This window comes from Numida meleagris, chromosome 2 (genome assembly GCF_002078875.1).
Source record: "Numida meleagris isolate 19003 breed g44 Domestic line chromosome 2, NumMel1.0, whole genome shotgun sequence".
Taxonomy (NCBI): domain Eukaryota; kingdom Metazoa; phylum Chordata; class Aves; order Galliformes; family Numididae; genus Numida; species Numida meleagris.
Genome location: NC_034410.1, coordinates 104,021,572 through 104,165,750, shown reverse-complemented (window position 1 = coordinate 104,165,750; position 144,179 = coordinate 104,021,572). Strand labels below are relative to the sequence as shown.

The window sequence follows — 144,179 nt, the reverse complement described above, 5'->3', positions numbered from 1 at the left end:
GCAACTAGAGCAGAACTCTGTATTTCCAGTTCTGCTGCTGACCTTCAGGCAATTCATATGCCTCAATTTTGTCTGCCACTTGAAGCCAATCTTCTCCTTGAAGGAGAGATTGTTTTTTGGAACATGCTTGTAGTGTCCCTAGCACAGGCAAGCTGTTATTTCAGCCTGGGCCTCAGAGTGTTTCATGAATAATAATAATAGGATCACTTTAATAATTTGGAATATAGCTTCATCACTTGAGAACTTCAGAGGTCCTTTTAAAAGAGACAAAATAACAGAGATTTATACATAGTAATGCATATATTACTCAAGTATGAATTATGAGCTTTATGCAGAAACTATTGAGCACACTTCTGTGATGTTAACATAGATGATCATAATGGTTTCTTCAGGCATTCCAATCAATGAATCAATGAATAGTAATGTGGTGGATTTTCTTTCCTTTGTTTCCAATTAAATTTAAATTGAATTACATTTTTTAATATCACAAATGCAATCTTAATATATGATATTGCCTGCAATATGGCCAAGCTAATGCCTGAGGAGAAACGGCTTACTTTAAAAGTCTAGTCTCCTCAGAGAGCTCAATTTTGCAAGTTTAACAGTGAATTAACTTGAGGTTTTGTGCTATTTTTCATGTCCTCAGACCAATAAACATTAATACACATAACCATTCCCTTGAATAATTGTAGTTTCTGAGTCTTAATAAGGCATTATTTAGTATGTTGAGAGGAAAAAAGTGTTAAACCATTTCCAGGTGGGAAGTGTTGACTAATGCTACAAAATGCTGATATAGGTAAGTCAGTGACAATTAGTTCCCTCAGAATTCTAGTATCTGTACCCTTAGTCTTCATTTTAGCATATGCACGCATTTTGTTTCAATCTACCATCCCTTTTAAGAATGTTCTAGTGAATATTTATTTTCCCCTTTCTTTTACATTTCTGATCTAAAAAGATCAGTATTTTCCCATCACTCTTAGCTGGCATAAAATTCAAATGGTTTGTGTTTTTCTGGGTGGATCTACGTTTATATTGTCATTCATCACTACATGGATGTGTAGAAATAGCCCCATATTTCATTTTGTTGTATCAGTGCAGTAGTAATGGGAACATCTTTGACTCAGTTCCCTACTTTAATGGAATTGTGGTTATCCTCTATCTCGAGGTTTCGAAACTCACTTCATGTTCACAATAACTCTCAGGCTTGATGATGCTAGCTACTTTTTATTGCTCTATTCAGAATAAAATATTACTACAAAAGCTATGCTTTTAATGCTGTGCATATCACCTGAAGTCTGGTAATTTGTGCACTGGAGTCCTTTATCATCTTTATACATTTGAGATGTTCTTGTATTGAAACACCAAGGGAAATTTGTATTTTTAAGTCAAGTAATTTACTTAGAAGTATATGAATTGCATACTGGGATTTAATTGTAATTTAGAAAGTATCAGAGTAATAAGATTACAATAGAGCGCATGTGAAATTTTAGGCTAGAAAAGAAATTATACAGAGTTAAAAATAGAAGATATTCTTGCGCTGTGAGGCAAGAAGACAAAAAAAGCTGCTTAATTGGCAACAATTAGGGACTAGTAAATGCTCTTGAAAACTTAGTGTGGAAATCCTGTGAGCATGCAGTAATTTTTTAAAGGCCGTAAAGCTGTTTTTTGATTTTATGTTTTAAATACTTGGTGACCTGAAAGGAGGGCTTATTTGTCTATCATACTGCATCAATATTTTTTGGACTAAACATGATGTTGCTTATCTGTCCATCTCCTACAACATACACAATCCCTTTATTGAAGAGATTTTATTCCTCTAAGAGGAGGACAGCACAGACCTCTAGGGGAACACTTTAGTGTTACCAGGTGTTACCCACATAACCAGCAAGGAAGCATGTGGAACAAGTAGATAGTGAAGCATTCCTCAAGCAGAAGTGGCTTGAGGAAATTTGAGGAAACCTTGCTGTAAAGGTCTTGCTCCTGGACGTACAAAGAACAGAAACACAGTACAAAACCAAAACCTTTTTATTTAGGTCTTCTGAAATACTCAACAAATTAAAAGTGTTGTTACTATCATCTGATACTTATCAGCCCATGTATTTTTCATCAGGATTTAAATGGACATCTCTTAGTGTAGAGAGGCTCCTAAATTGGCTCAAATCTAATCAGAAATCCATCTGGCACAAAGTCCCAGTAAGTTGCTAGGTGTGATTCATAAAAATCACATTATCTGTTTCTGCAGGGCATTATTAGCACTTTTTGTGCATGCATTCTGAAATGAAACATAGCTTGTTCTTATTCCAAAGCACTGGGCCAATGCCATTATGCTAATGATGATGCTACTTAGATGATCCAGGAAAATACATAGGTTAACAGGCTGAGTATGTTCCTAATTGCACACTGAGGAAGTAAAATGGAGAAAAATAAAATCAGCCTTTTAGAACAAGGGACTGACAAAGTCTTTCTACATCAGTTGGAACCAGACACATCTCCATTATCAGATAATAAAAAGCCTTGTCAGGGAATTAGTTAACTAATACTTTACTAGGAAATAGAACCTTACAATAGTAATGCTAGAACAACTCTAAACATGTTTATTATTCAGATTGGATTGCTTTTTTTCTACAGTTTTTCAGGTAAAATCCTGGTTTCTTGGAAAGCAGTTATAACATGTTTAACTTGAGCAGGGTCAGGATATGAAGAAAAGAGTTTTAGTTTTAGTGGTTCTGCTGAACAGTATTTTAAACAAAAAGAGTTGGGGAAAAGTTAGCATGTACTAGGTTACCTTCTGGTATACCGAAGACATTTTATTCTGTCTTTTTAAATCAGAAAGCAGCAGCATGAAGTTCATTTAATTTATAATGCCAGTAGAACCACAACACAGTGTTTCTCCTTTCTATCACTTTAGTAACGCTACCACTATATTATTACCATTAGATTTTTTTTACTGTAGCAATTTAAAAAATGAGTAATAAAATGAGTAATAAAGCACATTAATATTTAATTAATATTTATTCTTAAAATTTTTGCTATTCAGAATAGTCCCAATCATCAGTGTATAGAAAGTTACAGAGATATACCAAAATACTGATGTATTTAAACTTTTAGGATCATTTGAAGAAATAGAGTATGTATATAATGATGAAGAAAATGCTCTGAAGACTTAAGTCAAAATTAACTAAAGACTTCAGGATATATCTCCACATTTCTTTCACAGAATTGAACAAGGAAAAGGCAGGAAAGGGGATTAAGTGTGTGTCAGAAATAAAGATTATATGCTTAGCATATAGCCTTTTCTACTTGAGTCTCTAAATGATGCTAGTAAACACAGTATAGAGAAAACAGTTTTCATCACATGTTTATTTAATAATGTAATGAATTTGAACACACTTCATTAAATTAAGTTGCATTATTCTTTCAATACAGTTCTTAATGTATATTCCCAACATGAATGAGAGAGAAACCATGTTAAACCAGGCTAACAGGAAACACACAGCAACAAACTCCTTATCTCCTCCACGCCTGACTTTACTTGGCTTTTATACTATGGTTGTTTTTCATAAACATTCTGAGCTAATGAACTGCAATTACAGTTTGCTAGGAATTATTACTTTTTATGCAGCTGGAAAGAAAAAGCAGATGCTACTGAAGACTGTGCTCGAAGGCACTTAAAATGAGGATTTCACTCGGATAAGTACAATGAGACCTGCTGGCTTAAGGAAGAGCACTGAAGCATAATGACTTTCCTTGAGGCCAAGCCGTCCCACATGCTAGTGAGGAGTGAGACAATCCTAATCTCCATCCATTATTTTTATTTATCACTCTATTCATTCTTCAAGAAATGTTTTAATTCATTGCATTTATTAAAATATATTGAGATGCAGGCAACTCTGGCCAGGCTGAACAGCACAGAAAACAGCTTGACACTTTAAAGCCCATCACACTATTCCTTTCATCAGAGCATACTTGCTCTAGAGCTGTTTCTCCGCACTGCGTGCAAGTAGCATTATGGCAGCCAAGCTGGCTGCCCTAATTCATGCTGAACATAAATGGACATAAGGGCTGAGGGTGAACCATGGGATCAATCTAGCATGGAAACTCACATTCATATGATCTTCCTGAACAAAGAGCAGGAGGAGGTACAAGTACCTGCAGCAGTGGACATATTTTGTTCAGTTTTCTTGGCTCTAGGCAGCACCTCTAATTACAATCCCTGTAAAAATTATGAATTAATGATCTCCTCCTTCCTTTCTCCTAGTGGAAAAAGAAGTCTCAATGTTTTTTGTATTTAACAATACATTTGGAAGAACTTAATTTGCTTCCTAGTTTGCAAGTCATGCTTTGAAGCTTTTTGTGGCATCATTTTTAAAAATGAAAAGCTATTTTGAACCATTTTCATGTTCCCAGCTGTAAGAGTTGGCCAAGCTGTAAGAAATCACTGAGAATTTCCACATGCTCATCCTCGTGTCACTCTTGATTTCATGTACCTAATTTTCTATCTCCGGGATGCCAGACCACCCATCAAGGGTTATGTGCCTGATGATACATATGTGGCTTAGTCAGTGTGCTAGTGTTTTATTTTATTTTTTAACGTATTTTTTGATGTTTTGTTTTGTCTTATACTGGGTCTGTAGAGGATCTTGGGCACATAGCTAATTCCTTTTGACATCTAAAACATTTATTTGGCTGCATTGCTAATTTGTTGAGGCTTATGCTTTTTCTTTTTGCCCATAAATATGTTAATGTGCAAGTATTTTTTTTTATTTTATCATCATTAATTGTCAAATATTTACTCAAAAATGAAACCAGGAAAACACTAAAGAAGTGCATAGCTATACTACAGTCAGCATGGCTTTAGTAATAAGAGAAAAATAAGTTCTTGTGCTCCTTTTAATTTTTATTGTCCTATTATGTATAAGACTGATCAGAACAATAGACTTAGAAGCTTAACAAAGGCTTTTCGTTTAGCTAGTGTGTATTTCATGGATTCCTAGGGATGTGCATTCATTTACATTGTGTAAGATAACGTGTTTTACTTTACATTTTTAAAGGTCTCCTGACTTTACATAGTGCTAAGCTACTACTTAAGATATTGGGTCCTCTCACCTCCTCATGTGCTCTTCAGTCTGGAGAATCAGGTCCCACTCAAACTGTGCAGGAGCATTAGCACCATGGAAACTCAGACAGGGAGAGGACAGAGGCACAGCTTAGAAAAAAGTCAGTGTCTTCTGACTGAGTTCAGCGCTGCAGACAGAAAGCCTGGGGGCTTTTCCTTATTTCCATATCTGTGCAAAGCCATAACACAATGTTTTTTCATGCTAGGTTAAAAGTACTTGGATGAATATTCTCCTCTGCTTTACCCCCAAACTAATACTAATTACTACTATTGTTAAAATGCTTGATTGTAGTTATATTAATTCAGTTACTTCTCTTTCTTGTGAAATTACAATTTCTAATTTCCCTCATGTTTCTTCTCTTCCCTTCGGAATGTCTTATTTCACATGCACCAGTCAGCAGGGAAGCAGTTCTACCATGCATACCATGCATACATATTTTTTAATAGAAACACTTCTGGCAAAAGCTAAATGTCGAGTTGTACTGCAGTTGTATAGCCAGTTGTGTGACACTCTCAAAGCTAGCAAATAAATTGACAATTAATTCAGCTGTAAAAGATTTGAGTTAGACCCTCAACTCATAAAAATGAATGCACTTCTACTGCAATTGAAGAGACTATAGCTGCTTACCTTCTTTGCAGGCCCTAGACCTCTGTAATAAATCTGACATTTACATTTTAAACATCATAAATCTGCAAAAAAAATATTCTTAACTTTGCCAGAATGCTTTGGTATCATGTAAGGATCATGTAAGGGTTAAGGTGCTTATGCCTCTAATCAAGAAAACAATAAACCACTAGACTTCTTGAGGTCATCCGTGTGCAGGAAAGTAATTAGGTCTAGATCCTTACAGATAAAAAATTAGCTGCCAAAATGCACAGATGGAATTTTTAAATATTGCTTAATAAGGTAAGATGACTAACATATATTGATTGCTTTGAATATCTGACCTTTAGGGCTTAATTTTAAGCTGCTCCATTATCGCTTAAGATTGTATGAAAACTTAAGCATGCACTTGTATGCGTTTCTTGTAGAAAGATTCTTCCTTTGACCAAATCTGAAAAGCAGTAATCTTGGGCCAAGAGACAGAATAGGTAGATTCATCCTAAATCAATGAATGAGACATGCTGTCTAACATTTGCTAGCTATCATGCATACAGATACATATCTCGGAAATTCCTCATCTCTTTGCAATGCACTTTACATTTTAAAAAGTTACTTTTAAAATGCACAAGTTTGAACTCTGACTTTACCTGTTCAGTTCTAATTCGCTAGCTCTTATTGCTAAGTGAATTTATTTGTATGTGGGTATATGGAATTTACCATTTAGGGCTTGCATCACATGTATTCTACAAGATGACCAACAAAGGGGTGCTATCTTGGAAATCTTCCTGTGCAAATGGGTTGCAATGAAAAATCAGGTTAGCTGCAGCCCATAGGAAATCAGCCTCCTTGACTAGTATGACTGCAGAAGAAAACTAATGAAGGGAGATCTGAATAAAGCAGCTGGGGATTTCTGAGCTGAAATACAGTGAGAAAAGACCCCTCAAGCCTCAGACCTCTGTAATAAGTAGGATGACTTCCATGGCAAAACACAAAGTGAGTCTGAAGGCTGAGAAGGAACAGCTGTCTGATAAGACATACGAAAACCTCAGAGAACTCCGAGTCTGTTGAGAATGCTGGAACAAAATTGTCATTGTTTTTCAACACACAATATACTGCCTTTGTGAATTTCAGCAAATTAACATTAATCTTTCAGTCTCAGATTTATGAACAGTGAGGCCACCATTTCTGAGAAGTCACGTAAGACAGTGGGATAGTGTCTGTTGTTTTCAGGAAAGGAAAAGAAACATAAATTTGTTTGATTGTTTGTTTTCTGAGTTTACAATGCAAAGCATATCAGGTTCCAGTTCTTCCTACTTAGACCTAGTATAAGGATTCATCCCAACTATGTGAAGGCCTCATAGTATAAATTATAATTTTATAGTAAATTGAAGGAAGCTGAAGAGTAAAATGTATGTTACAAGGTACTAGATTAGCTCGAATCTTATACAGTAGCTGCTTTCTCTGAAGGGACACCAACTGTCTATGTTTGCAACTTGGCCTATTATATTTAATGAAAAACAAACAAAACAGTTTATTCCCAGGCAGTTTACCTTGAATATCTGTAGAGAACATGCTATTAAGTTTTTAAAAAGGTTGATGAGAAAGTTAGCTTCTAAATCATTCCAAAAGGGAGCTGAAACCTGTTCATGTTGATCCTTGAAGCTGCAAACATGATAGCATCCATATAGTGCATGGATTGTTTTTGAAGTCTATTAGTTTTCTATACTTGCAGAAATCATAGGGTTTTGTACACTTTCCAAGTCTGGTGAGAAAGTGATAAAGACAATACAGATGTTACAAATACAGTACTGAAGGTGCTAAGACATTCTGGAAGTACATTTGCATTGTATTATTCACTTTTATTCTCTGCTTACCAAGACTGCAAAAGTATTTACCTACTACAAAAGTATGAAAACAACAAAGAAACGGCCCCTGAAGTTAAACTGATTTCTGCTTTGTAAAGCTTAGGTAGAATTATTATAATACGACTTTAAAAAGATTTGAATGATACGAATGTAATATCCAATGTAGCATGCCTCTTTCTTTTTATGAACTGAAAGATTTGTATTCTGCTAGCCCAATCTGTTCTTTAAAAAAGAAACTGAGTTCAATGGTTTGACTGGTTCTTCCATACATTTGAAATGTTTCCTCAGCACTGTAAATTATTTTGTGAAAGACCCTTTCACATGTTGCACATTCCTATTACCTGTATTACCACTTTGAAATGTGAGGAGAAATCCTGTACCAAAAAGTTCCTTTCAAAAGAGTGTGAGTGGAGGAGAAAAGAGTTAGAAAATAAAGTAGGCTCTGGTACTTTTACTGCTTATAGTGAAACACTTATGCATGGCAATTCTGATGGAATTCTAATGCAGATTTATTACTAGAATCAGCAGCTCACTTTAGTTCCTATGCACTGCTTTTTATTTGTTCTTTTGAGTGCATTTTAAAGATGTAAAATAGTAAAATGTCTCTTTCTAAACCTGCCTTTTTACAAGCCTTTTCATGAACTTTTTATGAAGTTTCTAGTGTAGACCAAAATAATTAAGGAAAAAATAACCTTGAGGTTTATTCTGTGTGCAGAACAGTGACTTGTCCAATCACTGTAGGAAAGGGTGGCAGATAGTGATTGATGTTTTCAGAAGAACTACAAAGCGAAGTGTATGAATGGTACCTTAGCTTTCTAACTATGTATGACAAATGCCGGCACTGTGAAAAGCTCTTTATCCCCAAATGCTTTGGAAGCACATAGCAAATTTCATATGGATGAGCCTATGAGAAGACTATCTAAAGAGCTAATCTAAAATCTCATTTTCAGAGTTGATTCTGGTGTTTCAGAAGAGAACATCTCCCTGAATATAGATCTTATATCAGGAGGATTAGGACGTCAGTGATTAATATGATTTTCATTTTTAGACACATCGTGGGATTTCTATGGCATATATAAAAACTGAACTTGTTGAACAGCATGTCCCTTTTCAATTACAGTTTTAATGAAGAAATGACTTTTACAGGAAAAAAACTCTCGTGAGCTTAATATTATAAAAAGCTGCTTCTTCTTTTATTATATTTCTTTCTCCTATCCTTCAATCAGATACATTTGGTTGTTCTTGATGAAACAATAACATATTCATTATTTTGCTAGGTTGCACCATTTTTATAATGAAGACGACCAATTTTTTCTCTTCTAACTTTATCTACTTCAGTGGCATCTGGGGAAAAGGAATGTTTGAATGAGACCTATTGGTAGGCTTTAGTTGTTAATTTCCTTACTTCCAATCAAGGGGCAGAGTATCCTATTATCTTTTAAACTGGCTTTTAAGCCTAGAGGCATTCGTGTACATTGGAATCTATCCCAAAGCATTCAAGTTGTGGCTGGTGAAAAGTTCCTCCAGTGCTAAGCTTAATGATCTCTGGTATGGTGAGAAAAAAGACACAGTTCACCTATCTACTTGCCCTCACTGCCACCAAAATCCTTCATTTAATTCCAGAGACATTCAGCAATATATTAAATGTTTTAAGTCTTATTTCACTGTCTGAAATTTTAAGCGCTCATCTCCCTTCCAAATTAGAATGAACAAGTTTGATTGAAAAGTCCCACTCTGTGAGTACACAATCATAAATGTGTAAAAGGCCAGTTTCATGTGGTCAAAAAGGTATTGAAAGTTACAGTCATCATCTCATAAATGGTGCTGCTGCTTGAATGTCAATCACCAGGGAGTAATGATTCACATCTCTTTCCAATACATGTTGCTCCATTCACAATATAAGAAACCAATGACACTGCAGGATATCTTTTGCACATACTGTGCTGAAATTTCTGTTGAAAAACACATGTACAAGGTACACATGATGGTCTTTTATTTTGCAGTTGTGCCTTGGATGTAAATTCAGAATATATACCACATACACAGAAATTCTTAGAAAAGAACCTAAGCCAGTCTGATCATCTTTTTAAGTATCAGTAACAATTTGATTTTTATGTGCAAAATAGACATATAGATTGATTGATAGACAAATAGATAGAAAATAAATTATGCTTTGATTAAGAATCATGGAATCCAGCCCATGTTGGAAGGGTCCTCTTGTGAGAAAAGGGAATCACAGAATACCTTGATTTGGAAGGGATCCAGAAGGATCAAGTTCACACCCGGCTCCACATGAGAACACCCCAAAATCAAACCCTATGTCTAAGAGCATTGTCCAAACAGTTCTTGAAATCCCCACTTCCTTGTGGGAGCCTGTTTCAGTGCCCAACTACTCTCTCAGTGAGACCATCTAGCACCCTCTCTAATCTCCAGGGATAAGCAGTCTATCATGTTGCTGGCGAGGCTGCTTCAGTGAATAATTCTTCTCAGTGTAAAAAAAAATATTTATTATATCAAGAAGAAATCTTTCATTGCAACTCATAATCCCTGTCCATTGTTTTCTCCCCATGGTTCCTTGTGAAAAAGGAGTTTCTATCCTGTACAAGGAGGATACTTTAAATACTGGAAAAGTGTGATGAGCTCATGTTTGAGCCTTCTTTTCTCCAGTGTAAAAAGACCAAACTCCTTCAGTTTTTCATTGTAGGACAGATTGTCCAGCCCTTTGATCATCTTCATGGCTCTCCTTTGGACCCTTTCCAGTCTGTTCAAGCCTTTTTTGAATTGTGGGACCAGAACTGGACACAATACTGTGGGTGTGACCTGACAAGCACTGAGCAGAGTGGGATGATCACTCTATCTCTGTTAGTAATGGCTCTGCAGACACACTACCCATTTCACAGACTGCCCAAACTACTTTAACATTTGCTGTGTTTTAACCCAGCAGGCAGCTAAGAACCACACAATAGTTTCTTCACTTTCCTCTCCCAGAGTTATAGGGGAAAGAATCTGAGCAAAAAGCAGCTAAGTAGCACATATGGGTTGAGATAAAGACTATACTAAGACAGAAAAGGAAGATAAAAAATATAATAGTAATGACATTTATATACACACATATGCATATATTTGTATAAAATCTAATAGTAATGATATTATTACTGTCTCTTTCTCTATAAATATATAGTATTTTGTATATATATATATATATACACAAAACAAGTGATGTACAGTGCAATTGTCTACTACCTGACAACCAATACCCAGCAAGTCCCAAGCACCAGCTGACCCCCTAGACAACTCCCTACAGTTTTCCAAGACTTTTTATATGATATCATATGATATGGAATATCCTACTGCCATTTTAGGTCAGCTGTCTTTGTTCTGTCCCCTGCCAGCTCCCTGTTTCCTTGCCCTAGACCCCTCACTGTCTGGACACTGCAAGAAACTGAAAAACAGAAACGTCCTTGCCTCTGTGCATCACTAGTCAGCAACAGTTAAAACACTGGTGCATCACCCACATGGTTTTTCTCCTGAAGTCAAAACACAGCATCATATTAGACACTACGAAGAAAAAAAATCAGCTCTGTCCCAGCTGAAACCAGAAGAACACTACTGGTTCTACTTCTCCACTATGTAAAGATTTCTCTATAAAAATATTTTTTTTCTGACTTTCCTACTGTACACTATCTATATGAGAACTGATTTTTTTTCTTCTAGAAAAGTTATGAGGGTGTGTTTTACTCAACACAGTGGGCTTGCTTTTTGTCCATACTCTGTCGCCTAGAGTGTCCTCTGATCTCTCCCCATGGCTGCCACTGGTACATGGCAGGGACTGTAAAAACACACTGATGGTCTATGGCGATTTCTGAAGGCCCAAGATGTCAGACTCTTACGTCCCCGTAAGAGCTCTCTTGGTCAGGCTCTTGTATTCATTTGTATATAGCTCAGAATGGATTAAGAACGGATTGTGGGGTCACAATAACTTAAGGAGTTACAACAACAAATGGCACTTTAATGAAATTTCAGCCACAGACAGCACATGATATTTCAGAAACATAACATAGCTTCCTCAGCTCATTCATGAGATGAAACATACTTCTGTAAATAGAATTTTCTGTTTTTACATTATCTCTCAATGGTGTATGCAAACCGTGACAAAAGCTTTTATGTTTTCTTCTTTCTTAAAAATTATCAAAGCCTTGAGTACTTCTGGGCCTGACGTGGAGAAACATCACTGCATTCACTTCAGGTGTTTTTTCAGCAGCCTCTGTTAAGAAAAAATTATTTGGAACATTAATGGATGACATTTCTCTTTGTAAGGTTTCCTTGAATGTGGGCTGCAACAGCTGCTTATTAAGCAATAGCCGCTCATTAGTACTCGATGCCACTACGCAAGAATAGCTATTGTGCCTGTGTGCATGACGGAATGAACCTGGAAGTCAGGAAAGTACCGATGCAGTCAAAGAAGGATGTAGAAGACAGAAGAACCAACCTGGAGGAGGGCGGGCAGCCCATGACACAGAGCCTTGTGCATGGTGCGTGACCGAGGCTGTGATTGGACGCAGAGCCTCGTGCACAGCGTGTGACCGAGGCTGTGATTGGACAGAAGTTATGAAACCAGCACGTGTCACAGGTGCAGCCAGGTGAACAGGTATAATACCAGGAGCGTCTCGGGGAATAAACAAGATCTGCTTCCACCACATTGGTGACTGAGAGACTCCGTCCAAGCGAGCACAGACAGACAGGTCGGGAGAATGGGGAGCCACAGGAGGGGATAGCAACACTTGAAAACAATCTGTAGAAAATAACTGCTCCATCTTCAGTGTGATACCACTTCTGACAATGAGTAAATGTTCAGAAACCAATTAGCAATCAAGTTTGGTAGAAGAGTAGGAATAAATCTCTCTGTTGACTACATAAACAGATAAAGTCAACTGTTTGAGTTTGCTGAAGCTTATGGAAGCATCTAGTCTCACAATAGACATGCTTGAAGTTGTATTAGATGTTAACATAGACATTCATTGTTATTCCTTCTTGTAAGAACATTAAATCAGTGTTACAAATTGTTAGAAGTATTTTTTTGACCTGTAAGGCTTGGAATGGATAGTTTCCACTACAAAAATATGTTTTTAACAATATCTGATATTATATCTTTCCATTCACTGAGCTATTGTAAAAACTTTTTAATTATAATCCCTCAGTCCAAGGGTTTCATGCTGAAAAAAAAAGTCCAATTAAAAGAATCTCATGACTATACTTGCTGAAGTATCATTTCTTAATAACATAGTTTTAAAGTCATAATGTGATTTGCTTTTATATATTTTCTTTAAGTATTGCCCATGGCTTCTGTGCCAGGGCTAATCATGATTTTGACTGCCATACATTCCATTGCAACTGTTTTCTACTTAACTAATAAATACTCAATTTATTTCCAGAATAGTAGTTCATTCATCTTCTCCTACATAGCTTTACACTTTTCCCGTGAAACATTTCCCTGAGCTGGTGTTGTTATTAATCCTTTCTTCGTAGTGTGCACAGTGTTTTGATATCTGAAAACTCCTACTCAGATAGACTCTTGATGGAATTTCTAGCAGCCTTTAACTCTTTTTCCAGATATCAGGCAGCCACTTATATTTTTGTAATAGCCATATCTGTGAACTCCACATGGCATATTACAGTGGTTCAGTCTCCAAGCTCCACACACTCTGCCATTTCAGTTCCTCTTCCTAGTCTTTGTTATACAGTTGTAGCGATCGATCGGAAGGACTAACACAATAGAAAAGGCATTACAAAGAGGTAGAAGGACCAACACAATATCAAGGTGCTACAAAGGAAGGGAAGTAGATTGCTTACCTGTATCAGAAGATTCTGGGTTCACAGGGAAAAGCTTCCACCAAGGAGGAATCTCCAGAAAGAAATCCTTCCTCAGTGGTAATCAACCCTTCAATGAGGCCTAAGAGTGGTGGAGCTTCTGGTCACACAGGTGAATTGCCTTCACCTGTGCTTCCAGGGCTGACTGGGTATTTCCTCCAGGTGCTCAATCAGTGGTTTAGGCCGTGACTCAATACAACAGTATTGACTATTTCTCTTAATGTACAGCCAGAGAGGCAGAAAATCTTTTTGCTCAACATGTTGAAGATCTTTTATTAGTTTTTGATTCTGTATCTTTCCAGCAATCTCATATCATTAAAGATTCCAATGATTAGAGGGTTTCTTTGTAAGAATTAATAATCCTTTACAGGTTAATAAAACTTTTCTGTTTATCAATAAACATTCTTATTGCAACAGCATACTTTTTCTGCTTACAGTTATCATTGTATTGTTACTATGTATTTACATTTCATTTACATACAGCATTAATCTCTTTCATACTTATTTATAATTGTTTGATATTTAATTTTTCAGCCTGATTTGAATGAAAGTTATTAAACCCACCATTACTTTCTTTTTATACTATGGGTAAATAAAATGTGAACAACAACTTTTTTTCTTATTCTTTTTCTTTCTGGTACCTGCTGACTTGTACAAAAATAATTTTGTCTTGAATGTTTAAATAGAGCTAGTTAGATTTCCTCTAGTGGTTCCAATCTTCTACTCAAAGCCAAGCAGTCTGACAGAGATCTTTCAGCATCCAAAATCGACCTGTTAGTCCTTAATTTTCATCTGAGCTGCTGCATGATGGACCATAAATACCCAATTATTTCTCCCACATTCACATGCTTAACTCTGTCTTTGTAAACAGCAAACAACCTGTGACTGACAGTGACAGGAATGAACATCATCTATAAGGTATTGCTGGCAGCCCCAAGGAATCCCGCCTGAGAAATCTTAGTTCCTTAAATAGAACTTCAGCATTTCAGCCTTTTGCATTCCTCAGTCTTTAAAGTTCTATTTGTCTATTCAGCCCTTGCCTATCTCTTCTCTCTTGGAATAACCCACTCTCATTGTCCAAATCTGGGAGGTGTTCTCCTTTCTCATGGCTGCTGCTAATGCTTTAACTATGTTTGTGCTGACTTTCTCCTCCTCTTTTACTGGCAGAGAGGGCAATTTAATTAATTCAGTTCTTTTCAGTCACAGACCTGTTAGTGCTATCAGTCTGCTTACACTCTTCCTTTCCTGTCAATAAGGAGGAATATATCTCATCCTGTATTTCCTGCCTATAAACTAACTAACCCTGCAAGTTGCTGTATGTCAGTAACTCAGGCATGCTTAGCTGACTGCAGTGGGGTTTATGTCTCACAGATGTAAGCATCAGCTTTCACAGAGCTTTGTGAAGAACTGTGCTTAGATAAGATGACATTATCCCTCGCATAGTGATGAATTAAGTGGGATTTTACTTATAGCACAAAACTGAGAATTTTGAAAGCATTGGTTCATTTTCTTTTTCACTTCCTATTTTGGCTAAAAATATGTGCAACATGAATAGCTTCTTATGTGCACTGCATATGTGTTTGAATAGAGGTATTTACTCAGACAGAAGCTATAGACAAAAAGAAGGAAGATCACTTGTTGCACTCATTGTCTGATCTGACAACTGTCAAGCTTGTTCATAAGTCAGGAACATTCTTTTTTTAATTCAGTATTTAAGCAGAAGCTCCCAGTGACAAAATAACTTTGCTTATACAAACTTGTTCTTCTATTCAATCTGTACATGTTCTATTAAAGTATCAATAGTACAGACAAATCCATCAGTCTAAAACAAGCACGATGAGACAAAAGGCTTGGCCTGGTAGAGAAGCCTTAACTCCTACTAACAAAAGCACAATAAGAACAATGAGGATGCAGAGATTTAGCATAGATCCCCTGTACTGGTGCTAAATTCTGCTTGTAAGTGTTGTATTAAATATTTAGAAGTACACTTTCAGAAAAGCATGGAGCTTTCACTGCAGAACTCTCAGTGACACTAATGGGCATCACATGACTCATTTCCCACACACGGCTTTCAACATCCATCCTACTCTGTGCTGTACAGTTTCTTGTGCCACTGTCATCATTATAACATCTCAGAATTTTCCAGTAGTGTTTTTAAGCTCTGTGAGTAGGTTTTTCCATGAATGAGTAGTTCTTTTACTTATCCTCTTATTTGTTTCTTTGTAATTTAAGATTTTTAGTGCCTTGCTTGCCTGAAAGTAGCTCTTAAAACAAACTAACTTTAGAGACACTAAGCTCTTTGCTCAGTTATTCATGAAGATTGGCAGCTTAAGTAAAGAGCTGAACACAGAAAGTGTCATTTTCTTTGACACTCCCTATTTGGTACTTCTGGGCAACAGCTCCTTTTGCTGTTCTTGAGAGAATAAACTCAAGAATCCTTGAGTGGCAGCAAAGTTAAATGTTGCAAGAGAAGGCTTTTTTGTTTGTTTGCTTGTTTATTTCCCAGGATTGCCAGCTGTTGTGATTTCATAGAAGAGTTGTGTCATAGATCATCTCAGTTTGATATTTCCTTCTCTAAATATGTGGTTTCATTTCTTAGTTTTTTTTTGTTGTTGTTGTTGTTTTGTGGATTTGTTTTTTTGTTTGTTTGCATGTTTAATTATTTATTTACTGGTTACTAGTGACAACTTAGAAGTCTTCTACAGGTCTTTCTCCACTGACATGAAGTTCGTTATGTTTAAATCCTAGCATACAGGTAGTATTGAATGTGTTAAGTTTCCATCAACTAGTTTGGGCTGGCAGACTCAAGAAGAGACAATAAAAGAATGAAATAGCATCAAAAGAGACATAAATATCCTGGGCTGCATCAAAAGAAGCATGACCAGCAAATTAAGGGAGGCGATTCTCCCCAACTACTCCACTCTTGTGAGACCTCACCTGCAGTACTGCGTTCAGCTCTGGAGTCCCCAGCATAGGAAGAACACAGACCTGCTGGATTGGGTGCAAAGGAGGGCCATGAGGATGATCAGAGGGCTGAGGCACCTCTTCTGTGAAGACAGGCTGAAAGAATTGGGTTTGTTCAGCCTGGAGGAGACTTTGGGGTGACCACATTGCAGCCATCCAGTACCTAAAAGGGGTCTTTAAGAAAACTAGAGAGGGACTCTTTATGAGGGAGTATAGTGATAGGACAAGGGACAATGACTTTAAACAAAAAGAGAGGAGATTTACATTAGATATTCAGAAGAAATTCTTTACTCAGAGAGTGGTGAAGCACTGGCACAGCTGCCCAGAGAAGCTGTGGTGCCCCATCACTGGAGGCACTCAAGGCCAAATTGGATGGGGCTCTGGGCAGCTGAGCTGGTGGGAGGCAGCCCTGCCTGTGGCATGGGGTTGTGTCTAGATAGACTTCAAGATCCCTTCCAACCCAAATCATTCTCTAATTCTATGTTTCTAAGCAAGAAGAAATGATCTATCGTCTGGTAAATAGGGGACTTTGTAACATATGTGAAAATGTGTGCAGTAAGGGATACTGCACAGCAGTATTTTAACATCTCCGGTGTTAAAATAGGTAATTTACATGCATAAGCTGGAATTCCAGTTACAACATTTTAACAGTACTTTTACATTATTAAAGTTTCAGACATCTTTTTTCTGATTTACATGAACAGTTCCCTTGGCACAAAGACTGCCACTGTGGCACTGAGATTGATACAGAACTGTTAATAAGATTTTAATCTTTAGTTATCTGTGGTGTTCAATGAATTTTTTTTCTTCAGTTGAAAAGAACTAGGCAATTTTTAGAACTGTATTATCCTTTGAAATAAAGCTAGAAGGATGATCCGCACAAGATCACATCCATACTTCTATTTAGTCTAATTATTTACCTTAAGTTATTGCAATAGAAGAATGAGAATAAGAAAAAAATTAGGTAGTGTTTATGACACTGTACAAAACCAGAAAATATATGCATACCTCAGATCACAAATTTCGTGAAACTGAAGATAGAATTTTTTCCTAATTTCTTTCTTGGCAACAGGCTGACATCCCTTTCTCAACCCAAAAAACTTCATCAACAATAAAAGGCATAGCTCTCAATGCCCTCAAATCCATGATGGAGAAAATGAATGCAAACACAGTCTGGCATTTCAAGTAAATTAGCACTTCTGGAATTGCCAAATAAAGCATTTTTCTCAACGAAGTGACTACCTTGTGTTTGCTTATAAGTCTTCACTCAAAAATTATGTGAGTAAAGCTGAGTAATAGGATAAATTACTTCAAATAAAAGTGACAGCTCACATGCATCAAACAGACCAAAAAGATATTTTCTCTCTCTTTATTCATGGGATGTAAATTGTGCTTTAGAAGCAAAGATTTCTCTGCATGGTGGGGTGGAAAAGAATCAAGAACTTTTAAACCCAGGGAGCCTTTGAAAGCTATTTTAAAAATTGTTTTTTCCTGCAGGGTTCTGTTCAGCTTAATGAACCTAGTGGGCTTGGCAGGCTGTCCCGCTGGCTCCTGCAGCCTGTGGGAAGTATGGTTACTCTGGAGCTCATCCATCTCCACGTCGCATCTCAAAGCTGCAGCTCTACCAGATGTGCTAATGGAACAGCTCTGCTACCTCGGTTGATAAGCACTTACATTTTTAAATTCCTTGCCTGCTAAATTACCCCTGTCCATTTAAAGCTCACACACACCACACATGTTAACAGTAAAGCCACCTACAAGCCTAGGGAGTATAATAGTGCTAAGATGAAGGCTTCCCAGGCCATTTGCACATCGCTTGCAAATCTCAGTTCAAAGCAGACATGTCATTAAATTGGTATACAGAATATCTCCTTCATATAAAATCTTCTGTAATTATTTTCAACACTGCTGCTACTCTTCTTTGAATTCACAGTCTGATATGTAGCAAGTTGAATGGCTAAGAAGCATTTTTACATTTGCTGGATGGATAGCAAGAATCATTTTTATTCTCACATGAAAAGAGAGAACTGATTTTAAAGTTCACATCAGGGGTAATATTGGCATTATGTGATAGATATTTTAGAAGGCTGGATGATTTTGTGATGTGCTCCATAAATTAATGTAAGAAGTATAGAATAACTTATTCATAGAAAACATTGTGTTATTGGTGTAAACCCATTTGGTCTCCATTTGGAAGATCTTCAAATTTGCCCATCCTCTTAAGCTCTCTTGCTGCTTATCAGTTCTTCTGTACCCCTTCTGAGGACTTTGCAGCAGAATCCATGTATGAGCTTCATCTATGCTCAGTGTAATCATTAGCAATACTTTCACTGATTTCAGTGAAGAAGAATGATATCTTGTGATAAGTTAACAAAACCTGATCGGTAAATTCATAGAAGCATTTTTCACTGTGATTACTCATGTATGTGCAGGGGCACTGCAGCACTATCTCATCAGAAACTCCACTCCACCTCAAAACCACAATCTCTTTTTCTTTTCACTCATTGTAGGAGTGTTTTAAACAGGTTTAAAACAAGATGTAAAGTTGGAGAAGAGCTATAGAGGGGAAAATACTGATGGATAGACTTGTGGCACATGCTGGCTTAGTCAGCCATCCCTGAGTTCTAAGCATCATTTTTTGTTCCTACACTAATGCAGTACAAGGGCAGAGAAAAAAATAACTTGCTTCCAATGGCGAGGCTTCAGAAGGAGAGTACATGATCGATTTCCATTCTGTAGTTGCACTGTCTCACGTCTGTAAGAATACGTAATACATGACTGCACGTCACAGACTAGAACTACCAGAGAGCAGGGCAGCCCAAGCCAGTGCCAGAGAAGATAGGGTTCTTTTTAAGTATTTCATACGGCTTTTTGTCACTCTTGTTTTGGGTTTTGGCCTGTGCATTTTTTAGTTTAATGTCATTTCACCAGAGTGTGAACCAAAGAGATTGCAGAGCTTGGAGACCTTTGAATAAATCAGAAGATGTGAACTGAAAAATTGGATTTCTTCAAGTTTTGTGGTCCAGGTGCTCAACCTAAACCTAGGTAGCCATTTTTATCCTCTTACCCAGCCTCTTTTCTTTCCATCCATTGCTACATATGGTCAAACAACTTTGGACAGACATTTTTCCATGTCAAACTCCAAAAATAGCATGGTCTGTATCTTTTGAGCAGTGAAAATTAGACAATTTGATCTCACAGGCAAAGAGCACTGAAAATTGCATGACTTGAGCAGCAGCAACAGCAGACCAGTTCAGTTCAGTGGAATGGAAATGTTTAACCTTTTCTTTTAAACATAGTGCTATATAACTCACCGAAGCAGCTAGACTTTGAGCTACTGAGGAGGAGCTTTTGGGGACATATTTTTTTTTCTGTTTATGGATGACCAGTACGTTAAGAATGTTGACAAATCACATTTATGTGGAAAAATACTGAAGTTCAGAAGAACTGGAGAGATGATGAAACTGAGGCTATATTTACTTTGATACTGTTGTGGTTTAACCTGGTAGGTGGCTCAGCACCATACAGTTGTTCACTCACTCCCCCTCTTCTAGTGGGATGGGTAGAAAATAGAAAACAACAAAGTAGAACTTATGGGTTCAGATAAAACTATTTACTAAGATAGAGAAAAGGAAAAGGAAAATAGTGATTTTTATATATATACAAATGTATATAACAAGTGATACACAGGCAATTTGTCACCACCCCCCAACCGATGCCCAGTTAGCCCCCTGAGAAGTGGAAAAGCCAGATGCACTCCCACCTCTTTCAAAACTCCTTCTGCTTGATGTCATATGGTATGGAATATCCCTTTGGCCAGTTTAAGTCAGCTGTCCCAATTCTGTTCCCTCCCAGCTCCTTTGGACCTTTGCTAAGAATGGCCTTGGCTCTGTACAACTCTGCTTACCAGTGGCAATAAACATTGGTGTGTTATCAACATTGTTTTTCTACTAGAACCAAAATAAAGCATCATACCAGACACCCTGAAGAAAGCAGTTCTGTCCCAGATTAAACTAAGACAGATACCATAATTATTAAATAAATTTCAGATTTGGGAGTATGTGGAGTATGATCTGGATGAAGAGGACCTAATGATGGCAAAGGTGTGTATCAGAATATTCTGCTGCTGGAATAAATGAGCTCTATAAAATCTGTACCATTCTGTCTCTCTTAAGCTCTACTGGGTAGTGAAAGAAGTTTCAGATGCTTATCTAAATCATTTTGAAAAACCATATTTGTGGAAAGACTTTTATTTTCTTCTCATTTGCTATCCTTCAAACAAAAGTTTAGCATTTGTTTTCCCATTGTTGTGAATTTTTAAAAGTGAACTAGGCCGGATGAGGTTCTGCCAATTTACTTTTAAATGTGATCTTCTGGGTAAATTTAACCAATATTATCTAAGGAGGAAGTAGTATCTCCAGGAAACTATAACAAATATTACAGAAAAGAGAAAAATACTGTTCTACTTAAAATAGTGTTTCTACTTAAGAAGTGTAACAGTCTGAACGTGCTCCTTTGAAAAATTCTCTGCATAAGAGTTTGGGAGACATTAAGTGTCTTGGACCTTCTATGAGTTTGAAATAAAGCATATTTTCAGGCTGGTAGCAGGTTGGTTTCTACTGACATGGATCCCTGAGCTAGATCTATTAGTGCTTTATGACAACTCAAGTGCTTAAAAAAATTACTGATTTTTTTTATCTAGTTGGCTAAAATGAGTCATAGGGTGCTATACAGTTTTTTTTTTTAAAGGTGGAAAGACCAGATAAAGGGATTAAAAATTCAGAAGTTTTGTGTCATTCCATGAACTTAAAGCTCTAAATTGCTGTCATCTGCTCTGTTAAGAATAAAATAAATGTTCCCTTCTGATCCTCACTCATGCTGATAGATATAGGCTCTCTAAAGGACAAATATTCTCCATGTCAGTTATGAAGACATAAATACATTTCCTATAGTGCAGATTTCAAGTCATTTTGTAACACTAAAAGTACTTTCGAAACAAAGGGCAGATGAAATAGAAAATAGGTCCCACAAACAGTAAGAGCCAAAAGTACAAAGAACAAAAAGTAAGAGTATTATCAAGATATTGAGCACACAGAGCTTTCAGTGACTTGAACAGCAGTTTTGTGTGTTCAGCATCTCTGAAACCAGGCTCTGGATTTAATTTCATTTCACTGACTGTTGAATCAAAACACAGGTTCTGGCAAAGAACTCTTAAGAAGCAGAATGATCAAAGAATTACTGCAATGCATCTTTGAAACAGGGAGATTAAATTTTCAATTTTTATTTTTGAATGAAAGGTAAATATCTTAATTGAAGAGATTCTCAGCACACAAAAGTAATAAAGTTCTAATGAAGGAGCTTTTAGGAGCTGGAAAAGTTAACTTTGCAACTTTTGCAATAAAGTTCTAACACTCATAGGACTCAGACTACGGCAAGGTGTTTTTGACCGGTGTGTGCTTCTGGGCATCATATGAAAAGTAAAAAAAAAGGAAGAAAAAAGGTTTAAAACTTCAGCGAGTTTCATCCTGCTACCCCATGTCTTGTCATATTAGCTTGTATTTTATGTGATGTGACTTGATATACGTTAGCATAATCCAGCAAAACATGATGTAAAAGGATGTGGCAAGGTGGAAATTTAAAATAAATAAATAAATAAAGATGCCAGAAGATTTGTTCTGCCTGGGGAAAGATGGTCCATCATCTCCTTCTACCATCTAAAGTAATTAATATATCACTAATTTTTCAAAATGCTGTAGGATTAAAACATAGTGTAATGATAATCACAGAAACTCAACAGGACATCATCAGCAGGACAACCTGATCTAGCTGCGGTGCCCTGTATCGCAGGGGAGTTGGACTAGATGGTGTTCAGGGGTCTATGATCATCTCCAATGCAAGAAGAGTGAAGAATGTAAAAGAGAGGTACGTTAACTCTGCATCTGTTTCACAACACAACTCTGCATAAATACATTGCCACACTTGAATGTTTCTCACATTACTGTTACAGATGAAAAGAAATGTAAATGTAGCAAAGGACTGCTGAGACAAATGTACTTACTGGTTCCAGGAAAATGGCTGCAGGTTGTAATGGATTAGCTACAGGTGTTTTATAAGTTGAGGGATCAAAGCATAAGAACCGAAAAACAGTGTAGAGAGAAGTGCTCAGTTAGCCAAAAAAAAAAAAAAAAAAAAAAAAAAAAAGCACTTTGGTAGGAGTGAAATATACTTCAAAGTTAAAAGACTTATTAGAGAGCCATAATTGTTCCTCATTCTGCTTTGGATCACCTCAACATTTTAAAAGATATGATCTGAAAAACAGTAGGATAAAGAATATCCTTACTCTAGTAGAAACTGAGTAAGTCCTTATCCTTTTTTATTTTTTCCCTCAAGACCCACAACAAAAACAATGGAAACTGGGAACCTTCCCATTGATTTCAGAGGACTTTGGTTTGGACTGACTGTAAACTGTCCTTTTAAAGAATTCTTCACTGTAACAAAATGAACAGAACACAGGTATAATTTGATCAAAAGCTGCATCTGAGATTTTATTTAAAACCAGACTTCAGTTGGTTTCCATGACTTAAATACACATCTTTTTTAAATTAACATCATTTCATCTATATGTAAAATAGAACAGCTTTACTCTGTATTTTTGTTTGTTTGTTTGGTTTGGTTTGGTTTGGTTTGGTTTTTTTGGGGAGGAGGAGTTGTTGTTTTTTTTGGCAATCAGTGTTTTTTTCTTTTTCCACTCAAATGGCCCTATATTTATTCTGGAAGAAACTATTCAGTCAAGTGAAAAAAATTCTAGCTCTTCCAAGTCTTCACTTAATTTGTTTTGGTATCTTGGAGTGACTCAGAGATTCAATTTTTACATCATTTTTAGCTTTACACTGTAAGTAACATAGGAAGTAAGGATTAGAGGTAGAGCAACAAGGTACACAAATAACATTATTTTGTTACCAAAATTAAGATCTGATAAAGTAAAACTCCATAATGTAATATTCCTAATTAAATGAAGTTACAGATGTACTGCAGGGGTAAAATGACAGTGATATTATTTTGTTATCTATGAAGCATTAAAGATAATTCTAATATCAAACAGTTAAGTTCATTTATTCCTATTTTATGAATTTCCAACTTTGTTAAGCACTGAAAAAAAAAATTAATATAACACAGATTGCAGTGCAGTTCTATGTGGTTAATACCTGCATATGATTTGCTTTTACCTCTTTTGAAGTATTTCAGCACTACACAAATATTAGAATTAATTCTGAAGTCATCTTTAAAGAGCACATTGAAGGAGTAAACACCTACAAACACTACACTGCTGCATTTTTCTATGAATGAGGAAGCTCTACTCACCCACGCATGGGCTCTGACTAACGTGCCACTCACCTCCTAACCTATTCATTAAAAACTGTCAGCATTCAAAAGAAGTTAGGTTGTCAAGAAGTCTCCATTCCTGTTTTTCTGAGACCAATTTTTCCTTTTGCTTGTTTGAAAGTACCAAAGACCCGAAGGAGATACAAATAGTCCACAACTAATTCATAAAACACAATTATAAGAGAGAAGATCCATCAGTCTGTGACTCATAATTATTATTTTATGCACATTTTCAACATTATAATTGTTGTCTTTTAAGTGTCCATCTCCTTTTTTTTTTTTTTTTCCTCACACTTCTTCCCTTCCTGGTTACACAAGAGCTTAAGTGATTGACTTAAGATATCTAAATTTCAGATAGATAAATTTAAGTCAGATGAATGCCTCCCTAAATGTCACTGGAGACATAACACTGAGGACCACTAAAAGGCAGCACTTTCTGATTTGTTCTAATTTGATTTTAATGGGTCTTTGCAAATTGTTAATTATAATATTGTGGCTACTAGTCTCATGAATCATATCTCTGCAGAGCTTATGATGTCATTTTCGAAACCCAACAGATAGATATTCATGTGATAACTATTTTGAAAGAAAAAATGTGAAACATTTTTTTTCATTTTTTCAATTTATTTTCTGAAGCTATTCAGAGCCTTTTCTATGTTCCCCAAAAGAAAAACAAATATTAGAATAGAAATATCAAGATTAGAACAGCACTCATACTATATTTTCTGAAGAGGCAGAAGGGTGCAAAGCCAGAAAGTTGGATTTTTTAATGCTATGAAAAACAGGGTCACGGAAGCAGCACGGGGAAAGAGGAAAAGGACGATTTTATCCCCTGCACATGTAGACATGAAGTTCTGACAACATATCAGAACTGAGATTATGACTTGTCTATGACACGAGTTGTCCAAAGGAAACCATGGAGATCTTGGCTTTTGTTTCAAAATGCAGATTCTGAGAGTCTGAAAACAAAACAGAGAAAAAATGCAAAAAAGCAAACCACCACCACCCACAAAAATATATAAAGAAAGCAACCCACAAATGTGTAAGCTGCAATTTCCATATAAACATAAAGAATGGATATTCCTTTAACATATTCGAGAATGTATCTCACTTTGGCTGTAAGATAGAAATATATACACCACTCAAATTGAATTATCTATGTCTACGTGAGTTTATTACCTTCCTGTTATGCACCCCATATATTTGTTAGTCTTTAAAACACCAATAAGAACTTATATTCTTTTATTCCTAAGTTGTTTTATTTTTTCTGTGATCACTGATGTTCTCTGGGGCTTCTGTTCTCTTTGGAGCACTGTTGGTGGCCTATGAGGCAAACGGTTTCTTCTGCCTTCTTACTGTAAATGTGCAGCTTTAATGAGCCTACCAGATGTTCATTTCAAACAACCTTTGCTTCTGATGTGTTCATTTATTGCTCCTGACTTTGTGGGTGCTTACTGTTTACTTTTACAGAATTTTCTTTAGAGCACATCTTTCAAAACAAACCTTCAGTTCTTCCCCAAGTTGCCTCTTTGAAGTTTATGGTCATGACAGAGAAAGGGAACAGTAAGACAGCCATTTACAGCAGTCTTTGTGTTGACAAGTGGCAAAGAGCAAAGCTTCAGATTTGCTCTTTTCAGCTCAAGTCCTCCAATGCCTGGGGAGATCTGCACCCAAGGAAAAACCTATAACAGGTAGCGTTTTGTACCTTATCACACTTCAATCAAACAAACAGGAAGATCCTCAGAAAATATTCCTTACTGTCCTGAACAAAATGTTGATGGTATTAGCTCTTTCTTTTGCTCTTTATCAGTCTTTTTGCAAAGTGCACACAAAAAAGTTTCACGGCATTTCTTTTAGCAAGTGAACTTATTGTCAGTGGAATTAGGCAGGTGGTGTGAATGGGAAATCAGATTTGAGGCTACAGTCTTTCATTTCTGACATTTTGCAAGGAAAGAAGTCCCTTTGGCTAAGTTTTTACGGCTTCATGTATGACATTTTGTCATTAAATTTGACTGGAGATTGGGTGCTATTTCTACTAGAAAAAAAAAGAGAGAAATATGTCAGAGATGCATACATGTGAGCAGCTCACGTTCTGAGGGATGTTCAAAAGCTATAATTGTCAGTCCTGAAGACTGAAACCCACAGAATCATGACAGACCATGCAGATAATTATAATTTGTGAAAACAAGCACTGAAAGCTTTTTTGTGTGTGTGTAACTCTACATTTTGCAGATAAAACATGGTGAATGACAATCAATAGAAAACAATATGAAGTAAATAAATATAAACTGTAACACAGTAAGACATCTAGATTTTTAAATTAAATGTATTTTCTGGTGTTAAGAAGTGCAAATTTGCTAAAAAAATGGTCAGATAAATGTATTTTGGTGAACCAGGAATAAATAATCAACAGGATGCAACCATCCAAATGATTTCTAGGCAGGTTCTTGACAAGATTTTGCAGGTTAGATTGTGAGGGCCAAAGAACAAGAAAAGATTGTCCTGTGTTTATTGTGTTCATCCCAAAGCATGGCTGGCTAAAACCAAATTGCCCCACTCATTTTAAGGATAACTTAGAAAGAGGAGAAAACTCAAAAAGTGCTTTTAAAGTGTTAATCTGCACACAAGAATAAGATTTATGTATTTGGCTTCCCTTACCAATGACAAGGTAAGTATATATTTTTTCAAAGTTTAAACAGGTATATAAATATGATCTTGGTGTGCTGAACATGATTTTAACCTTACTTTGAAAGATGATACAGTTCAAAGTGTGTACAAACAACAACAAAAATTTCATAATTTCCATTAACCCTATAACTGGGGAATTTCTTATACCTGCAAAATTCTAAGAGATGGTTTCATCTCTACAAAGACACACAAAATTGATTTTTGTACAGTAGGTTGATATACTTACTGAGGCTGTGAGAGATTCACATTCAGCTCTCTCATTTTCCAGAAGAGATCTGAATCCCCATGAAAAACAATTTACATGATTGTTTTATCCATCAAGTTGGACAGCTGGACAGAAGGTGTGCTGGGTTGGGTGGATGATGTCTGTGGCAAGTTTTCAGTCATGCCTGGAGTAATGATACACATTTTTACGCATTATACTTTCAATTAGAAAAAAAAATTTAGTGGGCTTCAGTCACTGGAAATTTATGCTCACTCCTGAGGAATTTTGTTTATTTTGCTGTACTCCATGTTTATAAGCAATTTGGGAAGAAGAAAAAGAAAGAAAAATTCTTCTACCTGACCCATCTATCCTATTTTCTCTCAGTTTGATTATCAAAACTACAAAACAATATGTTTACACAAGCACACAAGTCCTGCAGTGGGTACAATAGCACAGTGATAGCTATAATCATTTTCTGATGTTTTTGGGAATATTGTGGAAGTAACTAATTAGATGTTACAGTTTGTATTTGAGGCCTGTAGGACTTAGAACTATACGTAGTATATGAATATATGCATCTCTCTACACGTATATATAGAGGGACATCAACCTTGTTCAACCTCTGAACATAGCCATAAAATGTTTAATACATCACACCCCATTTTACTTTTAATTATTTATATATATTATTCCGAGACATTTAGTAGCCAAGCTAAGTCCTTGGAGCGGAGACATGGGGGAAGGTATCAGACAGAAACAGTACCAATGCACAGATGGCTATGTCACTTGGCCTTCAGCTTTAAATCTAATAGGCCACCTGAGGCAAGATGACACACATCCTGTCATATCTCATGGCTTCACTGCAAAAAAAAGCATTATCACAAGAAGTACAGAATTTTAGCATGAACCACTGATTGTATGCAGAATATCAATTTCCATGGACATGGCCAGTGGTGTTGAAAAGAAGAGTTAGGTGTGGCTGTTTACTAAGTCAGAAAGGATAACTTTTTATTCAGCAAAGTCTTTTATAAAGGGAGTTTATGGCAGTAAAATGCATGGTGAGTGTATATAAATTGAATCCCTCACCAAATCTCAAGTGTCAGCCACTGTAAATTCAGATTTATGCTCCTTTTAACCGACTGTTTGCAGAAGCAATTCATTTCACTAGATTCAGAAATCTTCTAGAAGTACTTTATATATGCCTTACATTTTAATTTTTCTTTCAACATATAACTGAGAGTTAAACAGCATTGCAAGCAAAAGAAAAATATGCAGAATTCTTTTGATTTTTTTTAAGAGAAATAATTTTTGATTACTGAAGTGGGAACAGCTTGAATTATTTTTTGTCAGTCTTTAAACAAACAATATATACATTGATTTCTGTTAAATGTTATTGAAAATATGCATACAAAATCCATTAGTCTGATTAGTCTAGTCATGGGCTTTCTGCCCTCAGTGTTTGATTTTGCTTGTGACATTTGGAAATAAGAGCTAGTATTCATTGGAAAATGTATCTAAATTAAATGGTTTCACTGTGAAATCAATTCTTTGTTAAAAAATTCAACCAAGCTACAAACACTACTCTAAGCATAGCTCTTAACAGATATGACAAGCTAAAGCTTTTTTTGTTGGCATTTATTGTCATATATATATATTTATTTACTAAAATTATTCAAATGAAGACCACTCTATTACCTTTTACTCTGAGAAATGAGGAGTGACCCAAGCTATCTAACTGCTTACTTCATCTATTTGTACATCAGGACTACTAATAATGTGTTATGAATAAACTCTTAGTAGAACAGCTTTCTTCATTTAATGGTGCAGAGGTGTCCTTCACTGCTGCCGATGCTCTGCTCTTTGAAGAGTACTTCGATATCTGTGAATATCTAAAGCTGCAATTTCTATATGTATCTCCAGCCAAGCTCAGAACATATTTACATAACTCAAACTGAAATGCAAATGTGCCCTTCAAAACTTAAAAAAATCAGATACAAATCCTAGGTATTTCAAGGCTGATTGTAGTACTTCATTGAGTAGCCATCATCTGGAAAACTTGCTGATTTTTTCAGAGAAAGTCTCTGAAGCTTCAGAACGTTTTATAGAAAGAGAATAATGTTTTAATAAGATGTTAATAGAACAGTTCCCTAGTATATCTGTTGTCTTTCACTTCAGCTAAGGAACAGCTTGAATCAATATATGAACATGTATAGGCTCTGTCTAAAACCTATCTGTCTAAAATGTATCCAATTGCTTTTCCTTAGGTATAAACTGCATGATAATTTTTCAGAAACTACATGCTAAATATCCCCTTGGAAGAGACAATGCCCAAAGCTAAAATATATATCTCAATTTGATTTCATGCCCTTAAACCTAAGATTAAATCCTCAAGTATGCAAGATGAGTCGATTTTCGAAAGTTCTCTAAATGCAAATTTGACACTGTATTGATATTCACAACTAAGATTTTGGTCATATCTTAAAGGAGAACAGTATCATTCCACTTTAAGATGTTAGAAACATGAGAGGCATAAACATCTGGGGGAATATTTCCAGAAAAAATAGAGTAAGATTGCTGTAAGGAAAAAAAAAAAGGTAGTTCAAACCTCCCCACCTTATCTTTCTTCCATTTACATCATATTCCTTTATTGGTTTCAATGGAAAAAAAACTACATAAACCCTGTCACCACTCTGGTAATATTCCCAGGAAAGCAAAGAGAAGTAATGCATATAAATAAAGCAGTGGTAAAGGTAGATAGAAGAGATCTGCCTGCTCATAATGTAGGAAGGTCTTTATATTACAGAATGTCCTTCTAAAATAAAAAGGTAAAATTCTGGCCCCACTGATGTCACGGAAACAATTTTGTTTGACGTTTGTCGGATCAGGAATTATTCAATGAATCACTAAATTAGATCTGCTGGCAAAAAGGGCAGATTTGTGCTATGGTAATAGCTGATTGGCTGAAATAGGCAAAATATCACCTGCAGGTTGAGGGAGGTGATCCTTCCCTTCTATTGAGTGCTGGGGGAAGTTGCACCTGAATTACTATGTGCAGATCTGGGCACTGAGTAAAATGGGCAAGAGTAAAATGGGCATACTAGAAAGGTCTAATGTAGGTCCAAAAAGATACTGAAGAGACTGGAGTGTCTCTCCCATGAGAAGAGGCTGAGAGAGCTCGGACTATTCAGCCTGATAAGTGGAGGCTTAGGGGGATCTCAGCAATGTGTACAAATACCTGAAGGGAGGGTGCAAAGAGGTCAGAAACAGAGCCAGGCTCTTTTCAGCAGTGCCCAGTGACAGAACAAGAGGCAATGGACACAAACTGGAACACAAGATATTCTTTCAGAACACCAGGAGCACTTCTGTGCTTTGTGGGTAACAGAGCACCGGCACAGGCTGCCCAGAGGCTGTGGAGTTCACTCCCTCAAAGGGCTTTCAATAGCTTCCTGTTCTGGGTGTCCCTGCTTGAGCAGGGTTTGGGCCAGATGGATCCAGAGGTCCATCCTCTGTGCTGGACTGATTCAGGATATTCTCTCCCCAAGATGAGGTGAGCTACCTGAATTGGCTATAGCAGCATCACCAGGGTTTCTTGAGCCACCTGCAACCTCATCTAGGCTGGTGAACAGTTCACTGGTGAACACCCTTCCAAAGAACTCCTGTTATCCTCTGTCCAAAGTACAGGACAATTTGAATGACTGTCTCAATGACATGGTAAGGAGTGAGAGGACTAAGTAATGCTCTCATATCCACTCTTAGTCAAGTGCCTTGCTGAAAAGGGAGAGTTTCAGTGTTTTGGGGTTCAACCAGACAGTGAATACAGGCTTTGCTTACTAGGCCGCAATAGCTAACTACTAGAACACATAAAAAAAAGAAAGAAGGCATGAATGCTTCTCTTTTTCACCTCAAGTTGTCATTTAAAAATAAGTGGCAGTTCTCAATTCATTTTGAAGGGATCCTGAGCCTGTCAGAATACTGCAAGGGTTCAAGCCCTGTGGAAGATATTTGCAGAAGAGCACCTACTCTGGAAGTCCTCTTCAGACTCATTTTTATGGAAAATGAGTTACTCATGTGGAAGAAATTTAGGGAAATAAGACATTAACTGTAACTCATAAGGAACTGAGGTTTCTTCATAATTTAACTGATTTTGAGATCATAACTCTAGATTCATAGTACATATGTTTAATTTATTTAGACTGCTAAGTCTTCTTTTAAAATCTGAATACATCATCACATTTTTATCATTTTAAGTGGTTGCCGTTTTTTTTTTTTTTTAAATAATTCATCATTGTCTATCTCCAGTCTGCTGTCTTGCAGTTATCAGAATGATTTTTTGACTATCTGTCTAACAGAGTGAAAATTTGGAATGCATCTCAGATCATTAAAGGGTGCCATACTGGAGTGGTACTATATTTAGGATTAATTTGGACGTGTGGCAAAAGTAAGTGGTTTAGATATCATCTGTTTTTCATGGTCATTTGCATTATTATTTCGTTATTCTCTGTGACACTATAATGAAAGTTATCAAGTATGTGCTAAATAAAGAGAAGTTTTAACATCCTAAATATCAGGTTCTGCATACATAAATTTCCTGAAATTGACCTAGATCTCATTTCTCATCCATTTACTTTGTGTCTTTGTCATGTGGCTTTATGTAGGTCTGCGCCTAATGACATTTAAACTGATGAGTCTCTGGAAGCCATTTGAAATGCATACATCCGAAGTTCCACTTACAAAAACAAGTATTCAGCTAAATTTCTTCTCTTTTTTTAATATTGACTTATCTATTCATTAGCTCTTCACTGGCAGAAAAAAAAGGATGAGCAGATGATTTTAGGGCTGCTGTGGTCTGATTCCATCTCCATATAGAAGATGCTTCAAAGAGCGGACCCAAGATCTGAGGTCATTTCACCATACACAAGTGGTGCAGCAAAGGAAATGCAAAGGCTAAAGGAACTTCACTCACAGAACTTCAGTTAGAGCTATTTGTTATAACCTTTCTCATCACTGACAGGATGTCTTATTTCTGTTTCCCTTATATCTTATTTTTCCTCCAGAAGAATGTTCAGTGGGGATAAGATTAATCCAATTTATTTTTTTTTCACAGAAACAGCAGAAATTAAAATAAAAACAATAACCTTAATACAACACTGAATTTTCAAGAATTCACATCACAAATATGTATCCCTAAATGCTCAGTAGTGAATACTCTAGCAAGGCCTTCATGTAATAACAAGTATATATGTATATGTATATATTTTCAGGATGTAAACACAGATCATTTTTCTTTCTGTCACCAAAAAAGCTTTAATAACATACTTGTCCCTTAAGTCAGTATGAATTATAGTCTTACTTACCTTTACTTCTGAATATGGCAGTTGAAGATAAATTTAGTACTTAGAGGTATGCTAGTTTTATTGGTTTAATAATTAAGTACCCTACCACATCGGAGTGGATATATATTAAATGAAAACAAACCATGCGGAATGTGATGTGATGAGAGAACTGTTCATATATTTTGAGAGGCCAAAAACTCTCAAACAGCAGCTGAAACAGTGACTAAAAAAGTAACATCCGTAGGAGGTATATTATGTCTATTATGTTAAAAAAAGCAATGAACCAACAAGATTTATTGGACAAGAACTCAATCCTTTAGTCAGGGAGATGCATGGAGGAAGGTACAACCAGGTTTGTTCAAGGAATGAAACCGGACAGTAAAGTTTAGTTCCCTCAACTTTTTGGCCCTCCACTATCTGCCCACTGTGGAACAGCTGCACAGGTAAAGAGAGCAGTCACTCTGGCCAAGGTTTTCCAGCAGAGTTTATAACTGATTTCCTGGGAAGATTATACAGCTTCTGTATGAATCAGAATCTGGAAGTGAAAAACAGGATTGCAACAACTCTGTCTTACATTAGTTACCCAGTGGTCCCTGGAAGAGGAGTAGGGATCATACTTGGTGCTAATTTTGCTGGATCCTTTAACAGACAAGTCTATGTGTATTGAAAACACCTATGATGTCTTTCCATAGAAGAAAGTGTGAGAAGACTTCTGTTGCCTTTATTTACTTTCTTTTTATAACTTACCATAAATCTGTCTTGAGTAGAAAGTTTTCTGACTGAAGGACTATGACAAAATTCAATCACAGGAAAAGACATATTAAAAAAATGTTTGAAGTCTATGGCTTTTTTGTCAGATCACTAAAATAAGCATTGATCTTTTAGTTTTTAGAAGAAGAGTGATAAATGAATGTAAAATAACCAGTATTCCATCTGGCTTCCCTGGCTGAGTTAATTTCTTCCTTTCATTCCCTTCCTACATGAAGAGAACATAAGCTCAGATGGACATTACACAGTCAGTAAGAAAAACTGTTTGCTTGAAAAAGAGGAAAAGATGATGAGCAGGAATGAGATTAGGAAAAACAAGACTCCTTTCTAGGTTCAGGAATGTTGCCAAACAAAGGAACACTTCTCTAGCACCTCCAATTCTCAACTGTTTTCCATATACATTTCAACTACTCATTGTTGCCTTTTCCAACCTTGGTGCTTTTACTGTTGTTTTTGTTTTTGTTTTTCCTGTTGTTGATTTTTTTCCTTTTTTTTTTTTTTTTTTTTTCTGTAACTAAGGAAGCGAAAGCACAAATACCTTGAGATTTACTAGTGCTTTCTGTCTAACCTGTTACTCCCATGTGAAGACTAAACTAACTAGCTCTGGTGTTTTCTGTTTACTGAGCACTGTGCAATTAGCTTCAGATTCAAGATCTCACTGCAGAGGTTATGCCTAGAGCATACCCATTTTTTTGTGTTCAGATAAAGTCATAATACCCACTGGGGATGAAATTTAATGACATTGTGTTCCCTGCTGTGCTCTACAAAGTCTTCCAGAAAGAAGGCTTTAGTGCACGTAAACAGTAATTTATTTCACATGCTAATAGCTTAATCAAATTATTTAATAACAGCAAAAAGAAATGACAAATGAAAAGAGAGATCTGAAAACAGTTAACTAATTTATTACTTTTAAATGATTCAATTTTTATCACAATACTGCATAAATACCCTAAGCTGAATCAGAATAATACTATGAAAATACATTGTATGTTATAGTGCCAGCCCCATCACCAAAGGGCTCACAATGCAAAGAGAAATACACAAAGAATCAAAGAAAGTATATCCAAAAATTCACAGCACAACCGTTATCGTTTGATCCAAGACGACAGTGACGAGTATCCCATCCACTTTAAGTGGCTACCTTAAAGACCAAAAAAAAAAAAAAAAAAAAAGCCAATTAAAAAAAAAAAAAACTTTGAAAAATCTTCTCTTTTTCTTGCTCACCATTTTGTCACTAATGTTGAAAAGCCAGTGTAGCCATTTTTCTTTCAACAATGAGAAAATAATCCTTTTTGATCAGGAGCTTTGAATACTACTTCTAGTTTTGGTTTTTGGAAACAACTATTTGGTAACAGCTTTGGCCAGCTTTGTAAATAGTTATGAGAAGCCCAGAAATCTTTAGCTTTATCACTTTATCACTGTATCTTTAGCTTCACAACAATGTAAGTAAAAATGTTTAATGTATTTTTCTCCCTCTCAAAAAGCAGATATATACAGTAAAGTGTGGACAACAACATAAGTTTAGTGTACTAAAAATGTCTGGTTTACAAAGGCCTAACACTTTTTGTTATGTAGCAGACTCTGCTAGATCATACGGTTATGTACATTGGAAAGTGCAGAAGCATTCTGAGCTCCCACATTTGAGTGTATGTCCCAGCCATTTGCTGAACCACCAGTGGTGGCAGAGTGGCATACATTCTTCTAGGAAAAAGACTTGGTCATGAGGTTACATTGCCCTCATAGTTGCCTATGAAATAGTAAAAATGTATTTACACGCACGTAGTACAAAGATAAAATCTGCATTTAAACCAATAACAAAATCTTCCCTGTAGAACTACAGGTAATTTATATCTTTTATACAAATGATTATGGCTGAGCCTTCTCATGCCCTTTAACGTGAACAAGAATCTTCCTGAAATCTTCAGTTTAAAATGTAATTATTTTTTAAGTCTAGATTTAATATTTTTTCAAACCACTTAAAAAGTGATGGCTCTTTTTGGAATAGCACTTTCTGAGAATTAATAACTCATTGCTACAATGACTCTTAAAGACACTCTGATACACTGTGCTATAACTCATAACATAATTCATATATTTCATAGGATTTTTTTTCTTCACAGAGCCATTCTTGATCAAGTGTCTCTTGAACTACAATAATCGTACTACACAAGCCTTATAAACAGGTATTTGTCAAAAGAAGTCATATGAATTGTTACCTCTGAATGAGTAATAGAAACCTGGATGATTCCTGCATTAACATTTGGGAGTAAAAACTGAAAATTAATCTTTGCTTGTCGTGGCACTTTAACAATGCAATAGGAAGAATATTTACATAGTAATCAGAATCGTTGCCTTTAAAAAGTAGGTTGGTGAGTATCCAGTTAAGCCATTTATTGAACATAATCTTAAAAAATCCACAGTGACATTACTTGATTCAGAAGCTGATTACAGCAATTATTCAATGATATAACAATTTGAGACCAAGCTCTACACTCTGAAAGCAGAATCTCCCTTACAGAACAGGGCAAAAAAAGAACTATTCAATGATTAAACATACCTCTTTTGTTCCACTTTTAACATCAGAGATAGGAGACACCTTCCTTCCAGAGGTGATCTGCTCTAGGAACGTGCTCTGAAATGCTTCATGAGGACATGTCTTTTAAAAGTAACTCGGTAGGGAGTTTTTTAGAAAGCCATCTGAGTTATATAGCAAAATATTATCAACATGCCTCCTTCAGTGTGTCTGTTTTGTAAATATGGTAAATTACTGTACTAAGTCTATTTAGTATGGGTAATCAGAGGGGAATCCACCATATGAAAAAAGATTCTTGATACTACCTCACTGTTTTTCTGTCTCATGTGTTAATAGTATGAGAGGCATGAGAGGAAGAGAGGAAGGGAGGGAGAGAGGGAGGAAGAGAGAGAGGGAGGGAGGGAGGGAGGGAGAAAGGAAGGAAGGAAGGAAGGAAAGGAAGGAAGGAAGGAAGGACACAGACTGCATAAAGTATACCTCGCATTTTTACTGGGAGATCATCTGACAGCTGGTGGAGCATCGTAACATCTATTCTCCCTCAGTGATTCAGTACAGCTCACAGAGCTGGAAAGCAGACATGAAATGAGGTAGTACATACAAAAATGCCAGATAAAATTATTTCAACCTTCACCATATCCTCTGAACATCTAACTTCACCTCGCATTGTAACATTTCAGTAAATAACATCCTCTAGTCCTTACACTAATATACTTTTTTTCTTTTCAATAGTAATTTTAATTAATTCATCCTTTCTGACATTTGCATTTGTCTTTAAATGCCACTAGATAACAGGGTTTTAATCATTCCAAATAGCTTTTTAATTATAGACCTAATTACTTTTGCAGAAGGTTAAGCTGCACAAACAGGAATAAAACTGTTTGCTTGTGCTCTGTGTTAAGAATGATGTAGTGTTTTCTCATTAGGTATTCTGTAAACTTGTTCGGTCAGTTTTACGTGACATTTAAAAAAAAAAGCCCCACACTGTATATCAGAAGACTAGAATTAAATTCTCGGACAGCTTAACACCCAGCTGTGTGAAACACTCATTGATCTTGTAATTAATTATGAAATCAAAGTCAGGCGTCCTTTTACATTGCAGTGGTCATTTGAGGCTGACGTATCTGAAAACATAAATGTGGAGGAAAACATATAATCTACTGTATAAAAATTTTCTTCTCTGTAAACACTTATTTGCATACGTTGTTTTTTTTTTTTGTGGTTTATTTTGTGTGTGTGTGTGTGTGTGTGTGTGTGTGTTTTGTTTTGTTTCATGGTTTGTTTTTGCGTTTTCCCATGAAAATTTACCACCCCTAATTATCTACTACATGACATTTTTCCACTTCTGGGATAATGGAAAAGAACTTATTACTGGGAAAATTCTACCCTTCTGCTGGAGAATAGCCAGTTTGCACATACAGAAGCAAAAGTTAATTTACATATCACTCTCTCCTCATACATTCTCACTGAAAGACACTTCATAGTTTGTGTGTAAAGAAGGTCAGAATAAGGCCTTTGTTGACAGAAATCTTTCATTCCTGCTGAAAAACATGCAAGGTACATTTATAATTCATTCACTGTTATACTAGAATAGCTACCTAACAGTATAGCTTAATTAGTACATCAGCAGTTGAATACAGGTTTTTTTTTTAAAAAATCACATAGGTGAGATTAGCTCAGAAAACTGAAACTTAAATATTTTGCTGCTCCTATAGTCTAAACAGCATAATTAGACCTGAGAAACCAAAATGTATTCTTCATCTCTGGGCTTGACCCTCATTTGAGAGATTGTATCTCACTAGGGTTAAATAATCTCAAGATTTCAGCATATTGTTTTTGACTTTATTTCATTTTACTGTTTACTGAAGGTTTAACCATATTACCATGCATATATTAGGTATAGTTTTCTTCTTTTCCTGAAGCTGTACAATAAAATTTGATTCTATCCAAGTGAACCTTGAATACAAGTTGTGCTCTAACTGTCTTGCTTTAGTCAGCACTCCTTTCAAGGGAGATAAAATAAAAATAAGCTTAAATGTGAAGCTTAGGACATGAATAAGAATTCAAAGTCTCTTACTGAACAATGTTATACATTAAAAAATATACACTTGAAGATAGTGATACAATTGCAACTATCTAATTATCAAACAGTTCAATTTAGAGATTTTGTTACCGTCAAATGAGACACTAAAGATATGTTAGAATCTCTTTTAACCTGCTTCACTTTGAGTTTGCAATATATATGAATGAAGAAAATACCTATTTTCCTCATTAGATTTGGAATTGCTTGAAATTGATCTAATTTTGCACATGCAACATTTATGGTCAAAACATGCTCTTCTTTACTCAATAATATATGTATATGTATTTTCAGAAACTAATGGTAGAAAAGAGCAAGACATTTTGAATGAGGGAAAATATTCCTAATGTTCAATTTAAGAACTTTTCATTTTGTTCTTTTTTTTTTAAAGTATTCTTATTAAAACTTATTTTTTGTTTTTACTAGCAGGTAATCTACAGTATATTTCAGCAAAGTCTTTGATATTGTTTCTCAAAGTATAATTCTGGCAAGATGTTCAGCAAATAGCTAGACAAAAACATAATGCAATGGGTGAACAGTTAGCTGAAGGATCAGGCTAAAAAGCTTATAGTAAATGGGGTAACATCATACTGGTGGCTACTCACGAGTGGGGCTCATTTTTAGAGTCAGTTCTTTTTAATATTTTCAACAATGACTTGGATACAGGTCTTGAAGGTATACTAAGCAAGCCTGTGAACAATGAGGAATTGGGAGGAATTGCTGATTATGTCAAGGGTAGAGGTACCGTGCAGACTGATCTCAATAAATTGGAGGGCTGGGAAATCACCAATTGCATGAAGTTCAGTGAGAGCAAATAAGACAAGGGAACCCTGGATATATGCGCAGACTGGTGGATGGGAGGCTGGAGAGAAGCCCCACAGAAAGGGATCTTGGGTTTCTAGTTGACAGCAAGATGAATCTGAGCCAGCAGTGTGCCCTGGCAGCCCAAAGGGCCAACTGCACCATGGGGTGCATCGGGCTCAGCACTGCCAGTGGATGAAGAAAAGGGTGGTCCTGCTCTGCTCTGTGCTGTGCAGCCTCATGTAAAGCACTGGGTGCAGGTTTAGGTGCCACAATATATAAAGGGCATAAAACTATTAGAGAGCCTCCAAAGGAAGGCTACTGAGATGGTGAAGGGTCTGGAGAGCAAAGCATGAGAGGAGTGGCTGAGGTCCGTTGGTCTGTTCAGCCCAGAGCAGAGGAGCTGAGGGGAGGCCTCATGGTGGCCTGCAGCTCCTCACAGGGAGTGGAGGGGCAGTGCTGAGCTCTGCTCTCTGTGACAGTGACAGGGCCCGAGGGAATGGCATGGAGTTGCATTCAAGCAGGGTCAGGTTGGATGTTAGGAAAGATTCTTCAACAGAGGGCAGTGGGCATGGAACAGGCTGCCCAGGGCAGTGGTCATAGCCCCAGGCTGGCAGAGTTCAAGAATCATTTGGACAATGCTCTATGACACAGTGTTTGAGTTTGGAGCCAGAAGTTGTACTCGATGAACCTTGTAGGTCCCTTCCAACTGAAGATATTCTATGATTCTCTATTGCTTAATTACTTTTAATTTTGTTAAAATGTTATATTATTTTAAAAGCATAAGAACAGTATATAAAATAATGCTGGTGCCATATAATTTTATGGCAGAGTTTTGCTATTACATATATAGATTAACATATTATTAACAGTAAGTGCATCCAGAAGTATTGTAACTGTCAATATCTGCTCTGGAAAAGTTACTCACCAGAAAAACTGGTAAATATTTGTTTTATTCATGAAGAAGTGAGAAGACATGTAACAGTGTCAGACTGCCAGATTGTCAGAGGAAGAAAAAAAAACCCGTTTTTATAATTTCTTATGTTAAATAATGCTTAACTATCAGATTGTTTTGTGAATAATAATAATTAAAAAAAAACAACAACCCACAGACATATTAAAAATAGTTTTGAGATTTTTTGCAAAACGAATAAAAATAAAAATGAGCATGGTGTGTCTTTTTCATAAATATCTATTGGTAATATTAAATTTGCATTGTAATCTCAAAAAAAGAACTCTACCATACAACGATCAAGCAGAGTGTGATGATGAAACCTTCTTCTTCCAGCTACAGGAGGCATTACAGTCACCAGGCTCTCTTCCTGTTGGGGGATTTCAACCATGCTGACATCTGCTGGAGAAGTAGCACAGCAAGCTGTTGGCAATCCAGGAGGCTCCTGGAATGCATTATGGACAATTTATTGAGCCAAGTAAAAGTCAGCCCCATCAGAGGGGATACAATGCTGGATCTGCTGCTCACCAGTAAGTGAACTGACTAGTGACTTAAGGATTGGAGGCTGGCTGGGCTGTAGTGATCATGCGATGGTTGAGTTCATACTCTCGAAGGATACAGGGAAGACAAAGAGTAAAATCAGGATGCAAAATTGTAGGAAAGCCAAATTCCATCTCTTCAGGGAGTTAGTCAACAAAACCACTTGGGAATCTGTCCTCAAGGACGAGGAAGCAGAGCAGAGCTGACAGATCTTTAAGGAAGATTTCCTTACTGCATAAGAGCTCTCCGTCCTCAGGTGTAGGAAGGCAGGAAAGGAAGGAAAGAGACCAGCATGGCTGAACCAGAACCTGCTGGTCAAAATGGAGAGCAAGAAGAAAATGCACAAGGAGTGGAAGCATGGCCAGATGCCCTGGGAGGATTATAAGGATGCTACTAGGCTGTGTAGGGATATGGTCAGGAAGGCCAAGGCTGGAACCAGTCTCGGTAAGTGGTGCAAAGAAGAAGTGGAGAATATTATTATTATTATTGACTGTTCACTAGTTAGACTCTGCTCATAACCTTCTAAGCTCTAACATTCAGGTAGTATTTATGCCATCTCATTGTCTGCTTCTCTAACACTTACTTCATCATCTCATCTGTCTTACAGAAGATGATGTCAGAAGTTTTACTGAAACTGAGATAAACAACATTCACTGCCCCTTCCTCACTACCAAGAAGCTATCCCATAATGCAAAGTTATCAGGTGCATTAAGCATGATTTCCCCTTCATAAATCCATGCTGACTACTCCCAATCTTGAGCTTGGCTGAAAAGATCCTTAAATATCAACCTGCTTGGACTCCTCTCCAGGTCTGCTTCCTATGGGATTGTTTCAGACAGCTCCTTGAACAGTTCAAAGTATGCTTTCCCAAAGACCGTCTTTATTATCCTAATTTTGTCTGCTCCCTCCTAGCATGAACTTGAACTCCACCTTCTAAGTATCACTGTCAGCCAAGACAGCTTTTATCAAAGCAAAGAATCTGTAGCTTTGAGAAGCATGAGGTCAAGTGGCTGAAATACTGGGCTCATTTACGCCTGACAAATCTATTGCTTTTACAATTCAGAACTATTCTTTATGAGTAACAGTCATAAGTTCTGAAACTCATAAAGGGAGTCACTTGCTTGACTGTAGAAATATCAGCATAATTCCTTATGACTAAATACCGAATTTCTAGTCTGGCTTAGGTGTACTGAAGGAAATTTAGTTCAAAAATAACTTTGCAATGGAAGAAGAAAGTGCCTTAATTCATAATAGCATTGTGTCTACAGAAGTACAACCCCAGGATTCGCAAAACTTTGACACAAATTTTTGGACTGTCTCTATTTTTCTTCTGTTAAGAGATCTATAGTAGCACTTTTCAAAAACATTACTCTTCCACGACAGTTGCTAATATGTTTATAGACTGTTGAATTTCTGTCGGTGTTGTAGGATATAAAAAGATGGGTAGGTCACCTATAATGAAAACAACTGTTTTGTGGTGATTCTCTGCATTAAAAGCATGCAGTTAACTGCTTGATACCTCTCTGGCCTTGCCCTTATTGCTCCTGCTCAAGGTTACTTTGGTAGGCACATAACTGAAGTCTCATTAATGCAAGATCAGCTTCTTTCTTGCTGTTCTAAGCTTATCATTTTCTTTTCTATAGATACATTATATTCAGACTGTATGGTAAAAAGAAAGCAAAATATCTCACAGCTATTCTGATGGCTATAAGTTTGTCACATATTAGTACATTACCCAGTTTTAGAAGTTATTGTCTTGCTTCTTTGATACCAAACAAAAATAGATGATGTTTACTTAATCAAAGGTACTTGATTAAAAAAAGAAAAGTTTTATAGCAGTACGAGGTATGTGCTAAGCCAAAAATTAAATTTCATATAGAAAAAGGGGAAAACAGAAATCATAGGCACAGAATTGTGAGCAATATAGTTTGATTGTTTTACTAGCTTTCTTGGCCAGTCACAGTTCAACAATTTTTCTTCTTGATTAAATTATTTATTCACAGATATCCAGTACCATCGGAGATGCAGTAATGTACAGATGAACTTATGACTGCTTATGACGTATATTCTGTCATGCCCACAGACCAAGACAGATTTCTCAGGTAACCTAAAACCAATAAAGGAGTACTAGATGTCTTAAGTGCATTCAAACAACAGGTCTTTGGTTAGTAAAGACAGGGGAGCCTAGACTTGACCAAAGAGGAGCATCTGCTTCAAACTTCACATCATTTTAGCAGCTGAGGAACATATTAGCCTTAATATTAATAAGTGCATGGCTTATACCCAACACTTTCTTAGGCCAGGGTGAGTACTTAAGAATCTCAAGTAATACTGGGTATCTGAGTGGAGATAAATAAACTGAATTATTTTTCTTTAAAATGGCAACTTACACATAAGAAGTGGAATTCAGGTGCCTAATGCAGGACATCTTGTGTAATTTTCCTTTGTGCTGGGGTGGTATTGCACATGCTCTTCTGCTCCTGCTACAGAGGCATGCAGGTCTCCTTTAAGTTGTGCACCATACCTGATGGCTCTGCTTTGACTTGCAATATAATCAAGTGCTTCTCAGATGGTACAAGAAGCTTGTGTTTATGCCATTGCTTTCACTTCATGTGGGGAACTAAACTTAGATGCCTTAATTTGAAGCGGAATCCCTTACAAATCTGTTCACAAAAAAAAAAAAAAAATCAGTTTAGTTTAGCTACTTTATTTTCTGAAGGAATACTACTGATTTCATTCTAAAATTTTGTTAAAATATTTTATAAAAATTATAATCTATTAATATTCCATAATAAAATAAAGATTCTTGATTAGTCTTAACCTCATCTTATTTCTTGAACATAACAACCATTTTCAGTAATAGGCAGTGCCTTCCTTGTCTCACTGAGAGACATTAAGTAGTTGCTAAGTAATGAAGGAGTTTTGAATTATCTCTTTAATTTATTTTTGTTTTTAGTCCAGAATAGCATTGTCCAAATATATCTTTTGTCTTCACCAGTAGCAGATACAAATCAATTGCAGAAACAACAATTAATTTTTTTCCTATGAAAAAATATGTAATTAAGAACTCCCTGCTTATTGTATTTTAAGAAAATAAGATCAGGTCAGGCTGGATAGTGTTCTGAGCAACTTGATCTTGTTGTAGGTGTCCCTGTTCATTGCAGGGGAATTGGACTAGATGGCCCTTAAGGGTTCCTTCCAACTCAAATGATTCTATGATTCTCGAGCCTTCAATATATTTCTATTCTAATTATTATTTATTTTAATCCATAAAACAATGTTGAAAATTGATGACTAAGAATTATTCTTGTTAGGAGTAAAAAATCAACTTGTATAAAACTTCTCAGAAACAGATTTATTTTCTTTTAATATATGTTTAGCCCCAATATCCTCATCAAATTTATGTGATTAGCTTATTATCAGGTTCTTTCTTCCCTTTTTTCAGTGTTAAGCACTTTATTCAAGGAGTGCAAATATATCTGTTGGCTGTCATCTAGAATTTGAGAGGCACTGTGTGGACACAATTCAGTTCAAATTCTTATAAAGTATCAGTATTCTTACACCTTTCATTTGGATGTATTTTTAACATTTCTAATAACAGTTATAGACTTGTAGAATTGTGGATCATGGAATCACAGAATTGCAGGGGAAGGAACCTCAAGAGATCACCGAGTCCAAACCACTGCTAAAGCAGGTACCCTACAGTAGTTCGCACTGTAGGTAGGCATCCAGACAGGTCTTGAATATCTCCATAGAAGGAGGCTCCACAACCTCTCTGGGCAAGCTGTTCCAGTGCTTTGTCACCCTTACCATAAACTTCAAATTTTCATCTTGTTGTCTGGATATCTTCTTGTAGGGTATAAATAAAAGAAGCACTACTTTGCATGCTAGTAAGTAAATGAATAGTGGTGATGCATAACAACTGCAATTCTGTATAAAGGGGATGAAGCCCAAAGAAGTGAAACACTTCAAGGAGTGTCACGCTGAAATGTTTTAAGTGTCTTATTTGAAAGAGATTATTGAGTTTTGTAGTTAGACTAAAGTGTAAAGAGAGTAGATCTTCCAGAAGTAAGGCCAGTTGCTACTTGGGTACAGTGTGCCTGAACTGTCACTGGTCATGAATTTTGAATGGAAAATGCTGGTTAAAATGTCAGAAGCAAAAGCAAGTTCTAATAGCAAAACATTTATCTGAAACAAATGTCAAAGGTTGCCATAAAACGTAATAGGATGGATAAGATGCCTCTCTAGCTTGATATATTAGTAGACCAATTTATATTTTCAATTTATCACTCACAATACATTTACATTTGACTAACTATTCAGGAAAAAAAATGACTTGGCTGAGTTCAGCAAGTGAAGGAAATATACTTTATTGATAAAGCCAATAAGAAGCAGGTCTTTAGTTTGGGTGATAGACTGAACACATCAAATTCCATTAAAAGCCACTCAGTTGAAATGGGGAGAGATTATAAAAATATGTAATGACATCCCATCATACTAGTAAGAGGATCTAAATCTCTACATTTTCCAAGTAGAATTTTATTTATATATCTGCCTTTTAACCTTCAATTTTTCAACATCCAAATCTAGAGATATGCAATTACCTGAAAGCTTACCTGAAGTGTAAGAAAATGAGGCAACTCCAAGGACAATAATGCACTGTTTTTGCAGCTCAGCAGCATCATTTACACAAAACCTTACTCTTGTTTTTCTGGTTCTGCAGCAGAAGTTGTCCAAACATTCCCAAGTACTTTTTCATCCCATTATCATGGTTTTATGATTTTTTGTCATCAATATTCCATATCATAACATCATGTAGTACACTGGGAGTTAAAGAGTATATGCTCCAGTTCTGTGGATTGTTGATAGTTCTGGGTATACCCTTCTCAGAAGAGAAGAAGTACTACAAATCCCAGAAGAATTCACTGTTCCATTTCCATTTTCTGTTCAGAGGGAAAGATAAAACTGCTCGTGAGTCACAAGACTACTCCTTTTTTCACTGCTCATCTCTGCGGTGTTTGCTCCCTAGCCATTTCGCCTTCTGCATTAGAGTAAGGCCTTCGGTTTTGGACACTCTCTCTCCCATTTTATTTAATTTATTAAATACAATTATATTGTATTATATTGTGTTATCTTGCATTCTGATATCATATTTAGTAAACTAGTTTTCTCCCTCAGCTCATTGCCACTATTTTGTTTTTAGGCCCATCTCTGTACCTTTTACCTTTTCCCCCTTCTCCCAGGGCCTGGGTCCATGGATCCCCCCGCCCCAATTAGTCACAGAATTTGGCTGAACTGGGCCAAAAACCATTGACATCCATTCACATTTTGACAAAAACTACTTATGAGGCATTGAGTAGTGTTAATGACATGAGACTGATTATACAAGAAAAGATGGAGAAAATCCTGATTAAATTTTTGAGATGAAGGGAAGCTAGAGTCAAAGGGAAAAGATGTCTGTAGATCATGAGCTTGAAAGGAGTTAGGGACAGGAGTCTGATGGTTCAAGCAAGTTTGGAATGCAGATCAGACAAATGAATAGCAGAAGATTAATATCTAGCATATTTTTCATATGATGACCTAGAGTAGCTCCTACTGAGTGATATACATGAAATCACTATATTGTTCTCATTTTCAAAAAGATCATCCTCTAGATTTTTCATAATCAATCTGTTCCTTCACTTTTTGGAGCATTGTTATAAAAGCCTCTTACACAATTGATAGTGGCATGTAAGATAGAAAACACATAATTAGTCAAGGTAAGTACTATAGCTGGAGTCAGTAATACCAGTCAAAGCTAATTTGTGCTAAGAGGTCGCATGAGTATCTTGTTTTTAGAATAGACTGATATATATGATGTGTTTCTACAGTTAATACTATGCCAGTGTTGTGCTACTCATTGAGCTGAAGTGACATGGTGCATGTGGTGCATGTCAAAAAGTAAAACTTTCCTTCTATGGTTCTAAGAAATGAAAAAAAAATTACACTGTTGTTTTAAAGTGAAGACATTTTTGTCGCTTAAGACATGTAATTTCAATTTCAGTACATTCCATGAAGAAATTAAGCTGTTGTCAGATTTTTTGTTTTACTTTAGGAACATCCCAAGATAGACTAGATAAAAGATGAAAGTAGGGGAGAAAGGGAAAACACATGTTAAGCATGTGGCATTATAACATTGAGCAGATCTAACAGCCGCAAGGTAAAAACATGTAATGGTAATTAGGTTACTAATGCATAAATGAGCAAGGAATGACACCAGAGTAATCTTCCTACACAAGATTAAATGAGATTATAGGGCTATTTTCACTCCTGCAGACATTTGCCAGATTACTGTGCCTTTCCAGATATGACCTTCTATCATTATAGATAACAAAATATTTCTCTAGTTCTTCATGTCCTGTTGAGAGTATGGAAGCCTTTAAAGTAGGCTGCTTTATACCATAGTTGCTACACTCTTTATGAAGAAATTTCAGGGAGCCATCTTCTTAGATCTATCATAAGTAATTTGTCTGAATTGTTAGGTTTTCAAAGACACTAAATTCCATGTTTCAGTTCATTGATGCAAGAGGTTGCATATTTTAGCATTACCATTCCAATTAGATGGTCTTCTTGAGACAATGTCAAAATCAAACAGCAACAATTCCCAACAGTGGGAAAATGTACGTCTTTCATTGACTCTTACTATTTCTTGGCAATTTTATATTATAAAAACAGAACAGAACAGAATAGAATAGAATAGAGCAGAAAAGAACAGTTCAGTACAGTTGTAAGGGACCTTCAAAGATCAAGTCCAACTTCCATAATGCTTCAGGTGTACCAAGTGTTATAGCAAATTACTGAGGGCATTATCCAAATGCCTCTTGAACACTGATAGTTGTGGAGCATCAACCACCTTGCTAGGGTCTGACACTCAAGTAGAAAAAAAATTCCTAATCTCTAGTCTTAACCTTGGCACAGGTTTGTGACATTCCCACGCATCCTGCTATTGGTTATGGGGAAGATTGGTGCCTCCCTTTGCACTTATCAGTGAAGTCGTGTCTTGGCCTCTTCCCCTCTGAACTAGACAACCCAAGTGTCCTTAGCTTCTCCTAACAGGACGTGCATTCCAGACCATTTACCAGCTCTGTTGCCCTCCTCTGGATGCTTTCAAATATCTTAATATTCTTAATATCCTTTTTATATTGTGGAGCCCAAAACTGTATACATCACCTCTTTTGACCAGTAGACTATGTTTTGTTTAATGTACTCATAAAACATATAAGCTTCAGGCACACTTGCAACAAAGAAGCAAGTTCTTCACTTAATTAGATAAAGTAATTAAACTGATTAGAGAAAAGGCAGGATTGTAGTTTCTCTTATGAGGTGTAAATTCAGGGAAACCCTGGTGACTTTGAGATAGTACAAAATTTATTTAAAGGGAATGAGCTCTAAATCTGGCCCATAGACCTCCTCATAATCTTCAGCTGAGAGATGACAGCAGATGATGTGTTGACTGATTACTTAATGCCTTCTGAAAACCAAATATTACAGTGTTTTCCAGGAATTAGAGGGAATTGCATATTTACGAGCTGCAGATGAATAATTCATAACAAATAATTTATTCAGTGAATTTCACCTCTTCCCCAAATTGAGTAGATTGTAATATTCCTGAATATATGTTTGTTAATTGAACTGCTTCAGTGAATAATTCTGACTATTCTCTTAACAGGAGTATGACACAGGGAATATTCAGAAAACAGATTAGCTTTAATTCAGAGACATAGATAATTTTCCTTGTATGGTATATTCTTATAAAAATAATTCTTAGAGGATTTACCATTAAAATGAGCAATGAAAAAATTATTTTGACACTAGCCATAATTTTTCCTGAAACTCCTTTGCTTCTGTAAACATGAAAGTACTAGTTAGTACATCTTCACTTTGAGCTGCCCTGAATAAGAATTCCATATTCTTTATTTTATGGCAGTTATTCATAGTGAAATCTAGTTCCCAGGTACTGAAAGAAGACTTTAGTCTTTTGGAAGACCAAAGATTAAAACTTTCCTTATTATATAACACTAGTTTTGTAGTTTTGGAGCTTCATTATAATTATTACTACTACTATTATTACTATTATTATTACTATTATTTTCTTTCAGAAGATATACATCTGCATTTCCTTTTTGCATAATCTAGCACCAAATTTCTGTTCTCTTTTAGGCGATAGTAGTTTTTATCCAGCGCAATTCCATTCTCACCTTCACCTAGCAATGTTGTTATGCCTAATTCCTCTTTGATACTTGAAGCAAGCTGCGTATGATATATCTAACAAAATGTCATTCCTCAGTGTCTGTGATCTGTTCCAAACATTGTAGAACTAAAAGAAAATACATGGCCTTGAAATTTGTCAGTAATTTTCAGTTGACAGAATGTAGAGGTTGGTTTTGTTTTTCTCTTGAACATGTCTGAGGTTAGAGATTGTTTTGGATTCAAAGCCATTAAAGCACTCCAAATAGAACAGACTTCCAGTAGAAGTTTGAGCCAATTTAGAAAAAGCTCCTATAAGACATAAATTAGAAATTGATTATTTTTTTTTCAATGCAGGTGCTGAAATGAAGCCTAATAACTATTCAGCTTTAAATTAATTTAGTTTCTGCCTTTGCTGTACTTGAAACAAACAAACAAAAAAAAACAAAACAAGAAAAAGCCCTAAAAATTGTCATGCTATGTCATATTAAACTGCATGCATAATTCTATAGAAAACATATAATTTTCAAATGGAAAGAAAAAAAATAATAAATAACAAGCTAGAGAAACTGGGTATGGGAAAGCTATTGTTTAAGAAGTACTTGGGATGAAAAAAAATCTTCTGTCCCTTACTTTATGCAGGTCAAGAAAGTATGGGATAAGAAACGCCTAATAGGAAGAAATGTAACTACTAACAGCATGGAAACCAGGATTGAAGCACCAGTCTTTCCAGCTACATAAGGGTCTGCTGGATTATATACTTATTAGGCATGTTCAGCTTCTGCCTAAATGCACAGGATTTGTAGTCTGTGTTGGGTCCTGTAGTTTGATCTCAGTGTCCAGAGGTATTAGAGTGGATCACTGATTATTTGCTGCAAACACATCCAAGTTTTATTTCTACTGACATCAGGGCATGAAGAAATGTTGCTGATCCAGATTTTATTGCAATATGCAGGAAAGTGGTTCCCCCGTTTCCCAACAGGAACACATGCTCTGAGACGGATGGAGGCTATCCAGCCAAGTTTATACAAGTTCCTAGTAAAGAGAATATCTCTGCTACTGCTTCTACTCCAGTGAATGCTGAAAGACTTACAAAGGGCAGAACATAATCAGCATGCTGTTGATGTACATCCTTATCTCCTACCATCTGTGATATGGTGTTGAATCCACACTCCAATGAAGGAAATAAAAACATGAGAAACACTATTTCCCATATCACCAGTGAATAGATTATCTTCTAGAATACACTCCTGTGGTAAGAACAAATATTTCCTCTACACTCTAAATTTGAAAGACAAGGCCAAAAGTTCTATAACCTTAGCTGCAGTTCATATGTCCTCAGCACAGCTGAAGTTGATGATTACAAAGGAAAAGGATGTAACTGTTGTGGTTCACAATGCCCAGAACTTCTTTAAGTTACTTTACCAGTATCAGACCTAGTCTAAAAATGGGATGCTTTGACTACTCCTGTTTCTCAAAGGAAATGAATTCAGAATTGAGTTCCAAACTACCCGACTTCTCTGATTTCTCAACAGAGCAGAACAAAAGTATTTGTCGGATGCATAGCCTGAGCTCATGACTTGTCCCTCAGTTGAGTTTCTGTATAGAAATATTATCACCACAATTCACAGTCACAACAGAGAGGCCAAAGAAAGTTGATGGCTTGGAGAGTGATAAGCTCCCTTAAGTACATGGCTCTTTCACACAAGAATATTAGCAGTGCAGTATAGCCCTGAATCTTCCAGAAATATCTAGTGAGTAGTTATGATGGCACTTAAAGGCAGAAACAAATCCTTTTCCCTCAACACCCCCATCTCCCTCTCTAAATTTTTAAAGATCTTCTTATTCATTTTTAAACGTATAATAACTGCAATAAAAAACTACTATCTTTAATGGGACTGAAGTCATTAACTTGGCCTTGTTTTACATACTTTTTTTTTGCAGCATCAGTTACATGCACTGTCTGATATTCATAAGCTAAACTGCAGCAAGTATTCTGGAACAATTAGTCAGTGCAAGTTTCTCATGGATTTTAGTGGTGTTCATTTGCAGAGCAGACACACTTGAGTACAAATCAGGATACCCACTGTACTATTGAGGAAAGTACATGACCTTTCCAAGAAACCACTTCTCCTTTCCCTGCCCTTCTATATCTGTAATTAGCACTGTGGAACAATTAAGAATGTGATATTTGAGCTGTGTCCACCACTGCAAAACATCTAGTCCCTGCAGTCCTGGAGTCTAACTAGAAACTATAAATAAAGGAAATTATTAAATTTAGTTGTCTATTTTCAGGACAAGAGTGCAAGAAAAAAAACGAGCAGAAAAAGATTTAAAATGCAAAAGCACAAAAGACTGCAAGTCTTCTGTAACATTACACTGCTTACTGCACTTTCAAGTCAGTTGTCCTGACAACATGAAATAAAACATTATTAGAGTAATTTTAACAAATCTGGAAAAGTGATAAACGACCAGGTTACATACATTCATATTTAATGAGTCTTAGAGTGGACTTGCTAGATTTTCAAGTAATTTTGTGAATTTTTTTTATTTATGTTTTCTATAGCTCATCCAGATGCTTGTGTTTACTTAACATAATTTAATGTGGTTAACATAAAATGAATGTATTTCTGAAATAAAACAGGAAGATAGGTTTATGATTGGCAGAAGAAGGATGAGACAGCAGTGGGAGAACAGCTGCTTTCTCTGCATATTTTTCCTTTATGATGTCTGTTACCTTAGGATGTCACTTTCTATTTCATCGTTGGGTATGGGTTGTCACAAAAACTTTGTGTAACGCAAACTAGTCTGAAGCTGCACTGTATGAATGCCCTCTCCTCATGCACATCCATGGCAACAAATGTGACACCTCACTGCTTCTTGGCTTTATCGAGAGACCTCTGTTTTCTAAAACTCTCTTGGACATCAGTGGGGTATACCCATGTGCCTTCAATCTCTATTGGAAAAATTATTTTAGGAAGGGATCATTCATTCATTCTTCTTCCTCATGACTGAGCAGAAAGGACACAGGATGCCCTTGTTTATGTTAAGAGTGCCAGTATAGAAAGAGGGATTTTTGTCATGCTTTTAAAAGAGAGATTGATTACATTTTGCTAAGCAGATGGTCTCTTGGTATGGAATAACTGCTGAACTGAATGCAGCTGAACACAGGGCCAAGGGACTTAAATACTTTAATAGTTTCTAGAACTAGGCTTAATATTTTTTTCCTTTTTTAAAAATTATTTTATTTTAATTGTAATTTGTTTGTTTTAATATGACTGTGTTCTGACTACCACAGTGCAGGTATATCTTCATGCATGTAACCATGTTGTTCAATAGTAAATGGCACACGAATTGCATTTTGAATATATTTTTTCATTTTGAATATATTAAACTAGCTATTTAAATACCAGCTGGAAGGTTTTAACTAATTCTCTCTACCATTTCAGGAGCTGCATTCCTGGCATGCTTTTTTAGCCAGTCTGAGGGAAATCAGCAGGCTGAGCATCAATAGTGCACCCACCTTGGATAGTTGATGGCCTCGGTAACTTTGCTTCAGTGACTAAGCAGGAACACACTTGAATTAATCTGGTCAGATTTCTTCCATACCTTCATCAAGAGTGAAAGAATCTTTCTGAGGCACTGCAGTTAAAAACACTCACATGTCAATTGCAATTTGCATTTCCAGATAACTTCTCCATAGTGGAGTCTTATGAAAGACAGATACACTTCATTTTTCTTCCTTAAAATAAACAGAAAATTTGATATATTTACAAATAGGAAAAGAACAGAGAAGTGGTTGAAAGGACCAAGATTTTTGATTTGATCAGATTTAGGCTGTCTTCTAATTTGTCTGCCAATTGGTACAGGCCAATATGATTTATCTCTGTTACAAAGTAGCAACGAGGAAGCAATTTTATATCTGAGAGTTGTACCTGGAGGCATGTATCTCTCAGGATGGTATATGTACTATTTCTTGTTTATGGCTATGCTTACATGGCACCATTCAGCTCACAGTTATCTACTGGGTTGTCTAGCCTTCTATGCTAACAGAAGAGGGCTCCCTTTCATGTATTCTCAACTGCTTTGTCTCTTTCCGCCTTTTAACTTGACAGCATAAATTACTTCCTCAATTTTGCACAGAATTCTGGTCATAATAATGAACATTTCATTTTTCAGCCAGTCCTCATTTGAATGCAAACTTTGCTCTCAAGATGTGCATGGCTGATCTTGATTAAGATATTCTTCTCTTTCTTACATACATAATCCTTTGAAGTTCCATGCATATGGAAAAAGAATAATATTGGAGTGGAGATCTGCCTTGCAAATCTGAGAAAAGTCCAACCTTTTGATTAGGGTCATCCTTCTTGAACATGACATAAGCACTTCAGTGGTCTTCTATAGATAGGCACAAATTTTGCACTTACTCTTACGGGATGGAACAGATTCTGTCATACGTAAAATAACTGAATCATGCTTACTTAATTTAAAATAACTGTTTATAAATTAAATTATTTTGTAAAAATAAAGATGACATGATCCAGCTCACTGAAAAACCGATTATTCATACACAGAAATTGATCTGATATTTTTAAGAGTATTTCAGAGTATGTGTTTGTGTGTGATAGAGGGAGAGGAAGAGAGAGGGTTCCACTGAAGTTATAAAATATGTGGGACATATATTTAATCCATCAAGAGACTCTGAATTCTGCTCAGGAAGTCTTTCAGTTTCGCCTAGTAATTTCATGAACCCATTTTAACTGAGGTGGATCGGTTGCAAAAGGATATTGAAAATGCCAGGTACAAATACCTCCCACACTAAGAGTTATCAAAGAAGTAATCTCCATGTGCCTAACAGAAGGAAGATTTCAGCATTGCTGTATTCAAGAACTCTACACGTTGTTTAAGTGCAAAAGAGAAAGAAGGGAAAAGGGAATCATATTACACTTTCCATACTATTTGCAAACAGGGATGAGATGATTAGCAACTTATTAAGATTAATAACTGTGTTTAATAATATTCTATTTCTGGTTGTTGATACTAATATAAAAAGGTAATATCCTGACTTATTTATTCTAATGTTTAAGCATTACAACTAAAACACTTTTTAAGTCTATGCAATTAAACATTATAACCGTGAGGCAATGTGCAATGTCACAACAGGAATGTCACTGCTGCGGACTTAATGGCGGCATTCAAGAAATGCTGCAAATTGCTGTGCTTCCTTCTAAAGCGTAAAAACCAGATTATCTCTTTTAAAAGGAAGACTTTAGAAATCTAAAGACAATGTTACTACACAGTTCTTCTCATAAGAACGATATGGGCTTTCTTTCAGCTATGAAAGAAACCCTAACACTGACCCAGGGAAAGTTTGGGGAGCTGTAGAAGCTGGTATTTTTCTTCAGAAATTCCACACACAGCACTTTCACTTTGGTCCAAACATGAGATTGACTGGTTACTTCTCAACCTCTCTGAAAATCAGGGAGAGAAGATCTCCAGCAACTTCCAAGTTTCAACTCTGCATGAGTTTCTTTCTAGTTATTGTCTTTCTAGAGCTTCTTGGGATTCAGAAAAAAAAAAGAAACAAAAACAAACAAATCTGTTCTCATACAAAAATAATTTATCTGAAAAGTCAAACTCAAACTGAAGGCACCAGAGGCTTCTAGGGGATGCTTTCCATTCACAATCATGGCTGTAAATGTGAAATGGCACTCTAAAAGAAGTCCACTAAGCAGGAGTTCATCAATGAAACGTCTGGTAATACAACCCAGATTAGAGTTAGAAAAAGTACCAATACAAAAGAATGAAGATAAAGCCAGAATAAAAAAAAAAAAAGGACCTTATCATAGGTACCACATGTGTTTTAGTCTGTATATATCTATAAACAAAAAGGTCTTTGAATACTATATTTTCAGTATTGTCACCTAAATCGTATCATACAAAAGTTGTTAGGTTATCTGCTGCTTGTTTAAAAAGAAAGAATTGTCATGTATCACTTTTACTTCAGTTGTGAAAAAATGCCTCAAATCTTCAAAGAAAATTATAAATATCATATTTTTAAGTGTATGGTAACAGTGACTCTTTTTATCCACCCTTCCAATTCCCTTGCTCATCACTGTTCTACAGCTGAAATCACAGGAATAATCTGGCTGTTTTCCATCTAGTAGTAAAATCCATCTAACAACTCCACATTAAACAAAGTTTGAAAATAGCTTCTGTACATGTTCTGAGATTCAAATCTATTGATGTGTATGGAAAGATGCTTAGGCTATTCCACAATCTTGAATGCTAATGATCACTTCAGTTAAAATGCTGCATACAGCACATTATGCAGAAGTCTCCTCCACAAAGAGACATATTTGTGAGTCACAGTCAATAGTTCCATAGCAAATCAACACGCAAATAAAGTAAATATGCATTATTTACCTGACATTTGCCAAGCTAGGTAGGAAAATTTAATTTACAATATGAAATCCCAGGTATGGAGGTTTTTAACTGTCATTCAAAATTAAATTATATCATTCCACTCATTTAAGCAGCCAGGAATGTTTTGCTTCTCATATTTTAAAATGGCCAGAGAATATTTATTCTTTCTTTTTTTTTTTCCCCCCTCCGCATAACACTACAACATTGCAATAATAAACTTTCTTAAAGATTTTCTTAAGGATGATATCTTCATCAAATATATCATTTTCATTAGTATATTAAGAACATTCCTGTCATTGTTCTGCATCAAAAGCTTTCCTGCACTTGCTCTCAGAGGAAGAGAGACTGAAGGCAGATGCCAGATTTCTTCGAGATGTCCATTCAAACAGTGCGCTAAATTCCATAGGGAAAAAAAAAGTTATTTCAATTGCCCATTTTCAATTATATGAAACGTTTTATGGACTGAAGTGTGATTCTTTTGGAGTTCTAGAGACAGAGACAACAGTGTGCTCTGATGTGATTACATAAACGTTTTGTTGCTTTTTTTCCCCTTTTCCCAGAAAAGTGACAGTGAAATGGCATTTATGATCCATATATGTTTTTTTGATGTCTGCTACCATGGTAAACAAAAGCTTCTCTGAGGATCTAGTTCTTAAAGCATACTTTGCCAAGCAAAAAGAAACAAAAATCCTTCAATTTGGACTTCACAGAAGGGTGTGATTATTTTCAAGACTGGATTAATGTCATTTTCAGTGAGCTCAGAAAATTTCCTGGAAAAGATGAGCCGAAAGAACATTTTCTTCTGCAGTTCCCAGTTGTTGCTGATGTCATATGCTGCTGAGTTTTCCCTGTACAATGGACCACCCCACTTAGGTATCATAACAGCCTGTCTTGTGTTGTAAAGCAACTCCTCATCAGTTCTGTCATTTTATTTTTGATATGGATTTCTGTGGAAGTTAAGAAACTGAGACTTTTAGTCCCAGACCAGTAACTGGGCTTTAGCTCCCATATCAGCCTCATAAAGGACAAACAAACAAACAAACAAAAAAGATAAACAAATGTTCATTTATTTTCAAAGTAAATTATGCAAACCAGAACAGAGGACCTACATACAAAGACAGCACTTCATTTTCAACACTTTTCACCGTGTGCTGCAGCCAGAGTGGTCATTAGTAAACGGACAGTTCTTCCTAAAACCAATCTACTGATAAGTTTGTCCTTTCTTGTCAGACCACTCCTTTACAGCCTTAACACAGACAAGCAGTTAAAGACTTGTACACAAGCACATAAACACATATTTATTTTCAGCATGGTAACCCTTGAATATCCTATTCATATGGACTGCTCACTTGCTTTCCCCAAATATCTCAATTACTTAAAATCAAAGAATGAGTAGGATGTGTTATATTAGAAAATAAGGCTTTAGAAAAGCATGCAGAATTATTTTTGTGGTTCTTATGTTTACTTTTTAATTTAATTTTGGTTTTACTTTCCTTTGATGCACACTACTGCCTTTTAGCACTGGTCTTTTGAGTGGCTCTGTTCTGTGACTTAGAGCACTGCTGATTAGAAGAGCATGAAGGAGGAGAGTGCAGAAAATGAAATTGTTTGACACAACAGAATGAATTAATTCAAGGTGAATTTAAGTGCTGACCTTCGACTCGAACTCATTCAACAGCAATATGCATATTGTAATTTCTCAGTGGAAGTGTCAGGAAGAGAAGAATGATGCAATCTATTGGAGTAAGAAATCACAATTTTATTCTCATCTCCCTTCTCAAAATGTCAAACGATTTTGGTTGTTCCTTTGGAGCTCTGAAAAGGTTTTGGATTGCTCACAATCAATTTCTCTCATACAGGAATTTAAATCAGAGCTACTCATTAATCGCTTTGGAAAATACAGATCATATTTTTTAACCTTATTTTCTGTTTTATTATTTTTGTAACAAAAATCCTGTTAAAGCCAGGCGGATTTTCTGTACACTAAAAAAAAGTTGGGTATTCAGTTTATTTTATTTAATTTTTGATTTTTTGAAAAGGACTAAACAAAAGGAAAGGAAAATTTCCCTTTTATTACTTTATGACTGACATTTTTTGCAAGACTGTTCATTAAAACTTGCAAAAACATGAGCTCCCTAAAATAGCTGTATAAGATAAAGAACTGCTTGGAAACCTTGTAATTGGAAGTGTCTGTAGGTTTCAGAATCTGCTGCTCAGCTATCAGTGAGGTTTGCTGCTTTCATTGTACTTTAGTCTGCCAGCTGTATCTGATCCAAAAGTACAGAAACAGACTTGTTTAAACTCAGCCATTGTGTAGTGTTTGTGATGTGTGTATAATGAATTCTGGATGCAAATATATGCTGTAAAGTGAAAAACTGAAAACCTGTATGACAAGCGGTAAAGCTGCACAACACAAAATGTGTTTTTATATCATAAATATTCACTTGTGTCAAATACATAGGAGCTGTTCAAAACAGAGAACTCTAATTATGCGTGGTTTGTTACTCAATCAGTCTCAGCTATTTGAACTCTTTCTTTTTAAATTCTTGACCTTAGCCAAAAGAACAGAACAGAAAGAATAGATACATAGGTTGCTCCAAAAGCAATGCCTCCTGTTAACTTTTATGGAAACAACAACAGCTACAAAGAGCACAACAGCATGATTTGATAGACCAAATTCTCAGCTATAAATCCCTGTTTTTCAACATAGTCACCTCCATTAGCTATGCATTTTCACCAGTATGAAGAAGAGCCTACATGCTGCACTTGTTAAAACCTGCACCAGTGGAGGGGACCCACTGTCGCAGTCACCACTGCTGAAATGCATCATTCACCACCTCAGTGTACTCACATCCACTGTTTGGTCCCCATAAACATTCAGCAAGCGTCGATGAATGTCAAAGGATCCAATTTATTCCTTATGGAGGAATTCAGTTCCACACCTTTGCTTCATATGCACTTGTTAGACTGTCTCTCTGCTGACACCTGTCACACAGGTCACTGTGTGGGAAGATTCAACCTCTATGCCAACATCTGACTCTGACATTGTGGGCCGAGATAATAAAATAGGAGGCATTACTTTCGGAGCAGCCCTCATATCTGACTTCTAAGAGGTGAATGTTTCCCCTGTCATCCAATTCTGTACCAGCAGAGTATTTTCCACTTAATTTTGATACATTTAGCTTCCTTAAATCATTTGGAAACTATAGCTTTATTTGTAAGCTATAGCTGTTTTGATGCGTTTTGTTGCTGTTGTTTTTTATCTGAAAGAAGCAAAAATACCACTTGCTGAAACTGAAAGGGGGTTGTATAGCTGTAGGAACATGGACAGCATTTTGTCCGCATTTAGGCTAACTGATATTTTAAGCTGACCAATAGTACAGTTAAACTCTGCCTGGAATGAACAATTCTAGAACTTAAGATATGAGAGAGCCCAAATGTTTATAGAGCCTCACACAACCCTTTCTTCTGCTTTTATGCAGTGGTCACAATGTAGGCATAACTGATGTATGAGGGCTGCTCTGAAAGCAATATCTCCTATTTTATTATGTTGGCTTACAAGTCCCTTCTTAACGGGCTGAAACTGCAGAAAACATTTAGGAATTGCTCATCCACGGTTTTGCTGAAAGTTAGATCTATTTATGGTAGATAAGAATTGAAAAAACAAGTGTTATGTGTAACAGGATTTTTTCCAATTCATACAGTAACATAGTGAATTTACAACATCAGATGCTCTCCTTCAAAAATGCTCACTTTTCAGAGTGTACTTTTTTACAAGCAGAGCTGCTACCTTCGAAGTCAAAATATCCATCGTCTTAGCAATTGCTCCACGGTTTTACTTTTACCCTTTCACTTTGCAGGCAGCTATTTCTTGTGGCTCTGATGTGATGCAGAAAGGTGTGTGAAACCTTTTGTTAATACCAACAGGACTTTAGTCAGAGACTGCAACTTGAGACTATATTTCAGGTTCATATTTTCTCTACTCTTTCACAGCAATCCCCAGTAACATATTATCTCATTTTTTCTTACAATTTGTTTTTGTGATCTTAAAATGTGCTCATGTTCAAACACGATATTGTGTCTTTTTTTCAGTACAACCTCCTAGAAGACCATTTATTCTGGAATTTCTTGCTGTGTAGCTCTTTTTAAAATTTATTTCTTTATTTTTATCTATGATATTCTGCATCATTTTAGTTACAATATTTTTTTTTTTCATGTTGTCCCCTAGAAAATTCACCAGTTTCTGATTTTCTTAGTCCTTTCCAGTCTGGTGTGTTCTCAGACTAAGATATAATCTCTTTCCCAGAAATATCCACAAGATTTTTTGTAATTTTCCTTTCACTTTCTCTCAAGATTTTCTAGTTGTACCAGATTACGCTTGTACAAATCTTCACGAGACTTTAAATTTTGCACATTTTAACATATTTTTTGATTTTAGATCATTTTAACATTTTAGTATAATTAACACGTATGTATTTTGCATTAGCAATACCTTTCCCTGTATTTCCTCTCTATTACGGTAGTCATTAAAGTTATATTTTCCTCCTATACACATACATATTGTCAGTTTCCTCCTTCATATACTTCTAGTATATTCACTGGATTTCCCTGTACTAACCTGCATACTTTTTATGCCTTTGGTTACTCATTATTTCTAACAATTTCACCTAAAATTTCTTTTTTTTTCTAGCCTTTTGCTTGATCAAAGAAAGTGATTGTTGAAATTTGCTCTCCTCTTTACAAACATGGCAGCACTAGCCATTGCCATTTTACAGAATGTTCACTTTGGAAAAGTTTTAATCAAATCTGGGGTTTATATTATGCTTTCCACAGGAATCCTACTGTGGTCAGTCATACCTTAAGCATTTTCCAGAAACTTCACTACGATTGCAACACTTTATCTTCTTTGCTTAGAAAGCAAATTCCAAGCACTTATACTTGCTCTGCACAACTCAAGGAAAGAGGTCTATTTGCACAGACATGGGAGAATGTTAGAGGAATCATAAAGGGCACCAAAGTACTGCTTGCATTGGTTAGCCCAGATACCCCTGTAGAATGAAGAAAAATGAACAATAAAATATTGATTTGCCCAAGGCAATAGTGGTGAATCATGGGACAATATTTCCATCGGGTGACTATAGTGATGACATGAGCTGCACAAATAAAAATGTAATTCTCAGTGTGCTTATCTTTTTTTTGTCTTACATAATGCATGACTCCAGCAACAAACAAGCTGCAGGACATTTACATTTTCATCTGTTTGAATAGAGGACAGGACAAATACATGCAAATCAATGTTCTTTTCTTGGTTTATTCCTGTTATCTTGCTCTTCATTCGTCATCAAGTCAAATAGCTGGACATTTTGACATCTGACATTATATTGTTATGGGCACAAGTCAATAGATTTAAAAGAATCATACCTGCTTTTCACTATTTTTCATCTAAGAATGATTTTAGAAAAAATAAATCCATAATATTATATTCTTACAGTTTCTGCAGTTGAATTCACTCCTATATTTTTCAGGTAGTCTGAGATATAATTCCTGTAACCACCAATACTTTCTTATGCTGTTTGAGCTATGATCTTGTATTTTGGTGAAGGATTTGTTGTTTCCCGTTTCTTTTACAAAGTTTAAATAGAGACATTTTGCAAATAGAAGCTGATTTTGCTAAATAGATTTGATAAAAATAAAATAATAGAGATAGGTGCAAGAAGCAAGAACTCACACAGACTCATTTTGAGTGTAAGAAGTCTGGACTGAAAACTAGTGCCTGGAGGTGTCCAGTGCGATCTTTCACAACAATCCTGTGTGTATAGGACTGGAAACAGTTCTTACCTTCATATATATTCAAATATTCTTGCCATACCATTTTATGTCATATTTGAGGAGCCTCTAGATCTGCTGAAATGAAATGATTTTTCAACTCCTGCATCTTTCTGTCCACATTATTTGTTCTTAGGGCCATTCCCAGATCTCATCCTGAGACTGCACAAAGATGTGATGGTGGGCAAGTGTTGAGTTCTGGGAGCTTGGAAACCTTCCTTTATCTCCCAGCACAGTCATAAACCCTTTATGCTAAGAGGAATAACTCTCTAGCACTGCGGTTAGACAACCAAAAGGTGTGATTCTTCCCTGAATTTATCCTTCCAGTATGTGCTGAGGTTGGGATGTTGTCAGTATCTACTTTGTGTAAGGTTTTGCTGAGTCAGAGAGAGAAAATAATTCTGATTAGGATGTCATAGGATCTACCTAGGACAGTGTGAATCCACAGGTATCTTAGACTAAGGAACAACCAGTGCCATCATAGGAAATAGTTACAAAACCCCATAAAATATTTGGAAAAAAAAATACATCTTGCACTGCATACAGATTCACGTTCTTTCCACTGTTGAGAGCTGTCTTTTTTTAAGTGAATTAAGTATGAAATAAACTGATTCTTTCCCCTCCACTTTTCAGTTTCATAGCTCAAACACAAAATCAGTTATTTGTAGGGCTTTAGTCAAGAATCATTAACCAGTAATAATGTACCTCAGATTTGACTAATTCTGCTGATGTATACCTAGTCCATCCTCTTGGCCTTTGCAACTCAGTGTAATTTCTTTTTTCCTAATTGCTTCTTTTTCTCTTTCCTTCTGATCCCTCATCCTTTCCCCTTATCTTGCTTTACTTCTCTTATTTTCTTATATAACCTACACAATCATTTCTACAGCTTTTATATCACTGTTGTATCTCAGTATCTTCTCCCTTCCAGCCCTGTGCAATTGATTTTTTTCTTAATCTTTTTTCTTTCTTTTTTTTTTTTTTGCTCACTCAGGTTTCATTTTCCTTTCCTTCTTGTTCTTCCCCTTCTTTATCTCTTATTTATTTTTCCTCCCCTGCTGCTCTTCATCCTCTCCGGCTACCCACCTTCATGTTCTCATTTTTCTTATCGTTCCACTGATTTCTACCTCATTCTCCATCTCAGTCTTTCTGTGCATTGTTTTAAGTGTGTATTTATTTATCTATTTCCAGTTGCTTTCCCTGATGCCTCCCAGTGTGCCCTGTAGCTCTTGTGCTTTACATTCTTCTCCTCTTCTGTCTACTTTCCAAACTTTTAAAAAGTCCTCCTGAAACCCTGCAGCCTTTATAAGAAAGTGCATTTTTCAACACACCTTTTCTTTTGTATTCCCTATTATATAGACCTGTCGTCTCAAAATCTGTGCTTTGAGGGAGATGAAGCAGGAAAACAAGTTTCGCTGCAGCTACAAAATATAGAGCAAACTGGCACAGACCGCAAGAAATATCCCTTTATATATATATATATATATATAATCTGTTTTTACTTTGTAATCTCTCAGAAAACAATTCACCATGGCCATAAAAATTAAAAAAAAAACACAAAACAAACAACAAAAAAAAACAACCAGCACTTGTTAAGACATTTTTCATTCCCAACTGAAATTTTGGTGCCAGAGAGAAACAAACTTTTTGTAAACTGAGAATCTCTTTCTCTTATTAGCACAGTGAAAAAAGATTTCATCTCTTTTATTGGGTCTGTTGTGAACTATTACACTCGGCGATTGATCTGTTCACTCCAGGTCATTCAAATACAGACATTGATTATCCAAGTCATCACAATATAATGCTAGTCATTACTATTCCACATCTTTGTCAGAACATGCACGACAATGGCTGAATGTAATTATACAGTACTACTAGTCTAAACAGAGTTTAAGTAATGTCAATATTGTATTCAAATACTGCTACACAACACTGTGAAGAGTCAGCAAAATACAAGTTGAACTTGTGAAACTGAGTGGCTGATCTTTCAGAACTTGAACATGTAGAGGTGAGCACTACCCGCTGCCTCTCTCCATCCCTTCCAGGATTTTCTTTCCTGAGATTTACCTATTGAACATTAAATTTTAGACTTAAAATTAAGCCTTCAGTCTCTGGTGTCACTTGTGTGATACTGCAGTGCTTACAGAATATGAAGTGCATTTTCAGTCATAACAAATACTTCTGTCAAAATCTTGAATTTCTACTTCTGAGAGTTTGTACTGTAAAAGTTACAGTGGTTTGACGAACACGATTTTCATGCAGCCTTCCTTGATGCCTAATAGGCAGCCATCAGTACCGTTTTAAACCAGCAACAATGGTGGGGAAATTAAGGGAAATATTAACGATCTTTGCAGCGCAGTAGCATTGCTACTGAGTAAAATGAACCATTTACAGACAGCCTTGGCTATCCCCATGACAACCTGTGCCTCACAAGGCAGTGGAATTCCAGTTATTCTTTTGTTGCCACTGTGGGGTGACCATTCTTCCTACAAGAATACACCTGTATTAATCCTACATGGCTTTCGAGCTCCTCACAGATTTTCTGAAAATCTGAGAAAACATGTTAAATTTTTGTAGAAGCAGTAAAAAAATGAAAACAATATTTCCGTGCTTTTTGTCATCGAGCACTAAAGTTATGGATTATTTTTAAAATAGAATATAATGCTATTGGGATAAAAAAGCAATTAAGTATGAAAATAATTGTGTTTTTTAATTTTTGTTCTTTTTCCCACTGAAGCTTTAAATCACACATGTTCATTAATAAAATCAGTTTTATCTTGTTCACATATTACACCTAGAAGAAGGTAAGTTTTTCTTTTTTTTTCACAAGGCTTTTATTTTTATGTACTTTTGTCACCATTCTTTAGCTTACAAATTTGGTTATCTGATGATCCACTCACACAAAAAGTTAACCTTGAGCTAAAGGTTCCTTTCTTGATACCTCTCACACATTTATATGACAAAAGCTTTTTTAATTAATATCTTTATGCATTGAGCAAGACATTTTTTAAAGGCTTTTTGAGACTTTGCTTTACTCAATGTATTCTGTTGCCTTTTTTGAAACTTCTTATTTATGGATCTATTCTTGTTGTCTCTCTCAAAGAAACCTCCCCTAAAATCTCTGCTATAAACCTTTGGATCCTGCAATACTTATGAAAGCAATGTTTGATTTTCAGTTCTTTGGGAAGTAAACAATCCATAAAATAAAATTTTTTAAAGGAATATTAATTTTATTCTTAGAAAAAATAAGTGGCAATAAATGAGACCTCTCAGAGGTGTGAAGAGGTTAAAAGAAATAAGTCACTTAAGATTCTACAAAGTACTGCTAAGGGACCATAGAAGAGAGGAAACAACAATCTGAATTTCACAAGAAAACTTGCAGGCTAAAATAGCTAATAGTCTTATTCTGTCTTTGAGTAACTATGGATTAGATCTGTAGCTGGCTGACACTTGCACTGCCCAAGAGCATATATTAAGAATATTGTAAGGATCAATTTTCTCTATCAATAAATCACTTTTTTCACCAACTGAAGTGCTTCAGAGAGTTTGGCAAGTTCTGTTGTACAATAAAAGTACTGTGACTCGCCGACCTGACAGATTTTGTTTTCTATGGTTGCTTTTTGGAACATACAGCAGTGCAAATATTTTTGTGCACAACAATTCAAAAGGTGAAATATCTTGAATAGACAGACTTGCAATATCATAGACTGCAGTAATATTTTTCCACTGTACTGGCAATAACAGGGAAAGAGAAGGAGGAGGTGGTAAAGAAAAAGGAGAGAAAGAAGCAAAGGCCAAGGGGAGCACTACAATTTACCAGAACTATGTTTAAACATCTTCTTGTCTAAGAAGGAGAATTGATTTTCTCTGGAGAAGACAGTGAAAATAGACCTATAGCATTAAACTATATTTGTCATTTATTTTTTTTTCTCCATACTCTTGGCTGATCTGTGGAAAGTGAACTTCTCTTAAAATCTGAAGCAGCACTCAGGATTAAAAAGACCAACCAAATCACAAATGTTTCATATTTATATAATTCACTATATAGTGTATCTCAATACTTTGCATAAAAATACGGAGATTCATTGGATCTGGACAAATACAGGACAATACTAGGACAACAGTGAATATTCTTACTAACAGCAGCTAAAAAGAAGTTTTGATAGTGTTAGCAATTTTTTTAAAATTCAGTTTTATATGCATGTGACATCACATTAAAAATTAATTTCAGTAGGAAACATCTGGTGAGCAGATAGAGAACAAGTGAAAAGCACAAGGATCATGAGGGACTTTGCTCAACAACTGCACTATCCTTCAGTATTTAACTTTTAGTTTCACCAAGCCAATTAGGACTTGATGGGACATGATAGGGTATTCTTGACAATGCTCGATATGGGATTTCCATTACACTAAGATAATACATGAGCTTTATTGTGTTGAGGATGCAGTCATATATTCAAAGACCAAAAAGATATATTACAGGAAAATTTCTGAGGCTATTATGGAAGGGGAAAGCTTGAGCAGGGTGGACGGCTCTGTACCTATTTTCAGACTTCGACCTAGACAGGAACAAATATGAGAAAGATATTAGACATGACAGGAATAGCCATAGCTAAAAAAAGAAGTCATCTCAAAAACAAAAATTAGGCTTTTAAAGGCAGTAATTTAGATAGCAACTATATACATTTGTGAGACTTCCCACCAGAGAAAAGATTAAGAGGTCAGAAAAAAACACATTCTTTCTGAAAATATATATATTAGAATAAATTAAAAAAAAATTGAATGACATTTAGAGAAAGTATTAGTTCAAAGCTGCATGGAAGTAGGGTAAAGGAAGAAAGGAAAAGGAAGAAAGGACTTACAACTGCTTGGTGATAAAAGATTTAGACAAATCAGTATCTCTGATATGTCTGAGTATCAGGCAAACAAATTTAGCAAGGAGCAGATAAATGTTATTTGTGCAATCAAACTTCGTGAGCCACTGACTCTCAAGTTAGAGACAGCTATGTCTAATAAGGAAAATAAAACATTCTTCTTCAAAATTAAAATGGCAAAAATGTATCAAAAGTCTCAGTAACAGGTGTTTTTTTGGTGTTTTTTTTTCAGAGTCCATCATAAACTAGTAACTATAAAAGGACCTCCTGCCCTCCTTCTGCACTGACCTTGGTGTCTGCATGGCTGTTTCACATTTTCTCTGGGACAGAAGCTGCTGCATTGCATTTTTTACCCTTTCTTAAATATGAACTCACAGAGGTGCAATGAGCATCACTCACCGGCTCAGCTTTGGTCAGCAGCAGGTCGTTTTTGGAGATGAACGGGATAGATTCCTATCTTTGTGCATAAAAGATAAAAAAAAAAAGCCTTTAGAAATCAAGAACAAGAAAGTGTCATGAATTTCCATGGCCTGTTGACTAAGATGGGAAAGGGCTCCCTCACCCTGGATGTTCTGAGCTCTGTAACTGACTGACTAACTTCTGGCTGGATAGATTTTAGGGCACTTTAAGCAAAGACAATTTACTGGAAAGTATAAGTGTAATTTAATTCTAGTTTAAAGTAAAATCTCATAGAATTATACAACTCATGCATAAAAATGAAAGAGATGGTTATGTAGTAAGTTCAATTGCTAGTTTAGAGGTTTTGGATTATCTTACTGAAACTGGGTTTATTGCAAGCAGAACACTCCTGATCAAACATACACAAATGTCTTGTTCTGCCTCTTACACAGAAGAAATATAAAATGTGTGCTCTTTGCTACAAATTACTGAAAAGCAAATTGAAATTTTACACAGGGTATTAAACAGCCTTTCTCACTGGTAACTGCTAGGCATGGAAAGCAGAGACAAGTGACCAGCAAACTACTTTGTCTGATCTCAAATTGTCAAATTCACATGCACTATTGAAACAGAAAATCCTCCTGGGCAATCATGGCACAGATTCTGAAATTTAGAGAACTTGGCAGATGAACTGCCAAGGGTTTGTATGGCTTTTAGGATAAGTGAAAGAAATCTATAGGCTTCCTCATCCTTTTACCAATTGGCAGTAATTCCTAAAGGAATATTGGCTTAATCTGGAATTGCAGCAACACAACACCTCTTCAACACAAAAACTGACTCCTTCAGAAAATTTACAGCATGACTTTTCTTGCAGGATAAGGGAAGCAGCCAGGAGTCTACTGTTGGCCTTTTAGGGTTACCTAGATAAACTAGGGAGCACCTAGCTGCATGTTCAGGGAAGCAGGCATAACACATACAAGTATACAGTAAGAGTCAGGAGCTGAAGTCTGTTCTTTGCAATATAAACATCCAGTATGTAAATGTGTCTTAAAATTATAGTAATCTTAGAGTACTTATTTCACATATTGTGAATCATCAAAATAAAAACATTATTTTAGAATCCTAAACTCAATAATGTTCAGTTTTTCATGATGAAGTTTTTTAAAATCTGAGTATTTCACAAACAGCAAATCTTAACTTACTGTTGCCCAAAAGAAAAATGAGTGACTAGAAGTATAAACTGGATAGCAATTAGTGAAGACTGGCAGATGGCAACTGAGCACAGCACTGGCACTGGAAAACAGCGGAGCAGACAGCAGTGCTTACAGTGATGACAGATTGCATGGTCGGAAAAAAAGCTTGAATGTTCTTGTGTTGTTTTCCCCAGTGTTTCAGTGGCAAACATAGATGTTTGAATTTAGCTCTTCACCCATCAGACCTTTTGGAGTTGAACACAATGCTTATAGTATTTTTTATGTATGGTTTTTTTTTCTGTCATCAGAACATAACCCTTTCCTCCTAATAGCTCTGATCAATAACAGAGTATTGGCACAGGAAGTGCAACTTCACCGTGAGTAATTCTAAAAATAAGAAACCAACTGAAATAGCTAATAATAATAATAATAATTCATAAACTAATCTTTTTCTAAGCTTCCTTACTTTTTCAAAGAAATGTTCCTGTTCCCTAAACATAGAAATCACTGACAAATAAAAGTCATATTTTTTTTTTAACCAGCAGGCTTTATTTGGCTTTATTCTTATTCCACATGTCCTTAGGTCAGATGTGGAATCTATCCAAGTTTCCACAACTCCTTCAGATGCAAGTTCTTCCTTAGTATTTATATATTGAAGGAAGAGACTCCAAGGTCTTCCATAGTTGGATCATCATTGTCAAATACTTTTTAGTATTTCTCACCTGAATAGGATAATTTTACTTATGCTATTAATGATTCCTTAATTTAAATTAGATTATACTGTCTTTAATATGATGCATTCTTGTACAAACAAAAAGCAAACAAAAAAAACACAACAAAAAATGTTTTTACTGCTTCCAAAATCAAGCGAATCAAGCGATAACAAGCAGCAGTTCAGGCTGTTCAATGAGTTTTGAGCTAAGAAGTCCAATACTACCTCTTGTAAATGGCCACATCCCTCTCTGTAAGATAAAACAAAGTGTGAAAACACGAAAAAATGCTATATCTAAAGCACAGAAATGACAAAATAAGTTTATAAATTAATCTGATTATTAGATGCATTTCTAGTGGTTTTCTTTGAACATGACTTATGTGGCATGTTTATGCTTTTGAATTAACTTAATTAAGATAATGAAAGTATTCTAAAAATCAATCCTAAGAAACTGTAATTTAATTTCTGTGAATAATTTATAATATTTGTCCACGGTTCACAAGTTCTGTCGTAAGTTGACTCTGAAAAATGTTGTAGAAAATAAACATAAGGAAAATCTTGTTGAAAAACATAATAGAGAAAACATCGCTGTTACTTTCCTAGTATGATATAATCATAGAATCATAGAATGGCCTGGGTTGAAAAGGACCATAATGATCATCTAGTTTCAACCCCCCTGCTGTGTGCAGATTTGCCAACCACTAGACCAGGCTGCCCAGAGCCACATCCAGCCTTGCCTTGAATGCCTCCAGGAATGGGGCATCCACAACATCCTTGGCCAACCTGTTTCATATATAATATGTCCATATATAATATATCCATATATGTCCATATATCCATATATAATATATACTTTTCTAGAATATAAACTTGATAAATAAATACCCTGAATTATGAAAAAATATATTTTTCTAGGAAAAAAAGAATCTTATTCATAAAAATGCATTTTACTAGCTTAACTTGAGACATGTGGATAGTCTCACTGATGTGAAATATCACAGTACTCTGACATAAAAGTATGTCCTCCTAATTAATTAAGTTTGAACGTTTTTATGTATTATAGTTGAATAACACACAAGATAAGGAAGACACATTTCTGTCCTTCTGGTATGCTTATGCTTAAATGCATGCTAGGCCATTTTATAAAGGCACAAAAATTGATACGCTCTATCACTGTATTCAATAGACTTCTCGTTTTTCATGTGGACATAGCCTTTCATCTTCATTATCTAACCATGGTAAATTCCACATTTTGAAGAAAAGCATTAAAACATTCAAAACAATTTATCAGTTTGGAAGGAAAAAGTATATTTAAGTGAATGCTAACTCTAAGTCTGTATTGTATCTTTGACAATTATCATCCCTGAAAAATAAATAGTTAGGTAATAATTCTGCTCAGAGTAATGTGCAAACTGTTGTGCATATTGGCATCTCTGTATCTCCACTTTTCCTTGGATTTTCTCCCAGAAGAAAGACATCATACACCTACACTAATCTTGTAACCATATGTCTTAAAACAAATGCTTCACCTTAATTAGAAAAAGAAAAGAACAGGGAAATGAAACACATCTCTAATATTATATTATAATATTATAATATACACATATATAGTAATATAGAATTGCTCTCTGAATTTTGCTAAAATACTGTTGATCATCTTTACAACAAACTAATATATGGATTAATTAAAAAGAAAATGGATGAGAATGATTAGCTATGATCAATTATAAATAAATAATAAATTATAATTACTGGAAATAGTTGTAGCATGAACCAGATTGAGAAAGGAGGACGCACAAAATTTACCTTCAGGGTGATGAGTAGAGGGGCAACAAGGACATCAAGAGCAGAAAGATGTTGCTGACAATTTGGCAAGAAAGGCATACTCTTCTTCAGCCCAAGTTTAGTTTGCTTTGTTTTTACTCTCCACACTAGATTTTAGAGCTTCAGGATGGTACAAATTAGAAATTAAACCACTGAGAGCAACCTACAGTTTCTCTGAAATTTCGTATCATAAATGTATGAGGCTGAGTCGTCATTTCTGCGAATGGGATAAAAATTGCCACATTGCCCTTTTGGATGAAGGATAGTCTTCCCTATCCATCATCTTTGCTTTTTTAACATTAGTTTCACTTGCACACTATTTCAAGTTATCTCTTAGGCAGACAGACTGCTAGTATTATTCTTTAATATTTTATTTTTACCATTTAATCCCTGACTGGACAAGCATTTGGTACTTGGAAAATAAAGAGACATGGGAGCTTCAGATTAACAGTGACACACTAGCAATTTTATTAGCAAATGTTATTAACAAATTACTAGAACACACCAATATTGTGCTTCAATTGTGTATGTCTTAACCTTGCTTTTTTTTTTTTTTTTTTTTTTTGCTTTTGTTTTCCAGGTTACTGGCGCATGTTGTTTTCCTCATACTTCTAAATTCATTTCCAGTTCTTAAATTAATGATGCATTTGCTGAATGATTGTAGTCTGCAACAATCGGTTTGAAACGTAAGTGATCAACGCCTTTTTCTCTGTTCAGATCTGTGTGATGGTACAGAAGCAACCAGTGGGTGTCACATAACTACAAATCAGCAGATGTTAGTGCAATATGGGGTAATGCCAGAAAAGTTTTGGCTTAAACTCTGCCTTGATCTTCCATTTCTGGTCAGGAGCTGCTCGAAATCATCTGACCTCCATCATGATGGTTTTGGGTTTTGTCCCAGAATTCATCTTCTACCCAAAAGAACAGCCCAGCACCACCCCATGTTTCCTTACTCTGACAGGATAAACCTTACATTACCAGGTTCTCTTTCATCTGAACAAATGTACATATAGACTTTAATGACATCATAAAGACTTCAATAAGATGAACTACTTTAGACTTATAGGCATTTGTGGTGAATAACTCACAAGAGAGAGAGAGAGAGAGAGGAGGTGATGACAGAAGTCAATTTAAGTCATGTCTAAGAATCATACAAGATAAGCAGAATGTCACTGCAATCCTCATGAAGCATGCTAAAGGACCAATTATTTTACAAAAGACAGAATTCCTGTTGAAACTTTTTGTGAAAGGATTTTTTGCAATTATTCCTCTCCTAGACAGCATAGTATCATACTATCACTCAATGTCCTCCCTTCACACTTACAAATAAATAATAATCTTAAAATATATGTTTTCAGTATGATAAGGTTTATTGCACAGTGGAGAGTAGCAAGTTTTGTAATCAGAAGAATATTTATTTTGGAATAGCAAATGTTATTTCCATCATTATTCTGCACTGAACATGATCCCCATGTTTTAACTATCATTCCCTTTTCATACTGGCCACCTTCAGGTAAGAGCAGCACAGCTTCCTCTCTTTTCTTTCTGGATTCTAACCTCTATAAATGCATAAACATTTTCCACATTGTTTGCTCAGATGATAAAAGAAAACAAGTAAACCAGGTGTTATTGGCTTACAGAGTCAATACATCATTATTCACAGAAGAAATATCTATAGATTCTTTAGGTATGATCTCACATGGTTATTGAAGTCCAGGATTTATCAGATGATTTTGGATTTTTCTAGCATTTACATATTTGTCAAAACATTCAATTTCCTCTCAGCCAAAAATCTTTATAATCACATCGGAAGTAACAATACAACTGAAGTACCATAAAGCTTTATAAATTTTCATTGTGGCATTGCGGCATTGCGGTATAAATACTATAACAGCTTTGCCCATTAAATGTTATGTGATAAACAGAAGTAGAGAAAAGTTCACAATTTTTTAATATGTATTTCCAGCAAAATTTTGAAGCTGATATAATGTGACATTCTTCTCAACAGTTATTAGAAATTCTTAGCACTGAGACTTCTTTACAAAAAGTGTGTGCAAAAACAATCTGATGTATTTCTTTTCTTACCAAATTATCTCCAACAGTTTGACTTATGGCAGCTGACCACAAATTTTCTCAGCCTACCACAGTTATGAAGCAGAACACATAAAGCTTAAACTTCAAATACATTTTGTTCTTAAGTGTAACTGACCCAGCACAGAAACTGCATGATTTATGAAGTCAGAATGAAAGAATGAAATTGTACAGATTACCTAAGAAACAACCGAAGTCTATAACTACTTAGAAAGTATAAAAAGAATAAATTATATATATATCAGTGATTTAGGGAGAAGCATCAGCAGAATGGACAGAACTCAGAAAAAGAGAAAGAGTTATTAGGAGAAGATTACTTGCCTGCAGTTCTATTAGTTTCCACAATGGTGGTCGAAATCTTATTGTTTGAATCATTTTCAGCTAGCTTGCAAAAGTCACCATAAAATAGAACCATATACTGGCAGGAAGATGGACTGACCACACAAGTTAATATGCCTTTTCTATCTCTACATTTCTATGAATATCACAGTCAATTGGAATTGCACTGGGAAATCTAAGACTGCTGATATGGAAAATATCAAAACAATGCCTTATATTTTAAGGCATCAATCTATAGTACTAGAATACAACTAAATCTTTAGTATTTGTTATTTAGAATCCTTCGATTCATGAGAAAAATATACAGAGCTTTTATAAAGTATATATTAAGAAAAAAAAGTGAATTAATCATTCTAAGATTTCCACTGGAATTAAAAACAGTCCAAAATTCTTGTATCATTCCCTGAGAAATTTATTAATTCACTTAACATTCAAATAAAAAATATACGTAAATATTGAAATAATACTAGGAAGGTGCACATAGTTTACGTCTTCCAACAATTTGTGTGCTTTTGTCTGTTCTAGGACAGCAGCACAGGCTCTTCTCTGAATTCAGTTGTGAGTCTACTTATACCAGTGTCATTTATAGCATACTGGTGGCAGCTGGTAAGCAAGACATGGACTTGACTGAGGTTTGTATTTGCTGCCCTGAATAGACCATTCTGTGAAAGAGAGACCAGTTATAGTTGTGCACCACTGGGAATGTTGGATCATGAGATGTTCCCACAGTAAGCAGAGGTTCTGAGAAGATAACTGAGAGAATGTACACAAAAGCACTCCAGTACACATGAAGCGATGCAAAAACTGACAGCCATCAGTGGCAAAATTAACTCTCATTCAACCCTGAGGAACACTCCAGCAGCTTTTAAACTGTGACACAAACATCACCAGTGGCATATGAACAATGATAAAATTAAAAGGGTGAAGTAGGAAGCTGTAGGGATAAAAAAAAAATGATAAAACTTTTATCCTGGGTGTTTGAAAGTTGTGATGCAGTAGCTATTAAAGAGGGAAAGCTGTAGGAAAAGTGGATGTCTTGTGAAACATTTCTGGAGGCAGAGGATAAATTCTCATCTGTTATGTACTGGCATTAGAGAAGTTCATCTCAGAATTGGGATTTTGTATAAATTTCATTTTATCTTCACATTTAATAAGTCTGTGCTCAGAGGTAAGAGTTAACATTGATAGAATAAATGCCTGCATGACTTTATCATTAGGCTTAACACAAAGACTTTGGACAGCACCTTTAAAATTGAACATGACAACAAATATTGCTGCCGTTGTGTTTTCTTGTCGTGCAGTCTCACTGCATATACACTGTTAAGCTGGACAATATGTATATAAAAAGAAGAAAAAGTAACGTATTTTTGGCTACTTCTCATAAATGTTCAATTTGCAACTCAAGTACGAACAGTGGTTTCAAAAATATTTTTGGATGTGATTTATATTTGAATAAGTCAGTGTTTAAGGATTACTTAAGATCTGCTATGCTATTCCTTCAGCATTTTTCTCTGCAGAGGGAATGTTCTGACACTGGAACAATACAGAGAAAAATACGCGCACAAATTATGAACAAGATCTGCCATTCTATATTGACATAAAAAAAAGCATTTCCCAGAAGCCTGAAACCTAGAAAATGCATTAAGGGTTATCCTGCACATCAACTGGAAGTAAGTACATAAATATTTTGTGACTTACTGGAGTGAAAAGCAGACTGCAATGTTTTAAATGAATTTACTGTTGATCGCACCTTGCATCAACACTATAATAGAAAGATCTGAACAACTCACAGATGGTTATTTGCAACACGAACAGAGATCCAAAGCCTCACCATACCGAACTTCAGAACATCATTTTTATGATTAATGTCTGTAAAATATACACTGAAATTACAGTCCTGAAAGGTATTTACCAAAGCTCCTTAAATTTCACAGAATGGTCAATTAAAAACTAGTGTAAATCTTTAACATGCTGCTGGGTTTTTGAATGTCATGTTCTGTACTGGAGAGAAACTGCCCCTGCATTTAAAGTAATAGGGTAAATAGGACATTGCTAGGTGATCCTTTCCAGCACTGCTTTCTATGATTTCCATTTTTCTATGCAGATGGAAAAGTCTTGCCTCATTTTCAGTCCATGTTCCAAGGGCATTTAGGCACTAAATCATGGAAGCTTACTTTGAGGAGGAACTTGGTCTGAGAACAGTTCTTTGTGGTGTGTGAAGGGAGAAAGAAGATAAGAAGCGGCAGTACTGACTGACTGGAACAGACAGCTTCACTTTGAAAATCATTGAAAATTCCCCAGTTCTCAGATCAAAATGTATTTCCTTTTTTCAAAATTATGCTTTTCTTGTTGTAAAGTTCTTTGGTCTATTTTACAAGTTTTATTATTTTTAAATTGTAGGCTTTTTTTTTTTTTAAGAAATCATGGATAATAACAGATAATAACAGAGAAAATCACACTTTCAACTCAGAAGCATGGTGAATAGTTATGTGAATTCTGTATAATTTATTAAGGGCCTCTAAAATTTACAAGAAAATTATTCCTATTTAGCTCACCAAAGTAATATAGGTGATATAAGGAGTTACAGTCTGTGAGAAGTTAAGAAGCATCTACAAGTTGATGCAAAGTCCACTAAGATAAACAGAAAACTTTCCATCTGTTTGCTATGCTGGGTACTGACAAAAAACTGGTAAAAGGTCATACAATATAGATGGATGCATGCATTCAGAGTTGATAGAAATAAATGAAAATGGTAGGTTGTTGTTATATCTCTTTCTCTCTATACATGGCACTATAAAGGCAATGGAAAGGTCCTCAGATCTGAAGGCAAGATCAGAGAGCAATGACTGCACCATTTGAATGCAGTCAACCTCAATCAGAGCTCCTTGCAGATAAATAAGTATACAAGATATGCAGGCAACTGTGCTAGAAGGACTTATTTGGCCTATCCTGTAAAAGAAATAGATATGAAAGACAGAAAATTAAAACAAAACAACAACAAACACACAAAAAAACCCTAAGTTCTGAAATATTCTTATACTTTTAGGCCATATATCCCAAGCCACAAGATATATCGTGAGGTAATAAGGGAAGCCGTTGTATTCTGTGAGATCCAGTATTTGATATCCATATTACTAAAGTTAGCTGAAATCCTGGTAAAAGCAAAACTGTTACCTGATGGTGCACTGTTTGGATAAGGCAAAAAGAAAGTGGTCACAATACCAAAAGAAAGTGAACTGCGAGCTCCAGATGGTTGTGAGCCTGTGCTATGTCAGGCTGTTCCATACAGTGACCAAAAGCATTTCAATTTCATCACTCTCATGCTTCTGGATTACAAATTTTTGAAATTATTATTCACTCACTACAGCTAGAAATTGATAATTTTGGTGTGAATCTTATACTTTGTGAGTACTTCATGGAAAAATATTCTTTTTTTTCTGACATTGTGTATTGCTCCCCTAAATATGAATTATTCACTGTTAATATAGAAACCTTGACTTGATAGAGCTATTGCAACCATACACAGTATTGCTATTGTTAGTAATAAAGCCATAAACTTTGTGCTGAATTTGCAAGGCCTCAAGACTAGTTTAGTCAGGTCTGCTCCATCTTAACTCCTCTGAGCTGCCTGCCACTTTTTTCTACTTGGCTTAGCTGTAACAGCAATGTCTCTAATTGATCTATGTCCAGTTGTTTTCTTTTTATTTATCCTTGTGTGATACAGGCAAGGCTTTAGATAGGTAGAAGTAGAAACAGTTATTCTACGTAAAAAGAGATAGGACTCTAGCACATGACACAGCATGGAGAAATACAGGCCTGGTGGCACTCAAGGAGACACAGGATACAGATTAGAAGAGTTCAGGTATAGGGTGGGGCACAAGCTTGACACTGGAGACCCCACAGCTATAAGCAAGTCAAATGATCAATTAAAGGCATCATATACAATGAATTCAGGTGTGGTGTGGAGCTGCAGATCAATGAAAAATAAACAAAGGTATATTAGCAGATGTCTAAAAGTAACCCCAATAAGATCCTAGAGGAAGAAGACATCAACATGAAGAACAGGGTCCTCTCCGTGAAGGACTCCAGCTACTAACAGTTCACCATAACAATACCAGCCAGACTGAAACCATCAACCACACGGTTAGGGAAAGGTGAGCTTAAAAACAGGAAATGGGGCAGGAACTAAGTACATTTGTATCAATTTTCCCTACATTATTCTTCTTTTTCTGTAACAATTAGTGATGTACTAATTATGACTACACTTTTAAGACTTCTGTTACACTAACATAATATTTTTCACTTTATTTGTATATAAGGTATGCTTCTACTTTGCCCATAAACAAGATTTTGAGTATACTACTGTATTACCTCAGGGTATTTCAAATGAGTCACCAATTACGGACCTTAATCATGTTCTACAAAAGTAAAGGATGCAGTCATTCCAAATTGCTTTCTTGTATGCCTTCACAATCTGTTGCCTATTATGATCTAGTCTAGTTTTGGGAATCAGCTTATCAACGCAGATACTTTTTCTCCCAGAGGATGAAAAAATACTCTGACAAGTTTGGAAGAGGAATGAGAGAAACACCAAGGGAGAGAAACAAGGAGGTCAGGCTATATTTTTCTCAGGATTTCTGGAGAATTAGAATTTATGGAGCAGAGAAAACAGATGTTAAGAGAATAGAAAGGGGTTTGGAAAATATACAGTTTCCTAGAGGAAACAAACAAACAAACAAACAAAAAAAAAAGAGGGAAAATCAGCCAACAAATAAAACAATGAAAAAAAAAAAGATTTGAAAGGAAAAATGTTCTACCATGAAGTAGAGCAAACTAACCAGGGAACTTGTAGGAAGACAGGCTGTGTATGCAATGTCAAATTGTGTGTCTAGGGTCTGGGCTAGTGGTGGTTCATGTCTATTTAACTATTTGCACATCCTCACTAACACTTGAGCTTGGGCCAATTAGCTCAGACAACAAGCAAAAACATTTCAGGGAACAGAAAGAAAAAACATTGTTCTCAGGAGGTAGCATGGATGAGGCTGCCCTACTTGGACGACAATGGGGAGAGAAAAGTGAAACTGGGGCATGGGAAAGCAGGCTGTGCTTTGTCATGTAGCTCCCTGGACAGAGAAGCAGCTTAGATATATTTTGTGTACTAGCACAGATACAGTCTCTCATGCCAACTGAGACTACTGAGAAGGAAAATAAAAAAATTTTGTTTTGCATTTTGTTCTTCGGAAGGACTGATGCAATAATGGGATGCACAGCATAATGGCTATTTAAGAAGAAACCTGGGAAGACTGGTATACCACTGTGGTTTGCAGAATGTAAAATTCAGCAAAGGGTGAGCAGTAGTTAGCACAAAACTAGGAGCTGATACTATTGGTTTCAATGATGCAAGATTTGTTTATATGACCAGAGCAAGTCAAAGTTATCACAAGTGGTCTTTTTAAGGAGGATAGATAGTCATCGGGCACAATTAGATTGGCAGCTGTGTAGCTTGGAAGTATATGTACCAAAACCCTGATTTTTATTTTTCCTGTGAACAATTTTCACAGAACATGATATTCATGTAGTCTGAAAACCACAGTATAACTTCAAGAGAATCAAGTTCCAGTTTAATATACTGTAACAAGAACACTATGCATATCTGTCAGGCCTTTTATAATATGAGTGATGACTTACTTACTATAGAAGCTGATGAAGTACAGAAAACTACTTTTAAAATCACTGCTTTTCTTTTCCAAAATGATAACTTGAAAAAATAAAATGAAATGCTGAGCATCTAAATCGAGCTTTATGTTTTCTTTAACCTTTATTTTTCATTAGAATCTGTATTGCTGAAGCAGTGACCATTTTATTTCATCAAACAGCCAATTTTAAACAATCCCAAATCTTTTAGGTTAAATTTTTATTTCTAAAATGATTCAAACATATTATCTTTGGAGAAAACATACAAAATAAAAATCCTGAAGGACAGCATTGTATATCAGGTTACAAGCAGTAATCACTAGTATCTCACTAACATCACAAATGATGTCATGCTATGAATCCTATTCTAAATAGAATGAAAGCTACAGTCTCATACTGCAGTAGGTAAGGAGGCAGGGGATTTTGTTTTTATGAAAAGCTAATATCTCAGTGTTACAGTGCAGGGGTAATTCTATAAAGTGCCTTCTTTTATTTTTATCAATCAAGACAAACATTTCAGACTGAAAGAAAACATTTAAATCATTTTATTTGAGACAATTTTTTATATTTGACTTAGAGTTTAAAATACCTCAAGTATTAAAATAAGCAACTGTAAAAAACATGGAATTTTTCATTTTGTGTTCTCAAATTGAGACACAATTCTATCTGTGCAATTAGATATCTGAAAATATCATTTAAAGCTGGCAGGGAATTTTTCATGGAACCAAAGCAGAGTTTGAACACAAAATAAAAAAAATATTGAAAATGGCAGATATTCTCCTCCTGCTGAGATTGAATTTATTTCCAGATTAAAGAAAAAAATTCCAAACCCAAACTAAAAAACACCTCTAGACTGTTCTGACCTGACAACATCTATTTTAAGTTGCAAATTAGAATGCTATTTTTCATATTGAAAGTGCAAACAAGAACTACTTCTTACATATGAACAGGGGATTGGCGTGTGAAATAGACCAGGGTACTGAATGTACTAGGCATATATATAACTACATATTTTATTGCACAGATTGAAACAAAAAAGGAGATGAAACTCTTCAACTGTATTTAAAACATGTCTGCAAAGGGTAGCTCTGTAAATATTTATCCTTTCATGGCCATTAGATGGCAAAACTAATTTTGTGCCATGCATGCCAGTCTCGCAATGCAAAAATGTTTCAAATATAGCTTAACTAACAGTTGAGCACCACAGAAGAGCTCTCCTGCCTGTTTAATTTTCCTGCAATATCAAGACAGAGGTAGAATAAAAGATTCTGCATGAAAGTTCTCCACAAAACAAATCCTGTAAGTGTTAAGCATAGCAGGCATACGTGAGACCATTAAGAGTGATAGAATACATGGGCAGAAATGGACCATCAGAGTGGGCTGACTTCAAAGTTCAAGTACAAGCTCTGAAAGTACTCGGTGTGTAGGGTTTAGCAGATTAGAGAGCTATCACATGCTGACCTGAATGTTTTGTCTCTGGTTCCAGAGTTCCAGGTTGGTGGTGGTTCCATGGATTCCCATGACAAGGAAGGAGTTTGTAGTCTTCTGGGGTTCGTTTCCATCTTGAGTACTTTAGAACAAATGCACATTTAGAATCAGCAAATTACAAGTGGTATTTTTGCGTTCCTGTAATTGTGAGTAATCCCACAAGAGTAAATATACTTACCATAAATAAGTTTCATACTGGGCTCCTTGTTTTTATTTTTTTCCTCCTATTTGATGTTGCCTTTTTGTTTTTTTTTCCAGAGAGTACTGAGAAAATATGCATAAATAATTTGATTTTTATGAACAATATTGTTTTCAGAAAATAATATCTTGCTATGAAACTAGATACAAAAACTTTCACCTGCAGACTTAGATTTTCAATTTGGTTTTGCTTGCCATAGTTTTATATCATAATACAGTGTAATATCCATTATTCTATCAGTGGTACTAGCTACAAAAAGATTTTTTACATCAGAGAGTACAAAAAGATTTTTGGTTGGCATCTGAAACCAAATGTCAGATTAAAGTAATGCATTAAAATTGTTCTTTTGTTAACATAATTCCCTCCAGTTTAATGAAAAACATAATGTTTCTTAATTCTAAACCCAAGGCTTAATATCTGTTTGTGAAAATGAAAATCAAAGTTAGAGAAGACATACTTCACAGAATTCATATGAGATTTCCAGAGACTAATATAAGCTTCTTCATTGTACTAGCAATTTAAATAGCCGAATTTGTAACTGTATGGGTTTTATTGCCTCTGATAGCTACATTTTTATTTCAGAAACTTTATTTTATGCAAATGTGGGTTAATTTCTTTTGTAATAATTTGAGGAAGCTGTCTGTAGATCAACAACATAGGAATAAAAATTAAGGTCAAAATTAAACATTAAAATGAGTTTAATATGCTGATAGAATGCTGATCCTAAAGCACAACTAAAACTAATGAATCTAAGTTCTCACTGAAGATAACTTCCAGATTAATTTATTTTGTGTATTATAAATACCAACAATATCAACACTTTCCACCTCTCAGAAAGCTTTGTATGAAGAAAAAAACACAACAGAGATCACTTCCAGTCTGAGAATCCTAACATGAAATTTAAGCTGTTTCATTTTTTAAACCTGTATGTTATGTACAATATTCCTACAGACTGAAATGCATGCCACACCTTGAAAGGCTGACTTTCCCTAAAAACATATGTATGTTCAAGGCTCAACCATAATGTCAAAGCATTCTCATTATTTTCTTTCCTGATAGGATCTTTGTAACGTATTCTGGTCATTACATAAAAAGATCACCGTAATATTTGATATGAATTAGTACATAATGTGACACTCCATAAATTGTCAATGATAAGTTGACATTCCTAAATGCCAATTATGTTGAAATGTTGTCTCATGTACTATTTCAACATCACTGAATATGAAAGTGAAAAGGAGAAATGAAATTCAGGTAGAGTTCTTTATAATTAGGTGCTCTATTTTGCTAAATTGACCTAAAGGAAATTAAGATATGTGCAAAACATACGAAGAGCACAAGTCAAATAACTCATACCAAGAATGACCAGAAAAAAACAAAACATAATTATCCATCTTCACATTCAAATCCAATGGCAGTCTTGAGGATAAATAACAGGAAATGCAACTGAAATAATAGGAACAACATCTCAAATGAAAAGTCAGACACTCCAGGCATTGGTGTCATTAATTATTCTTTTGTTCTCTAGGAACAAAAGCCTACTCTGACTCCAGATATTTCAGTGTTTATTTGATGCATCTTTCGTATGGATGCTGGAAATATAGATTCTAGTCTGACACTTGTAATAATGATCAATGTAACAGAATAATAATAAAAAAAAAACGTAAAACAAATACTGATTTATTATGAATGGTGCAGACATTTTTGGTTTCATTTGGAGTACAATTTGTACACACATACATAGATTTTAAAAAATATTTTATTAAAAACAATTTTCTATCTGTTCTTTCTTTATTTTTCAAAGCTATCCTAAAACTAAGTTATTGTCATCTGAGGTTCTCAGGTGTTTATTTATATGAAGATGAGTTTTATTCCAGACTTACATGCATGTATTGCTAAGATGCTGAAACTTGGATTAATTAGTTTATTTGGAGACACTTTTTATTTTGTTTGTACACCTTGGCTTATTCCATAAGTTGTCCAGTAAAATTTTCTTTTAGAACTGAGAAACAGCTGGCCCCAAATGTTCCTTGTTACAGAATCTCAAAATTATATATAAAATTTACACTGTCATTAAATTGTAAAACCCAAAGGCTCATGCTTTAATTCTCAAACTATCCAAAAAGTGGTTAACATTAATGGCAGTTTTGCAGCTTAATCCCCTAATCAGCTTTGGACATCTAAATCCAGAAGTCACACTGACAAAATAAATTAAGCAACAACCATTTCATTTTCTAAATCCCAGAGAAAAGCTTAAGAAATGGGAAAATGGAACTAAAGAGCACTCTTATACCTGAAGCTTAGCAGAGCAGAGACCAGATGGAGCAGCACGCTATGGCTGCTGTGTCACATCACTTCACTGAGGCATCATGATGATGAACCCTAGTTGCCTGGCCCAAGTGGCAGAAAGTATCTGAAGCCTAGCAAGGAGTATTGCCCTTGTTCCTGTATGGGTTTATGCTGGAAATGGAAATCAGGCATACACAGTCTGTCATTAAAAATATTCTGCTGTTAGGTTGCTGTTTCTTTTAAAAAAAAAAACCTTCACAGCCCGTCTGCCACACCTGGTCTCAGCTGCCACCATATTTTGTCCTCAGCTTTTTGACTGTAAGGTTCTAATGTATTATAAACTCAAGGAGAACAGGAAAAATGTCAGTGTATCTTAATTATACCACATGTCCAAGTTGCCAAAATTATACTGGTTGTTACCAAGAACAGTAAAGTGCATTACTTTAGTCTGGAATGTTTTATGGGTTGTTTCTGTCAATATCTATTATGTTTAGCATTCAAGTTAGAACCACAGCTTATTGTCATTGTTACTGACCACTAATATGGTATATTTTAGGTATGATAATTATCTATGATTAGTAATTTTGTCACCAAAATAAGCATAACTGTAGCATAACTGAGTAATCATCTGATGTTACTGTATCTGATACAATAAAATAATAACTGCAGTGAGACTGCAAAGGAACTGCTTAAAGCCATTTCCCTTTCTCAGACTTGGAATCCTCATTCTTGCTATCCTGTATCTTAAATTTGGTGCTCCCATTCCATATAAACCTCAAGATACAGATGATTCTGTGAGGAGTTTCTGTATCCTTCAGTCCCAAGGGGTTATTTTTGCAGCATCCCTACGGCAATTTGCCTCCAATTCTGACATGACAGCAAACCTTTGCTGACAGAATCAAGAAAGTTGCTTAGGCAACACCTCTTCTAGCCATTAGGGATTCTAATGCAACTCATTTACTTTGAGAAAAGGCTTTGGAATTACAGTATGTATTGTGGTTATTTTTCTAATCTAAAGTACGGTAGAATAAAAACATGATTTTGAGTGTCAGGCTTCACTTTTGTGTTTAATGACATTATATGTGATAAATCTGTGCAGATCCCTTCATTCAGTGGATTTATATGTATGGTCTCAACAACATGGGCTTGTAAGCATCATGCTTAGCTCTGAATATTTGTTCATTCATTCATTCAGTTCTGAATACTACATCCTAAAGAAAAAAAATTAGCTATGCAGAAAACTGCACTTTTCTGCTCTGGATCTGCTTTAGTTATCTACCTACAAATAGACAGTCTGTAAAATAAGAATTAGACAGCGTGGGACACGTATGTACATAAGCATAAGAAAGTGAAGAAGAAATGTTCACAGTACAGGTCCGGGGTTTGCATATAGCTTTCTGCTAAAGTGTATCTTCAGAATCAATGATAAAGTGTAAATATTTGCTACAGCCATATCTATTGAGCTTCATTAGACTGTTAAAGTAGCATTGAGCTATCTATGTATATATTATATAAACATGTTACAGACAAATAAAACCTAGCGTGTAACAAAAGGATTTATTACCTCAGTCAGCTGAACATATTGAGAAAGCACATACAAGGAAAATAATGGCTTCCTAATTTCTTTAGCATGCCTTGTAAGTAGAGAGATGAAGAAGAAAAAATATATCAATGAGATACAGAAGAAATGTTTCAACAGGATACAGATAAATAATAGAGGTCATGGTACTTCTTGCTGTGTGACTATCCATTCTTTGTAATGAGCCTTTGGAGAGAAGATCTTTTTATTTTAGTCTCCACAAAATATTGCTGTCAAAACCCATCAGTCTCAGTGACTCTTCACCTCTTTCAGTGAAAAATTCTAATTTATTGCCTTCACCTTTGAAAAACTACCTGGCTATCATCTTTCTCATAATTAATTTTCTATTCATATATATTTTTTTCATTAACATCTTTTTCTACTTTTGTTAGATACTCTCTTCCTGTTACTCGTAGCTGTTTCTTAATGTCAGAAAATGTCTTGCAGGCTGACCTCCTTTCTATATTGCAGAAAATCATGAATCAAGCCGCTGCCTCAATGTTAGACCAGATCACTTATCCTTGTCATGGCTGCTCTCCCTGCTTTTTTATTCAAAATCCTCTTCAACACCACCTCTTAACACCATACAGTTAGTCCTCACTCCTACTCCGAGCTCATTAGAACTGCAAACTACATCAAGAAGAAATCAGAAAATAAAATAAAATAATGGACAATATGTTGTTCTTTGTGTTGGTGAACACAAATCATGAGATGCTGAATTACCGAGCACCTTCACATCATGTTATCAAATATGGTACATTATGAACAAAAAACTTGATGATCTTGATCTTAGTTTTAGTATAGCAAATTCAAAACACAGAAATGGACAAATATCTAAATATTTCCAGTGTGTATTGATTTTATGAGCTCTGAATGGAAGTTCACATAACATGAGACTTTAAAGCTTTATAACTTCCCTTTCAAGTGATGCCTAAAGAAGTTTTATAAAATGTGATCCCAAACTAAATCCAAAATGGAGATTTTCTTTACAAATTTGACATTGAATAGTAGACTTTGAACATATATGGAAATCCATTCTTGAGGCTAAATCAGATTTCAAAGTGGTTTTTTTTTTGTTCTGTGATTTTCTCTATTTTTTTTTTTTTGCAGAAAAAAAGTCGTCTTGAAGAATTCAGTTGAATCAACAGCAAATCCATTTACAGACTTGAAACCTCATAGACTCTAAACACAGCTGTAACCGTAGTCTGATGAAGATAAATTACCACTTTTTCCTCAGCCTAAAGACAACTTATTGTGTTTGCATTAGGAAATACATAGGTTTACCTATTAACTCTCTAGCACCACAACCTCTAACACAGGCTCAGTTGAATTATACACAATGGGGTAACTCAGTTTAATCATCTTTCCTGACTTGAATTCTTTTTCCTGAGTGTACAGTAGTTAGCACAGACTATTATCTCAACTGCTGAAAATAAAAGGACACAATTACTGGAGGGAAAGTGAAGTCATTCCATCATCAGGTAAAATACACCTTCTCAGAAACATTCTATAAGTCAATAGTTACCATCATTCAAAATAATTTATTTTCTTATCATAGAAGGAACAAAGAGATCCTCATGTGAAAAATATTTGAGGGTCAGAATGCAGGGATTTAATTTTTTTTCTGGTCTATTCCTTTGGCACAGATTAGTAGAAACCCTAATGAATGGTTTATCAGTGTCATAATGTGAGAGAAAAATAATGAATGGCTACAGATAATACTTCCTACAGTTTCCATAGCATCAGTTATCCTGTGTACATTTACCATACCTATTCAAATTTGTCAAGTATGCCTTCCTAATTCAATCCCTAAAGATGTGTGGAAGTTCCTTAGCACTTACTACTATTCAAAATATCATAAAGCTTATGGGGGCTTCTCATAGTCTCCTTAGTCTCACCGGATACAGTTAGATAAAAAATTTACATTCTGTAACATACACCACAATAATCTCACCAACACTGACAGTAATATTCAAATATGTAATATCAAAACAAACTTAGAACTGTACACACCCAAGGAAAAAAAAATTCTGACTTGAAAGGGAAAAAATGACAATGTCTCAAGACTGTAAAATAGTATTTTACCAAAATATTAGTATAAAGCTGTCAGCACGTCTGATCTTATTCATTCTTGTTACTCTGGGTGAAACAATTCTCCTTTTTTTCCAGGACTTATCAGAGGTGTAGAGAAAGCATTCTGGTACTTGATAGGTTCCTAAGAGAACACGTACGAAACCTACCAGCCTATGCCCAGGTGTGATACTTTACTACTGACTACTAAACTTGGAAATGAAAATTCTATTATTCGGAGAGTATGCTCATGCTTTCTCAGTGTACATAAAAAGGGAAACAGTTGCAAAGGTGCTGGGGCATAGATTAGTGACTTCTAAATAGAACTTGATTTTAAAATGCTTCTCAAACCCTAGATATTGAACATCTTTGAAGGATAATGAGTTATTTGTTACTGAATGACAGTGCAGAAAGTGATTCAGCCATTACATATATGCTCAACAATAGCTCACAGACAATCTTGGGTATGAGAATGAGTTTTACAGAGACAAGAGATGCTGCCCACGAGACTACTATTATCTCCAACTCTAATCTGAAAATACCTCTTATGAATTTTAGCATACATTTGAATAGCTGCCAGAGAGCTTATTATAAAATGTCACCTAAAGTACAGATAGCTCTTCTATCACTAGTGCGCTACAGAGTGCCACTTTGAGAGTTGAACCCATGACATTGTGTCGGAAACAAAAATCATAACAAATGAACCAGAGAGAACTTGGCAGCATACTTCATAACTTCTTATCTTTACACAAACTGCTATGACAAAATATGTTGCTTCTTAAAGAAAAATGTCATTTCAAACTTGGAATTAAGACATGTGGTCTTTAGTCAGTTTAAATAGCCAAGGGTTAAGACTGTGTCTTGTTCGATAAACATTTAAGTTAATATTACAAAATAGTGAAGTGTTCTATGAATGTTAAATACAAATCTGAAAAGAGACCTTAACTTTTTACCTTCCCATCTACTTCCAATTTCTACTCTGTGTAGCTTTGGAACAACAGTAATTCTCTCTTAAATAATGAACTGCCAATGCAAGACAGACTTCTAACAAACTAGAAAGAAAAAAAAATTGGATAATTTTTTACTGTATGTGAATTGAAGGTAAAACTCACTAATTCCAAGCCAGGAATTCACATACATTTCATGCATAATATAGATGTCATATTTTGTATTTCTTTTTTCCAGTTTATCCTGAAGATCACTGTACTTACTTTTTTGTTTTGTTCAGTAGGCCTAGACAAGAAAGTGATTGACCTAACACTTAGCACCCATTATTTATTACCCTTCATTCTGTAGTAGAAGATCCAATAGCTAGTAAACACTTCTGTCATCAGCCATATTTGTTTTGCATGTGCTAGAAACTGAAACCTTGGTAAGAGTTGCATATGACTTGACTGATTTATATTTATGCAGACCTTAATTCCTCTATCATAGCAATTAAGAAAGCTGAAATTGCAAAAAGCGTGGAATTACAAAAAGCTAAATACATTTTTATACTTACTGTACACATAGTTATACTATACATGTATTTATGCTTAGTCCATCTTTCTATGTAAAAGTGAAAGTTTACCCTGGATAGCCATATCAGGTGTTCTGAAAAAATTACACCTTCCAGATGACATTGCTATTTTGCCATACCCTTGTGTGCATAAATACGACAGTAGAGTTTGCTGTTGATGGTTTTGTTTTAGGTCTTATGTGAGAGCGTAATTCTGATGAACTTTGATGCTTTTAAACCTGTGTTAGAAACTCCTAGACAAGCCATTATTGTCTTTCCCCCCCCCCACTTTGTCCACCGTTTTTTTTCCCTGAAATACATCTTACACATTGATCATTATCTTTAATGATAAATATAGCCATGCAGTTGGGAATGTATAGAAAGTTCTTTTACAGAAATAAAGTGATACCATCTCACGCTGCAGAAATTCTCCTTTCTCTTCCACCACTCACTCTAATACAAATAGATGAAACCCAAGGATTATATATATTTGATATATAATTAACTATTTCAAGAACATGGTTTCTTTAAATACAAAACTAAATATTCTGGCGTTCTATCAAGCTTATAAAAGGACTGAAATGTGTGGTGCTCCAGTACTCTAAATACTACATTCAATTTATGTTCTGCGCAACTACCTATGCATCCAGGTACTTCATTGTGGTATTTATTGTAGAGTATGTTTGATACACTCATATACATGTTCAGTAATAAAATCTGACTACTGAAATATTTTTTTCCAGTTCTAAAAAGTAACACTGATGTTTGTAAAAAGATTTGACAGCGGTATCAATGTTCTGACAAATAAACTATGATTTACAATTCTTGTGACGTTCTCGACAGCCTCTTTCTTTAAAAAAATAATAAAAAGTACATCAAGAAATTTTACATTAAAATGCTGAAACTCCTCAAGTTAAAAAATCTTTGGGTAAACAAATTATGTGCCAGAGTGAAATATATATACCACCATATATCCTGTGAGGCAGTAATCATAATCTTCATTCTCTTTGCTCATATAGTGATTTATTTTACAAATATACTTGCAAAGATTTTGAATAAAAAAAAAAAGTAGAAGCATTCTGCACAAAAACCTATTTTTAAATGTTCCTACTTCTAAAAGTGAACAACTTTAGAAACCAAAGCTCTGTCCAATTTTACATGTACAAGCTGTAGAAGACAAGGATTGTTTCAGTTTCTCTGTCATAGAATCCATTATTGTTATGCAAACAACCTAAACCTCTAAATGGCTCACTCAAAGCCTTTACTGAAGAGTGGAGATGTTATGATGCAAGTGTGGTTAATGTAAATCTGAAAATCGTAGAATCATAGAATCCTTAGAGTTGGAAGGGACCTCTGAAGGCCATCTAGTCCAACTTCCCTGCAACAAACGTGAACACCACAGCTGGATCAGGTTGCCCAGGGCCTGATCCAGCCTCACCTTGAAAGTCTCCAGGGACAGGGCTTCAAACACATCGCTACGTAACCTGTTCCAGTGCCTCACCACCACTGTAAAAGATTTTTTCCTTATATCTAAAAGGAATCTATCTACACAAGGAAAATGGAAAGAAGATGCATGTATCAGCACAGCACTTCACTTTGTCTAAATAGGCTTTCAGAGGGATGGATTTATAGCTAGTATAGTAATCTGTATTTTCTTGATTCTCTCATAATGCTTGTGCACAACCTTGAAGCATATTATATGAACCAAAAATTACTCTGAACTTTACTCAAGACTGTTTGCCTTGAGCTCTTTTACATGTTACAGACATGCACTCCATCACCAGAAGTAAGAATTGGGGCAAAATGCTGTGTTAATTTTATTTTGACTACAAGTCTATGCCTACCCATAGAAGTAGAATAACATGACAGATCTATTTCATGTGAGTCACTAAACAGATTTCAAGAAGCCATGACTTTCTGACACTACTGATTTGAGGAAATTCTTAATTAGGCCTTTGTTAGACCAATATGAATGACTGAAGTTGAAGAATAATAACCATTAATTCAAGCTTAATCTGTGAGAACACATTCTGGACTAACATTCATCCTATTCAGGATGAAACCAAAATGGACTATTATCATCACTGCAAACTTATTTTAAAAATGAACAGATTGTATCAGTGATTAATGCTCTGTATTTGTGTGTGTGTGTGTGACCTAGTAATGGGCAAAGATAAGTTTCACATATCTGATTTTTCTGTTAAATTTCCTGTAACTCTAGGATTTATCTTAATTACTCTGTCAGTACTTCTGTTCTCTTCAAGTACACAGCTCATACTCATAGATGTTCTGAATTCAGTTTTGTTTTTCATGTAAACTGATCCTTTGAGCATTACAATTGAAATTGTAAGAAATGAATGTAAGAACAGATGAAAAAGTTATTAAAAAATAATATTAAACTACTCTGACTGGTACAGAACTGTGAGAAGATGAAAATGTCAAATTTGTATACGTTTGCTTTTCTCCCACAGAACTGCCTTATGCTGATCAACTGTTTTTCAGAATTTCCAGTCAAATGGCTTCTTAAAATCATAACTCAAATTTAATTATATATCCTTTAATGTAAAAGAAAAAATGAAATACATTAGATCTGACTATAAGAGGGAAATTTTTGTTGGATCCTTCTTCACAGACAATTGCATATCTCTCAATATGTTTCAGTTTAACATACAATCATGTTTGCACTGTTTTTTTTTTAGACAGAAGTGAGTTATGCTTCAATTTACAGGATTATTCAGTTGGCAAAACTTGATCCTTGTTTAATAACTGAACGTATTCTTCCATATCTCAGAAGAGAATTTTAAAAAAGTCTCCAGAAAATAAATAAGTTATGTTCCTTTAAAATTTCTCTTACATACATGCATTGATATTAAACAATTAAGTTCACTTTCCTAGCAAGGAAATCCATTTAAAGTTCTTCTCATTTCACTTGAAATAGTCACAAATTCTTGAAATTATTGATGTAATCATATTTTTTTCCAGTCTTTGCATGATTTTCAAACAATTTGAAAATTTCATAAGATCGCTGGTGAGAACCTATATTGCACTTTTCAATCACTTAGCACAAAATTCACATTTTAGAGAAAAATGGCATTTGCTTTGCCCTGCTCTTTCCATACAGCAACTCAGCATGATTTAGACAGTACTGGGGACAGTTTTGCTTTACTGAAACTAGTTTCAGCCCTTCAGTAGGTGCTATGAAAACCTTTGCAGTTCTATATACTGTAAATTTAGATCCAAATTTTTCTCTCTGTATTCTGTGGTAATTCCTCAGCGTAGTGTTCTTTGATTACTGTGTCTTAAATGTTCTGTAATGGTGATAACTACATTGTCTTGCTTCAAGAAGGAGAATAAAATTTAGAACTTTCTCAGAGCTAGCTTTGTGCTTCCTTGAAAACAAGGTGTCGATAAAATATCTGGAAATGAACCTATGAACTTGTATCACTGCCATTAGTCTAGGTGAGATACACATGTACATACTACTGGGACAGTTTATGCTTCAGGTATGGGGAGGCTGAGATCTGCAACAAGGATATGACAAGGACATATTCTTGATCAGAAATAAAAAAATGGGTATAAAATTTTGATATGCATTTATTCCCAAGCTTATCTGACATGCTATATGATGTTTTATGACGTTCTGTACCTTTTCAAATGCCGAGGTGAGGATGTCATCTAATTTCCTGGATTATCTATTTGCTAATTCAGAGCAATAATTTTTGAGACACCTAAATTGAGATATATCAAACACATTCATGAAGAAAACATCCTCTTTGTAGTCTTTTTTTGAGAGAAAAAAAAGATCTAGGGCACACTTCTATACTTCATATATTCATATTTATATATGTATTTTACTTAAGTGTGACTGTTCCTCTTAACTACACACTGCCAGAAGGTAACTACTCTGAATGTAGACATCAGTACTGCCTGATGAATCCAGCTCCACAGAAATTATCTGTAAATAATTTAAAGGCAATTACACAAGAGACAATAATATTCTGATATTTTTCACTGTCTAAAGCTTCAGCTATTTTTATGTTTAATTCTGTGAGTTTTCCTGATTTTACCAGCAATCTATCAGAGGCAAACAAGAAAATGGTTAAACTTGCAAAAGATCTACTTCAAAGTACCACAAAAGTATAAACATGCTGTTGATTATCACAAATCAGTATTTATATACATATATATGCATATATATGTATTTTATATATATATATAAAGCCTTCTTCTCAAATAAAGTGTAACTTAAATACAACAAGGTTTCAGAAATCTGTTGTAGTAGGCATGTTACTGAGTACTCGGGCTGTAACGCTGAAGGTCCTTCCTCATATGCTTGCTATTGGTTCACCTACTTTACTTGAACCCGTGACGTAAGAAGGAGAGGCTGTCCTTCTTTGTTTTCATAACAAGGTGTATAACAACTCCGTGTATGGCCTTTCAGAAGAGAGTGGCCAGAACGGGATATTCAATATGATTGGCCAGGGGCCTGCGTGAGCTTCTGGAACAGTCTAGTAAAAGATAAGATATACTATATAGTTTTGTAGCTTTTAACAATAAACGCCATTTTGCCGCTCATCATATTGATGTGTAAATGCGACGAGGCGACTGGGGACAGAAAGTAGTCCTTGCGGGCAGGGTGACAAGTTACGAACGGGATATCAGACGTGGTGGTCTTCACTACAGAAATCTTCGCTTTTTTATTTGGAACACTGGAGGTTCACTATACAATTCTGTAGTAAAAGCTTCAAAAAAAAAAAAAAAAGAACAGAGTCCAATGCAGGAGTCTTGAAGCTCAGTGCTTTGATCTCTCTTCTGTTCCCACTAACCTGTATCAAGTTTAATCCTTACTTATCATCTGCCAAAGCAAAGCAAAATTCTTATGGAAGAAAAATAAGAACACCACAATTCCAAGGAGCTAAGTGTAGCTTAAATGTTAGTTAGTCATAAATACGTCAACACTTCTAATGTATGCCTGCAGATTCTATCAGCATCTTGTTTTGCACTTATTGGAGTTAACACTGCTAAATAGATATGGACAGTGCTATTAACAGTAATAACACTGATATCTGCAGTACTGACTATTATGTGCACATGCTAATGACTTATGAAAGGAAAAAAAAGTCCCTGCTGAAAAGATTTGCAGTCTAATTGGACAGCATAAACAAGGAAGAAAAAATGTCAAACAACTGAAGCCAGTAAAAATAAATGAGAAAGATATGCATAAATATCATTAGTTCCACAAACCTCTCATTGATGCCTCAGTTTTATCATTTCTTTAGTACTTTGGAGTTCAGTTAGTTTACCTATGAGTATTTTAGATTTCTCTCTGGCTACTTATGTGGTCAAATATTTGGAACTGTTGGCAGAAGTTTCTACTAATGGTTCCCATACTTTTGTTTTTGCAATGGAATCACTTTTGTAACATGGTTTCTATTTCCATGAAAATACTGATTTAAACACTGTTATGAATAAATAAGTATGTGCCAGGCAAGAAATCCAATTTGTAACCAGCATGACTCCACATGTCATGACCTCTAGCATGGAGCTGCTGGCTCAAGTTATGAATTCACAGAGCACCTCTAGGCATTCAAGAGAGTTATGCATTAAAGATCTATTCTTCAAACAGATATGTTCAGAAAAACTCTGTCTCTAGTAATCTGTTCATCTAATTCAAGAAGTGTATTTGTGCTTAGAAGGGAAAGAGGTGTATTTCTCCTCCCAAAGAAATTCATTGCATTATCTCCATACAGAATGAAGGTCCAAATCCCGCCACTAACAAATTCAGCACCTATGCTTTTTTGCAACATTCAGCCAGCCTCTTGATATCATAAAGATGATAAGCTCTGAATTCCCAGAAGCAATTAGTTTGCGTACTTCATGCATTAACTGAAATCATCTTTTTTGTCTAACTCTTCCGAAGTGAGACAGATGCTGGACTATCCATATACACCACCACATCACTGCTAACTTGAATTAAGAATGCAACTGCATTTTCTATTCAAGATATCTCAACATCTGTTAGTGAACCAAAAGAGAAGGACAGCTTGTCTCTAATAAGAAGGAGTGGGATTCAAATTACCCCTTTAAGTGAAAGTGCCACCATACTACACTTGAATGTCCAAGATTCCAATAAATACATAGCTGAATCAATCCAATATTGTTAATGTGATCTGAAAGTAAAAAATGAAGATAAAATAATTTTTCTCTTCATAATTAGGTAAACAAGTATAGATTCAGTTGAGTGAACATGTTTTGAGATGCTCTACTATAATTAATATTTCTCATCTGTTTCTAGAACTTCAGCTGAAGAACAAGCACAATACTGCACTATGTATGTGTCTCTTCAGTCCAAAAAATGAAGTCTGGAACAGAACATACACAAGGAGAAACAATGAAGTGAAAAATAACCAGCTCTTGTTAATCGGCTCTTAAAATATTTTTATTTGTAGGTATAAAGAGAAGAGGCTTGAAGAAGGTAGAGAACTTAATTTCCTTTAACAAGTTCAGATACATTTGCTGTCCAATAAAGAGCCCTTGAACACAACTTATGGTCTGAGAGTGGTCATTAGTTGCAGTAAACTAGCAAATCTTGGGAGATTTGTGTGAATACGTAAATACATAAATCCTTGTGGGTCATTATAACCAGAGTCAAAACAATGGTCTTCAATCTTAATTTGATTGGATTCACTGAAAGGGCTTCAATATCCCATCGATTCATTTTAAACAATCAGAAGTTGATCCACTCCATGATGTGATTAGATCTACAGATATCATGCACCAGTAATCCAGGTCTTGGCTATAGATACACAGAAAAACATGAAACTTTTTTTTTTCCCCCCTCCTTCTTTGGCATAATCCCCTAATTTAAAGCATTTGTGTGCATTCCATTCTTGAAGCACAATCCATAGAAACAGGCAATTTTTTAAAGGGTATCAAGACAAGCTAAGAGTAATTATAAGGGGATTTACTGCAAGTAAAATTAGAGAAGTCCTAGGGTGATAAGAAAGATTGTTTTAACATAAAGATTAAGAAGGGAAGAAGAGTTTGATGAGCATTGCCCGTTAGATGGAAGCATTACATTAACCCTTTTTGTACTTGATGTGTCTTTGCAGGGGTGGTCAAAGATTGACCCATGCAAACTGCCTATCTTTTGCATGAAAAATGTTTATTGACTTTCAAATACAGATAAATTAAAACATAAATAAATATGAGTCTTTGTGGACAAGCAGCAAAACATGTTCTTTGTATAATATTGTTCTGAATTGCCTAACTACTTCTCCCCTACAAAGTCTCCCTGATGATCTGACATGTTTCTATATCACATATCTTATTTAATTGAGACATAGAAGACATTTTTTTTCCCCCAGATCACATGAAATTCTTCAAATATTTCATTATTCTTGCTTATATAAAGCATTTTTTTGTGATGGCAGCACACAAGTTTTCTGCTGTTACTGAGGTGGGTTTATTTCAAGCATCAAAAAAAAAAATCAGTTTGCATAACCACAGATAAATGCAATCCATTTTTGAAAATAATTCAGTCCCAACTATTGAACAGAAATCATACAACAATTATGTTCCTGGCTTAAAGGTTAATTTATGAGCCTATACTAATTCTATAACTTCAGGCAAGAAATATCTAATATTACAATTTTACCACATAATATGTGTCAAATTCCACCCTTCAACACATACCTTTGGGGATACTTTTTTTTTTCTCCAAGGCTATATATTAACAGCTCTGCAAAAGCAATGATTCTTTAGAGGAAGCGACTCAGGTTTAATGAGAACCCACCTGCAAGAGAGATCAACACGAGGGAGGTAGAATATGTCAGCTGTCAACCATCCTTACAACTTCTCAACTAGTGGAGCCAAAGCATGCCTTTTCATAACTTAAAATTCTACTTTGTTTCCTGCAGCAGCTAACCCAAAGGGACTAATCTGGCAGCCAGAACAAGGGCTCTCTGATAGTCAGGCACTGCAGAGCAGATGTGATGCAGAACAAGATATGCCAGCTCTGTAACCTGAGGGAACCTGCATGTAAAGGGAATCAAAGCCTGGCTGTTCGAACCGGTTGAGTCTGTTTTGTAGGTCCATTAATATGAAAGGAAAAGATGAGGTTGTGGCCCAGTATATATTAGAAATAATTCTTACAGTTTTGATGTATTGACTTTTTATCCTTTTAGAGCTAAAGCTAAATGTTATACTGCCTAGTGATATTTTTCAACTTTTAAACCAAACTTATTCACTAAGAAAATTTAGATAAGCAAGAAAAATTTGATAATTAAGGGAAAATGTCACCATAACCCAAGGCCAAACAGACATAAGCAAATGAAATAGTGGGCTCAATTTTCATTTATATTAGACAATTTTATACTACTTTACTACAGCAGAGAGGTTTGGAAATATAGGTAATTTATGCCTGTATGCATGTAGAGGGGGATGAAAGGATTGAGCACAACCCTGCCAAAAAAGACTTGAGAGTACTGGTAAGCTGGGACGTGAGCCAGCAATATGCCCTCACAGCTGAGAAAGCCAGCCGAATCCTGGGCTGCATCAAAAGAAGCATGGCCACCAGGGAGAGGGAGGTAATCTTGATCCTCTACTTCTCAATGGTGAGGCCTCCCCCGGAGTACTGTGTCTGGATGTGGAGTCCTCAGTACAGGAGAGACATGGACCTGCTGGAATGCATCCAGAGGAAGGCCACAAAAATGATCCATGGAATGGAACACCTCTCCTATGAGGACAGGCTGAGAGAGCTGGGGCTGTTCAGGCTGGAGAAGAGAAGGCTGTGAGGTGACTTGATAGTGGCCTGTCAGTATCTAAAGGGGAGCTACAGGAAAGAAGGGGACAGACTTTTTAGCAGGGTCTGTGGTGACAGAACAAGGGGAAACAGTTTCAAGCTTAAAGATGGTAGTTTTAGGTTAGATATAAGGAAAAAAAATCTTCTACAGTGAGGGCGGTGAGGCACTGGAACAAGTTCCTCAGTGACGTGGTTGATGCCCTATTTCCGGAGACTTTCAAGGCAAGGCTCAATAACGCCCTGTGCAATCTGATCTAGCTGTGGTATCTCTGTTCACTACAGGGGAGTTAGACTAGATGGCCTTGAGAAATCCCTTCCAACTTTAAGTATTCTATGATTCTATGCCCATTTTAAAGCCTGCTTACATTTCTAAAATGGTAATAACTGATCCACTGTGATTCTGAAATTCACAGCAGTCAGTATTAGCTAAAAAAATTCTAAGTGCGCATGCATTTACTACAATTGTCTAATACTGATATTCATCGTAGTATCATAGAATATCCTGAGTTGAAAAGGACTCAACAGGATCATCAAATCCATCTCCTGCCTCCGCACAGAACCACCCAAACCTCAAACCATGTTTATGAAAGTACTGTCCAAAAGCTTCTTAAATTCCACCAGGCTCAGTGCCATGAAAACTTAGAATTTCATTCTAACATCTAGAAGTTTTCAGTCTGCAAATTGAGGAGAAGCTGTCAGGTGAGAGCCAGGAACCCAGTTATGGAGGATTATACTCTGGAATTTGCAAATTGAAATGCATTCATTACCTTGACTTACAGCAGAATTAGACCACTGCAGAGTGGTCTTAAGCTTTCCAGCAGTAGAAAAAAAACAATTGGAATGAAGTTTATGTAACCTGCGGATAGAAAGTTATTTGGCAAATCTATTCAATGAATGTTTATAAGTGGCAAATATAGAAGCAAATGAGATTTAGAATAGCTAGCTAATCAAATACATGCCCGTTAAAATGGCTGTTATTCATAATTGTAGCAATAGGAAAGATCAACAGGATGGAAAAGGTGTTACAAAAGAGGTAGAAGGACTGGCACGATAGAAAGGTGCTACAAAGGAAAGGAAGTGGATCACTCACCCACATCAGAAGATTCTGGGTTTGCAGGAAAAAGCTTCCACTAAGGAGGGATCTCTAGAAAGAGATCCTTCCTCAGTGGCAGTCAGCCCTTAAACAAGGCCTAAGAAGGCTGGAGCCTGGCTTCCAGTCACACAGGTGAATTGCCTCCAGCCCTGTGCTTCCAGGGCTGACTGGGTCTCTCCTCCAGGTGCTCAATGAGTGGTTCAGGCCGTGACTCAGCAGTTCCCATACAATAATAAGTGGTTGAACTACTTGTTCATACTTGTGATGCATGGACATTCTGCTAAAGAAAAAGGATAATTCTTTTGATGTATCTTTTGAAGATGTTCTTTTTGAATGTATACCTTATCCACCTCACCCAGTTTCCAAAAGATCAAAACTGTTGATTTTTAAAGGCACTTCTAGTATGAAAAATGTATTGAACCTAGTGTAACATAGCTGGAGAATGTGTTTTTTATAAATGCTATTCTGCAGTAGACTACCTGTTGAAATTGGGAGCCCTTTTTAAAAAACATTCACATCTAAGAGGCAAAGATTCACCATATAATGATCAAATCCCTAATAGTCATTCAAATTAAGGACCCTGCTGAAAACCAGCTTTAGATAAAGACTTGCAGAGAATAAAGTAAAGATTATCACAGACAGACAAACACATGGTAGATGTGGCTATAACTCCACAGAAATTACCCCTTTATTCTGAAAGCTAATTCCAGGCACAGATGGCTAATGAGCAATAGCCCTTGACATGCCTGAGACAGAAGTATTTCTTGGCTTGTCTTCACTATCTTAGATACAATGAGAATGCAGAATGTTTTAAAAAAGAAAAAAAAAAAACAACCCTCAAATACTGCAGGTTTGAATTTAGAATATATTCTCTCAGTTTGGCCAATGTGACAGATTAATTTAGATTTATGGTTTAAATTTCCATTATTTAAAATATCTTTAAATTCATATGTGAGTTTTAGTGTTATCCTTTTGTCTTTGAGACACTGGAACATCCAATACTGATTCTAAAACTACTTGTGATAATCAGGGTTGCATATGTGAAATACAAAACATTCCTTGTTGCAATATTTGATCTAGTATCCAATTTACTAGATAAAGCAAGAGTCACTTCCTTCTGTTGGTCTCTTCTCTCTGCAAGTGTGGCACATGCTGGCAGTTTATTAAAGAACGCCAAAGCACACCTTCTAGAGATGTATCTCACTATCATAGAAGCTATTTTGATATGCCTTCACAAATTCTGCACTCCTTTTGATATCATCTGTTCAACAGATAACAAAAATAGCTGATATAGACATTGAACTGTGTGATTCAGGTTTAAGGAAAGATATTTCCTGAATTAATGATTAGCAAACAGTTGCATTAATTGAGTGGAAAGATTATGAATCTTTCCGATCTTTATTATGTGTTTAACATGAATCAGAGAAGACATCTCCCTACCTCATTTCAGACTGATGAATCTCTTAAAATTTGATTGAGACAAAGATTACAGAGTTTGGACCTCAGTTGGTATGTGGGAGCAGCCGCAGAAAAGAGACATTTCTATGCTATATTGTGTCATATCTCAAAATATTAGAAGGTTTTTGCAGATCCAAATATGCACCATTCAATTTCCCTTTCTGTGCACGTAAAAGGCATGAAAGTCAAGAATCTTCATTTTCAGTTCTTTAGCTTCTAAATTCAGGAATGCTGTACATAGCAATTTTTTCTCTTAGCCAAAAGATTAGAACAAAAAAAGACATTATATTTTGAAAATATAATGTATTTAATATGTTCTGAATAATTTGAGCATGACTCTCAGAAGTTTGGAACCCTCATGAAATATCAGCGCTTGACTGAAGCCCTAGAAATATCCAAAGTTTTCTAGAAGGTGGCTCACAGAAGTCAAGTTGTACACAGCCAAGAACATGACTAACTTCTATTAAAATTAAACTGTAAACAAACCGCTGTGTAATTTGCAATTATCAAAATTCTAAACAACCATATCCCTTTATCACATCTCTGCTGAGTAAATTAGTATTAAAACCTTGTAAATATTACGCATACAGAATCTAATCCTTCTACTAGTATAATCAAATACCATCTTCAGCAAATAACTTCAGTTTCCTGGTAATCCACAGAAATCAGAGTAGATTTCATTTGCTTATATTAAAAATATAAGGAAAAAAAAGTAGAGAAACTCTTGGTAGCCCAGCTACTAGAGTGTGCTGGTAGCCAGTTAATGTTGTTAATTGGCATTGACTAGATATAAATATTGAAATAAGTACAAATTTAACATAAATGAAACCAATTTAATGTATGATATCTCTTGCTAGCATTTTTTCTCCGCTTTCAATCCCAGAGTCATATCAGTTTTGGTAAAACGTCAATCAAGTTCTTTCGCTGCCATTTATAACTCATGTCTGTAGCTCCTCATTGTTTTGCTACAATCTATAACATCCACAGTCTTTTTCCTTCTTCTAATGCAGCAGCAAAATGGGAAAACATGAACTACCTCTAGAGAAAATCTCACTGCATGCGCAGTGAAGAAGCATACGTACAAGCTTGCAAGTGTAGAGTCTTGCACCTAGGGGGGAATAACTGCATGCACCAGTACAGGTTAGAGGATGACCTGCTGGAGAGGACCTCTGCAGAGAGGGAACCTGGGTGTCATCCAACCTGGTGGATGACAGGTTGGCCATGAGCCAGCAGTGTGCCCTGGTGGCCAAGAAGGCCAATGGCATCCTGGGGTGCATTAAAAAGAGTGTGGCCAGCAGGTCAAGGGAGGTGATCCTCCCCCTCTACTTTGCCCTGGTGAGGCCTCACCTGGAGTATTGTGTCCAGTTCTAGGCTCCCCGATACAAAAAAGACAGGGATCTCCTCGAGAGAGTCCAACAGAGGGCCACAGCCTTTCCTCTCTTATGAGGAAAGGCTGAGCGACCTGGGTCTGTTCAGCCTTGAGAAAAGAAGACTCAGAGGGGATTTGATTAATGATTATAAATATCTAAGGTGTGGGAGGCAAAGGGAGGAGGCCAGACTCTTTTCAGCGATGTGTGGTGATAGGACATGGGGAAATGGTCACAAACTGAAGCATAGGAAGTGCTGCACAAATGCGCGTAAGAACTTCTTCACAGTGAGGGTGACAGAGCACTGGAACAGGCTGCCCAGAGAGGTTGTGGAGTCTCCTTCTCTGCAGATGTTCAAGACCTGCCTGGACACCTACCTGTGCAACCTGGTCTAGGGAGTCTCCTTTGGCAGGGGGACTGGACTCGATGATCTCTAGAGGGCCCGTCCAGCATCTACAATTCTGTGATTCTGTGATACACATAGAAGTTTTTTTATATACGTGCTGATATAGGCCTTTACGAAGACTATGCTGCTTCAAAAACCTGTAAATAATAAACTTTTTTCTAGAGAGGGATCGAGACTTCACAAAGACAATTGTAGTTGTCCTGAGAGGTAGTAGCATCTTTCAGAAATCAAAAACATCATTCGTCTTCTTAAAAAGTGATTTAATCTGGAAGGTAGCTCAGCATCACACAAACATTCACTCACTCAATCCCAGTGGGATGAAGGAAAAAGTGCAAGAACACAGGGGTTGGGTTAACAACAGTTTAATAAAAACAACAACAACAAAAAAGTAAGTAAAAAGTGATGCACAACTCAGTTAAGACTGGCTGACTGATGCCTACCCAACCCTTGAGCAACAACAGCTCCCTTGGCCAGCTTCCCCAGTTACACTGTTTAGCATGACACCATATGGGATAGACTATCCCTTTGGCCCTTATCCACTTTGGGACAACTATTCTGACTGCATCTCCTTCCAACTTCTTGTGCACCACCAGTCTCCTCATTAGCAAGGCAGCATGTTAAGACAAAAGTCCTTGATTCAGCATAAGGCATGCTTTGTCACAGCTATGAGGGATGCTCTGAAAGTAATGCCTCCTATTTTATTATGGCAGCCCATGATGTCAGAGATGGATGTTGGTGGTATGGTAGTAGAGATCAAACCTTTCCACCAATATTCCATGCAGTCTTGTTGCCATGAGACAGATAGCAGAGAGGCAATCTGTCAGAAAGGCATCTGACATGAAAGTGCGCGCGAAGCAAGGGTGTCCCATTGAATTGCCTCCATGGGGAAGAAAGTGCAGCCAATGACATTCATCAGTGCCTGCTGAATATTTATGGTGACTGGACAGTGTATGTGAGCACAGTGAGGAGATGGGTGGTGCATTTCAGCAACAGTGACAGTAATAGCACATCTCCTCTTCTGTTGCAGATTTCTATGAGCAGGGCATGCAGGCTCTTGTTCATCACTTACAAAAATGCTTACCTAATGGTGGTGATGATGTTGAAAATTAGTGTTTTGTAGCTGAGAATTTGCTCTGTCAAATAATGTTATTGTGCTCTATCTTCTGTAGTTTCCATGGAAATAAATAGGAGGTATTACTTTTGGAGCAACCTACATAAAATAGTAGGCATTACTTTCAGACCAGCCCTTATATTTTCTCAATTTCTTACTTACTTATTGTCCCAAAACCTAGTTATGTACTTCCCTATTATAGAACGTCTCTGAAAACATCAATAAAATGTACTAATAATTTCACATAAGCTGCTACTATACCATATTTATAGTAATTAAATCTACCTTAAACATCTTAGTAGAATTGTGTGAGGTGTGAGAGTGGAGAGTTTTGAAGTATTCCTAAGAATAACTGTGCAGCTGTAGTTTAAACTATTACCTAAAATGTTGGGCCTTATATATGCCCAGTAAAAACTGCATAGAAATTCGGCCACTGTTCAAAATAACAATCTTTTTTGCTTGAGTGACTTTGGACCAGCAGGTAGAAACAAGGTCTAAGTTAACAGTCAGTTTATATCAATCTTGGTAGCAAATACTCTTCAGGATTCACTGAATAACTATAGGCAGCATTTGTGGAGATACTTTTTCAGAATCCAGTGTACATCCATGGATTCATTTTTTAGTGACGTGTTCTATTATATCAACTGCTCCCATGTAGCATTTGATCACTTCTCTTTGTATTATTTCATCTAATGGAACTGTTACACTCTCACATTACAGCACAGTTCAGTCATGTATTAGCATATGCTATTCAGCTGTTATCTACATTTTTTCTACAGTTATTACTTTAGTTAATATGTTTAATCACTGAGAATTCCTATATTTCCTTTAAATTCTTTTTTAAACAGTAATATATCATGTTATGTACTATTAATGCCATGAGAATAAAAATAAACCTATTAGGTAAAATTTCTGATTCAGCTTTACGTCAACAGAACAAGTTTAAATTACTCCACAGAAGAGCTGGAATAATTCATCTATATAGTCCTGGCTATTTTTTGTTAAAATAAATTTCTCCGAAAAAAAATAAAAGTAAGTAAATGAAGGATAAAGAAAAGATTAGAATGACTAAAAAAAAAGACAGAAAAAGAGAGAGGTGAGAAGAAGAGAGATATGTACCACCACAGTGGAGATCAACTGTTAAAATATTCATTAACAATTAACCCCCTTTTCATCATGACCCAAATAGCTCAGATTAGCTAGGTTATGGTTAAATGTTAGATTACTAAAAATTATCTTTAAAGAGTGGCAAGTTATAGTACATTTAAGACATCTTTGCATTTAATTGGAAATTTTAATTATTTTTGCATTATACTCTTTTAAGGTACATCTTGGTTTTTGTCAGACAAGCAGAAGTTCTCTTAGGGATTTGATCTGCTTCTGGGCAGCTAATGCAATTCTGGTTTCTAGTCAGTGCCTGGTAAATTCACAGGTATTATGTAAACTGCAAGACAGAATCACAGAATCATTTGAGTTGGAATAGACCCTTAAAGGCCATCCAGTCCAACTCCCCTGCAACAAACAAGGATGTCTATAGCTAGATCAGGTTGCTCAGAGCCCCATACAACCTGACCTCAAATGTCTTCAAGGATGAGGCAACCACTACGTTTCCGGGCACTCTGTTCCAATGCCTCACCACCCTTATAGTAAAAAATTTTTTCCTTCTATCCAATCTAAATCTCCCCCTCTTGGCTTGAAACCATTTCCCTTTGTCCTGTCACAACAGACCCTGCTAAAGAGTCTGTCCTCATATGAGCTCCCTAAATGTAATAACAGCATGCCTATGAAAATATCATGCCCTATTAAGATAGACTTCTATGGCAATAATTTCAATAAGTCAGAAGTTAAATGACATGCAGAATAAATACCGTTATATCACAACTGAATACTTGTGATTATTTGTCATTCTTGAAAAGATAAAGTATGACTATCATGCATGCTTGCAAATTTAATTGCAGTTACATCTGAGTTTGCATATTAATTACAACCAACTTCCTTTTTATCTACCTTATTTTGTTAGTAACTTTACTGTTGCACATAATTCAGATTTTAGACCTAGGCACAGATCTTTGTTATCCACGGGATATGTTTTAGTCACAAGTCTTCAAATGCACTACGATGTATAATTTCATTCACCCAAGAAAAATTAAAAAGTGTTTTGTAAAGAATTGTGAACATTTTAAAAAGCAAATTTTTTCCCTATTATTTTTTAAAGACAAAATGAAACTAAAAATCTGCTGAGCTATATTTTAATAGTATTGTTTGAAAGCTATCACATCAACCACTTGTTGAGATGTGAAGAAAAGCAGAATTCTATGAATTCAAAAAAAATTTTCAGAAGGTTTAACATGAAAGTGGAAGAGAGTGTTAGAAAGAATGGAAGAGTAAACTAAAGGAAAAAAGGTCAGCTTAGAAAATTCAAGTATTTGATGTCTTCAACGTGACAGAAAACTGAAATTGAAGTTTCTTAAAATAAATATAGACCAGTGTTTTCCAAGCAGGTGGCATTTATTGCATAAAATATTGGATCTTACAGCCCCATGACAAAAAACAGATCTACTCTAATGTCACTGGATGTCTGACAGCTTTACATTGGTGGACAAAGATACAAAATTATGCAGTATTTTTCATCATTGAAGATTCACAACATATTCTTGCTAAGCTTGAGTTATATCTGACATACTTCAGACATTAGGTAAGATACAGAAATATCAGAGGTTTTAGATGTCAAATTGCAGAGCGTGGAAAATAAGAAGACTAATAGCAAGTAAGCTCTTCTTTCAGAATTTCATGCTTCAGATGGGAAGATTAGATTTAACAACAAAAAAATTCAGATGCTTCAGTGTGTCATGATTGCTACAAAAAATGAAAAACAAGTAAACAAATAACAAAGCAGAACAATTTACAGACAAAATTATAAAAGTCAAAAAGAACATGAAAACAGATCATTTTTAGCTAATAAATTTGGCTTGCCAAAAGTAAGAAGACTAAACATTTGCTAATAATCTTCAAGAAAATTGAAGGAAACAGAACAACTCCGAGGCTTCATAAAGAATGTTTCACAGCCTGCAGAAGTGACCAAATTTTAGTAGTGCAACGTGACTACAGGATTTCTGAGCGACATCTTCATCTGAGCAGCACCTAAGAATTACTCTAGGATAGACATGCTTAGTCCATTGAAGTCTCCTCATGCACATCCAGTGATGCTTTTCAGAGCTCAGCATGAATCTCAAAGGTAATATTTAAATGTTTAAAAAGGAGATGGGCATTTCTGCTTTACAGAAGTGAACTTAGAAGGAATTCCATAAAGAGTGAATTTTAAGATATCTAGAGGTGCTGCAACAAAGTCATGTTAAGTCAGCAGGAGGCTGAAATGAAAGTATCAGAAAACAGTCTGAGAAGCAGCACATAATTGATTTTTAGAAGGGAAGACTGAAAAGATACAAGAAACCACAGTCTAAGAATACAAAAGAAGACTGCATGTAAATATAGTCAAAGAGGAAATTAAATAGAATTTTGTGGAGGCTTCATAAAAATGGGACAAGCTATTTTAGTCATGCCTATCATCAACGTGTATGCTCAAAAAACTTAAATCTGTTTTAACAAACAACCTAGTTTCACATTATGTTTTGAAAAGACTCTTTAAAATTGGTGCATGTAACACATAGGCTTCTGCTCACCGAACAATTGCACTTCATATAGTACATTTGAAATTCAGCTGTAAGCATAATAGCGGGACATCAGTATACGTATTTATCTATGCTTCATGATCCTCATCTACTCTTAGTGCTCACATTAGATTTTATGGACAAGTCCAGAGTCATTCTCTTCCCTTTTCCATTTCATCAAATCTTTACCCCATTTTCCATGTACATTTTATTTGGTTGGTTGGTTTGATTTGATGTGTTTCTGTACATTTCTTCTGTTATGTTTTGCTTTCACCTTCTGTCTCTATCTTTACAAAGACGAGAGAAAGACTAATTCCCTCATAAGTGTTTTACTGGCCTGCTTGATGATTTCCAATGGACAATTATACAATTTTTTGTTCACATGACCATTAAGCTTTTTTAATGACCATTGCCTCTCAAGACAACAATCCAGAAAAAGTAGAAAGAAAACAAATTCTTTGCAATTTATAGGTAAAATCATTGATGATGCTATCAGAAGAGTGTTTGAGGAGCAATGGAAATTAGGATGTTTCCTAAGATTAGTTCTTTTGCATTTTGAATAAGGATTTTTTTTTTTAATTCACTTTTAAGCTCTACGCTGAGGTTTGAGAAAAACCACTGGATGTGCATGTCTGTGCAATCTTCTGGACATTCACATCCACGTTTGGTTAATGCCCTTTATTTTTCCTAATCACACACTGAGTTCTGTATTTGTAGTTCAGTGGTATTTTAAAGCATCATAAGATGATGCATATTTAAGGCCTTCGTATATTGTAGTAGGATTTAAGTCAGGAAGAAGCTAAGGCAGGATGGACCACAGTGTTCACGGAGCTGGGAGCCTGGGGTGGCAGCACAAGCAGCAAGGCAGTGCTCCCAAGCACATGGATGCTGTCCCATGGTATCCCATCAAGAAGATCTAAGCTGTGCCATGCTAGCGCTGGCCTCAGGCAGAGACAGCCAGAAGGCTGGATGGCAGAGTCTGCATGAAGCAGGTGGTGACTTTTCAGCAAAAAGAATCTGTGTTATGCAGCTATTTAAGGGCTTACATGAACGATGAATGCAGGCATACTTCTGGAAAGTTGCACTTCTTCCATTGTCTCCCTTTCAAAGTCATTAAGCATTACACATAATGACTCTTGCAACATTGCTTGTGGTAGATGTCAGTATGCACGCTGAAACCTGGGAACAGCTTTCAAAGAGCATCAAGCATATTTTTCTACATAAAAAAAAAAAAACCTAGAATACCTTGCTGCTTAAAATATCCTGGAAAATGAGGGGATCTTGGAAACTGTAGGCTTGGAAATTCCCAAACATCAGTTTGAAATGTGTCTAGAGAAAATAAGAGGCTATTCTCTATCTTCTGGAGGGATATTCACTGAAAAAAAAAAAACACAAATAGTTTTACCAAAATGCTCCCAATACCATTTTTAAATCATGCAAACTCCCACTAAATGACAGTTAAGAATAGGAAAGAAAAGTATTGTAAGTCAAAATCCAAAGCTGTTGGTGTTTATTTTTTCTTTTCCTCTTCTTCCTTTCATTTAAAAAAGCTTTGCATTTATAAGTTTTAGAACAGTAGTACCTATAAACTGTTACAAGACGAACACCTGAAAGGTTATTCCAAATACTAGCAATTATAGACTGTTTTCTTTTGTTCACAAATCAGCCTAAATTTAAGAACCAATAAAGGAGCTATTAAATGTTATGATTTTATCTTTTTTCTTGTAGAATAATGTTGAACATGTGAATATGATGGAATGCACCATGACTGTCAAAGTACAACAGCTTTCCAGACTGTGAAAATGTAGAACCTGGTTTAGGATTATCCATTTAGATACTGTTATCCTTTCCTTCTGCCTCAGAAAGGATAGTACCTCTGTATACACATAGATTAGTGAGTAAAATGTGGCTGTTCAAATCTTCTTGACTATTTTGCCAGCAGTGTGCCCAGGTGGCCAAGAAGGCCAATGGCATCCTGGCTTGTATCAGAAATAGTGTTGCCAGTAGGAGTAGGGAAGTCATTCTCCCTCTGTACTCAGCCCTAGTGAGGCCCCACCTTGAGTACTGTGTCCAGTTTTGGGCCCCTCACTGCAAAAAAGACATTGAGGCCCTGGAGCGTGTTCAGAGGAGGGCAACGAGGCTGGTGAGGGGTCTGGAGCACAGGCCTTATGAGGAGAGGCTGAGGGATCTGGGATTGTTCAGTCTGGAGAAGAGGATGCTCAGGGGAGACCTCATCGCTCTCTATAACTACCTGAAGGGAGGTTGTAGTGAGCTGGGGGTCAGCCTCTTCTCTCTTGTAACTAGTGACAGGACGAGGGGGAATGGCTTCAAGTTGCGCCAGGGGAGATTTAGGCTGGACATTAGGAAATACTACTTTTCTGAAAGAGTGGTCAGGTGCTGGAATGGGCTGCCCAGGGAGGTGGTGGAGTCACCGTCCCTGGAGGTGTTCAAGAAACATTTAGATATAGCGTTGGGAGACATAGTTTAGTGGGGTTGGTGGTGGTAGGTGGATGGTTGGACTGGATGATCTTGTAGGTCTTTTCCAACCTAGCTCATTCTATGATTCTATGATTCTATGATTTTAGAGAAAAAATCATGTGGGAGATGCTCAGATCTTTGCTTTAAAATATCAGCACTCTGACTGTTTTCTGATTTTGTTAATGTCTTTTTCTCTCAGTATGCTTTGCTTACCTCTTACCACTCATGCTCAATGTGACTTTGAAGTACAATGGGGTGTGATCCTTTTCAGTATGTTATATCAATCACACTACACAAAAGCTAATACCTAACCAACCTAAACTGGTCATCTTTGCAATACTATTCTAAGTTTTCTGGAATACAGACACATACACTAACATACCTGTCAGCTTCCTTTCACCAGTATCATAATTTCATTCGTACTTTTGATCAGGATATTCTACTTAGTCAAATATACTGCATCTAAAAGAATTCATGTCCTACCCTGTTTTTCAGATCATGTAGACAGCATAGCTAGTTTGGAGTGCAATTCAGTTCTTGCTTATGACTGGTTCTTTCAGAGAATTGAGTGTATGCAACGATATCAAGGAACTTTTAAACAATTTATATATTCTACTGCTGAGGAGTTCCTCCTCGGGAAGAAGTACAGCCAAAACCACCCCTTCAGAATAAAGGTTAAGACCTTCAAGTGACACTGAAGACGTTAACATTGTTTAAATTCTAGACTTTAGATTATAATTCAAACTGACTTCCTGATCATCCTCTTAAATTTGGGTATGAATAAATTTTAGATGTCTTGAACTTCATCTAGAATAAATGGGAACGATTAATAAAACTTCTATTCAGCTTTGTTCATAAGCTGCTTTATCTGTTCATATTTCACAGAATCCTTAGAGATGGAAGGGACCTGAAAAGGCCATCTAGTCCAACTCCCCCACAGTGAACAGGGACACTGATGGCTAGATCACATTGCCCAGTGCATTATCCAGCCTAGCCTTGAAAGACTCCAGGAACAGGGCATCAACTACATCACTGGGCAAACTGTTCCAGTGCCTCACCACCCTCACTATGAAAGATTTTTTTCCTTATATCTAACCTGAATCTCTCCTCTTTGAGCTTGAAGCCATTTCCCCTTGTTCTATGACCACAGACCCTGCTAAAGAGTCTGTCCCCTTCTTTCCCATAGATCCCCCTTTAGATACTGAAAGGCCCCGTCAGATACTGTTCTTTCAGTCCTATAAGTTTTTCAGTGATAACTGCTGAATGAGCAGTAGAATGACATCTCCTTTGAAGGATTTAGTGGGAAATAGTTTTTGTGATGGTGGTCCTAATCCTTTTCTGCAGACTACCAAATGCAGAATAAACTCTGGTATTTCAACTGAAAATGAGAATATATCTGAGGAAAGAATAGCAGAAAGAGCTATTAAAGCTGACATGTGATGGAATTTCTATTTAATGTATGGAACATTAGGAGTGTTAAATGAGGGCCAAGAATCAATTGTGTATAAAGGGAGTAATGGTATATAGCTACTTTGTAAATTGCCTTAAATGTATCAAAAGGCTATTCTGAAAGCTATAGGGCTGTTTTCAAATCTGCTTTCAAACACATTTTGTCTGTGCATGGAAAAGCCTGTGATTACTATTTTCCCATCATCTTGTTTAGTAGAAACATTAGAAAAGGTCTAAGGCTGCTATTTTATTTAATCATTTTATTTTTAAGATTTTCAGTTTAGCAGTAAAAACAAAATTGCTTCTTTTTTTCTCTGAATAAGGTCATTGTGCTACCTGAAAACAGATACAACTTAATCAATTCACTGGAAATAAAACATGCTTTTATAAGCCATATTGCATTATTATGACTGATACTAATGACTGAAAAGTTCTGAAACATTTACTAAGAACATTTTGTTTGGCTTAAAAACCCTGTAATTATGTTCTGTATCCACCATGTAATCAAAGGTGGTACTACTTATCATAACTAACAGAAGACACAGATAACATGTAACTATTACAATATCTGCCATAGTCTTGAGATAATTTTAATAGTTTTGAGAAAATGAGTCACATAAAACATACATACTGAGCAAACACCACATGAGCTGAACTAAAAATAGTTTAAATTTTTTAATTTCAGTTAAAAAAAACTTTATGCACAACTATTCACAAAAAGTTTAAGCAAAAAAAGAGCTCATTTACAGACTTTCATAAAACAGTTCATTTTTAGTATTCATTGCATATAATTCACCAAGTTTTGATTATTTCTTCATGTTCTGTTTGGGTGAGTTGATTTTTTTTTAAGTATCTTTTTTATGTATACCTCATATCGCACAGCAACATTTTTGGTATATCCCTAGTGTGTTGATCAATGAAGGAGCCATAAACTTAGTTTCGTGAATAACACAGCATGAATAGTGAACACATAATTATACAAGTTTGAATGTAAAAATGTAACCATTACACATGTTCTTGGTCAGATAATTTACAGTACCCATAGAAATTCAAGATGCTAAGAAATACATTTGTTCTATTTATGTCAGTAAACTGAAATTATAATTTTTAAAATTGACTTAAAAGCAGTATTTTAACATGAGAGAGCTTCAACTTTTTCATTCTGTATTTCCTACTTTAAGGACTGTAAAAATAGAGATTAGAAAACATTTCTCTGAAGAAAGTCTGATAATCTGATTTTATGGTATTTTCCAGACTTTTTAATTTGTACTGTTTGTGAACATTTGCTCTGCGCCAAGTTTCTAAGAACCCTTGTTGTGAGAGAAAAAAATAAGATGAGCAATAATATTACCTGACAAACAATGTTGTATTACTTTAAATGAAAATATAATTATTTAAAGAGTAGTGCTCAACCTTTGGAAAACAAATGAAGATACTGGAGTAAGTAGACCAAAGATAATGTCCAAATAGGTTGTCTTCATTATTAGGTTCAGAACTGTATGTATTTCTGGAAATGAATGTATGATGTAAGGTGAAAATATTTTATCAGTTATCATATGCTAAATGAGTAGACTTATATCGGTAATGCTCACTTCAGTACACCATCTGCACTGTTGTCTTTTTTTGTTATCTTCAGACTCCTTTGATAAAGTTAGAGGGTTGCTACTCTCTTATCTGCTGAGCTCCTAACTTGCATTATGGCAAGACCTATAATTATTATGGAGTTGAGTTAAAACCTAGAAGTTTCAGCTGTACTTCAAAATATTTCTAGAGGTTTAGAAGAAACTACAGGGAAACTGAAAAAGAAAACAGACACATACAACCCTGACATCCTTATAAGTACAGAAAAGTTGTATCATCGGAAGAAACAGGTTTAGCATCAGTCCATACATTCTTAAATATCAGGTAATCCACATGGGAGGAAACTCACACAAGTACATAAAGAACAGGACAAAACCACCAAACAGATTCACTGATCAAATCCAGTAAGTCTGTGCTTTTCTATCCTGTTACTGGTTTTGATTCTGTGTTCAAAGGAAATATTCCCTAACAACTGTGGAGTCCTACAAGATGAGCTTTACCACTTAAAGGAGTTGCAGAACACACATTAAAATTGAACAGTTATTAAAATTAAAAAGCAGAAAAGGATAATTTTTAGTTATATAGTTTTGTTCTATATATTTAAGAGCACTTAGCACTGAGATAGTCACAAAAAGATCAAAGCTCCATCTATTCCACACTTTGTGGTAAGAATATGTGCAGGGATTCTAAAAGAAAGTCCTTACTAGACAAATATCTGTTATTGCTCTACAAAGTTCCTTGAAAACTTCAGTAGAAGTTTGTTTTTTTCATTTTAAACAGCACACAGTTTTTGTTCATTCACGTTATACTTAACATATTTTGGCCTTGAAAATCAAGTTTATAAAGGAATATTGAAATGAATTGTGTATTCAATATGACAGCTTTTTCTTTTTTAAAATATCGTATATTCTCCTGCTGCATGAACTGGAGAAAACAGGCACCCACCTCAGTGTTTTTTCCATCATTTCTATCTTGTAATTCAATAGTTTCGTATTTGCTTTTCTCAGATGATTATGTCCAGGCACTCATTCTTATCTCAAAATTTGCATCAAAGTATTTTTGATGGAGTTTCACATTTCAAGTACTTGCTTCCAATATTCATTCACCTACATCTATTGTCATCTGTTAGTTTATGAAGACCTAGAAACTATTTCCCTTCTGAATTTGATGAGCAATATTTGGTTAACTGCAAAATTACCTTCTCCCCCCTTCCATTTTTTTAAGCAGGAATATTTAAATACATTATAATCTGCTGATCTCTGAAGAGGAACTGTGAAGTGGTTTACTCCAGTACGAAAGGATGATTACCTTTGGATTACATTTGAATTTGTCAGTTTATAATTAGTCTATTTGTAACCTCCAATGACATTTTCTCCTTTCTGTAATAGTTGCAGAGTTTTACTTCTCTTACAAAAATACAAAAGGGATGTATCTGATAGATCAGTATTAGGAGAGAAAAACTCGTTTTGCTCTACATTTCACCGAGCTGTTATATACAAACGAAATGTACATAATAGTAATTACAGGAGTAAAAGGATTTTAAAGAACAGTGTAACTTTATATTATGACTATGACATAGACATCCCAGCTCCAGATCTGATTTTTATCTTCAAAAATTGGCCCACAATGGTATTAGTAAAAACATGCTTAAGTCTCTCATACTTTGTAAACAATTGGTGATTATTATACAGTATTAGGACAGCAAAAGTGTACTGAATGTTCTGAAAACATAAAAGTACATTTGAGCCAAATGGTCAGGCAGTACATTCATCGTACGTATCAATCATGAATCCTCTTGATGAGCTCCAGTGCTGCAGTCTGAATTACAGAATTATCAAACAACTACATTTGACCACAGTGTCCATGAAGGAGCCAAAAGACAACCATTTGCAATCTGTCACAAAATTTGCGATATAAGATGCCGTAAATGTAGCCACGGTAAGTTGATCAAGAACATAAGGAATAATATAATACTACTCTGTAAAGCAGTTCTACCATAATAAAAATCCTTGTTACCTCTTAAGCACCCAGTTTTTAATCTAAAACAGGGAAGCAAAGGAGTTAAAATGAATCCTCCAAACGTACATTCTTAAGTACTTGCTGAAAAAACATTGCAACTTTCATCAGCTGTCTCTGCCAAACTCAGTAATCAAAACAATGTGGTATGGTCAATTTGTGTACACAAGACAGCTGTTTTGTGGAGTACTTGTTACAACTGCAGGGAGCTGAGTGACCACAGCCACCAATCAACAGTAGATGAAATACAGCATCCCAATATTGCTTTCTTGCTTGCTACAGCAAGACTTAACATGCTACAGACAATACAAACAAGACTGCTAAGTTTTCTTACAATCGTTCAAAAAAATGTGTTGAAATTGATTGTAACCAGAAAAAAAATGTCACTAGAAATACAAAAACGAGATGTTGCTTTGCTCTTTTATTTTCATCCTGTGCCCGTCTAATGCAACCAAAAAAACAATGTACAAATCCCTGAATATTTACTTGTTCTTATTAAACTTTTTGGTCCTAACATAAAAGATTCTTCTTCTAAAAAAAAAAAAAAAATCAATCCATACTACATCTCACATGTGCAGGCCTGCATACAATACAGAATTGTTTGACCTAAATGATGACAAGAAGAAAAAAAATATGTCACAGATCTTAGAAAATGATTCATGAGAAAAAGACAGTAGCAGAGGAACTCAGATTGAATATTTGCCTTATAATCCAGGCATTTCTTTCAGAAAGACTGGTCTGCTCTGTCTCATTGCAGCCAAATTTAATTTCTTCCTGGTTTTCATTTTATTTTCATTTCAGATAAAATATTCAGATAGACTGTTGCTTACTTAATCTATTTAGATAGCAAGTTCACGTATTAAGAGTGTCAAATATTCAAATAATGAAAAATAAACTATTTTTGTCTCAGAAATTTCCTACGACTTGAGACTGATGTGATTAAGACCTGCCTGCTCATGTTTGCATTATTTTAAACAAAACACGAATAAAAAAAAAAATGCGTAAACCATGCCCCTTGGCATACAAAAAATAGCACTGTTGGCTTTCCTCCCCTTGGAGCATAATTAAAGTACTATAATATTGTAACTATACAATATCACAGCCTTAAAATGGCTTGTCCCTGGTTTGCAGGCAATAGCTCACTTGAATGTGGTGGGAGTGCTTACTTCTTAGGAGCAGTTACAAATACAGTCACTTTCAGTGTAACTGGCTAGAGATATGACTCTTGGCTGGTACCATCCAAACCTCAACCCATCACCACCATGCCAACTAAACTCTGCCCCTAAGTGCTATGATTCTATGATATGTGAAGAGACAAGACCAAATGGAAGACAAAACACATGGTGTAACTCCATCTTCCATAGGTTCTTCCTATTGAGTCATCATTTAATGTTTATATAGGGAGTGAGATATTTTATTATTTCCAAGAAGCTTCATATTATGATTTCTATGCATTTTTATAATTTGGGCAAACTAAATTTAAGAAATTTAGGAAAATTCAGTGCAAGATACTGAGGAGGGTTTTCTGGCTTGTTGCAATAGAAAGCTGCAGTTCTCTCCAGAAGGATCTGTCATGAAAGAATTACAGAACATAACTACTGGTTATTTGTTTTTCCATGCAGTGATGCGTTATTAGCCAAATGGATCCATACTGTGAAGTCTAGATGTGCATATTTCAGAAGTTAAATGGTGGCTACAAAGACGATGGAAGCTCTGTCATCACACAGAGCCACGTGGAGAAGACAAAGGGTAAAATATTCAAGCCGAATAACATCGGCTTGAGTTCTGTTCTGATATACATAAGATTTTTTATTATTATTATTTTTTTTTAACAGAGAGAACAATAAATCAACGGAACCACCTCCCCAGGGACATGTTAGAATAATCATCATTGGAGGTTTTCAAGATGTAATTGGACAGGGTACAAGGTATTCTCTTCCAGATTCCCTTTTCCCACAAAAGTTTGGATCTGATGATCTTCTGAGGTCCCTTCCAACTTGGACTGTTCTAGGCTACATCAACGTGTTTCTTGAACACGTCCAGAGATGGTGACTCCACCACTTCCCTGAGCAGCCTGTTCCAATGGCTCACCAGTGGTTCAGAAAGAAGTGTTTCCTAATATCCTACTATGTCAGATATCAAAAGCCAGAAGCTCATTCTTATAGAATGAACAACCCTCTTCCCCAAATGACAGTTGGCTGTATGCAGTAAAGAACAGGTATAATTACCAGCAGCAACCAGACGAGGCAGTTATTACACTGGAAGTTAAAATATAATCTCCCTTCACATCACCCAGAGTGTCACTGAAACTCCTGTATAATGTTTATATACTTCTGATGAATATACTCTAAAGAAAATCATGTTATTATGTTTTAAATAATATAGGAAGACTTGAGTGTAAGGTAAACGTCATTATTTTCAGTGAAGTCCTTCCAAATTGCGAAGCCTGCACAATGTGTATTTAAATTTCAAACTATTATTCTTTTTTCAGTTAAATAATCTGGAAGTGGCTGGAAACCAAGATTTTCTTCCAGAGAGGTCGTTTCTAATCTTTTAACTTTTGTGCCATTTCAATAACTTACGGATTTTTAGAACCTAGAATAACAGGATCTATAATGGAAACACTGACATCCTTGTAGCTATAGATGTACCAGCTACTTTTGTAATAATCAGTAGATAATTGCTTTTAGCTTGCCACTCAATTAATTAAGACATGAAATTTTTCATTAAAAGGTTACTTTTGCTGTAAGAAAGCTCATTTCAGTACATATCACAATAATAAAATAACTGCAGCTTTCCCTGAGATTTCTTAATATTTGTTATTGTTATTTTTAAATTCAGGAGTACCAGCCTGAGTGAAAATATTCAGAATTCAAAGCCAGATAGTAACCAGCAGCTCACCTAGCCATGAAACACAAGCCGTCACGATAGTGTGCACAGTTCAATGTGTTGAACTGATTAATTTTGATGCTACAGTTCTGTTCACACAGAGCAACTCTGAAGATGTTCCGAAAGCAGTTTCATGTTCAGTCACTTCATATCCAGTCTAGGAAAAAACCAGAAAACTTGAAATGATACTAGCATTAAAATCACTTTGCGTACATTATTTTATAGGTATTATGATTTATTTTTTTAAAATCAGGACTGAAAATTGCTTACTCCTCACCATTACAAAACAAACCAGCAGGATCATATTACAGACCACAATTTTCAAAATATTTCACTACAGTTTAGTCCTTATTATAGTACATAATGTCAGATTAAATAGATCCAGCAAAATACCTATTGTTTATGCAATTTACTACTACTTCAGTTAATCAGTCACTGCTCAGCATATAGTCTCCAAAATGGAATATTCTCTTCTGAGTATTAATTTGAACCACAGGATGATGTCCATAAAAACTGTACAAGGTGATGATTTTTTTCACTATGAAAGTAGTTCAATATTTTTTTTAATGTAGAAATTAATATGATTCTCCAGGATGAAAAAAAAATCATTAGAGAATTCATTATAATTCCTTTGCTTCTCACTGCTAGTTTTTAAACTTAATTTGACCCCTTTAAAGTCTGCAGAAGTACCGGGGCCAAGAAAAGTGAAGGAATACACATACACTATAGATAATACATTTGTTTTCCACTTCTTTTACATACTGACAGTAGGTAGCATACAGAAGTCCAAAGCTACTTAAAAAAAAATAAAAATAAAAATAAAAATAAAAATGGATACACTAGTTTAGGGATGCCATTCTATATTTAACCTCATTATTGTAATAATATATATTGAAATCCTATTTTGAATCATACAAGATTTAAAACTCTCAGATTTAAGTTTCAGAGGTCTCAACATCCTTAAAAATAACAGCTGCTCCTATTATTGTTTAATTTCTCTTCCTCCCTCCAAACCAAACAAAGCAGAATTATCCATTTCTTCCTCAAATCCCACACATCATTTTTGTAATTCCTGCTTCTTAAAATATGTTCACAGCAGCTTGAAAATCATTCGCAATCAATTCAAGAGTCAAATTGAATCATATCTGGATTACTAGAGTCAAATAATAGTGGTAACAGTGCTGGAAAACTGACTTATTTGTCAATATATAGTCAGGGCTAGAAGTTATTACGACATTTTGTTCATTATATAACCGTATCTTCAGTCACGCTGCACTTAGACTTGAGATCAATTATTCTTTTTACATTTTGTGGATACAATGTGGTCTCTGGCATGGTATCACACAGGTTTTTAAAAGTCTATAATTCCATCATTAACTTTTCAGTTTCAGTCCCTCATGATTCATTTTTTTTCCCCTCCCCCCACACCTTTTTCCCTATACTTGCTCTGCTCTGAAATTTCCAACCTAGAAATTTATATATATATATATATATATCTCCAAGATGAGTTCTATACCCAGAAACTGAAACTGGAAAAGATGTTTCATAGTTCTTCAAATTACATTCATTATAAACATCCTTAAGAAGAAAAAACAACAAGGAAATAAGAAAGGGTCTAGCTATTAAATTCAGAATAAAAAAAGAGTGAAGTTTCTAACACAATTCCAAATAAAATTAACTTTTTAAAAATCCTTGTGTGTACTACGGATGAGTCTTATGTACTACAAGTATTACGTATCTGTGTACTGTCTGAATAAAATACCCCACATTTTCACTAAATGGATAGAATAAATTCTGGATTATGCATTCCCTCTATAATAAAGATAAACACACATATACACAACAGGAACCTTTCAAGAAGAACAAAGAACTTCTAATCTTAAACACAACTCTTTCTATAGCATTAGAGAAGCATAAGCAACCCTTCATTGCTAACAAAGGAATACAAACAATATGCGCATTTCAGATGAGCGAATGAATGGCCACAGGAGTGCTATTAGGCTTTACTAGGTGTGCATTTCATCCTATTTAACTTAACTGAAAAGCTAATTTGTAAACTAGCTTCAGAAATCAAACAAAGAATCTATGAAAGAGCATTAAATATTTCCTCTTTCTGTAGTTTATGAAATGTCTTGAGAAGAATGGGTCCTTTGAGATGGCGCTTATTCAAGTTATCTTCATGAGATAATTCACTGAAGAAGGAACTAACTATCTCCTAAAGGCCTTAGCTACCCGAGACAACTAGATAAAGGGCCTGATGCTGTCTTTTACTTGATTCATACATGAAAAAGCAAAGAGCAAATAATGTCAAAAGAGGGGTGGGCAGCAGGGAGAGGGGGGTGATTGTCATCCTCTGCTTTGCCCTCATGAGGACCCATCTGAAGTAATGTGTCTAGGTCTGGGGCCCCCAGTACAGAAAGGGTGTGGAGCTGTTCTAGCAGGTCCAGAAGAGGGCCACAGAGTTGATCAGAGGGCCAAAGCACCACTCCTCTGAAGAAAGGTTGAGAGGTTCAGGCTTGCTCAGATTGAAGAAGGCTCAAGGGAGACCTTATTGTGGCACACCAGTACTTGAAGAGAGTTTATAATCAGGAGAGAAACCAACTTTTTACACAGCTAGTGAGTGACAGGACAAGGGGGAATGGTTTTAAATTAAGAGGAGAGATTTAAATTAAGTGTTAGAAAGACAATTTTTTTTTTTCTATTTAGAAGGTAGTAAGGCACTGGCACAGGCTGTCCAGAGAAGCTGTGGATGCCACATCCCTGGAGACATTGAAGGCGAGGTTGGCTGCATCCCTGAGCAGCCTGATCTGGTGTGTGGCAGCCCTGCCCACAACAGATAATTTTTGAGAACCCCTTCCATCCTAGCCATTCTATGGTAGGTGCATTGACATTCTGATTAGGAAACTTAGATTTTGCTAAGAAAGCTCAGAAATGCTTTGTCCTAGTATTAATACAATACAGCACATAAAATATATATATCCTAACACATATGTAAATATATTATCCTGGTTTCAAATAGGAAAGAGTTAATTTTCTTCAGTGTCTGGTATGATGGTCCCAGTTGAAAGTTCAGGATAATATATACAAACACAGCTCATATAAAATCTGAAAATAGAAAGGTGAAAGCCAAAATTTCTCTCTTTTATAACACTCAGGATAGATATTTAATGTTGAAAGTCTAAGAAAAACCGCAATCCTTAAAACAAGCAAGTCAGTAATATAAAGATGAAACATATTTGTACTCTTTTCAAACTCCGAAGCAGCAGAAAGTAGAATGTCTGCATAGAAAAAGCATCATTAAGCTCACTGAATTTCTAATTACATCATTGTTTCAGATTGTGCAATTTTTTTTGCTAACAGAACATTAGACTTTAAGAAACATTGTATTTGGTCCCATCATTTGAAATTTTTTTTTAATCTATTACTATTTACTTCTATTTGTTTTAAAAATGCAACAAATATCAGGATTAACTTTTGTTGAAGTTGATTCCTAAGAAACTGCATTTATGTGTTTGTATTAATTTTAACCCATGATCACAGTGCACTAAACACTGGTTTAGACTATAAGCTGTCAGATATACAGTTTCCGAAACAAGTTTGTAAATGTTAGTTTTAGTTTAACTCCAGGTTGTACGTAAAGGTGCCTTCCTCCTTTTCCACTGGTGTGAACTATAATATTTCAGCCAATACTGGTGTGAAAAGAATCAGGTATCCAATACAACTTAAACCAACAGACAACATTTCATTTTTCTCTTTAGTAAAACTGAAAGCAGAAGTAGTTTCATAATGCTGAGATAGAAAAGGAAACTGCAGTTTTCTTATATTGTAGGTGCTAACTCAGCTATTCTACAAGTAAATTAAATTAAAACCAATGCGTTTCTATCAACATTTGCAATTGAATGGTTGGAATCTATCACTTTGAAAGTAATGCCTCATTTTTCTCCATTGAAGCTACACAAGAGCTACAAATAATACTATTGGATAGAGAAAATTCTAAGCTACAAAACACTGTTTTTCAGCATAGTCATAACCATTAGCTATGCATTTTTACCAGCTAAGAGAAAGAGTGTGCATTCTGTGCTCATAAGAACTTGCATAGCCATCCAGAAGGTGGCTTGTCTTTCACAATGCTGTCACCACTGCTAAAATGCAACATTCACCGCTTCACTGTGCTCACACCCACTGTTTGGTCCCCATAAATATTCAGCAAGCGTTGATGAATGTCAATGGTCCAATTTTTTCCCACATGGAAGAATTCAGTGACACATCTTTGCTTCATATGTACTTCCATGTCAGATGCCATTCTGTCAGACTGCCCCTCCACTGCCATTGGCCACACAGCAACAAAATGTAACTGAATATTAGTGGGAAAGCTCAACCTCTACTGCCATACCACCACCATCTGCCTCTGACTTTGTGGAGCAACATAATAAAATAGAAGGCATTACTTCTGAAGAGACCCCTTCATCCCCCAAAGGTTAAGAAAGACAGCTTGTAATGGAAAGGGATATGATGCTATTGTTATTTGACAGTGACTAAAAATGAAATAGACATGAACCAATAACAGACACAGTATGTTATTGCACTTTCATAACACAGTCAAGTTTTGCACTCCTTCAACATTAAAAAGTAAGGTATCTCAAGTTTAATAGAAAAAACAGGAGTCAAAGTTAATGGAATATCTTACTTTTACAGCCATGGGAACAATTCATAATGTAGCAAATACAAGTACAATAATAAGTTATGAGAGCAAGACTGACAGGAATAAAATTATTTTATAGCACTAAGATTGTACAAAAAAATAGAAGTGAATTAAGCTCATTAGTGGAACAGCATCAGGCTATACTTTAAACCACATTAACGAAATGATTTATATGCTGAATTAACATTACAAAGGATGGTGGTTTTTTCCTTCTCTCTCCACATGAGGGCTGCTCCAAAAGTAATGCCTCCTACTTAATTATGCTGGCCCACAACATCAGAGGTGGATGTCAGTGGTATGGCAGTAGGAGTTGAACCTTCCCACCAATATTCCATTACATGTTGTTGCCACGTGACAGATGGCAGCAGAGGGGCAGTCTGACAGCAATGGCAACTGACACAGGAGAGTGTATAAAGCAACAGTGTGTCACTGAATTCCTCCATGCAGAAAAATGGCACCCACTGACATTCACTGATGTTTGATAAATGTTTATTGAGACCAAACAGCGGATGCGAGCACAGTGAGGGGGTGTGTGGTGCATTTCAGCAATAACAACAGCAACTTGAAAACAAATGCTGTGCAGCAGTTATGAGAGAGAAATGAGTCCAGCGTCAAAGAAACAGCTCAGCATGCACCAAGGTCAGTGCAGAAGTTCCCTGCAGCCCAGGAGAGACACATGGTGTAGCAGGCTGTCTCCCTGAAGACCATGGGAACCATGCAAAGCAGATCTCCACATTCAACCATGGAGAGGCCCACAGAGTCATACTGGATTTGGCCTGAAAGAGGCTAAGCCAGTGGAGAGACCAGGCAGGAATGGACTCCTGGATGGAACTGCAGCTTGTGGAGAGAACACCCACAGTGGCACAGGCTACTTCGCAGGAGCTGCAGCCTGGGGAGAACTCATGCTGAAGAAGTCCACTCCTGAATCCATTCCATGCTTTGTAGTCCTTCATGGAAAAGGAATTCAATAACTAGTCTGTGGGAAAGACCTATGTCAGATCAGACTAGAAAGGGCTGCACCCATGGGAAGGATGTCATGCTGGAGCAGCAGAAAAGTATGAGAAGGAGAGAACTTTCCATCAGAATATCAGAAATTGTAGTTTAACCAGACATGCAACTAAGGGTCACGCAGCCATGTGCTCACAAATGTAGTGGAATGAGAGAAAGAATTAGAAACAAAATAGAACTTGTGGGTTGAGATGAAAACTATCAAATAAGACATAAAAGGAAAAAAAAAAAGTGATTACACATACGTATGTGTCTATAAAGCAATTACTTACCACTAATCAACAGACCAACACCTAGTCAATCCCCCAGAAACACTTAGCACCTGGTTGACTCCCCCACAGCTTTATGGTATTGCTTGTGATGTCAGGTGGTACAGAACAATCCCTTGCCTAATTCAGTCCACTTGTCCCAGCTCCACCTGACCCCATGCTGCCTTGCAATAAAGGAGCTCTTCCCTACAGAGTGGCCTGTCCCGATCCTGGGCATGTTCCTATTGCACAGCAACAACTGAAACTGTAGGTAGGCTGTCATCTTTAGAGTTTACAGATTAAACTTAAAAGTTTTAAGTCAGAAATTCAGCACTGATTTGATTCTTTGTGTGTTCCACACTGAAAGTGAGCAAGACTTCTGAACAGAAAAATCAATTAGTAGAGTTACATTGAACGACTGGAAGATGTTCTTGACACACCTACCTCGCTAAACAAAACACAAAATAAAGAATAAAGAAAATAAGAGGTACAATCTTGGGAGCAGGATGCCAGCTCATCCAAACTACTTCAGTTTTCTTATGAGTCTCTTGTTTGCAGCACTTCATCAGAGTTTCCTCATATCAAAGCTCAGGCGTAACTTTCAGCATGATGCTATATCTCTCCGCAAGAACTTGTCCCAGAAGGCAGTAGTAGTAATAGAGCACCATTCCAGTCTGCCTGAGCAGTTTTCTAATACTATCCCAGCAGTATTTGTTACTATTCAAAACTGAAATGATGGCATATTTTTAAATTAGCACTATGAAGCACTAGTCCACCACATCTTTGCAGGCACTTCAATTTGAATGGAAGAAGAGGAGACCAAGAGACAAACCCAGTGTTTTGCGATGCAAACAGCACATACACTGTTTATGGATGGTGCAACCTATCTGGCTTCTTGTATTTACTTTGTAGACCTAATAGAAGCAGCCTTGTGTGCATTTCACATGCATTTAAAGCTTCTGCAAAAATATGAGTACATTAGTGGCTGGCGTATCTGCTCCACTGCACGCATCTTTCAGAACCTGCTCTAGGCATGAATTAAGACACCCAGGACTTCATAAGCTACACTGATCTACACTTCTGATTTCTGCTCTCCCTGTTACTGAGAAACAACATAAGAAAAAGAGGGAGTGAGAAAGAGAATGGGGAAGGAGATATCTTCTCACGGCTAGCAGCAGTACACTTGTTTGGGCACTTCTGAATTTTCACATTTGGCTGTAGCAGAGAGTCCATGTGACTTGGGGTGTTTCACAGATTGGTAACAGCATAAAAAGGATCTAGTGTTTTGATAAGGGATCTTGCTTGATCTTGATGCTGTAGGAAGAGACATGCTCAGGGAGTTTGCCTGAAGCTACTGCAGAACTAAACTTTGCTGATACAAAGTTGAGAATAAAATCGGGAATTTTAGTTCTCTTAACAAGAAACCTGTAATAAACTTTAAGACTAAAAGACAGCACAAAATACTTGCAACCAAGAACTAACTTTTAAACAATGACTTCAAGCTACCTAAAATATCAGCTCTACATGGCTCAGCTACTAATGAGAATGCAGTAAAACCTTGCTTTATCTGTCAGGCATATGGATAATATTTTCTCATGAAACACACTGACAATGCTACTACTAACAGGCAGATCAACCTGATGGAATGCCCTGATAAACTGCTCACTCCTTTTTCCCCCTATAGATACAGTGTCAGGGATGGACACAATATTGTCATGACATTCTAGAATGTAGTGTTCTTTACCTACAACACAGCTTCTATTGAGAATACAGGAAAGAACACAAGTTACCTAAACACATTCATGATGCTACAGCAAAAGCACAGTAGAAGATGATGGTAGAAAGAATTACTGCTTTTCTCTAATTTACTTCCTATCATATAGAAAACACTTTAAATACTCAAAAGTGAAATAACAATTACTTCAGCCCTGTTCTACTTACAAACAAACAGAATCACTTCTGACAAGTTCTTAACAATACAAGGTGAACTATTCAGAGGTATGTTAATAGTCACATGTAGGAAGAAGAGGCAAACTCACTCAAAAGGCAAAGGAGATCTCAGGATGTGTAGCACTCCCTTCCAGAAAGCAGCCCAGGTCCAAGAAATGCTCTCCCTTCAGTGACTGGCCCTTACGTGAACCCAGCACATCTCCACCCTGAGTCCACCCCTTCTGGTCATGTATGGACCACAGGTGCAAACAATTTTCCTGTGCTCCCTGGGCCAACCACACCCATTCACCTGGGGCTCAATTACCAGTTCAAGCCGTGACCTAACAGTTCCCTACAGGGCTTAACTAATTTAAATCTTAAATCGGCAGGCACTAGATATATAACACCGAACCAAACATCATGTTTAAATGTTTTCCGGTTCAACCTGAAACTGCAGGTTCAGAGACCATTTCTTAATCACTCTCTGTCCTCATGGAAGATTTTTGAGCCTCTCATGACATCTCTAGATTAGACTATTATTGCCTCCTCCTTTTTCAGTCACATGAGAAGTTATTGCTTTATGCCATGCTGTTTTGTTAATAGACTGTAATTTCTGTATTTTGAATAAATACAATGAGACAGATTTGCATATTTATTCAATTTGTATTTTGAAAAAGACTTTCTATTTTCTGTATAGTATCACATCACCATTTTTTCTTCCACTGAAAACATATTGACCTCTTGTGTTTGACTTACATTTCGTAGATATATTTAAATAACTTCATAAAACAGGAAATGTAATATGACTTTACTAATATCCTTCAATATTTTGTTACATCAGAACAACAAACTTACAAGAAATATGTGTTCATTAATTCTCTTATTTTCTCATTGTTCTAAACACACGTTCTTACTGATTGGTTGCCTTTTGATTTAAACCTTTCTGAATTGGTGTATACAGCTTGCCTACTGCAGCATTTACCCGTTCTTTATGAAATTAAATACCAGACTCTCTGTGAGAGGGGAAAAGCCCTCAAGTGCGCTCTTGAGAAAGGAATATAGTTTCTGTTCTTAGGATCACTATTATCTGATATCTGAGTGTGCAAAAACTGATGGCCGTTAATAACACTTCAAAGAGACGGAAAAATTTCCAGGACCCAGGCATGAAAGGCTAACAGAGGACCATGACTAAGCCTGTGACTGCAGTGCGTTATCAATTTCAAGATACATCATGTTATTCAACTAAAAGCAGTACCAAATGCCTTTAGGACAAAAATTTCTGCTCTGTTGTAATTCTATTTCAGAATATCTTCTTATGCTTTTCCCCTTCACTTTCCACCTCTCACAGCAGTATATATATAATATTTCTCCCCTACTTTAGATTTTCCAGGTTTTTTCTTTTAAGGATAAAATCTTACTCCATGGATATTGATATTACTAGGTTATTATCACCTGGGTTTGCAGGTGACTCCAGACATTATTACAAGCACTATTTGAAATCAATTACTTGATTTTTTGCAACAAAAATGTGATTAAAATTAAATGTTACATCTGTTTCTTACCATCTTTGCAGTATAATAAGACATTATGTGATACATACCATAGAAAAACCTGCAATTATATGCTTTTTATTTATCTGTAAAACTTCAGTACTATCTTTGACATTGTGAATGTAGATGTCATCATATATTCTCTACCTGACCATCTAGGCAAAGAATTACTTTTCAAGAGGAGTGCAGAGAATCTCCTGTGTTTCAAACTCATGATTGTGCACATAATTTTCACTTTCCCTGTTTACTGTAAAGGATACAGTAATGAAATACAGAGATCTAATATACGTCTAGTTTACCAGAGGAAGGACTCTTTCCATGGCACTACACAAAATGTGACACTCTAATCTTATTTTTATAGACATTTTTTGTAAATTGCATCCCTAAAGCTCTGATCACGATAATAATCTTAGGCATTTCATAATTCCTATTCCCTTCCAAAAAGACATAAAACAGTCAAAAAAAAAAAAAAAAAAAAGAAGAAGAAGAAGAAAGGAAGGAAAAGAAAGGAAAAAGATCTGGCAATAGCAGCATTGTATCAATAAAATATCCTTCTTAGATAACAAACTAGTTAAATGCAAAAAAGATCTTATGACAAACATACGAAACAAAGAAAAAGTCAGTAAGACAACTCGTACCTTCCCTAATTCTGTTATATCAGACCTGTACATTTCCCTGGCTGGTTTAGCTCCTGCAGGAAGGTAAGAGCTTTTATGTATTCACATATTACCAAAATTTCCTAGTGAATCAGTTTCAAGTTTTAAGACAGCAGAATTCATCACACACAGGAGCCGGCTTAATTTTTTTGAATACATTTTCACCTTGGTGATATGTTATTTATGCATAACACTAACTTACTGATTTTTGTGCTGGTGCAATAGGTCAATCTATTATAGAATTTTTGTTTCTATGCTTTGATAAAGAATTTCACAATAATGACCTGGAGTATGTCCTAGCTAGCCATAGTGCTTGTTACCTCTTCATAATGAAACAAAAGCCTTCTTACAGTTCAGCCAGTCCATCTTATATGTGCCACCAATATAGTTTAATACGCTCACATGATTAACTCTGCTTCATAGCCTGGAGTATTTTCTTCCATTTGGCTCTCATCAGCAAGGCAAAGTTCTCAGTTTACATGGTAGAGATACAATTTGCAAAGAAAAGAAAACAGCACTATTTCCAAGCTATATTCCTACAGTCACACAACATATTTATATGGAAATTATGTGCAACTCCTGTTGCACTTGGTTTATATCTTATTTTTTCTTTATGTTTGGAATGTTTTAATGACAAACAGATGATATTTCAAAAGTATGGTTCAGTTGATGCTACTGTGTATCTCAGCAAAGAATAAAGTCCAAGATAAAGATGTGGTAATTTGGAATTAAGGTATGGAGATTCTCTTTTAAAAGAGCAATAAGTTGTAATTATTGTTCCAGCTGTACTGTATTAATATGCTAATGAAGTAACAGCTCAGATCAATTGAAATACTAACTAATTTAAATTAGTGAATTAGCTTGTACTCAGTGGTTTTCTTATACCATGCAAAGTTGTAATTGTCCTATTTGTTTTTATACCTTGCAAGGAAAAACAAGCAAACAAAAAAAAACCCCATAAGATAAAAGTTGTGACTTTCCTTAAATCAGTTAATAATATTTTTGAGTGTGTTTATAATAATAAGTATTGATAATGGCTCCTGATAATGTAACAAATAAGAAAGAAACACCAGCTGGAGCTGACTACAAGGACTGAAAAACCCCACATCGTTTTGAATTCAGATACAGACAATGATGTGTTTCTATTAAGGAAAGTTTTTTCTGAGTGACAAAGAGATGTTTGGAAACTCACTCAGACTTTATTCAAAGAAACATTTGCATCAGTGTTGTGTCTTATCAGTTGCATTATCCAGAAGAAAATCAGTTTTTGAAAATGAGAAAGATTAAATATGGGGAAATGGAAATACCTGTTATCTACTTGGTTAGCCCTTATAGTTTCTCATGCAACATTAATTGAAAACACACTCATACACGTTCCCGGGTTTCGGCACCACTTGAAAACACACATACACGTTCCCGGGTTTCGGCACCACTTACACACGTTCGTTAGTTCCCGGGTTTCGGCACCACTTGAAAACACACTCATACACGTTCCCGGGTTTCGGCACCACTTGAAAGCACACATACACGTTCCCGGGTTTCGGCACCACTTGAAAGCACACATACACGTTCCCGGGTTTAGTTCCCGGGTTTCGGCACCACTTGAAAGCACATTCACACACACACACAGACACACACACAATAGCAGCAAGAAAAGCTTTTTTTATTCAAAGGTATAGCATTACTTTTATAATACTTGTTATCCACTATTGCCATCTAAAGCTTACTCCCTTAATGCTGATTGGATATTTTTGCTGAGGCATGTAGCAGTGAAGCATGAAGCAGTATTTTCCATCTACTGACATATCAAAAGGTAGCTTATCGGATCATCTTAGTTTGCCGTTTTCCCTGCGTCACGGGTACATTCTTTGGTCAACTTGTCCCTATTCCTTTGGGGAGGGGGCCTTTCTCGTTACACCTCGTATCCTCGCAACCGCCTATTTACAACAATTAATTCTATATGCAGTATGAATTTTAGCAACAGAACATTTGGAGTTGTGGCAATAATATTTCTGTGACTACTGAAAAGATCCCATATGTAAACTTAAAATCTTTCTAGGATGCATTCAAAAGATGGAGAAACCTTTCTTTAGTATTGCTCCTGCTTTTGTTCTGATGCTTCTTTTTTTGTTGTAGGCAGCATATGTGAGATCAGCATATTTTAAAAGAATTTGATCTGGAGCATATCTGAGTTGCTCAGTGCAGCAATCATATGAAGTCCCGTGTGTACATGAGCATATGTAAAGCAATGTCAAACCTTTTACAAATAGAAAATGTTGTGGGCGGAAGAGAAATGCAGGAGAGCAGCAAAAAAAAAAAAAAAAAAAGAAAAGAAAGAAGAGTAAGAATCCTCAGGGAAAATGATAAATACAGAGGGGAAGAAGCTATGGGGAGAAACTGGGCTATCCAATTCTTGGTTGGATAACAGCAGCATAGAAAGGACCAATTCATAACTGAAAGGAACATTAGGAGAATAAAAGGCGTTGACAAACCTATTTTTTAATTGTTTTCTCTGCAAAATAGTTCAGCGTACAGAGGATAGTACTTTTGAGATACATGGCCTCAAGAGACAAGAATTAGAGACCTGGGAGTCATGAATGGGAGCAATATGTGGGACTCCTTGGCATGTGATAGGCTGACTGGGAATAAATTTCTTAGACCATTGTTTTAAACTGCTCTCAAGGTTTGCCAGGCTCATAAACAAACTTGTTTACTGAAATTCAATGGAGCATGGTAAAGTCAGACTGAATATGACAGTGTTTAAGACAGGGGAGGCCAGAGTGGGCCAATGTCACTCATCACTGCCTCTCAAGATGATCAGGAAAGCCATAAGGAAAGTGTACAGGGAGTTCCAGTAAGACACGGCCCCATCTGAAGGAGGCAGCATCTTGCCACCTCATGGCAAAGGCCATGATGCTCCATGGCTTCTTGCGTTCTGTGGCTTGGTTCTGTCAATGCAGAGTATTCAGAAAAAGTACACTGAAGAGTTACTTAAAAGTATAATCTATCAAGATTTTTGTGAAACTTGATTCACTCATTTACTGAAAAGATGGCAGAGTCAAAATGTTCGTGCCGGAAAACCCAGTTACAAGTACTTTAAAAATTTTAAACTCACAGGAGTGCCAAATTCTGCCAGCTTTACATCTGTAAATTAAAAAATATAGTATTACATGAGTAGCTTTCAAAAAACATGAGTTTTCCTCTTCTATACTAGGCTCTCATTGTTTCTAAGTACTTGCTGCATGCTGTGTTTGCACGCACATGTACACACACACACTCATGCAGCTCCACTATCTTCCACCAACAAAAAGCATCATACTTACTCTGCAATCCCTCTCCCTTCAGCAGAATGTTAAAAAATATGACCCTGCCTCCCACCAGGCAGCCAGTAAGGCCAGGCCTGCCCTGGGATGCATCAGCCCCAGCACTGCCAGCCAGCCAAGGGAAGGGATCGTCCAGCTCTGCTTTGCAGCCTCACCTTGAGCACTTTGCAGGTTTGGGTGCCACTGCGCAAAAAGGACATAAAACTATTACAGAGTGTCCAAAGGAGGGCTACAAAGATGATGAAGAGTCTAGAGGGGAAGATGTATGAGAATCAACTGAGGTCCCTTGGTTTGTGGATCGCAGAGCAGAAAAGAGAGGAGGCTGAGGGGAGGCCTCATGGTGGCTGCAGCTCCTCACAGGGAGAGGAGGAGCAGGGCTGAGCTCTGCTCTCTGGTGACAGTGACAGGACCTGGAGGGAACGGCATGGAGCTGTGTCAGGGGAGGGCTGCAGTTCAAGAAGCACATGGACAACACTGTGAGACACATGGTCTGATTTTTGAGTGATCCTGTGTGTAGCCTGGAGTTGGACTCAGTGATCCTGTGGGTCCTTTCCAACACAGGATATTCTATGATTCTTTGATAAACTAAACTTAGTGCCAAATTTATCACCCTATGTTATAGGTAAGCCTAAAGAACTCTCTGAACTTTGTGAGAAAACCCAGCCATGGCAGTGCTCTGTGCCAGTAATAGCTTCTCTCAATCTCTGAGCCAGCACACAGATATGCAGCTTGCAAAAATGTGTTTTTCCATCCCTCAGTCTTTCCTCAAAATGTTGCTTTGAACCTAAACCTCTTTTCCCCTGTTTCACTGGTCCAAAGAACATACTAACTCTCTTCAGAAGGGCAGAAAATTCAGAAAGAGAAAAAGAAATGAGAGAAAAAGTAGATTAGATTTTTTAGCTTTCTGAGTTACTCTCCATTTCTCACTCCCTTGAGGACTACACAAGCGCCCCAAGCTACTGCATTGAAAATTATCTCATTCTGAGAAGAGGATTATTGATTCAGTCTATTTGCATTAAAATGTTCTTTGCATTTCTGTATCTCCATTTCTTAATACCAACTGGATTTTAAAAGCATAATGTGCCATAATTAATCGCTGAAAGGTTTTGTGCATATAGTAAGATTTTTCCTCTTGAAAGCCTTTTCTAAAAAACGAAGGAGAAAGAGGTGTTTGTGAAACAAAACAGTTTTGTGGTCGACCAGTGCAGGTCAGTCAGGGGTGAATCTTGCCAGATGAACGTGGTTGCCTTCTATGATTACATGACTGTGGGTGAGGGTCCCTTCTGACCTGAATAATTCTGTGATTCTAAGATCCAGATATAAAATCTTTCCTGAGGCCACAGCACTGCTGTGAAGCAGTAGGAAGTCTGTTATTCTCATTTTATGCGCATTGTAGAGGTTGAGATGTCTAAAATTGCTGAAGCTGTTGCCTGAGAATGTCTGACTCTTTTTTTTATCTCCCATTTAGTATTTGGGAAATTGCAGTCTAGATCCCCAAAAGTTATGCTTATGTGGTGAAATTGTCATTTGACTGCAAGACTTTACTGTATGATTTTTCTTCTGCTTGTAGCCATACTGACATTATTTTCATTAAATGATGGTGATTCTTCAATCCCAAATCAGATTAATCTTCTGTCTTGCCTTATGTTTCTATCTGCAAATCCCCAGTGATTCTAACATCAGATTTCTAACCGTGAAGCCACTCTTTTTAGCTCTGCTGAAAAATGTATTGACAACTAACGGTTCTTAGTTCAGTGATGCTGTTTCTTAGTGTCAGTGCTAAAAACTGTTCAGACCCTTTGTCCACAGACTAGTTAGCAAATTCTCTCTGACTGTGGTTTCTGTTGACCTATCAGAAAAGGCGTTATGAATGCTAGTATTGATGTGCTTAAACTTCTACTTATCTGCGAGTTTCATTAACTTGTTTAAGATGTATGGTTTGACTTCAGAAGTTTAGCATATTTGACATGTTACCTTTTTACATGATTCTGGCATGATAGAATTGGTATATGTTAATATCTGTTTTACTGAGGAATTTTTAAGTAATAACAATATTATATTTATTTCACATAGATTCTTAAGAATCACATTCACTTGTTTTTGAACAAGATCTGGACTGAGCATTTGTAAATTGGTGAGACATACTCAGAAGTATAGGCTTGACCATCTTGAGATAACAATCTTAATTGTTCTCTGCCAGTACTGGTTTTCTTGTCTTCTTACAGCAGAATGAGTATCCGTTCACATGTGCTAGGAAATTAACTTCTATTTAAAGTAAGAAATAGTCACACTGTTTAGACATTTTAACACAGCTGAGGTGTAAAATGCACTGAAGAGACCTTCACAGTGTTAAGTACAAGACAGGGTAAAGTTCAGAATGAAGGACATTTTTGCAGGTCAGTTCCATTTAAGGGAACTAGAACAAGGAATCTATCCTAATCTACCATTTATGAGATTTCTTAGAAGTAGTTCCTAAAACTCCAATTCTCTGCTTCTTCCATTTTTACTTCCCTTAATTTCTTTCCTATTTTGATTGAAAATGCTCTGAGAACATGTATTTATTGATGGGGTAGCTCTTGACTCATGATGTCAGAGAGGCAGTCTGGCTCCAAGCACATTTGAAGAGCTATGTAATGGCATCCCTTATGGTCCTAGCACTTGACCATAACTCCATCTGAAGCTTCACTTAGCCGTACTTGTCCCATTAAAAAAAACCATTATACTGCTTTCTTCAAATATCTCTTATCATGTTTTTGGCTATTATTTTTCTTTTGCATTATATGGATGATTCAGGAAGGGAAAAATTGAATGTAAAAAGTCAAGGTCTTGATACTGCCAAATTGTTTTACATAGTTTTCTGTACAATCCATGGGTGTCTTGTCATTGACGGCACTGGGAGAAGAGTTGGTCTCCGCATGCACATTGTAATTCAGTGGCTCAGTAAAAGAGTATGCAGTGTTACTAATAAGATCCCATCAGAGAACAGCAACGGGAAACCAGTTTCCTGGCACCAGCTGTGTACTTGACTGTGCTGAAGATGAAAATGACATGTGAATTCTACTGATCAGAACATATTACGGCAACAAGCAGAAAGGAGCAAGTTTCATTTTCTACAACAGAAAGGAAGATAATCTGTGAAGGCTAAATATTCCAAAGGACAGGTATCCTGGGTATATTCTAGGTAAAGGATAGGTGTCCTGGGGATGCTTTGTATTAAAGAGAGCCGAATATCTGACAGCTAAACAGGCAAAATCAGACAAACAAAGCTGCCTGAAACATTAAAGAAAAAAGCTAACTACATATTTAACTGAATCAATAATGAACTTAAGATTGTTAAGATTTCTTTAATGTTTGGAGTTTTTTTTTGTTTTGTTTTTGTTGCTGATTTTTGGTTTTATTTAGTTTTTTTGTTTCCTTTTTTAAGCTGATTGATAGTCTTGGTCATGAAATGACAATCTGATTATTCATCTCAATCTATATCTTTCACACAGGATAAAATCTCAGAAGTGGTCACAGCTTTAAGCACTCTTTTCAGTGCCTATGTATGCTGCCTTTTGAAAGTTAGGTGAGCATCAAAATTACATTTTGTTTTCTTTTTCTTTATTATTATTTTTCTGTGTACCATGAGATTCCATGTCTTTTCTCTTGAAACTTACGCTGCCTTTTACTTCTGTGTTGCTTGTATCCCTTTCCAGTCCCCCTTGCCTTTTCTGTTTCTCTTTTAGCTTTCCTCTTCTTTTCAAGCTTTATCTGTGCAATTCCTTGGAGGTTCATGCTGAAAAGTCTTGACTTGACTGCAAGCTTTCAAGAGGCACAAATGAAATGAGCTCAGGAACTCTGTGTCTCTTGATGCCAAGTGCAAAAAACTTTCCTAAATTCTGTAGTTTTGCCAGTCAATTACTGAAACCTGTGAGAAAAGCTCACAGTAATAAAATTATGGGCAATACTGAAAGGAATACTAGAGAGTAGAAACAGTCTTGATTTAATAGAGGGGAGTGTTATTGATTCCTGTCTTAAAACAACAGAGCTTAAAAGCAAATGAAATCCATTACTTCCAAAGGCAGATATTTTAAAAGCCACAACTTGTGTAATGTTTAAATCATACTGCACTGGAGTTGCATTGTGCTTTTATTATTCTTATTGTACATTTCTGCCACCCCAAGTGCAAAATTTTGCCACTCCACTATTCAAAGAACTATTTCCCTAATGACTATAATCTATCTCCACAGTTCCAATTGCAGCTGGGTTGTCAGCTTGTCAAGCCTTCTCAGTCAAACAGGATCCAGCAGTTCAAAATAAAATCTCCAAGGAAATCCTAGAGATTGCAGGAAATAGTTTTGGACACTTGGAAATCCCTAACTTTGGTTCAGTATCACTTTCAACCTCCAAAAAATGGCTAGGGAGAACAGCAATCTTTGAAGTGCCTCTGTTTTGACTAAATAAGCCAAGATCACCTGAGCTCCTTCAAAAGCTGTGGTTTACTTGAGGTCCTGTTTATGTCAGTTCTGTTTTTTTTTTCTTTCTTCTGCTTCTCCCTTACATTATCAGCAAATTTAGAAACACTTCCTCATGAAAGGTCCCCTCTGAATTAAAGCCTGGGAAATTGCTGTTTCTTCACTCATTCTTTACCTTCATTGTTAAAATGGCCTCTGTTTCTTCTTATATTAAAAGATGCAGTAGAAACTGATGTGCATAGGTACCATGAGAATGTCAGCCAGCTTTCATCCTTGCCTTCCTCATCTGATGAGAAAATATTGCCTTTGGCATACTGCTGGAGGATTCTTTTGGATAGAAAAAATTTATAACCATAGGGCATTATATTCCAATTCTCTATCTTCTTTTTCTCCTTTTTTTTTTTTTGTTTTCCTTGTTTTTCTCTTGTTGATCTTGGGGCATTATTTATAATGTACTCTATACTTGTTCATTTTTTACAAAGAAAATAAAAAACAAAAAATGTCAGCTTTCAGTGTAAAAAAGCTGATTATATAAACAGGAGTTCCTTGCTACTTTGGATTGTTGAATGAGAGAGATGCTTGGATTTACTGAAGAAGACAGTCAGCTTTTACTCCTGCATTAGTCAGTTGATGTGATATGTGTGAAGTTTGCAGCTGCCTGGCGTGCTATCTGTGTTACAACTAACTCTGACTTTACATACATATATGCTGGAGGTATACTTCCTTATATACTGCCATGCAGCACCATTTCTAGATCAGTTCTTTTTAACTGTAGCAGGGTGGGTTTTTATGCTGTTTATATATATATATATATATGTATATATATTTCACAAGACTACGTGCATGGAAGAATGCTATATTACCTGACAAAGGGAAAAATCAAATTCCCCTCTGCCTTCTCACTGGAAGTTCTATCAATGAAAGGAGCTCATCATCATTCCTGAAGGTTCAGTACCAAAGTAAGCTGTTCAAGCAGACACCTTAGTCTAAACAATACTTGACTGATCTAGCCCATACCCATCTTACTCACACCTACCAACATTTAAGTAACAATGAGAGTTCTTATAGGCCTCTGTCACAGTTGGCTTGTGAATAATTTTTGACTGCATTACTTATTGATGCAGGTTTTTTTGTAGGGAATTAGTAGACAGGCACTTTGTTCCCTGTGATAAATAAAATGGAGTAAGCTGTGCAACATACTTCCTTTTCTATAGTATATCATAACTTAAACAAACACTGTTAAATTAGTTTATCTGAAGTCCTCTTTGCAGATACTTACTCTGTTTCCTCCCTGCTTTCCTATTTATATTCTTATTTTGGTCTTAACTGAAGAATCTGTAGCTATCTGAAATAGTTTGTCAGAACTGGGCATGATATATTGTGACATCTGCTATTTTTATCAGAAGTTATTACACATCTAAGTTGATGCTTGTAAGTGATAACTCTTCATAGGAAAAACATTAAGCCATGGAAATGACTTATAAACTGCTAACATCAACTTTCTCTAAGTAGAGCTAATTTGTATCCAGAAATCATAGGGACCTTCTAGGCTTCACAAGACATCTAAAAGGGTCGGTTCCCCTCACGATCACTTATGTAAGGAAGTGCAAATTATCTCCCCAGGATTCCTCTGATGTGTGTCAAGGAATCTGTTCCAGACCTTTGTTGTGATCTTTTCACAAGAACTATTGGTCTTTCTTCAGCTCTAATTTTCTAATTTTATTTTACTATTTCCTTTTTTTTCCCAGGTTCTTTCATTAAATGACAAACTGTCAAAAATCTAAAGTATCTGCTTTTGTAAACTCTATTCTCTCTATTTCTTTCCTTCCTTCCTTCCTTCCTTCCTTCCTTCCTTCCTTCCTTCCTTCCTTCCTTCCTTCCTCCCTTCCTCCCTTCCTCCCTTCCTCCCTTCCTCCCTTCCTTCCTTCCTTTCTTTTTTTTAGTTCTGTTACAAATGGAAGCTTAATGCAACAACTTAGAAATTATATACATGGGTGACCTGCAGAAAACAATTACTTTCAACATGAGATTTATCAAGAATATAATTCAGTGGGCTATCAACAGCTGGTCCCTTCTTATTGTCTCAGAACTGGAAAGAGCTGATTCTAAGTGTTTTTAGCTTCCAACTTTAATTAAGTGTTTATAAGGCATCCTAATTAATTATATGTACCAGTTTTCAGATTTCTGAGTGACCTTTCAAACATTTTGCTAGGCACAAATTAAGAATGGATATTCTTCTGCATTTTATGCAAAAGTGAGATCATTTCTGTAAATGAAGACAAGCATTTAATGTTATGATGTAGTATTATATGTAGACGCACACACACTCCTTTATATATATGTGCATATGTTACATGCATACATAAATATGTATATAACTTAAAAGTGCATTTTTTCTCCTAGCTCTCTCCATTACATCCTAATTTATAAAGCAATAAACTCATGTAATGAATAAATGAATAAACTGAGGTAATGAAAATATGCAGTTTTAGTTTGAGTATCACTCTCCTTACGATTGGTAGCACATATGCATTTAACCATTCTGACCATGAATATGCAAATCTGCATTTATACAACCTAGCCTTTCATTTTTGATAATAAAAGAAAGACAAAATAAGCTTGACAAATGCATTTCAAAATAGATTTCTTGTAGATCTGGATTAAAATCAAAGCCAAAACTTTAAAATAAACAAAACAATATTCTCCAGCAGTATAAATTTTATTTGTTCTGTTACTATCAGAGTCTACTCTGTGCACTAATGGTGATGCTAATCTTCTGTTTAAAATCTCTGTAATTTTGACTTTTCTCTTTGTACTGAATAGACCCCTTAACATTGTCTTCCAGGCAGAAAACAATGATTATTACTGGAGATGCTTTCAGCACTGTTACACTCTGATGTACCTAGCACAATCTGAAAGCATATCTGATGAGCATCGGTACAGCCTCTAGTCAATTGCTCTCAAGATCATCAAGCTAGAAGTTTAACTGACTTTATTAAAATTACCATCTACCATGTGTTCTTGACACCTGAGCTTGAAAAATGTGCTATAGAAAAATAACATTAGGAATTCTTTAACTTCTGATAAATTTTTCAGTTACAGAACAATATAGAGACATCATTTTCACATCTAGATACAATTACTTTATTATAGCCACAATGGATGGATATAGCATGGATGTGAGAGCTTTTGTGATTTCATGTATGTGTTATGTCATTGATGAGCTTTGCAATCACCAAGCAATCATAAACATCCATTAATTCCTTTCCTACAGTACATGTTTGTGTTTTCTCTCTTTCCATTCTTAAAGCAGATTTCTAGCAATTTTTTTTGTAATCTGTGAGAAGTAATACATACTCATTTGGAACCTTTGTGTTGTGACAACACTTTACAGAGCAGGCCAGTATAGGAAGATTTAAGTTTCAACATCCACAAGGGATTTGAAATTGCACTGAGTGTTTCTGGCTTTGTTTTGTGGAGTCTGATGGCAAAAGCTCATATAAAACCTCACTTTACACAGCAACTTAAACACTTTAATATTTCCTACTAGTTCATTTTAGAGGTCTCTTCCAGAAATTAATCATTTACACAAGTGTAGTTCAGGCTGTGACCAAAATATCCAAAAAAGTTTATACAGTCCAGTATACCCTACAACAGTTAGAGTTATTGAGGCTAGTATCATAGATATGAACCATTATTTTATCATAAATTCCAAATTATTCTCAATCTCTCTTTAAATAAATAATTTTGTAATAAGATTCAGTGACTCCTGGTATTGTAAATTAAGTTATATCAAAAACGGGAGTTGGAATGTGGGGCTTTAATATGATATCAGGTCTCTTTTTTATATGATAATTTTCTTCTGATGAATAATTTCTAACTGCTTCTGATAAATCACAAGGTATAGTTGAGAAAGAAGAAAAAGAATCTTCATTGGTTCAAGAAAGGGATTCTCTTTAATGTTTCTAATACCAATGGAGGAAAAAATCTTAACTCACTTAAGTATTTATATTCTATAAACTTCTTAATATACAGCAAGTTATCATCTTGAGATTCTGAATGTTTGTTTGCTAACATGTTAGAAATATGTTTAAAATAAAAGGATTCAGTGATACCTCATTACATATTGTCGCAGAAACTTCAAACTAGAAGCAAATGTAGTACAGTTGTGCATTAAGGCCTGTCATTATTACACTTTTAAAATAATTATTGCATTGTGAGATATTGCTCTAATCTAAACAAAAGCAACGGACTATTCATATGTTCTCTATATAGTCATATATAAATTGTGAGATTATAGAGAAGTGATGAAGTACTTCAGCATTAAGTAGTAATTCGAAATAGCACCTGAAAATTTCCACTACTACACAATAATGTCAGAATGAAAAATTCAGTTTGATTGGGAAAAGGAGAATACTTTTTTTGTGTATGTATGTGTATTTGTAGATATTTGTAGCTTTAAAAAAGTTAGAAAAATCTGCACGGTAGATTCAGCTATTAAGGACCAGCTGAAATCATCAAAATAGTCCTGATTTGCTAGATTCTCCAAGTACAGTTCTTGAAAATTGTTTCCTCTGGTATGTAGGACAGGTCTGATAAACATTCTGACTAGAAAAATAAAGGTAAAAAAGCCTACTAAATATTCTTTCAAAAGAAAGCAAATGCTGAGATGTTTTAAGTACTTAATTTCATATTTTTGAAAATATTACCTGACATGAGGAACATTTACAGTGAGATTGAGTAAATTTGAATTGCCACTTGTGCCTTTTTAAGACATTCCCCACTGAACATCCCTCATGCAAGACAGTCAAAAAGTGGAATTTGGGGAAGATCACAAAGCAAAGAGCAGTGGAACTGTCATAGATCAAACCTGAAAGTGAGGTTTGCTGAAGGACCAAGAAAGCAAAGACACTGTTCCTTGCCCTATTTTTACCATAATAGTTAACCACGATCTTATATTTTGGACCAAAATAGCCATAGTTTAGCAATTTATGTCTATATGCCCCTCACTTCCAAAATAATGGATTTCTCTGTCTGTTTAGAAATCCCAACAGAAATGCCACAGACTTCATGTACAAACTGTGAAACTTTCTCCTCTTCTGTTTCTGTTTTAGTTTCTGTTAGCTTTGTACTACATTTTATGAACTGGATGTTCATACACATGCTTTAAAACTGCATTTTTAAAGCCAACTCAGTGTGAGTAAGATAACATCTGAAAAACAAGCAGGCATGAAATGTAAAAGTTGCATCAAAGTTAAGAATTGTCAAATAAGTATTTGGAGGTTATTTTAGAGTCTTTCCAAGCAATTCTAAGAGCCACAGGGCATAAGAATACCCACATCGATACCATGGTTGTTCTTTTGACATTGATTTTCAAAATACATGTCAAACAGTTTGCACTGTGTACTGTACAAATGTCAGTCAGAGGTAGAAACATGGCCACGAGGGATGATAGTGTTAAAAAGTTGCATAGTATCATAATACTATCTTTGGTGACACAAGATCAGCAGTAATAAAGTCAGGATTATAATGAGGACCAAGGGAGGCGTAATTGAAGGTGGAAATTTCATTTTTCCCCCTTCCCCCACTTTATACTCCCTCCACAAAGCTTTAGAAATAGAGGTTTAGTGACAATATTAACAACCACTACCAGTCCCCTATACCCCATTCATCTGTCATGATGCAAAACCAAATGGATCTTCCCACATTTTCATTCAGGGGGGAAGCTGGTCCCACTGAAGAATATTACAGTAAGTAAATGAGATCAAGGTTTTGGAGACTTAGATTAAATTCTCTTCAATCTTGGATATGGGAAATTTGCCTTCCAATTGATAGACATATAGGAAGGTTCATTTGGTAAAAATTACAGCTTTTGGTTAGGAACTAATCAAAATGAACAAATTACAAAATGTTAAGGATTGCAAGATATTCAACCTATGTCATATTATCCCCTAGAAAGAACTTCTAGTTTGCCAGATCAGCACTTCAATTGATTTCTGTTTCAATGGAAACGAGAAATAACAAAAATTAATAACACAGTTACATACAACCCTACAGCACCAAGGTTCAATAAGCAAAGCAGTGTAGTTCCCAGTCATATAATCACTGCATTTTTAATGTGTACAAAAAATGATTTCAAGCATAAGCACACACGTGCATACACACTCACACTCTATGTAGAGAGAGTTATCATGAACACATACTTAAAAAGAGAATAATCGCATATTTAAAAAAATTCTTAAGGTCTTAAGATTCAACTTCTGCTATTCATAAATATACACAAGTTTCAGTATTTACATAAATATTATATAAATAGAGAAGAGCACACAAACATAAACATGCATATGTATGCTTATATAAAAATAGAATTTGCATGTATTGAGAGGGCAATATTTTTACATGTATTTTCATTTTTACAAATATGAAATTATAAGCATGGATGGAAAGTTATCTGTGGTTATACAATAACACCTCAGTAATTAGATCTGTGAAAATTTTTGGTTTAGTGAGGAATGAAGTATCATGGACCCCGCTGCATTTTTCTGGATCAGAGAAGCTTTCTAGTATTTTAATGAAGGGAGTAAATACAGTTTTGACAAATATTGAGTTTATGGTCATTACTTACAAAGCCCTATGTTTAAATCCCTCTTTAGTCCTAAAATTGTGTGTCACTCTTATAAGGAGAATGAAAGAACAGTCTGTGGACTCTTATTTGAAGGAATAGTCTTATCTATATGGCAATTATTGAATAACCTTATGGTTTAGTTTATATTTAAATGTGACGTACACTTACAATCTTCCATTCATATGGAATATTTTGGAGAAGACACAGGAAAAGTGTTGAAATACATGATGCCTGCAGTATTGAATAGAGCATTTATCAGCACAGTCTGACTGTTCAAACTATTGCCTCCTGTTCTTTTTGCCCTTACAGTGGCATTCTGATGGGTATGCTGGATACAAAAGATAGCTATGTATTATTGCTAGAAGAACTCTGAAGTCATCTGCCCAAGGACAGCTGGAAATTGGAAGGAGAGGTAGCTGAAGAAGCACAGAAACGCACTGTGCAACCCTACTGCAGTCACTGAGAGTTTTTTTATCCTGTCTGAAAGTGCTCAGACAAGGCTCAGTATAGAATCTATAACTGTGTGAACACCTCGCTGTTTGCAATGTGACTGCAAGAGAAATATTTATGAACATCTAAAAGGTTCATAAAACCTACATTCTTTGGAGTACAGCAAATCCCATTCTCTTCTCAAAAACTACATGAAAATACATTTTTTTCCCCATCTTGATAGACATTCACCATTTATAAATGCTTATAAAACACTTCGAAATTTTTTTGCAGTCATTCATTCAATGCAATATATCAGTGCAAATCTTTCATATAATTTCACAAGGCAATGAGTGAAAATGATATATATTGTACACATATATATAATCAAAAGTTATATGAACTCTGCTTTTGTAATGTTTTCCAAAGCACGCTAGACTGAAAAGTTGCCCCTTGAATATATGTCAGAACCAGTTCTAAATACTTATCCCAATCTTATTCTAGTTGAAATCCATTCATTTAAGTTGATTTACATTAGAATAAGACTGGTAGAATGTGAGCTAGAAAGAAAGAATCAGGTCAACATTTTTTAATCAGAATTTTAATATTCACACAGTCAGTGTGGTATGTAGGTTAACTTCATAACAGCTCCATAAAGTGAATTGATACACAGCACTGTATCATACCAAAATGCCACTACAATCCATAATTTAAAACTTTGCCTTTGAAACTAGCTAAATACAGATTAAGAAGATAGATTGAATGAGCCCACCATCTATCATGTAAATAAAACTATACATCAATGAACACGCACAGGCATTCTTCTTTGTCATGTCCTGTGCTCCATGTGAGTAATACATTCTTGATTAGCTTAGAAACATCTGCAGACTTCTACATTTTTACATGTTTTAGATATTTTGTCATCTAACATATACTGATGTTTAATTATAGTGACTATAAAAGAACAGTCATTGTTGATTTCTTCCCAGAACAGTGAATTTGTGCTATAATTCTTAATTACTCAGTAATCAAATTTTTCCACTTCTCAGCAGGAAGATTAAGTATTGAATACACTTGTTTTAGAGCTGATGTCGTGTAGGTGTTTGTCATATATTTTCAAAGGAAAGGGCTACTGAAAATATTTTATTTTTTTGTTATTTTGTTTTGGAAAGCAAAGGTTGTCCTAGACAATGAAATGTCTCATAATCTGGAGGGGCTTTTTTTTTTTTTATGTCAGAAAAGATTTAAGATTTTGTTCTGGTGTTGATTAATGATGCTATACTATGAATATTTCCATGTAGAGTCCATGTGTGTGAGATTAAGTACTGCCATTTTATCTGTTAAATTATGCTCTGGTGATTGGTATTTCTTAGAACTGGGGCACCAAAAGTATGTCCCTTTATAATAGACATAAGAGTTCATTAGATGGCAAAGAAAAATATATGAAAATGACTTATATTTTATCCACTTTGTTCATTTTTTTGTACTCGTGTCCCCTGTTTGTGTTTATATGCTCAGCTGTGCCAGAGGAATTGATTCACATCAAAATGTCTATGTCATTTCAGTACCCATATTTCCAAGGCTCTCTTTGCTTTCTTTTTAACTGTACTTGCCCTCTGACCCTGTCTACATTTGATTTCTGCTTTTTTCATGACCCATTTCATATTTCAGTGCTACGTAACTATCATCTCCATCTCTGCTCCCAGTGGTCTTAGTAGAGTATGCATCCCACTTCATCAGACAGTAACAGTGAGCAAGTATGAGAAATCATATTGATGAGCCAGGAGAGAAAGAAGCTTGCTCCTCTGACTACCATTTTCTTTTAAGTGGTGAAATAAGCATTCCAAATGAAGAAAAGTAACATTTGGTAGTTTACTAAAAAATGCTGTCTCTGTCCTCGTGATAAATATTTGAGATATAAAGTCTATTAGGACTGCAGCTATTTCATCAGCTTTACTTTTACAAGTTGAGAATTCTTCTAAGCAATAGACTAACTTCTCTGTTTTAACCCTTTTTTAGGAATCTGTAACTATCGTATCTTTTCCTCGGACTTGCTTTAGAGATCCAGAGAACCACTGTCACTGATATCTGTTGTTAGTTATAACTGTTATGAACTTGTTTATACAAAAAAATCTTTCCTTCCTTTCAGTTTAGAAAAATGCAAGGTTTTGGTACTAGAGGGACAGGGGAGGGACTGGGGCGAGGACTGCAGGGGTCGTCTTTGTAGGAGAAGATCATAGGCATAGATCTAGATCTTTCTAGACACAGCCAGTGCCCAGTCTGATCTGCAGCAAATCCTCTGCAGAAAACAGCTGAGCCCATCAGCAAAGCTAACATCACCTCTGTGATAATATATTTAGGAAAAGACCAGAGGAGGAGAGAACAAGAGTGAGAAACAATGGAGGGAATAACAAGGTCAGAGGAGGAAGTGTTCCTTGACAGAGCAGTTGTACCCTGAAGGTTCTGTAGCCCGTGGATGACTCTTGCTAGATCATAGGAAAAGGGTGATATGGAGAAAGCACTGTGAAGTAATTATTGCCTGAGTATAACCCGTAGCATAATGCTATGGGAGGAGAGGAGTGTGAAGCAAAGCTGTGTCTGGGAAAGAAAGTACTTTGCCACATGTTTAAATATTTGTCTTTTGTTTCCCAGTACCTAAATCTATTCCTAAATGTTAATGTTAATTGGCAATAAGTTAACTGAAATTCTCCAAATTGAGTCTGCTTTGTCTGTGGCAGTAACTGGTGAGTGATCTCCCTGTCTTTTTTTTGACCTATGTGTTTTCTGTCTTACTGTTTTCTCCTGCAACCTGCAGGGAAGGAAGGCAGGGGCATGAAACTGTGGAGTGCTTGGCTGCTGGCTGGGGCCATTCCACCACACTTAACCAAATGCGTACCAAGTTTCTTCTACGTCAGGATCCTACCAGTCATCAAATGAAGGGCATCTGTCTGCTAGACACCATGTAGGTTGATTCTATGAAGTTTTAGGTTGAATGTAACACCATGCTTACACATACATACATCTCATCTCAATACAGCTTTAACTGCAGGATTGCCATCAAAGTTTGTCATAACAACTGAAATGGAGAAGACGGGGTTAAAATACACATAAACTTGTAATACAAGCCTAAAAAGGAAAATAATTCACGATAGCAAAAGAAATAATAAAAATAAAAATAAAAATAAAAAATAAAAACTGCATTTAGTATTGCCATCAAATCATCAAATATGTCTGAAGAGACAAACAGCATCAGGTGAGAAATACTTCTCTAATGAAAACGTGTCAAAAATATATGACATTTCATCACATTCTTTCAAAAAATCTGCTAGAAAGAGCTGCAGTACAAACCACCATCTGTTGAAACACCCATGGCATCAAATTTCAGTCTTTTGATAATAATTTTTTAGTATCATCTTATGAAAAGCAACTTAGCCATTATTGTACCTTAAACTCAGTTAAATACTCCGCTGCTCTTTTATATTCTTGACAGCTTTAAGCTGTAAAAAAGAAAATAAATATATATATTATTTCACTTAAATAAAAAAACACAATTGGCTTAGGAAATATATCCTTCCACACTGCTTTGCTAAGATGTAAAATGGTTTGTTTGGATGTGAGGGATATAGAATGACTGTGAAATACTTTTTTACCTTTTTAACAGTGCTTATTTTAAATACTCATCACTGCTAAATCCTATATCTTGGAAGTAGTTTGTAATAGTCAAAAAAAACTGTGTTACAGACTCCCTTACATTACAATAATCAATGTTAAATAACAATTATAATGTATACCATTTATTCAGTGAAAAGGCTCCGTTATTCCTAGTGTAAATTAATATCTTTTCCAAGTTTGGCTGTTGTTCAAGTGAGTGAGGAAATTTTTATAAGTTTCAGTGTTTATTTCAGTAGAAATCTAAGAGTCATTATTTAATATCCAATTTTCTGGAATTGTTGTATTTGATATTGTTCAGATTGTGGATTTCTTGTTTGTCTCCTTTTGTTTCTTGTAATGAAGAACTATAATTATATCCTTCTCTCCAAAGTTTTAGAAAAAAATGGGGAAGTATAATAGCATGCCTTTTATATCTTCTGAGCCCAAGGAAGAATTTGTTATAAACTCAGATCTTTTCCTTTGATTTTGATTTTTTGAGGCTTCACTTTGTACAAAATAGAAATTGTCTTAATCAATGCCCCATTTACCTTGCAAGTATTTTCCATTCCTCCTGCTGTCACTTGAAGAGGATCAATTGTTGATTTATGCTTTTCCTCTCCATTCTGCACCACATATCTTCTCTCCTTGTGATCTTGAGTGTAATAGAATCAATCTTCACCTCCCCAGTTTTGCAAGTGAGTAGTAGGTTTTAGAGACTTTTTCTTTTCAGGTTGACAAGGAAAGTGGATTTATTTCTAAAGTTTCTTCTGTTCTACTGCTTTAATAGTAATGTAAAATTCAAGCTTCTTGACTTCATATCTTCCTTCCTACAAGGAAATTCTACACCTTCATTTGATGCACTCT

The 144,179-nt window shown here is 35.8% G+C and overlaps 2 long non-coding RNA genes across 4 annotated transcripts; both read right to left on the bottom strand.

Moving 5' to 3' along the window:
* Positions 62,926–94,416, bottom strand: LOC110393415. 2 transcript variants are annotated; one of them, XR_002435001.1, is made up of 5 exons: positions 94,217–94,416; positions 78,965–79,050; positions 78,760–78,868; positions 65,446–65,503; positions 62,926–64,731 (listed from the first exon to the last, which is right to left on the bottom strand). It is a non-coding gene; the product is annotated as an uncharacterized LOC110393415 (long non-coding RNA). The 2 variants fall into 2 exon arrangements; XR_002435000.1 differs by lacking the exon at positions 78,965–79,050.
* LOC110393417 lies at positions 103,149–126,279 on the bottom strand. 2 transcript variants are annotated; one of them, XR_002435002.1, is made up of 4 exons: positions 126,141–126,279; positions 114,753–114,897; positions 105,573–105,702; positions 103,149–103,515 (listed from the first exon to the last, which is right to left on the bottom strand). It is a non-coding gene; the product is annotated as an uncharacterized LOC110393417 (long non-coding RNA). The 2 variants fall into 2 exon arrangements; XR_002435003.1 differs by lacking the exon at positions 126,141–126,279 and adding an exon at positions 122,738–122,948.